The sequence below is a fragment of the Carettochelys insculpta genome, chromosome 8 (assembly GCF_033958435.1).
Source record: "Carettochelys insculpta isolate YL-2023 chromosome 8, ASM3395843v1, whole genome shotgun sequence".
In the NCBI taxonomy this organism is placed as follows: Eukaryota; Metazoa; Chordata; order Testudines; family Carettochelyidae; genus Carettochelys; species Carettochelys insculpta.
The window spans coordinates 56,345,792-56,489,970 of record NC_134144.1 but is presented as its reverse complement, the minus strand read 5'-3'; the positions used below and the strand labels follow the sequence as shown (position 1 = coordinate 56,489,970).

General features: G+C 42.4%; 1 protein-coding gene and 1 long non-coding RNA gene across 5 annotated transcripts; both read left to right on the top strand.

Annotated features, from left to right (window-relative positions):
- The first annotated feature begins 58,130 nt into the window (after positions 1-58,130).
- SPOPL (speckle type BTB/POZ protein like) lies at positions 58,131-112,046 on the top strand. Of its 4 annotated transcripts, XM_075001708.1 has the most exons (13): positions 58,131-58,274; positions 77,408-77,494; positions 80,947-81,004; positions 82,280-82,416; positions 82,595-82,716; positions 82,990-83,141; positions 92,786-92,913; positions 96,262-96,439; positions 96,541-96,596; positions 102,045-102,167; positions 105,892-106,034; positions 106,120-106,173; positions 107,574-112,046. In XM_075001708.1, exons 4-13 carry the CDS (start codon positions 82,339-82,341, stop codon positions 107,905-107,907), a joined length of 1,368 nt encoding a protein of 455 aa, XP_074857809.1. In that variant the 5' UTR covers positions 58,131-58,274; positions 77,408-77,494; positions 80,947-81,004; positions 82,280-82,338; the 3' UTR covers positions 107,908-112,046. The 4 variants fall into 4 exon arrangements, with proteins under 4 accessions (XP_074857809.1, XP_074857807.1, XP_074857810.1 ...); XM_075001706.1 differs by lacking the exon at positions 77,408-77,494; XM_075001709.1 differs by lacking the exon at positions 77,408-77,494 and having other exon boundaries at positions 107,581-107,864.
- Positions 112,047-113,572: 1,526 nt separating this feature from the next.
- On the top strand, positions 113,573-128,355 carry LOC142017241 (uncharacterized). The gene is made up of 3 exons (XR_012646490.1): positions 113,573-113,602; positions 114,128-114,198; positions 128,307-128,355. It is a non-coding gene; the product is annotated as an uncharacterized LOC142017241 (long non-coding RNA).
- The last annotated feature ends 15,824 nt before the right edge of the window (positions 128,356-144,179 follow it).

Genomic DNA, 144,179 nt, shown 5'->3' with positions numbered 1-144,179 from the left:
TTGGCAAGTGATCATAACGAGCAGTGCCATCTCCATCGGGATATCAAAGTCCAGGAAAGAAACTGGTTCCGACAGCTTGAAGAGACAAGAGCACATAGGAAGCAACATAGGAAGCTCCCAAGCAATATATATTAGTTTTCTATGGCTGCTAAAGATCATGCAAATCTGGGATTGGACTATTCCATTTCATCAACTATTTCACCCTATTGTGTTTCTCAGCAAAAAACTGTCTGGCTAGATCTACGCTAGAGTTTTCTTGACAGAAGGGGCCTTCTGTTGACATAACTCAGGGTGCAAGTACACACAAAGGGTGCATCTACACTTGCATTCCTCTTTCGAAAGTGGCATGCAAATGAGGGAAATCAAAATTGCAGAGGAGGTGCAGATTTACATATCTGGCATCTCATTTGCATATTCTTCTTTCAAGAGCTTCTTTCTAAAAAAGAAAAGCAGTGTAGACACTGCTCTTTCAAAAGTAAGCCCCATCTTCAAAAAAAACCCTTCTTCCCTTTTTTCAAAAGAATATGAAAATGAAGTGCCAGATATGTAAATCTGCACTTCATTTGTATTTTCAATTCCCCTCATTTGCATGCCTCTTTCAAAAGAGGAATGCAAGTGTAGAGACAGCCTGAGAGTGAAAGACATTGGTCTATCACCTATAAAAAATGCTCTAGAGAAGCTACAACCATATGTATGGGGACACTGCTTTCATCTGCAGACTGATCATTCTGTGCGAAAGTGGCTTTACACAGTCAAAGAGTCTAACAAGAAACTCCTTCAGTGGAGTTTGGCTCTCCAAGACTTCAACTTTGACATAGAACATATTTCAAGAGCATCTAACAAAGTGGCTGATGCGCTCTCTGATGAGGGGTTTCTAGACTCAGCTACTTTGGACTCTTCCTGTATATCAGGCACTGTACTACACAAATGTGAAAGTGTTTTGTCGGTTCTTCACGTAGACCATTGGAATGTTTAAGGGTGCATGTATTTCTCTAGGTAGTAGAGCAGAACATGGAGCAAAGAGGACCTTCTCTTGTGACAAGGATTCTGCATACTAGCATTGTGCCTCGTCACTGAACATTCCATGTGACAGGGAGGACTCTTTGACAGATGAGACCGTGGAGGATAATAGGAGAGCTGAACAAGCTCGAGTGAGGTTCTTTGTCTGCAGCTGCCGAAATCATCATTTGGGGGTTAACTGATAGTGCTTCAGGACCGGAATGCCTAGTTCTTCCCAAGGTGCTGGAGGCAGGCCTGCTTTTGTGCAGCTCAGGATTCTGGTCCTGCACTACCCACTGATATCAAACTCCAGTGGGGTTGAGTGGATGAGGAGGTGAGAAGTTATGTGGATGAAGTAATATTTGCCTGATGGGTGGGAAACAGAGTTAGCACATTTACCGTGGGAGAGTATTTTGGTTATCATTCATGTAGACATGTTGTTGTGGTTTGTAACGGGCTGACTGACTCCTGCTGTGCCTCCTGCTGGTCATGCTGCAAATTAGCTCAGTCCATGGACTGCACTGCCTTCTGGTTGGTGTCTTGCCTGTCATCACCCTGCTCCACTATCTCCACCGTCTCTCTGTAAACCCACATTGCTCTCTGGGCCATGGCATTTTCTTCAGGACAATGCCCTCCAGCAGCTACCACCACTCTATTCTCTACCTCTTCTCAGGGTCTCAACGATTCTCAGTGTCACACCTGCCACCATGGCCAACTGCAGTCCCAAAGTCGAGCTCTTTGCCTTAGGGGCAAGTTGCAGCCTGTAAAGGCCCCTCTCCAGCATCACGTTTATGCAAATGCAGAACCTTCCCCTTTACATAATGCTGTGATGGATAACTCCATTATGATTTCATACTCCGATTCCATCTAGACCAGGGGTCAGTAACCTGTGGCTCTGGATCTTCATGTGGCTCTTTGAGGAGTCATTTGTGGCTCCAGTTTCTGACTCCTCTGTGGCTCCGGACACTGTGGAATAACCCAACCCTGCACGCCCCCTCAGGGGAGTGCAAAATTTTGGCAGGGTCGTGCAGCATGATCGGCCCCCCTACACCTAGACTTTGCCACTTGGCACTGTTTGAAACCTCTACCTCCCTGTAGCTTGGGCAGTGCCTATCTGGTGGTGGTCCTGTGCTTCTGGGAGCAGAGAATTCTCCCTAGAGTCAGCACAGGGTAAGCCTGTGGAAGGGGAGTGAAGACACTCAGCAGGGCACTGGCTGCCAGGCCCAGATGCTGCAGTGCATAGCAGAGCTGACAGGGTGTGGGGGTGGGACAAGCAGAGACCAAAGCATTGAGGAGGAGCTGGTTACCCCTGTTCAGACCAGGGTTGTGTGATAGTCGTTACAGCACTAGTGACTAGGAATGCTTTGCTTGGGGGGTGGGTCGGGGGGAGCAAAGTAGGGGTTCTGAGCCAGGGTGAGCAAAAGCAGAAAAGTTTAGAGAACATTTGTTCCTCGGGCAGGCGAGGCCTGTGCCTCTTCTGTGTGTTCTTCTTTCACTTCCTTGCTTTGGCAAGCCCTGGCACAAATTAATCATTGGGTGTTAGCAACATTCCCTCTAATCTTCATCATCTGTGAGATTTTTTTCCATCCATGTGCAGAATAAACTTTTTTCTGTACAATGAAATGTGTGAATGTGCTCCACCAGTAGAAACTCAAATCTAGCTGTGGACACTCTGCTAGTCAGCTGGGCAGCATTTGACTCTCTCTTGAGCAGCTGCACAAACACAGAGCTAGCAATGGGGTGCACAAAGTGGGGGAGTGCACTGCCTTAGGGGCATGAAATTTCATCACTGGGGCACACTGCAATCAGCCTCCCATACCCCACAGCCTCTGTTGGCTCCTCTCCTCACCCCTGCCTTTGCCAAAGGAGCATGCCGCATAAGTTACAGGAGACTGCCACTCACGTCCAGGGCATTGGACAGGCGGGGTGGTGCCCTGCTAATTGCAGGGACAAAAAGGGAGGTCCACCATAAAAAGTTTGCTGACTTCTGCTATACTGTATGCTCCTAAATTGACCCCTTTTGAATCCCCCATTAATTTCTGGTACTCATTGCCATTAGACATGACTGAACTTGGAGCCTACTGGAACTCAGAAAAGGGTTAAATATTTACATGGATCACATTACAAATCATTGTGTGCACAGTTCTTAAAACAAAAAGGTACGGTTTGACATTTATTAAGGACTGTCTCGTATTCACGTGCATTGTGGTTCTTGAAGTATTGATTTAGAAACCAAATTTGAAAAAAATAGCTCTTCTTGCTATTTTGATTGCAGACGCCTGAGCTAGACAAAACAGTGTTTAAAAGTAAACGTGTTTGCTGAATAAACTTTTGTTTGCTTGATTCTGCAAGGTGCTCACTGCTCAACTCCCACTGACAGCTGTGGATACAGAGGGGGTATTACTACACTGTAGGATTAAGCCCCTAACAAGTTTTAAATTATTTGCTTTATTTTGTTCCATCCATTTCCTAGTGAAAAGACTCAGGAGGTATACCAAAATTTTAATTGCTTATTTCATTTACATCTTTCTTTTATAGGAACCCTAACGCTTCCAATGGTATTCAACACAAGGCATTTTGACCTGATCGTCCAAGGATGTTTCAGCTGAAATTCACTTTTGCGCAGAAGGTCAATGCAAGGCTGATGGACAACTTAAGCCTTATTTAAGGTTTAAATGGTGCTTTATCCTGGAGTTGGCTCTTTGCATAGGGAAAATACCTCCCTATATGCAGATTTCTAAGAGAAGTTAATGGGAAGTCTGCATCTGGAAGATTGGGGCTCTATTTGCATAGTACATTTCATGCATACCCTATGGCAAAAGCCATCTCAAGAAAAGCCCCAATTCTGTAACGAGCTATGTATCAATGAATCATTATTGTCATGAAGATACCATTGTAGATCCAGGGTGTGGGAACCCAATATCCAAATTGCCATTAGTCAGAATAATTTCCTTGACTTCCGTGAGATGAATCACATACATAATTACTGCCCACAGATAATGTATTGCAGAATCGGTCCACAAATAAATTAAAAAGCAAAAGGAGTTTAGGTCTAACACATGACTTACCTTTAAACTGATGTAATTTGGTACTAAAAGTTCTTTAGATTCTAAATTCCTAGGCCCTGTTGCAGTTGTGCATATTCTCATGAGTAGAGCTAAGTATCTAAGTCAATGGGACTGCTCATGTTATGTTAAGCCCATTCCATGGTATTTGCAGGATGCGGACTTAATTTAAATGTATTTTAGGATACCTGACAAGCTATTATTTAGAACTGGAAAAAAAAAAAAAGAAAAAATAAAGTGAAAATCAGAGTTCTGTGCTCCCTCTGCTGGCTCTTCGGAAGAAATTAACCAACAAATATTTTTCCCCAATGCTGATTTGAGTGCACGAAGAAAGATGATGTGACATTTGCCATGAGTTTGAGCAGACATTTCTATGAGATTGTTATAAACAGAAAGTACCAATAATGAACTTTATACAAAATTACTTGATGAGAGCACCCCAATTAAAATTTTGTTGGTGGCATGGGGAGCAGTGTACCACCTGCGTTCTACGAGTTGCCTGTGCCTACAGAGCATGGGCCATCACAGTTCTCCGCTTTAGCTAAAATGGAGTTCAACTCTTGTAGCTGACAAGCCTGCAGAGCTCCAAAGTGATATTGATCAGAGAAATGCTGAACCAAGCTGAGGCCTGTTGTCTTAGCGGACCAGAGCACTGTGTTAGAGATGTGTGGCTCCAGCCTGCTCCATTTCATGCTAAATTTCATACTGACCTGGAGTTTCTGAGGTATTGCCAGTGGCAATTCATTCAAAATTTGGATGCTTTATTCTAGTGACTTTATTTTTAATTACATTGATCATTTGTTTGTAGAACTCAATCGTTACTACATGGTCCTCTGGGAGTGACTGCTTCCTGAGATTGCTGAGCTTGCTTTTTCAGCAGAATACATATCAAGGCATATGAGAAAGAAAAAAAAATGCTACTTAGGAACCACTCCTCCCTTTTGAAAGGAAGGCTGTCATAGGAAATTAAAACAAATACAGGTTGAACACCTCTAATCTGGCACACTCTCATCCAGCAGCATCCATAATCCAGCACGATTTTAGTTAGCCAGGATGACCATTTGTCAGGGGTGTGGCAAGTCTCCTGTGGTCCCATGAAGTTTGTTTACAGCCACCAGTCCTGGTTCTCAGTGTTCTGTGTTGCTATTTAGCTCTAATTTAACCCAAATGTCTTCTAAGAACTCAGTAGGCAATGGAAGTGTTGGTAATGCTGCTAGAGAGCATTGACCTCTTGTGATCCATCAAATTCTCTCATTCAGCACTGGTCAGGTCCTCAGGGCACTGTAATAGAGAGGTTCGACCTGTACCAAATTCAGAATGTCCTATGTGCTGAATAAAATCATGATGCCCACCAACATTACAACTGAAAGCCATTTTTCAAAAAGAAGATGTATTTAAACAAGCCAGATATTTGTAAAACTATGAGTTCACTCTCTAAGACAGATATGGAGCCATGAAACTAAAAAAGGGAGAGTAACACTGCAACAATCCATGAGAAATTGATCATTATCAACACTAAATACCTATCAGAGAGGTAGCTGTGTCACTCAGTGGCAGATTTAAGGGTGACAGTCCTGAAACAAAAAAATTTCAAAAATCAAATGGAGAGAGAAATCTCTGAGCTGCAATTTATTTGCAAATTTGACTCCATTAACCATGGATTAAACGGAGACTGGGAGTGGCTCGCAGCTTACAAAGGCAGTTTCTCTGCTCTGGGTGCTAATATCTCCCCATTAGACGCTGATAAAGGCTCACATCCCCCTGTCTGATCTCACTTGTTTTTTCCTCTTTTGATAAGTCCTGTTGATACTGGGCCATTTCCACCTTGCTGAATACACCTTGTCAGCTCTGGCCCTCCTTCTTACTGGGACCCCACTCTTTAAATACATCTCTGAAACCATCCGCCCCCCACTCATGCATCTGATGAAGTGGGTCTTTGCCCACAAAAGCTTATACTCAATACCTACTTTATCAGGTAATGAACTGGTGGGAAAAAAAGGGTGATTAATATTCCCAAACAATAATCATAAACTAAAATTTATGCAAGGGGATTATTACAATTTAAGAAGAAATAAATGTAAAACCACATTTTCCATTTTAGGAAAACTTTTTAAAAGTTGTTGGATGTGTCCCATTATGTTATAAAAAGATTGCCATTGTTACTCCACACAGTAACTCCTTTTCATGTCTTCAGCAATACTGAGATTAATTCAACGTGTAAATTGAAGTGGCAGGCAGCCTCCTGACCTCAGTGTACCAGGGCAGGGCAACTAGCTACATCTCTCTGACAGCAGTGGCAAAATTAGGGAGCATGAAGGCAGTTGATGATCCTCTCCTCTGCTGTGAAAATAGCAATGTTCTCCTGACTTCTCTTCAAACCTGATCCAAGTCTCATTAAAGTCCAAGTAAAGGCTCCCCGTGACTTTAACGGGAATTGGATCAGGCCTTTATTCTGACATGCTTGCTTCTGCGAGGCGGCTTTGACTCAGTACAGCATTTAGCGCATATTTAAATCCATTTCACTTCAGAATCACTTGGCCACATATTTAATGTAAAGTATGAGCTTTAAATGTAAGCACATGCCCAAGTGACTTGCTAGACGCGGCTGCTCTCCTGAACTGGGAACAAGGTAATTCACCATATAGCACTGTGGTCAGCATTTTGAATTAAACTAATAGTATATAAAAATGCATTATTTTCTGTTTGTAGATTAATAACAAATCTGATTAAAGACACTGTAATTTTAAACAGAAAAAGGAAGACAAGTATGGAAAAAACTGGTAGCGCATCTGTTAATCCCACACAGCTAAGGAAGAGGAAGGATGAACCCAAATATGTCTGTTTTACGTTGAAGAAAATAAGCAGCTTATTTCCTGGGAGGCAATTTTTTTTTTATATATAGTGGAATCTGATATCAGTGTAACTAAGAAGTTTCCTCTGTGGATACAGTGATGTGCTTCAGGTATTGTGCTAATTATACATTCGACCCTGGCAGTAAATAAACTCCTCCATGTTAGTGAGTACCAATTAGTCACTACACAAAATCCAGAATACAGATCAATAGTGTACCCCAAATGCCACAAACCAAAGGAATGGGGTCATATGACCACAGAATCAATGGCAGAATAATCTGATCCCCCTGCAAATGGCATGAGGAAATCTAGAAATGAAGTGTCAAATCCTGTCTCCAAACTTTCTTCTCCCATGAAGATCCAAGTTAATATAAATACTGTCAGGCCCCCACTCATTATTAAAAAGAAAACATCTCTAGAGGAGACCTTTCCCCTACATAACCAGAGCACTTTGGTCTGTCTGTTGTTAGTCCCATCATAAGTAGTGTACAATCTTTTCTTCTGTCTTTATTACAAAGCTGTGCATGTTATTGGAGCTTAATAGCCTTAACCATGAAACAAAGCACAATGCAGAGTAATATCTTTCATTGGATCTGCTTCTGTTGGTTAAAGAGACAAGCTTTTGAGCTTACACGGAAAGGTGACAGACAAGAACTGGTGCAGCTTCTACAGTGAGCTATGCAGCTGGATTTTGCTGTATTTTGTTTGATGATTGCATTACAATTCAAATGCTAGAAAATCCTGTTACGAAGCTTAGTGCTTGATCTGAGATAACACATAAACCTCTTTTTTATTGGTGCCAATAGCTAATGTCAAATGATATTGACCAAGTTGGATGCTCCAGCGGAGAGAGAGAGAGAGATTGAGAATATCAAAAGTATTCGTTTTGCTGCTGCTGCTTTAGGTATTTTCCACAACTCTTCCTCTACAACTTGGGACTCCTATGAACAGGCATCCACATTTCTGTCTATGTTTTTATAGAGAATGGCAATGTCTGAGAACTAAGGCAAAAAAGAAAAAAGAAAATCCTCCAGTGATGGGTGCATTACTAATGCCCTAGGTTAGAAATGTTTTATTGTTGTCTTTTATTGTTACATTTAGGTGGAGTCCAGATTCCCAGCCAGGTGCAGAGTCACACTGCACTTTGCATTTATCAACATTAAAATTCTGTGTGGCTGTGCAGTGCCAAGTAATGCATATTGGAAAACATAAGCCCAAATATGTGTGTACTGTGGTGGGGATTAAATTAGATGTTACCAGTCAAGAAAGAGACCTTGGAGTCATTGTGGATAGTTCTCTGAGAATATCCAGTCAATGTGAAACAGCAGTCAAAAAAGACAGAGAATACCTTATAGTCTCTGTGTAAATCTGTGGTACTTCCACATCTTGAATACTGTATACAGATGTGATCACCTCATCTCAAAAAATATATTGGCATTGGAAAGTTCAGGAAAGGGCAACACAAATGATTAGGGGTATGGAATGACTGCCGTATGTGGAGATATTAATAAAACCGGGACTTAGAAAAGAGCAAACTAAGTGGGGGTGGGGGTATGCGAGGTCTACAAAATCATGACTGGTGTGTAGAAAATAAATAAGGAAAGGTTCTTTACTTGTTCCCTTAACACAAGGACTAGGGAGGTCACCAAATTTAATTAATAGGTAGCAGATTTAAAACACCAAAAGGAAGTATTTCTTCACACAAAACACAATCAACTTGTGTAACTCCCTGCCAGAGGATGTTGTAAAGGCTAGGATTTGAACGGGGTTCAAAAAAGAGCTGGAAAAATTCCTGGAGAATAGGTCCACCAAGGACTATTGGCCAGGATGAACAGCAATAGTGTCCCTAGCCTCTATTTGTTAGAAGCTGTGAATGGGTGACAGGGGGTGGATCACTTGATAATTACCTGTTCTGTTCATTCCCTCTGGGGCATCTGACATTGTCCACTATCAGAAGACAGGAAATGGGGTCAAATGGACCTTCAGTCTAAGACAGCATGGCCATTCTTATTTTTTGCTGACCTGAGTGACCTACCTTTCAATTTTAAGCCCCCGATGCCTTAAATTAATCTTGCACAGAGTTTGTAAGCCCAGAGAACTCAGTGAGTCTTGAAAGCAAGTTTTGCTGCCTCACTAAACATCTTCTCCTGAGTCTAGTTTCAGTGAATATCAGAAAGGTTTAAATACTCATGACAAATGTAACTGACTGTCATCAAATCAGAAACCAAAACTGGAATGAAAGATGCTAAAGAAAATGCACATAAGCAGTAGTTTCAATTCAGCTGAAAACCTCCTTTTGAAGTTTACAGTATATTTGTTCCATGGGAAATTAATCATGCAATTGTTGTAAAATCAAGAGATGTTATGGAGCCATGTGTCTACAGTTGATTTCCTTAAACTCTTTTCTTACTTAGTGATATGTTGTGATGGCAAAATAGACATTTTTGTACATTAAAATAATAAAAAAATATTTTAAAATATAAATATTGTTTACCATGTGAAGCCATGCTAACAATGAACCATGTGATGATATATGGCTCCTTATGCATGATACAAACACTTTAGTATGATGAAGACATCCTCTTTCTACTGTAGAGATATTACAAGAGAGCCCATGGTATACAGGGGTGGCTCATGTTGTGTACCTAGTGCAACCTTTTGGACTTTCTGAGTGAAATGCAATCAAGTCATGATAGATGAGCTTGTGAATGGTATTTCAGGCTTCTGCAATTATCTGTGGACTCCATACATCCGTACAAAAGAGTCATTCACTTCATAACTGCTTATCTGCCCTTCACTAAGTACACTAAAGGGGGAAGGCAAGGGGTTTGGATTTAATGGAATGCACTTGTACATAGGTCACATAGGAATTAGCACAACTCCTGAAATGAAATCATACAAACTGCAAGAGTACTCTGCCAAACGCTGGAGGATTAAGCCTATTCTCGTGTGACTAAACGAAGCACCAGAATGTATGTGCAGTGAACTGATAGGAGTGGATGATCACTAGCACCTAATGAAATATGATACAACTCTTTACACTTTTTCTTGTACAACACACTTGCAGTGAAGTAATATGCCATATTCCACATACTGCACTTACTGCTTCTATTACGATTCGTCAATGTTTATAGGAAATCTCTTTCAAACCGGGATTGAGACATAGCAGGATACAGAGACAACAAGGGGTTTTAACATCACCAATGCCAGGGACTGTAGGGACAATAGAGCTGTGATGTGTGCTCCTGGCAACTACTGTAGTTGTATTCCATACCCCCTATTTTCTAGGGAAAGAAGTTACCTGTTTATTATAATGCTGTAAATGTCTTGATCTCGTAGGTTACAGCTACACTATAGGCATAACTTGAAATAATTTACGCAACTTACACAATGCAAATTGCGTAAGGCATATCAAGATACCCTATTTCCAACTCAGTGTCACACACGCAGCTATTTTGAGGTTTCCACTACACCCATCATGATGAGGAGTAGCGGAAATGGAATACCGTGGCATTTAGCTCTGGAGTTGCTATTCTGGGGTATATTTATATCCCAAAATAGCAACAATAGTCTAGCCATAGCCTTATTTCTATGTGTAATTATTGCCATGCTTGAGTACCTGTTGAGGATTGGATGTTAATACCGAAGCCCCACCTATTATACAGCTGCAGGATTTGTCATGGAAACCAACAATTTCTTCAGCATTCTCCCTTGGAATCTCAGTTTTCACTGTTACAATAAACAAGCCTCTAGGCCTTAAGGTTATCTAGAAAACACTAATCAAGAGTCAATTACCTAAGTCTACAAAGAGCCTGAAAAAAAAAAAAAAGGCTCAGTGATGTGACCTGCTCCCATTCCTCTCAATAAGCACCCCATGCACTTTGATATGCAGCAGCTCAGCACTTGGTTTGCAGTATTAGGTGCACTGCATATTTTTTTCCTTCCTGGCCTATGGGGAACCTTCCAGCAGCTGCCCCTTCTTCCCCAGCTTTCCTAACCAGGGAGAATTATTTGGAAAAGGGGTGTGCAAAGTAGGGCACAGGCCCCCTCAGAGGGGTAGGACATTTCCTAAGGGGGGCAGGGCACAGCACTATCAGCTGCTGGGGCTCCAGCTTATACACCTTATGTTGAAAGATGTTTTTATGTAAGTGTATTCACATTTAAATGCCAATTAGATTTTTTTTTTTTTTTTACACCTTTTACATAATTATTTTCTTACCTATGCCAAAAAGTGTGATGGTTTTTATTCATATGAACATAACCAACATTTCCATCAGTTTGGATTTCAGCAGCCAGGTTGGGGGGCCCTCCATGTAAAAAGTTTGCTTTCCCCTGCTTTGGAATACATATTGGACCTCTCCAATCTGGCACTCTTGCTCTTGTCCAGCAACATCCATAATCGGGCCCGATTTTAGTTGTCACGCATGTGGCCAGGTTTCCTGGGGTCCCGTGAAGTTTGTTTACAGTCACCAGCCCACACATTGTAACACTGAGCCACAGAGCAGGGGGATTGCAGAGCTAAAGTTATAGTCCAGCTTGTAGTCAGGGAGCCCGGGAAGCCGGAATAGAGAGCACTTGCCTACTGCAATGAGAGGTACAAGAAGAACACACACACAGATTAGCTGGTCTGTCTGGGGTGGATGAACGGGTCTTTACAAATGTACCAACTGTAAAGCAGTGCTTGTTTCAGACAAATCCTAATGTCTAATCATGAAACTTGTTCTGCAGAGTACTTGATACATTAATTACAATCTTATTAAAAGCAGTGTTCTGGAGATTATATACACTACCCCTTTTTCCTTCCATGTTACCAGTAGCTGGGGGGCTGACAGACTTCATTAGGTCCTGGGCAAAATAGGGAGTGGCTCTGGACCCCTGAAAGGGGAAGGACTAAGGGGAAAAAGAGGGGGCTGGAGGCAAGCCTCCCCCACCTCACATAACTCTTCAGCTCTGCTGGGCCCCGGGACAGCTGCCTCCTTTCCCCAACCCCCATCTGCATAGGTGCTGGAACTAGGGGAACTGCAGCACACCTGTTCTGAAGTGGTTTCCATTATATGCAGGGCTTGAAGGTTGGTACAACAGTTGTCAGCACCCCTCACTATCAACTTGTTCCAGCACCCCTGCCCCTCCCTTTCGGCTGGCCCGATCAATAGTCTCACCTCCGAATGTTAGTTTAGATTCTGCTAATTACTTCCTAGCTCTGTTTAAGTGTTTCTGTGGCATACCTACTGAGAAGAGTACCAATTTTTTTTAAAACGTTCAGATTTAATGGGAACAGCAATCCTATTACTTTATTGATATTCTGACAAGGCATTAGGCTGAAAAGATTGTGCATATACATTACATAGCCATGTATTAGCTAAAAACATTAACATCATCTTGCAGCATGGATCTTTAAGAATTAGGAAGTTCAAAGAAAGTAAATTATGCAGACGTACAGGTGGAACAAAAAAAAAAAATCAATATTTATTTTAAAGTTGTAGGGTGATTCGATTCATGCGATTACACTCTACATAAATGTTTTATTATTTTAAATGCCATTAAGATATCCATATTAGTTGAGAATCTGGGGCTCTGAAATGTTTCATTTCTCCTTGTCAACATTTCAATATTTCCACTAAACACACCACATTCACTTCCCTAATCTTCACTTCAGTCAGCCAAATCCTGTGACTGGGTTGTTTGTTTTTCCACACTGCAAATAATTTAAATGAGACCTTTCAAAACAGGCATAAAATATCAATGCATTGCTTGCAAACACCTTGAAATGAAAAGAAAGGTTGCAAATAGCCCACGGTAGAGTAACTGCTTAAGTCACTGTTCAAAATAAAAAGTAGCATCCAGAAGGGAAGAGGATGAAGGGTTCTTTCAAAGACGGGGATTCCTTTTGAGACAGCTGTGTCTACACTGCTTTTCTTCTTTTGAAAGAATATGCAAATGAAGTGCTGATATGTAAATCTGCACCTCATTTGCACTTCAATTTCTCTCATTTGCATGCTTCTTTCAAAAGAGGAATGCTAGTGTAGACATAGCCATAATGATTTCAGAGTAAAAACTGCAAGAGATGAACGTCAGGAAGAATCCAGTTATTTTTAAAATCATAACTACCTATTCACAGCCCAACATAATTCACTTTCATTTGTAAAAGGGCCAAGGAAAAGATTTAAAATTTCCTAAAGTATCTTAGGCCTATTTATCTTTTTTCTGGCCTAACTTACATTCCCCCTTTGTAATGAGACTTCTGTTCATCTCTTGTCACATTACCTAACACACCTCCAGTGATATCAACCTCAGCATTTCCATTTGCCACTTCTTCCACACCACCCCTTATACATGGAATGCCCTCACTGAACTGACTCCTACAATAGCTGCTCTTCAAATTGCTCTTCAGGGTCCACATATACCATGACATCTGTAAGCTATAAGCCGACTGGCAAGTACTTCATATTAAAAATATCAGTTTTTTTTTTTAACTGGCTTACTCCTCTTTGTCTCATCATTTATATGTGATGTGGCTTCTTAGAGACCAAATCTGCAAGCACAGAGGCTATGTCTATACTTACTGAAGGTTTGATGCACCACACTTAAGCTTCCAGAGGTTGATTTTGACATGCCAGTGTAGACACGCAAAAAAAAAAAACAAAACAAAACAAAAAAAAAAACAACAAAAAACCACAATCTCTGGGCTTGGCCGGCAACCCTGGTACTCCATGCTACCACGTGGAGTAAGGGATGTTGGTTCCTTGATTTACACCAAGGTACAACATTGATCCCAGATACACAATTTTAGCCACGTTATTAGCATAGCTAGAATCAACTTATCTGGGGTTGACTTTGACCCCTAGTGTAGGCCAGGCCTGAGGTATGTAACTTTCCTCACAAGACTAATTCCAGTCAAGAACTTAAGGGCTTGCTCCTGAGAAGCACAAAGTGCTTCTTCAGAGTTACTGAGAATCCTAAACTCCGCCTGCAACTGCACCTGATGTGCTACTTATGGAAATTATCTCAACCTAGACCTGTTTACAGGGCTATGGCACATAGGCATGACTTGGTATGAATCATAAGAATGACTGCAGTGTGACTGATTGTCCAGAGGGCTGCTGCTTCTGTGGCGTTTTACAGGAAAAATGAGAAATGCCAGAAGTTGGAACTGAAGGAGAGGCAATACCAATCCACAGCACGTGACTTGGAAGTCCAGTCTGCACTAGAAAATTAGGCTGGTTTAACGACTTCAGTCTGGGAGTACTAAAAAGTCCACAACCCTGAGCAGAGTTGTTAAGCCAAGCTAAGAGATAATGCTAGATAGCACTTGTCTGGTGCTGGATTACCTATACCAAATGGAGAACCCATCCTTTTGGCATAGATAGTGTCTGTGCTGAAACAATGGCAGCACTCCTGTAACATTTTAGTCACAGACAAGCCCTAAGAATTTGTGTACTACAAGTGCTACACCTATCTGTAGGACACAAACAATGTTTGATCAGAACAAGTAGTTAGAAAATTCATATTGCAGTAAAGGAAATCAACACATGGTCTGAATGTCACAGAATGGTGTAGAGCACAAGAATAAGTGAGAAAACAAGAATGTGTAGGAAATATTGTCCTTGAGTACATATTATTAACTCATTGTTTACACTAAAATGATTTTTGTTAAAATCTAAAACCCTTTTAAAAGCCGTTGTGTTTCAGCATGGTGTATATATAGATTTGGTGTGTGTGTGTGTGTGTGTGTGTGTGTGTAAATAAAATGTTAAATATATGTTTTCCCTATTTTAAGTCATCTGTCAATATTATTGTATTTATGTCCATACAAATATTAAAGGCCAAATTTTGCTTTGAGGTGTATAAAAGCAACTCCTACTGAAGTCAGAACAGCCCACGTACAGGGCTCTTTGTGTGCAGGCCATAATCGGTGGTACACCATTTCCAGAGGCAGATTTGGAGTTTGTAGAGCCTTGACCCAGAGCAAGTGGGGACTTCTTACCACCCCTTTCCACCAGCAGCCTTCCCCATCCCTCCTTCGGTGCTTCTGTTAGGGAAACCTATTGGGGGCTTCCCTGCCTATCCAACCCTCCTGTTGGGAGTGGGGGGTCAGAGCACAAGGGTGGAATGCAATGAGCCCTCACACCCCAATCCTGCTCCTCAACAGGAACACAGGGAGGATGCAGGAAGTCAATGTGGTGCCCATTTTTCCAGGGGGTCGTCAGTAGGCCAGTGCCATAGCTCATGGGCCAGTGGGGCCTGTGACAAATCTACCTACCCCCTACCTTTCTCCACAGGCTCCTTGGAAGCCTTCACCTTATTTTTCATTTGTAGTAAGAGAGCTTTTGAGATTGTTCAGACACGACAGTTTCACTATCAAAACAAGAAGCAGTCAAGTAGCACTTTAAAGACTAGCAAAATGGTTTATTAGGTGACCTTTCGTCTGTTCTGGTCTGGCTATGGTCTGAAGAAGTGGGTCTGTCCCACGAAAGCTCACCTAATAAACCATTTTGCTAGTCTTTAAAGTGCTACTTGACTGCTTTTTGTTTTGATAGTGTATAGACTAGCATGGCTTCCTCTTTGTTACTATTCAACATGCACAGTTTCACTGTAACACTTCCTCTTGACATCCGTTTATTACTTTTTCATACTAGAAGTTGCAGGGATATAAATATGGTATTTTAAAAAAAATACCAACCTGTCATTTAATTAAAAAAAGTTTCCATCAAAGTTTTTATTCACCTAAGCTGAAAACATGCTTTAACTACGTTAATAGCTTTAGGTAGTACATATTTTGAATGTCAACTTGTCAAATACATATTAACAGAGAAATTTTGCATCTGGATCAGGAAAAATATATATATATAAATTGAGTGTGTAATGTTGTAGGAGATTAAGAAGGAAACTAACTAATAAAGGAGCAACAACAGACTTCTGCAATCCACATATAACCTGGTCTTATGGTCATGTTGGGACAAAGGAATAGGGAAGTAATGTCTCAACAGCCCTGTTTGCATTAAGAAAAACAGACTAGCGTAAAAACATACTTAGTATGTTGCTGGCTAAAGTGAGACAGGCATGAATCCCCCTTTAGGTCAATGTGGTATATTTATAAAAGGACTTGGCACATATGTATACATTTCCATAATGCAGATGGAGTCTTGGAAAGCAATGAATTTGGTTCAAGGATTAACCAGTATTAGTAACCACCGTAAAGACTACATCTTAATGCACTCACTCCACAAAGGCATTTTAGGCAGTGCATCCATCTGTCCGCACTCACTCTCCTGACTTTGGAATTCTCCCCTTGAGGTCTTGCAGAGCTGACAGCTCTAGAGCCAGGAGCCCTGGCACACAGGAGACTTTTGAGTTCCTCCATGGGGGCCTTTCATATCTCAGTTCCTTGAAAAAAAAGAAACCCACAAACAGTAAAGTGCACTAGTCCTAATCTGATAGCACAAACCAAGCTAAGGTTTCTTGCTTGTGCCTCTCTCCTACTGCAGCCCATTGATACAGTAAAAGTCAACTGCTGGTCACACATTCATCTCATGCTCCCAGGAGGAATGGGAGTGACTCTCTCAGCTCCAGCCCACCCAGAGGGCAATGGGGCTCAGGGCTTCCTGCCTACAGCAAGGTGAGTCGGTGCTCACAGCTCCAGCAAGGGCAGAAAGCCAGGTGAAATTAAGCAGTAGGCTGGAGCTGGCCGGTGGGGTATAGGCTCCCCACCCCTGCACCAATGCCTCCTAAGTTGCTCTGTGCTGGGGTATGGAATGGAGCGACAGCTTTTTGGTGACGAAAATGTCTGTTAGGAGTCAAAAGGGCACCCAGCCCTGTGAGGGGTAAATTGGGTCACTCCCTTGCTGGGAAAGGACATTAGAGGTCACCACGGGCCACGTCTGTGAGATTTCCAGCCCCATAAAACTTCTGGGGGCAGACTGGAGATCTCACAGGATTTGGAACAACAGGAATTCACACTGCACTCAGGCCACTTTCTATTTGCCAGTTTTTTTCTGGCAGCTCTGTTCCACCTGAATCATAGGCAGCTGTTTGGAAAGTCTGGTTCGTGTTTCCAAATAGGAGCTGGCAGACACACTACCCAGTTGGGTCTGAGCACCAAAGGCTCGCAGGCATAGAACACTGGCAATCCAGAGCCTATACATCCTGAAGGCTGTTGCTTGATGAGAGGTTAACATCAGTGCAGCACCCTCCTTATCACGGGCTTTAACCCTATCTGTTTTCTTTCCCATGTCTATTACACAGGGCACAACAGCACACACCCTACAATAAGCATATGGATTTGGAAGCACAGAATTATGCATAAGGCATAGAAGAGGACACCTAATTCAGGTAATGGGTCACAGCTTGGCCTTGGGAAGAATGCAATTTAGTTATTGTTTACAGCAGAGAACAACCTGAACACGTGCTCTTAGCTCAAGAAGCTTGAGAAGGTGTAGAGGAATGCTGGGCTGCTGTCAGCTATTTTTCCTAGCGTGGGCATAGTCTGGTGTAGTACAATACACCCACAAAAGGTGCATAGTGTCAGGGAAGTCCATGGCTGGAGTTGCAAGGTGGCTATATAACCCAGAGTGCAGCCAAGCTTAATCAAGAAGATGAGAGTGTCTCACTGATATAGGTCCTGATTTGGCCAATCCAAGGTAGCTTACACTCATCTCCTTGGGTCAGGTGCCCAGTACAGGAACTCACTGATTAAGCTCCACATCCAGCCACCACAGGTAGCAACATAGCAGACATCTCAATGGCCTCTCCTCAGGGCAGCCAGGGACCTAGTTTCTTGGGGGAAAATGCTGGGCTGGGGAACACTCTCTCAATGTGGTCTAAGCCCCTGCCAGCAGCAACGCAAGTCCCTTTTTGAGGCACTGAGGTGAAAGGGGAGAGGGTTGTCAATGGGCGAGTAGACACACCCAGAGTGTATCCTACTATGAAAACTGGCACTCCAAGGATCAATGGAGTGCAAGTGACTGCTAGGTGCTGTCCTTGATGGGAAACTTGAATATAATTTCACTAGTAAAGTTGCAGCCTGGTTAAAACTCACAGCATGCGTCCTTATCTTCTTCCATGTCACGAGCCCAGCAGCAAGCAGTTGGAAATAGAGTGCTTGTAACAGCTACCGCGTCCCAGTGTGCTTTGACAAGAGATAGACCATCACACTGCAGTTCTATTGTATTATGAGCCTTCCCCATCTTGAAGAATTTGCCTGGAGAGTGCAGTCAGTCCGATACAAAAAGGTTTTGGCTTGGTGCCATTTAAAGCTGTTGTGGTAGATAGCAAGGGCATTTGCCAGACACAGACTACCTCTGAAAATGTATGTTCACAAACATCTCATCCAAGTGTCCTCTGTAATTTAGTTGGCAAGAATGCACTTTAGAATTTCATTCTTCTCGTTTTGTATGCAGTTGTAGCTGTGTTGGTCCCCAGGAGAGAGAGAAGGTGTGAGGTAAAATCCTTTACTGGACCAACTTCTGTTGTGAGAGAGACAAGCTTTCCACCTATTCCAACTTTAAAAATACATTTTTCCTAGTGTGCTTGTTATTGGCATTCTGGCATCCAATTTTCCCCGGTGGGTTGCCTGAAGATTGATTTTGAGTGTGCTCTAAAATGACTCATTTCTGCATTAGCGTGATAATTCTGTCAGAAGTCACTCATTCCAACCGCTCCAGATGCCCACTTTTCCTTTGTGCTGCAGGCCATACCTCATTGGTTGAATGTTGTAGGAGAAACAAAAGATAAGCACCAATAATCATTATAATGATGTGTTTACACTGCTCTAATTAACTTAACCTTTAACTTGCTGATATTTTTTCCATTTAATTATCCAAGTGAATATGTAACATTTAAGAAAAATGTATCACTGGATTTAGTGCACACATAATTAGAATTTAAAAAAAAAAAAAAACAAAAAAAAAAAACAAACCACGCAACATATCCCTGGTGGCAGTATTATCCCACAACGCTCTTACCTGGAAGAGCTCCTAGGTCTTTCAGGACCAGATCTTCAGCTAGTGTAAGTCACTATTGCTCCATTGTGTTCAATGGTCCCATGGGTGCAAATCCAGATCAATTTTTATTCCCTTTCACTTTTTGGCCTCTCCGATGAGGCTAATAATTAGGATCTCAAAGTAAAGTTTTTGTGCATTGTAGGCACCAGTCTAGGGGGAACCAATCAGAAACCTGCAACATATTTCTCAAAGGCCACTGAACAGCAATTGGACAATAGTAATTGCTACTGACATAGGCCCAAAGAAATACAACATTCAAGAAAACAAAGAAAAAAAAATTCTTCAAAATGGTCAAACTTTTAGTTGTTCTAAAGTTTCATTTGTTTTAAAAATCCATTATTAAGCTTCCTTTATTTTTGATGCAACTGATCTCTGAATGGAAAACTCATTCACATGTCAAGAAGTTACAGAAAGGACACTCATGACAGAAACAATGGTTGGTGGAGTAAAGGAACTAAGTTTTCTTCTGGATGCTCTGAAAAGGATGTTTGCAGACAGCCATGTTTAATCAAGGGAAGGTTTTTATCTTTCCATGTTTCATAAACACTTCACAAATCAAGATTCGTTCTTTAAAACGAAGTTTGTGAAAAGACCTCTTATGAGCATATGCACAGCCAGGAACAAAAACAGCACACACACACACACACACACACACCCCTCTTTTTGCAGGCAGACAGGGCCTTTTCCCTTACTGAATGTCCTGCCCATTTAGGTACACTAAGGAGAAGTACTCCTGCAGCAATGTAATCAAAAATTCTGTTTACCCTAGTACATTCAGCAGCTTTCTATAGTGAGAATATAGAAGCATCACTGATGGACTAAAACGACCCTGACAACAGATAAGCTACTCTAAAAACCAAAATCATTCTATTTTTTTTTCCTGACAGCCTGAACACTTAAGGGAATAGTCCACAGAGAACTGCAAGGAGACTCATGTAAGTTTTCACCTCACTGGATGATACTGGTACTTATCTAAAGCTGAATAACACTCAAACGGTGTCATGTCACCATAGGCTGACTTAGGGGACTTTAGCAGCCCATGGATGATTTGGACACCGTATGGATCAGATGATCTTTCCCTTCAGTAGCAGGGTGAGCTTGTGTAACATGACACTTATCTCCTTCAGTATTCACAAGGTAGTCTAGGTTCTTCCACACACACTCCTTCCACCACTTAACATATGGGCACTGAAAACCAAACAGAAGCCAACAACCACAGAAAGACACCTCTGAAGCTGGAATTCCTACTTTCTAAGGTAATTCTATGGCACAATCCTTCAGGGTTTCCAAGTACATAGCATACATATGGCAAACTCTCACACTTCCCTCTATTTCACCGTCACAAAATGTACTCACTGTGAGCAGCACCTGCTGCCAGCTGTCCTGGGGACTAGTTTGGCCAGCCTGTGCTCTCCCTCTGGTATTGTCTTCTCCCATCTTGACTTACTCTGCTGCACTGCTTACTCCCAGGTTTGTAGCTTCCTCTCACTGCTTGGCTCTCCATCCAGGTCACTAAAGTCCTCCCCTTAGAGAGATTGAGTCTTGCCAACCCTTCTGGCAGGTGCCTCAAATCCCCTTTGCCACTCCCTCATGGGTGATAGGGAAACCCAGCTCCACCCTCTGGACTAGGTTCTCACCCAGAGACCCTGTAACAAACAGCTACAGTCCCTGTACACTCTGACATCTTGCTGTTGTTTTCCTCATGCATATCTCCCTCCCTGGGTTTGCCAACTTCCAGCTCCCTCCACTCAGAGAGTGACTGCTGTCCACTTTCCAGCAGCCCCCTTACATCCAGCTATCTAGCTTTACACAGGGCCTACCTGTTCCTGTACAGGTGAACCTGTCCTTAATTAGCTGCCTCCAGCCTAAATCCCCACTGCTTGTAGCCTAATTATGTGATTAGGCCAACCTGGTCTAATTCAGCTCTTGCAGGGCTAGTGTGAGGTGTCGACCCCTTGAGCACCCTTCCCTTTAAGGCCCACCACAGTGCACACATTCTCTAAATCACCTCCTCCTTACCTGTCACAGCTGGGCTCGCAGGTCATCCTTTTCACGTCAGAGGCCCATGACCAAGAGTCACATTCTGTCCTGTCCTTCCATTGCATCTCTACACTTTTTCTCTAGAGTCTGAGTCCCCACAGTAGCCTGTTTCACCTCTGGGTCATTCCCTTTTTCATCTGGGCGCCCTCTGCCACAAACAATTTATCTAGCAACCCCTTCTTCCTGTTTCACTAAGTTCCATGCCTTCCACTTTCAAGCCTATCGCACATCAAACAAACTTTTTGACTCCCATTGGCCGTAGGCATCCCTTTGGCTTCCACTTGTCCTCCCTGCCTGGGCTAACTTTCATGTCACAGCTCATACAGGGGCACCCTCTTTGTTCGTGCCCTTGCTGACTACAGGCAAAACACTCCCCTCATTCTTCTGTGCTCTCATAGGTTAGACTCGTACAGACTCTCTTGTTTTGCTTCTTGTTCCTATACAGGTGGGAGCACTCTTGGGTTAGGTGTCCCTGTCACCCACAGGTATAGCACTCTCTTCGTTGTGTGTCTGGCCTCCTGGCTCAGATACATCTCTTCCAGTCTTGGTCTCTGCAGCCTCTGCCAATTTCCTTCCACAGAAGCTAAAATAAACACGACTGCTGTTCAGCCAGCTGTAGCACATAATTTTGCAGTTACACCTGGGAGGTGCTTTTTGTGTGATGGTCCATGGCAGGGGACTTTTTTAAAGAAGGGCAGGAGCTGGAGATCTCACGGCCCTGCAGCAGCACGGAGCTGGGCTGGGACCCTCCCACCCACTGCCCCTCTGGCAGTCCCAGCCCCAGGAATGGGGGATGAGATGGCCAGGAGTGCAGTGGCTCCTTTTTTTTTTTAAAACAAGCAAAGCACTGCTCCTGGGCCTCCCCCTATCTCTGCTGGTTTTCCAGCACCTGCCTCAGCAGGACTTGGATATGTCGCTGTCTAAACCACCCCTAGGAAGTACGGAGTCAGGGTGACTGCTCCAGGCCCCATGCTTTGGGGAGCCCACAGGCCAGAGTGGTCAGCCCTGGATTTGTTCCAGAAGTGGCATATTTATCACTTCCCCCTCAGTCACCACACTCCTCTAGGAACCTTTCTGGTCCCTGCTGTTTGCTGCCCCTCTTCTTCAGGGCAGCAGCAGCAACTGTGGAGTCTGCCTGAAAAGATATAAGGCCTGGTACAAAAAAAAGCTTCCACATAATGTAGCTCCACTGTCTCTCTTCCTTTGTGATCCCTGCTGTAGCCTTTTGCACTTGCTTTGTATCCATTGTCCATCTCAGACTGTCCTTTATAATCTACAATAGTCTCAAACTCCCCTTCTATCAGGGTCAGCTGTATGCCCATGTTCTCCAAAATGCTTATTTGATGGACTCACAACTCACATTGCCTCCTGCTGAGCTCCCTGAGGATTGGCTCAGTCAGCTAGTGCTTTCCCTCCAGTGGTGTCTGTGGTCAGCCATGTAGTTCTCTGAAGCCCTGCTCACTCCTGGACTTCCTCTGTTCTCTTCGTGGTTTGGCTAGACAGAGTGGTGAGTGATCCTCAGAGAGCAGGAAGAAAGAGGCATGATCAGAACACCAGGAAACATCCCTAGGGGTCTTCTGTGACTGCCCTCTGTCACATTTACATCCTTCCTTGCTTTTAGGATTGCAAAGATATCACCAGATGAACTGTTGTTTCAGGGAGAAATTTACAAATATGACTCTAGAACAACTGTGCAAAACGTGCTCAAATACACAGTCTAAATAGGCAAGACCACAGGGATGGCAACTTTAAAAAGACAACAAGGAATGGGACAGCACAGGCAAAAATGTGTCCATTGGCTTTTAGAATAACTTATGGCATATTCTGTGAAAACAAATACATGATTCCATGGTCATCAGAGCAACATACTATATGGCCACGTGTAATAACCAAATTCCTCACAAAACATAAAAAGTCAGGGAATTATAAAAAGGAAGGAAGGAAGTTAAAATAATGAAGGAAAAACCACTTGTAACTAAAGAGAAGTATTTATTACCCAGTCTGGGTGCAGAACCATCTGAAAGGAGAGTGCAAAGCTATGTAGGTGTGTGATACATTATATTGAACCAAAGTGAAATATTAAATAGGGAGTCTTATTTTACAGATCTGGGGGAGGGGTGTGCATATTTGCCACATGCCATTTATTTACTGATATAATTAGTATACACCATCTAACTAGTAACATCTGACCAATAAGAGAACACTAGCTAGGCAGGTGTTTGCGTTTGACTTTTTCTGAATAATTCTTCCATGTAGGTTGGTGTCATGTGATAATGAATAAGTACCCAGTTGCCAGAAGTTACAATACTTGTCATATGTATTATATATAGATGTACATTTTATTATCAAGAGGACTAATAGCTCCACCTATTATTAAAGTTTACTGATACTATGCATAATAAAGCAACGAAGGGTCCTGTGGCACCTTATAGACTAACAGAAAAGTTTAGAGCATGAGCTTTCGTGAGTTAACTCACTTCTTCAGATGCTGGAAGTGAGTTAACTCACGAAAGCTCATGCTCTAAACTTTTCTGTTAGTCTGTAAGGTGCCACAGGACCCTTCGTTGCTCTACAGATCCAGACTAACACGGCTACCCCTCTGATACTATGCATAATAAGACCTGTAGTTTATAACTTTGACAAACTTTAACATTTGGGGTGAAATATTCCATGCTGAGGCATCTGCCTCAGGCTGAGAGTTTTTTCCAAAAGTTTCAGCCAAAATGGGTCAGCTGTGTCTGACAATGAAGTTAAGAAAAAAATACACTGTTTCTCAACATTTAAAACATGCTGGGGACCTTTTCTTTGAGAAGTCCTGTGGCATCTTATAAACTAATAGATTTTTGGAGCATAAGCTTCTGTGGGAAAAGACCCACTTCATCAGATGCATCAGACAACGTCGGTCTTTGCCCACAAAAGCTTATGCTCCAATAAAGCTGTTAGTCTACAAGGTACCACAGGACTTCTCATTGCTTTTGCAGATACAGACTAACATGGCTACCTCTCTGATACTTTCCTTTGAGAAGTTTCATCCTTCCCATGCTTTGGCATGTGTATCCCAGTGCTGCACAGGGTCAACAGGAATTAGGCAGTCACCCAGGAAGTTACGTTTGCACTGTGCCACTATATCAGGTGCAGGAGACAGGGGATCCTCTTGTGCTGGCCACTGCAGTCAGTATTTTTCAGCCACCCAGCTTAGCTGGCACTGGTCCATGTGTGGTGGGTGGGAGGGCCCACAGAGAAAGAGGTGGAGTGGGGATGGGAAGAGATGGAGCGCAGACGGGACCCTGGGAACAGAGACACACTGAGGGGCAGGGGGGGGCGTTGAATGAAGCACAGCATGAGCAGGGTCGCAGGATGTAGCCTGAGCAAGGCCACGGCCTGGGTGCCCTTTTGGCTGCCATAGGGAGGTCTGCTGCCTCCCTTTAGTGAAGTGTAGCTTCTCCTGGCCTCTTATACTTGCCATCCATTTTGGAGAAAAAGAGATTCACTGGGCTGATATGAGTCAGCAACGTGACTCTGCCTCTCTGTTCAGATTCTTAGTGTCTCCCTATCATATTCTTCTGTGGTGGGGGTGGGTCATGTTACTGCTCCCTCTGTTACAGCCTCTGCCTCCTAGAGTCCTAAGAGAAATACTGGTTGGGCCATTCCATAGGGATATTTCCAGGGGTTAAATTCAACTGGAGACATTCAGAGCAGAATTGCAGGACATATTTTCAAATCCACTGGATCTCCATCCCCTCCCACAGGGCTGAAAGCCCTGAGCCCAGATCTCTGCATCAAAACCCATTGGACAGAACCCCCAATCCCTGGTTCTTCCCACAGGGCTGAAGCACTGTGTCCCCCCACATGAGATGTAGGTGGGTGAGCATCTCAGGGAAATAATCTGAGAATTTAAGACCTGAAAGTTTCAGTTTTAGAGAGAGAAACAGGAGATGGCTGAAATGTCATATACATAAATGCACTACTGAGGTATTCCATCTTTGTTTGTTTGGATGGTTAGTTTGGTAATATGTGCTGGGTCATGGTTGGGTGATGTGTTTCTGATACTGTTATTTGGAAAAAAACCCTGAACTAGCAGGATTTATAAATTCTAAGATAAAATGATATATGATTCATTCAAAAGCGTCTCTCAGCAGCTTAGAAGCTGTTCTCTACTATGACATGTTGAGAGACTCTAGTACAATTTGTCTTTTCCAGCTGTCCCTGAAAGAAGATTCTGGTGGATGTTTTTCAAGTGCAGAAATGCACGCTGTCTTCTTAGCTTTCACTTTATATCAAAGTTTCAGACCAGAAAAAAAATGTATATCCTGTCAGCTTTAATGGCGGTGGGGCTATTTTTATAACTGTGTCATTTGTGACATTTTGCATGAATAAAAACGCAGTGGTTTGTAAAACTATGATGTGTGACTGCCTTTTGCAGGGCTTGAAAACTGTGAGTTTCCTCCAGTTCTCCCATCTGAGAATTAGGATTTTCCCCCTAGTCCTGCAGCAAGGGGTTCTGCGCTGTGATCTCTCAAAGCTAAGTGCTTGGGCGGCCAGCCAGGATAGATTCAGGTACCACCCAGCTGATTGATAGAGTGCCCACAGCTGTCCACAGCCAACTGTCCATAGTGTTTCTATTGGTGGTGAACAGCTGCCCTTGACTCAGTGCACATAACAAAATGCATTCCACACATGCATGGAAAAATTTCTGGGAACTTTGGCCCCCTAATTTTGCAGATATGCTGTGATCTCTGGATCTCAGAATACTTGCAAGAGTCAGAATCATCACCATAGAGTCCAATTGCTTCCAGGCACCTGCCTGGACTTTTTCCTTGTGAGCTGTCTTCCAACAGCTGCTACACAATTTCTCTTTGGAGTGTATCCACATGAGGGAGCTGCTGCTGCCTGAACCAACATTAAATCCTGGATGAAATTCTGCATAGAAATCACCCAGCACCCAAAAAGAGCATTCCATGTCCAGCAGCTGCTTTCTGGTCCCCTCCTTAACTCCTACCCCACCCACTCAAGGGCAGGAAAGTCCCACCCCCCCGTGAAACACTTGCCACAGGGTTCAAAAGAAAGAAGAGTAAATGCTGAACAATGGCTGCTCTCCTCCACTGCCAGCTTAACTCTTCTCTACACTGTAGCATTGTGGTACCACCAGCACTATTCCTTCTCCTAGCTTGCCTCTAGTACGTCATGTATCCAGAAACAACGGCTTGCTGTGGCACACAAACATGCACAACTCTGGTGACTGCACTTTTGCTAAGTAATGCTTTGTCTCCACTGATAAAAAGATGTACTTTTTACCTTGGGATAATTAACACACACGAGCTACCCCAAGATCCTTTAAGAAAAGAAAGCCACAGTGAAAACAAAGCACTTTAATCTTAACATAAACTTGGTGAGGTTGTTACTACAGGCCTGCTTAGGGCAGGGATACACACCTGATCTCACCAAATTTACCTCCTGGTAATAGTAAAGTGACTTTTCTTCCCTTTTGTCACTAGGGTAGCTCACATGCATGAGTTAACTGCCAAACAAGGGCCCCAACAGCCACTGCAGGCCCTGGGGCAAGACGGAAGCAGGGGAATGGACTCCATGGCCCAAAAGGGTGATGCCAAGAGTGGACAGGGCAGGCCAAAGGGCAGTCATCCCTCAGTGGCACCCAGATGGTGGCACTGGGCCCCTCCCTCTCCCTTGCAGCCATACTGCACCACCACAGTGTTTCAAAGGGGCCCAGAGCTCCCAGCCCCTTCAAAAGTCTTCCCACTCCCAAGTAAAAAAAATTCAGTTTTTTTTTCCTTTCAAGCATTTAAGGCCGAGTGTCAGGCATGGCAGTTTTAACCAGCAGGTCGCACAACACAGCTGCAATATCACAGTAACTTCAAACAATACTGTATGAGCTACTGTGATCCTTCACATTGATCCTTCCGGATCTGTCCTATGCTGCAACAGGAAATCTTTCAGCGCCCTGTTGAATTTTAAAGGCATGAAGTCAAGACTTCCAAAAAGTCCCTCATTTGTACATAAAGAACTTCGCAAATGAACCCCTTTTCTCCTGTATCTGATACTGTCAGATGACTGCACTGCTGGGTATTTTGCTAATCTTTCCAACACAGAGAACAGCATATGTCTCAATGATGCTCTGATGAAATGCACTCTTCGCATGCAAAGTTCTGTGCTTAGTAATATTTATTATTTCCAAGTAGATATTTTGATAGAATTATCATTTTTAAATGCATCAACTATAATACAATGCTCTTGTACCACAGTCTTTTCACATATGCCCCTGCTGAGACAACATCACATGCTAATTGTTTTCCATTTGCTATTGTGTAGCCATGAATGCCAAATCTTTTACTTGAGGTGCAAGGGCCTGGGTTTTAGTGCGTATGCTTCTGAGATAAGGCCTGGATACATCTGTTTCCAGCCGAAGTCTTTCTGGCAGCCTCTACAAATTAATACCTCCCTTGCTCTTTGGGCACAATTATAGTTCCTAGGAAGGCTTACTCGTCAGATGACGGGAGGATGTCTAGAGGAGAAATGCAAGAAGTCTTGTGGCACCTTATGGAATAACCGATATTTTGGAGCATAAGCTTTTGTGGGCAAAGACCCGCTTTTTCAGATGCATGAGTGGGGGAGGTGGTTTCAGAGGGGTATTTAAAGAATGGGGTCCCAGAAAAAGGGAGGGCCAGAGCTGACAAGGTCTATTCAGCAAGGTGGACATGGACCATTATCAATAGTAGGTATCAAAAAAGGAAAAAACAACTCAGATCAGACAAGGGGATATGAGCCATTGTCAGAGTCTAATGGGGCAATCTTAACACCCAGAGCAGAGAAGCTGCCTTTGTAAGCTGCGAGCCACTCCTGGTCTTTGTTTAATCCTTGGTTAATGGAATCAAATTTGCAAATAAATTGCAGCTCAGAGATTTCTCTCTCCATTTGATTTCTGAAATGTCTTTGTTTCAGGACTGCCACCCTTAAATCTGCTACTGAGTGTCCAGAGCGATAAAAGTATTCCCCCAAAGGCTTCTGTACATTACCGTTCCTGCTGTCTGATTTATGTCCATTTATTCTTTTATGGAGAGACTGTCCAATTTGGCCAATGTAAAATGCAGTGGGGCATTCCTGGCACATGATGGCATATATTATATTAGTAGATGTGCAGGTAAAAGAGCCCCTGATGGTATACTTGTTGTTAGGTCCTGTGATGATGTCACTGGTGTAGATATGAGAGCAGAGTTGGCAGCGAGGACCGTTGCAGGGGCTGGTTCCAGGCCTAGAGCCACTGGTTTGTGATTTTTAGTGGCTGGTGAAGACTTGTTTAAGGTTGGCAGCCTGTCTATGGGCGAGGACAGGCCTGCCTCCCAAGGTCTGTGAGAGTGAAGGATCATTGTTCAGGATGGGTTGCAGATCACTGATGATGTGTTGGAGAGGCTTTAGGTGGGGGCTGTATGTGAGGGTCAGTGGTGTTCTCTTGGTTTCGTTGCAAGGCCTGTCTTGTAGCAGGTGACTTCTGAGTACCTGTCTGGCTCTGTCAATCTGTTTCCTCACTTCCTTAGGTGGGTATTGCAGTTTGAGGAAAGCTTGGTAAAGGTCTTGTAGGTGTTTGTCTCTGTCTGATGGATCAGAGCAAATACGGTTGTACCTTAGTGCCTGGCTGTAAACAATGGATCGTGTAGTGTGCCCTGGATGGAAGCTGGAGGCGTGTAAATAAGCATAGCGGTCCACGGGTTTTTGGTATAGGGTGCTATTTATGTTACTATTGCTTATCTGCACAGTAGTGTCCAGGAAGTGAATCTCTTGTGCGGACTGGTCCAGGATAAGGTTGATGGTGGGGTGGAAACTGTTGAAATCACGGTGGAACTCTTCAAGAGCCTCCTTCCCATGGGTCCAGATGATGTCATCAATGTAATGCAGGTAGAGAAGGGGCGCTGGGGGATGAGAACTGAGAAAGCGTTGCTCCAGGTCAGCCATAAAAATGTTGGTATGCTGTGGGGCCATGCGGGTGCCTATAGCAGTGCCACTGATTTGAAGGTATAATTTGTCTTCAAATCTGAAAGAGTTGTGGGTGAGGACAAAGTCACAAAGCTCCACCACCCTTTGTGCCTCAGTCTCATCAGGGATAATGTTCCTAACAACTTGGAGTCCATCTTCATGTGGGATATTGGTATAAAGGACCTTTACATCCATGGTGGCCGGGATGGTGTTTTCAGGAAGGTCACCAATGGACTGTAGTTTCCTGAGGAAGGCGGTGGTCTCGAAGAAAGCTGGGGGTGCTGGTAGCATAGGGTCTAAGTAGAGAGTCCACATATCCAGACAATCCTGTGGTGAGGGTGCCAATGCCTGAGATGATGGGGCATCCGGGATTCCCAGTTCTATGGATCTTGGGTAGCAGGTAGAATAAACCTGGTTTGGGTTCAAGGGGTGTGTCTGTGTAAATCTGTCCCCGTGTTTTTATAAGGAGCGTCTTGAGCAGATGCTATAGTTTTTGTGAATTTCTCAGTGGGATCCTCGGACAGAGACCTGTAGAATGTGGAATTGGAGAGAAATGGTACTCTGGAAATGTGGCATGGATAGCTAACTGGGGTTTAAAACCCATTTGGGAATTATTTTATTTAGGTTGATCATCACATGATTAACGATGGGACTGGCCAGTGAAATGATCATAGAATCATAGAACAATAGAGCTGGAAGAGACCCAAAAAAGCCATCGAGTCCAGCCCCCTGCCCTAAGCAGGACCAAATCCATCAGATCAGCCACACCAGGGCTTTGTCAAGGTGAGACTTAAACACCTCCAGAGATGGAGACTCCACTACTTCCCTGGGTAGACCATTCCTATGCTTCACCACCCTCCCAGTGAAAAAGTTTTTCCTAATGTTCAACCTGGACCTTTCCAACCGCAACTTGAGACCATTGTTTCGTATTCTGCCATCTGTGACCACTGTGAACAGCCTCTCTCCAGCCTCTTTGCAACCTCCCTTCAGTAAGTTGAAGGCTGTTGTCAAGTCCCCCCTCAGTCTTCTCTTCTGCAGACTAAACATTCCCAGTTCCCTCAACCTTACTTTATAAGTCATATGCTCCAGCCCCCTAATTATTTTGGTCGCCTTCCGCTGGACCCTGTCCAGTATATCCACATCCTTCCTATAAATGGGGACCCAGAACTGGACACAGTACTCCAGATGTGGCCTCACCAAAGCCGAATAAAGAGGAATAATCACTTCTGTGGATCTACTGGCAATGCTCCTCTTAATGCAACCTAATATGCCATTAGCTTTCTTGGCTACAACGGCACACTGTTGACTCATGTCCAGCTTCTCGTCCGCTACAACTCCCAGGTCCTTTTCTGGGAAACTACTACTGAGCCAGCCAGACCCCAGCTTGTAACAATGCTTGGGATTCTTCTGGCCCAAGTGCAGGACTCTGCACTTGTCGTTATTGGACCTTATCAGATTTCTTGCAGCCCAGTCTTCCGACTTGTCTAAGTCAGTCTGGACCCTGTCCCTACCCTCCAGCATATCTACCTCTCCTCCTAACTTAGGAGCATCCGCAAACTTGCTGAGGGTGCAAGCCAACCCCTCATCCCGGTCGTTGATAAATATGTTGAACAGAACAGGACCCAGAACCGAACCTTGGGGCACTCCACTAGAAACCGACCGCCATCCCAACATCGAGCCATTGATGACTACCCGCTGGTCCTGACCTTCTAGCCAGCTTTCTATCCATCTTACTGTCCATTTATCCAATCCACATTCCTTTAACTTGCTGACAAGAATATTGTGGGAGACCGTATCAAAAGCTTTGCTAAAGTCAAGATAAATCACATCCATTGATTTTCCCCTATCCACAGAGCCAGTTATCTCATCCTAGAAACTAATCAGATTGGTCATGCATGACTTGCCCTTCATGAATCCCTGCTGACTATTCCTGATCACTCTCCCCTCCTCCAAGTGCCTCAAAATGACTTCCTTGAGGAGCCCCTCCATGATTTTTCCAGGGACTGATGTAAGACTGACCGGTCTATAGTTCCCTGGATCATCCTTCTTCCCTTTTTTAAAGATGGGCACTACATTTGCCTTTTTCCAATCATCCAGGATCTCTCCCGATCTCCATGACTTTTCAAAGATAACGGCCAAGGGCTCGTCAACAACATACGCTAACTCCTTCAGAACCCTAGGATGAATTAGGTCTGGGCCCATTGATTTATGCACATTTAGCTTTCTTAGATAGCTCCTAACCTGTTCTTTCCCCACCAAAGGCTGTCCACTTTCATCCCACAGTGCATCACTTATCGCATTAGTCCGGGAGCTGTCTTTGTCCGTGAAGACAGAGGCAAAGAAAGCATTAAGTACTTCAGCTTTCCCTACATCATCTGTCACTGGGTTACCTCCCTCATCCAGTAGGAGCCCCACGCCCTCTCTGATCACCTTCTTCTTGGTAACATGCCTGTAGAAACTTTTCTTGTTACCCTTCACATTCCTCGCAAGTCACAATTCCAGTTGTGCTTTTGCCTTCCTGATAACTGCCCTACATTTTTCGAGCTATATGTTTATACCCCTCCCTAGATATCTGTCCAAGTTTCCACTTTTTGTAAGCTCCCTTTTGTGCCTAAGTTTTCCAAGGACTTCCCCAGTAAGCCCAGTCTGGTCTCCTACCATATTTACTTGTCTTGCTGCCCATCGGGACAGTTTCTTTCTGCACCTTCAATAGGGCTTCCTTAAAATACTGCCAGTTTTCCTGGACTCCTTCTCCCTTCAAGGTAGCATCCCAGTGGATTCTGCCCATCAGGTTCCTGAAGGAGTCAAAGTCTGCTTTTCTGAAATTCAAGGTGTGTAATTTGCTGCTCTCTTTCCTTCCATTGGTCAGGATCCTGAAGTCTACCATCTCATGATCACTGCTCCCCAGGTTGTCCCCCACCTCTACCTTCCCTATTAGTTCCTCCCTCTCTGTAAGCAGCAGGTTGAGCCAGGCATGACCTCTGGTTGGGTCCTTCAGCATTTGTACCACGAAGTGATCCCCAACATTTTCCAGAAATTTCCTGGACTGCTTGTCTACTGCCATATTGGTCTCCCAACAGATGCCAGGGTAATTGAAGTCCCCCACGAGAACAAGAGCCCACAATCCGAAAACTTCTTTCAGTTGTCCAAAAAAAGCTTAATCTACCTCATCATCCTGATTTGGCAGCCTGTAGCAGACACCAACCACCACATCTCTAGTGCTGCCTACACTGCTAAGCTTGACCCATAGATTCTCAACAGGCTTTTCTCCCTCTATGTACTGGAATTCCAAGCAATCATAGTGTCCTCTTACATACAGTGCAACTCCTCCTCCTTCTCTCCCTTGCCTGTTCTTCCGGAACAGTTTATACCCTTTCATGGCAGCGCTCCAGTCATGCGAGTCATCCCACCAGGTCTGTTATTCCAATCAAGTCATAGTTCTTGGACTGGGCCAGGGCTTCTAATTCCTCCTGCTTGTTACCCAGGCTTCTGGCATTGGTGTACAAACACCTTAGATAACCAGTCAATCACCCCGCCCTCACTACTCGAACCAAGGATCCACTTTTGTTGTACATTCCTCTTTTCATTTCTTCCTGGCCTCCAAGTTCATTTCAACCCATAGGGTTTCGGTCACCTTCCCCCAGCAAACCTAGTTTAAAGATTTCCTCACTAAGTTTGCAAGCCTACTTGTGAAAATGCTCCTTCCTCTTTTGGTTAGGTGGACCCCATCTCTTCCCAATAATCCTTGTGCCTGGAACAGTATCCCCTGATCGAAGAATCCAAAGCCCTCTCTCCGACACCACCTGCATAACTACACATTTACTTTCGCAATTCAACAGTCCCTACCTAGCCCTTTCCCTTCGACAGGAAGGATGGATGAAAGCACCACTTGCGCTCCAAATTCTTTGACCCTTCTTCCCAGCGCCACATAATCCGCAGTAACCCACTCAAGGTCATTCTTGGCTGTATCATTAGTTCCCACATGCACAAGTAGGAAGAGGTAGTATTCTGAAGGCTTGAGCAGTTTTGTAAGGCTCTCAGTCACATCCTGAATTTGAGCTCCCGGTAAACAGCACGCTTCACGAGATTGCAGGTCCGGTCGGCAGATGGATGGTTCAGTCCCTCTTAGGAGGGCATCTCCTACCACCACCTGTCTTTTTCTTCTGGTGGTGGTGGTCATTGAACCCCCACCCCCAGGACTACACATCCCATGTCCTACAGTAGAAGCAGTTCCCTTGCGATTTTTTCCCTGTGAGGCTCCTTCCAAAGCATTCACCACCGCAGAACCAGTGGAGAGTGCCTGAAAGCGATTACTTATCTCTATATCAATGGGGGGACTCATGTACCGGCCTTCTTTTTCTTCTAGAAGTTACATGCTGCCAGTTCTCTGCTTCATCCCTTACCGCCCTCCCTGGTTCTTCCTCCTGCCGTGCCTGCAAGATTAAACGCTCCCTTCTGTCAAGAAAATCTTCATCCTCCCTGATGGAGCATATGGTCAACACTTGAGCCTCCAGTCCTCTAATGTTTTCTTCTCAAAGACGGAGACCAGCTTGCACTTAGTGCAGATGAAATCCCTTCTTTCCTCAGGGAGGAAGACAAACTTGGCACATCCCAAGCAGGTAAGAGCAGCAGACCTGTCACTATCCATGCCTGCCATCCTAGAACAGTGATTTAAAAGAAAGGCAAGGGTCCCTGGCCCCTTCCACTCCCTTCCAAAATCCCTCTCTAAACTCCCTGTTCACAGTCCCCTGTTTGCAAGCTTACCTGTTTGCTTGGACACAGCTTTATAAAGTCCCTCCCCTTACTGAGGCTCAGCCAGTCAGCTTAGGCTTCTAGATAACAAGCTTATTTAGAAGCCAACAGTTTCCAACTGCCAGTCCCAGTCCACCCTCTGTGGGAGACAGCAGGGGGCAGGAGGAAAAAAAAACAAACCAACAACTACACACCACAGAGGAGAAAACCATAGCCACAGCCACAGCCAGAAAACCCCAAGCACAACACACACCCAGACAGCCTCTTACTTAAGAGTCCTGTATTTGCTTCTCCTTTACCTGCCTGGAGAACTTCCTCTCTTACTCCCTGTTCACAAGCTCATCTGCCTGGACACTGCTTTATAAAGCCCTGAACTGCCTCAAAGCCCCTCCCCTTACTGAGACTCAGCCAATCAGCAGAGGCTACTAGATAACAAGCTTATTTAGAAGCCAACAGTTTCCGACTGCCAGTCCCAGTCCACCTGTCATGGGGCGAGGGGGGGCAGGAGGAAAAAACAAACAAACAACCACACACCACAGAGCAGAAAAACACCACAGCCACAGCCAGAAAGCCCCAAGCCAACACACACCCAGACAGCCTCTTACTTAAGAGTCCTGCATTTGCTTCTCCTTTACCTGCCTGGAGAATTTCCTCTCTAACTCCCTGATTATATTAAGTTGGCTTTAGAGCAACCCATCTAGTTCAGAAACTTTATCCTAGTAAAGGTACTCTGCTGATGAGGTTTAGGGCAGATCTACACTAGACCTGAAAGTCAATCCTAGATACACAATTTCAACTACAATTGTGTAGGTAGAATTGCCTTATCTAGGATCAACTTGCTTGGCCATCGTCACCAAGGGAGGTCAATGAGATTAACTCTCCCATCAACCTCTCTTATTTATCTCAATAATGAGGAGTACAGGAGTCAATTGTTGAGCCCTGATAGTTTAATTTCACACGTCCCCAGTAAGCACGTGAAATTGAACCTGGAAGATTGACCCTGACCTGGTCAATCTCCCAGTAAGTGTAGATGTACCCTTAAGGGACCGGAGGATGGAATTTCCACACCTCTTTCAGGATTTGCAAGTCAAGGGTTCAACTCCTTTCCTGGATTGGAGGAAGAGAATGAAAGATGTTTTCTGGGTTGTCAGATGGAGAGGTTAGGCCTTCTGTTGGGTGAAGCTATAGAATCTGATGACAGAAAAGAAACTGCTGGATATGATATGGTGTAAAAGGTGAAATGGGATTCTGTTGACTCTTCTCTTCACCCATCAGTATAAAGGACCTAGAGATCTGTATTTTTCAACTGATCATGTATGCGACACTGAGAACGTTACTAGTGAAGATATATGATGTGTGTGCATTTGTGCAATACAGAAGTGTACCTTCAATGGGGCCTGTCTGCCTTCGGTCTTCAGTTTCCATGAACGTTTCACCTTCCCATATACAGCCAGAGATTTACTCTGCTCTCTGAGCATCACTGCTGAGAGTTTATTGCAAAGATGAAGACAGTTCTTCAGGCTTTTCATCAGAGGCTTATCCATCATTGGAAATCTCTATGCCAAGGGTGGAGTATCTTCTCAAAGATGTTTGCCAGCTCAACCAGAAGCTAGCCAAGTTGATGGAGGCACAGTAAAGTCTTTCATATCTGGCATTCTATCATCCAGAACTCTCAAATAACTGGCATTTTAACCATAGGAAAATTTTGGTTATGTTTTCCGTAAGCACAGTACAGTGAAAATAAATACAAATAAATACAGCAAATACAGCATACATTTACAGTGTGCAATACTAATGTCGGTAAATAAAGTATTCTGCATACATTTTTGTTTGTTTCTTAATATCTAACCTTGTTTTTTCTTTAGTATTATGTATTGCTAGGTATACCTATCTGTTATCCAGAATATCTGAATATCCAGCAACCTCCCAATCCTGCGGCTGACGGATATGAAAGAGTTTGCTGTATTACTGGTTAAGTAGTTAGGGCACTAGCCTAGCGCATGTGACACTCAGATTTATTTCTCCGCTCTAAGGTTGCCAAATTCAAGGTAGGACTGTTAGTAGGGTGGTGTGGCCTGGGACACTCCTCTCCATCCCAGGTTATGCACCTACTCTGTCTCTTCCTGTCCCTGCTCCTCCCTGCCCCTCCACCATAACACCCCTTCTAAGATGCCTCCCCCTTTCCATCTCCCACCCTGCCATTACCCTACCCCCATTCCATCCCTTCCCCAAAACACCTGACCCCTCCTCTTCCAAGCAAAGCCAGGAGATGGAGAGGTGAGACAGAGCAGAGCCAGTTGCACTGCTGCCAGGCCCCATGTCCCTTTGAACCATGAGACTCCCCAAAACATAGGCTCAGAGTGATCATTCCAAATCATGCAATGGGCAGGACAGCTCTGCCTGCAGGATTGTCCTGGAGTCTCCAGGAATTAAAGATTAATTTTTAATTAAACATGATATCCTGTGATGAAGCCTCCATCAGTTCATCCAACCAAAGCTGGCGACCTTATTCTGCTGTGCCACAAACTTCCTGTGAGAAACTAAGCAAGTCACTAAGTCTCTCTGTCCCTCAGTTCCCCATCTGTAAAATGGGGATAGCAATTCCCTGCCTCCCCAGGGCATAGTGGAGATAAATCACTAAAGCCTGTGAAGCAGTTTGAAATCTAGTAATGAAAAATGTTATATGCTGTATGTAAGGAATGTGGAATCACAAGCTGAAGGAATTTGAGGACCGTGTTCTTTACAGATCATTTATGTGGAAATGGGAAGAATTTCAGTGTGTGTATATTGTGGGGAATCACAGCCTGCAGCATGCTATAGTGGCTTTAGGGAAGGCAAGTATGTGGGCGGTTGGGTCAGTGCCTTTATGTTTCCCCAGGACTGAGGCTTGTCAAGGATCAGGCTGCAGCAGCAGGCTAATCCAGCAGCTGGGCTAATCAAGTACCTGAAGCCAATTAAGGCCTGTGGACTTTTTTTTTTTTTCTTTTTTAAAATAAGGCTTCCCCTTGGGTAAGTGGGGGTGGGGAGGTTGAAGATCCAGAATGGAGGGAAGCACTGCAGAGGAGAGCCTGCAAGAAGGAAGGGCAGTTCAAGGTACTGAGGAAAACATCTGGGGAAGTGGCCCAGGAAGGAGGCTGGTGCACTTTGGGATTAGGGAGACAGTCCCTCCAACAGCAGCTACTCAGGGTGCCTGGGCTGGAGCCTGGATTGAGTGGGAGGGTACTAGGGCACACCCCTCTGGGGCAGTTTGGAAGGGGCAAGAGGAGACCCAACATCCATGAGGGACCTCCCCCCATTTATGACTGTGCTGATGATGAAAAGGGTTCAATAGGCTGTGCCCTACCCCTGGGAAATCTGGGTGGTAGGCCAAAAAGAGGACAGTGAGCCTCTGAGGCATCTCTAACTGCCACAAAGAATACCTCAGGTCTTTGTCACAATATGTAAATAGTTGCTTTGTTGAAAGACCTGCTGGGTAGCAGATAAGACACTGTTGTTTTGCCTACTGCAAACAACTTGTTGTAAAGTCACAAATGAAGTTATCACCCAGTGTAGGAATTGTGGAATATCACCAATGCTTAAAATGATTGTGGGGATACAGGGCAGTCATCAGTGCTGTGTAAGATGTGGCTCGCGCAGGGCTCCCTTCAGCAGAGCACTGTGAAGTAGAAAGGAAGAGGAGGTACTGACTGAACCATCTGGGAGCCTTTTGGCTCTGCAGCCGTAAGTCTGATTTTACTAGTCCTCCTGCACTGTTGTTCAAAGCCAGAACTAAAGCCCAGACTAATGCTGTGGTGTGTAGTTATTCTGTGAGAATCCACCCTGGTAAATACTGTAACTCTTGTGGCTAGTCCCAGAGCTGAAGCCATGGGGAGCAGAAATCACAGGGTTTTTCCTATAGCCATCCCTTCAGAGCAGCAGACAGCAAAGCGCAGCAGGCAAGCGGCCAGCAAGGGGCGGTCAGCATAACTCATCAGGCAAGTGGCTGGCAAGAGGCAGCAGTGCAGTGGGCAAACAGCTGGCAGAGGGCAGCTAGCAGAGCATTGTGGCAAGTGGCCAGCAAGGGATAACCAGCGGGAGCAGCAAGTGGCCAGCAAGTGATCCTGCCCCAGTGTGGCCAGAGTCTCCATGCTGATGTACTAGTGAACTCTGGGTTGGAACAGGCTGGACTGCACTGTGAATGGGGAGCTGAAGCAGAGGCACACGCTATAAGTGGGGTGTGTGGGTAACGAGCTCTAAGCAAGGGACTTGGCTCAGCAGACTTGGGGGAGAGGCCCTTGCTTAATGGGGTTTACCTCTCCTTTGTTTAGGCATATTGTATGGGTCACTGTATAAATTTGTTAGGACACTGTTACAAAACAAGCTGCTTCGATCTCAGACTCTGTGCTTCTGAGAGGTGAAGAACTGCCTTACAGGCACCTAGCAGCTAGGGTGAGATTGTCGCAGTTACAGGGTGGGGGCTCAAGCCAGTTGGCTATATTATTGACAGAATCCCCTAGGAAATGAACCTGGCCCTTCTGGCAGTCATCTGCCTTTAATAGATGGGTTATATGTATTCTGTGAAAGTCCTTGGACTGTGTTATGTAGGAGGGCAGACTAGATAGTCAGATGACCCCTTCTTGTCTTTAAGACTATGCATACTCACCAAAAATGCACTTTCCTCGAGGCCAGAAGTGAGTATGCATTTTTATGGAACTCACCATACCAGCATTTCCCAAAGGGTGGTCCATGACCCAGAACCGGTCCTTGGGGGGGGGGAAAAAAATCGGTCCTTAGAAAATATACAAATTATTGCACACGATCCTATTAATTTGGTACATTTCATATTTTCCCACATAATTAAGTTTATAACAATGACATAGGCACTTAAGTATTTTATGTTGAGTTATACTATTGTTATTGTGAATAAATAATAAACAGTGAATTTATTCATTTTTCATTCATTGTTTTATTTAGTATGCTTTTTATATTTTGGGGCTGCAAAAAAAGGTACTGAAAAAAACCAAATCCCAACCATAGAAAGATTGGGAAACCCTGTACCATACCCATCAAAATTTCGAACTATCGAGCAAGTTGCCAGAACTGCAGATAGACAAACGGGAACACAACAGTCACTTTAAATTTCAGGCTGATCAGTGTGATTTTTGCTGTTGTTGTTGTTAATACAGTCTGTCAGCCCCAGCTCCGTGAGACCAATGATATTAAAGAAACCAAACAGGAGAAATTAACATCCCTAATGGTTGATAAAGCCCATCTGGTCAACAAAGGGAGGCTAATCAAAGTGTTAGCCAAGTCACTGGTTTTATCATTCTAGGCATTTCCAGATGTATATATTCTTGTATAGACTGTTGACTGAAAAAAGCAGATGTCTACAATAGCCAGATACCAAAGCCACAAATCAAAAGTATTTTAAGGAGACACTTTGATTAACTGAACTAAAGCTTTCCCTTGTGCCAATTCATCTCAGTTTCTTTTCTGCCAGATATCAATGCTGATCTATGCCTTGCCTCAAAACTCACTGATCGTATTCAGCAGTGTCCTTAAAACTATCACTGGGGAGACATGACTCAAAGAACCTTGGATTGCTGCAAACTACTCTGTATACCTGTGAATCTTGCCTCCTTTCTAGCTCTTTCTTTTTGACCTGCTGTTACTGTCTAAGACCTTGTTACACCAAACAGATATTTTGGATTACAATCCTCCTCTTACTATACAGTTTAAAGGCATCTTTTAAATTTTTCATTCCTGGCTGGCAATGACTTTGAGATAACGTTATTTTCAAGACTGCTTTCAGGATCAATTGACAATTCTGTTCTTTACATAATAGCACAAGCATCTTAATTTTAGATGGGAGATCAATATAGACATAATCTTAAACTTACTTCCTTATCTGTCAAGTATCGGAGGCGTAGCCGTGTTAGTCTGGATCTGTAACAGCAATGAAGGGTCCTGTGGCACCTTATAGACTAACAGAAAAGTTTTGAGCATGAGCTTTTGTGAGCACAGACTCACTTCATCAGATGCTGGTCTTGGAAATCTGCAGGGCCAGGTATAAATAAGCCAGAGCAAAGGTGGGGATAACAAGGTTAGCTCAGTCAGCAAGGGTGAGACTTACTACCAGCAGTTGATCTGGAGGTGTGAATACCAAGGGAGGGGAAGCTGCTTCTGTATTTAGCCAGCCATTCGCAGTCTTTGTTTAAGCCAGAGCTGAGGGCATCGAATTTGCAGATGCATTGTAGCTCAGCAATTTCTCTTTGGAGTCTGGTCCTGAAATTTCTTTGCTGTAGGATAGCTACTTTTAAGTCTGCTACTGTGTGGCCCAGGAGACTGAAGTGCTCTCCTACGGGTTTTTGTATATTGCCATTTCTGACATCTGATTTGTGTGCGTTTATTCTTTTACGTAGAGACTGTCCAGTTTGTCTGATGTATATAGCAGAGGGGCATTGCTGGCACATGATGGCATAAATTATATTGGTAGATGTGCAGCTGAATGAACCCACAATGGTGTGGCTGATCTGGTTAGGTGCTGTAATGATGTTGCTGGTGTAGATATGTGGGCAGAGCTGGCAACGAGGTTTGTTGCATGGATGGGTCCCTGAGTTAGAGTGACTGTGGTCCAGTGTATAGTTGCTGGTTAGGATTTGCTTCAGGTTGGCAGGTTGTCTGTGGGCAAGGACTGGTCTGAGGTTTTAGCTGAGGACTGTAGGTGATGGCTAGTGGTGTTCTGTTGGTTTCTCTCTTGGGCTTGTCCTGTAGTAAGAGGCTTCGTGGCACATGTCTGGCTCTGTTGATCTGTTTTTTCACTTCCTCAGGTGGGTATTGAAGTTTCAAAAATGCTCGGTAGAGATCTTGTAGGTGTTTGTGTCTGTCGGAGGGGTTGGAGCAAATGCGATTATATCTTAGTGCTTGGCTGTAGACAATGGATCGTGTGGTGTGTCTGGGATGGAAGCTGGAGGCATGAAGGTAGGCGTAGCGGTCAGTAGGTTTACGGTACAGGGTGGAATTGATGTGGCCATCAGCTAAAACCTCTACGGCGCATCATCAGTGATTTACAACCCATCCTGGACAATGATCCCCCACTTTCACAGGCCTTGGGAGGCAGACCAAAACCAGTAGGAGAGCACTTCAATCTCCTGGGCCACACAGTAGCAGACTTAAAAGTAGCTATCCTACAGCAAAGAAATTTCAGGACCAGACTCCAAAGAGAAATTGCTGAGCTACAATTCATCTGCAAATTCGATGCCCTCAGCTCTGGCTTAAACAAAGACTGCGAATGGCTGGCTAAATACAGAAGCAGCTTCCCCTCCCTTGGTATTCACACCTCCAGATCAACTGCTGGTAGTAAGTCTCACCCTTGCTGACTGAGCTAACCTTGTTATCCCCATCCTTGCTCTGGCTTATTTATACCTGGCCCTGCAGATTTCCAAGACCAGCATCCGATGAAGTGAGTCTGTGCTCATGAAAGCTCATGCTCAAAACTTTTCTGTTAGTCTATAAGGTGCCACAGGACCCTTTGTTGCTGTTCCTTATCTGTGTCAGTCATGCCAGTTTAGAGAACTGAAACCGAAAGAATAATATCGGGCAAAGACTTAAGCACATGCTTACCGTTATGTGTGTAGGAAGTTCTGTTATTGCCACAAAGCTAATCATAGAATCATAGAGGTGAAAGGGATCTTCAGACGTTATCTAATCAAGTCCTCTGCACTCCTGGCAAGACTAAGTATTATCTCTAGACCATTCCTGTTTGTGTAACCCACTCCAAAAAATTCCTAATGATGGAGGTTGCATAATCTCCCTGTGCAGTTTATTCCAGTGGTTAACCAGCCTGACCAAGAGTCTTTTCCCTAATGTGCAAACTAAAACTCCCTTGCTGCACTTTAAGCCTGTTGCTTGTTGTCATATCATCAGAGGTTAAGAAGAACATTTTTCCTTACTCCTTGTAACAACTTTTTATGCACTGGAAAATGGTTTCCATGTCTCCTTTCACTTATAGTCTTCTCTTTTTCCAGATTAAACAAACCCAGGTGTTTTTTCAGTCTTGCCTCATAGAGTGTGTTTTCCAGACTTGTAATCATTTTTGTTTTCTTCTCTTGGCTTTCTTTTTTTGTCCGTGTTTTTCCTGAAATGTGGTAACAAGAACTGTACACAGTACTCCAGTAGAGGCCTAATCAGCAGTTCAGAGTGGAAGAATTACTACTTATGTTGTGCTCACATCTAGCTTGTGATCCACTATGACCCCCATATTCCTTCCTCGGCAGTCATTTCCCATATGTGCCGCTGAATTCTCCTTTGTAAGTGTAGTACTTTGTATTTGTCCATATTGAATTTCATTTTATTTACCTCAGACCATTTCTCCAGAACACTTTGACTTTTAATCCTGTTATCTAAAGCACTTGCAAACCCTCCAGATTTGGTATAATCCCACAAACTTTATATGTGTACTTTCTACACCATTATCTAAATCATTGATAAAGATATTGAAAAGAACCAAACCCTGTGGCACCCCAATCATTATGCCCTTCCAACGTGACTGTGAACCATTGATAACTACTCTGGGAATGGTTTTCCAATCACTTTTGTACTTACCTAATAGCAGTTCCATCTCAGTTGTATTTCCATAGTTTGTTTATGATACAGTCATGTGAGAAAGCAGGAGGTGGTAGAGCTGGTATATCTTGACTGTAGTAAAGCTTTTCATACTATCTACAAGACTTGTCACTCTCTCAAGGAAAGCTATGATGTGATGTGATTTTGTTCTTGACAAATCCATGATCGTATCTTTTTACCTCCTAGATGTTTGCAAAACTGAATGATTATTTGCTGCATTATCTTTCTGGGTACAGATGTTGGTAATTCCCCAGGTTGTCCTTATTTCCCTCTTTATAGATGGACAATATATTTGTCATTTTCCAGTCTTCTGGAATCTCTCCCATAATCCGTGACTTTTCAGAGATAATTGCTAATGCCTCAGATATCTCCTCAGTCAGTTCCTTGAGTATTCTAGAATGCATTTCCTCAGGCCCTCATGACTTGAATATCCCTAATTTGGCTAAATAATTTTTAACTTGGTTTACTATTTTAGCCTCTGATCAACCACATTTTCACTGGCATTCACTATGTTAAACTTCCAATCACCACCAGCCGTCTTGGTGAAAACTGAAACAACAAAGTCTTTAAGCACTTCAGTCATTTCCACATTTTCTGTTATTCCCCATCCTCTCACTGAGAACCCTGTCTTTGGTCTTCCTCTTCCTTCTAATGTTGGGGCTTTGAAGCTTCATTATACCCTGACCCCCTTCTTATAACAAAAATTATCTGATCCTTGGGGGAGGGACTGATGCATGAGCCCTTCTCAGCCCCTGTACCCTGGAAGAGGAGCCAAAGTCCAAGGGTGTCAGACCCAGGCATGAAGCCTGTAACCTGAGCCTCGCCTTCCAGGGCTCATGCCCTGAGACTTCTGCTTCAGCTTTGAGCAATGGGACTCAGTCTTCAGCTTTGGGCCCAGCAAGCCTGTTAGCCCTGGTCACCCCATTAAAATGGGGCCATGGCCCACTTTGAGGTCCCAATCCCCAGTTTGAGACCCACCATTCTAAGGTATCTGCAGAATGCTTAAGTGTTTGTTATCAAGGCCTAAATCTTTGCTTATAGATTGACAGATAATTGGACTTGAAATTGTTGCTATAATGATGCTCAGTCACATTTGAAGAAGCAAAAGTATTGCTATGAAGTATCACATGAAATTGCTACAGTATCTTGTCTTCAGCTGTATGCATGCAAGGCATGGACCCTAAAGAAACAGGAGAGTAAGAGGTTCTCTGTTATTGCACTGAAATACTACAGATGATTTCATGGTGTTAGCTGTATCACACATGACTAGTTCAGAGAGAGTCTACAGAATGTACAACGTAACTGTGGTGTGATACCTCATATCATCAAGACAATCAGATGTAGAAATGTTGAGCTTGCAGGACAGGTGGGTGAGATGAGCAGAAGAAGATTGCTGAAGCAAGTTTTGCACGTATGGGGCAAAGTTCAACAAAATGGCTAAGTGGACTGAATGGGATATGGTGGGCTTCTCAGGCCTATCGTGAAGACTGGCCAATGTCTCCCGTGTTTTGAGTTTACTGTTCGCTTTGATGCCACTTTATGGTTCTTTTCAAAAGAATAAAAAGTCTGTGCAGGGCTGGGACCTCAGCTCTGCAATCGGATCTGCATGGGTGAACCTGTGAGATGCATGGAGCTCTTAGCTGGGGCTCCCTGTGAGTGCAAACATTCACCTCTGTGAATCCAATTGCAGGATCAAGACCTCAATTTCCTCTTAGCTATTTTTGCTGGTAGATTGTTGTATAAGCCTAATGAAGTATACAGTGAAAACAGTCACTGTCACTAGCTTGACATCCTGGCTTGGCTAGTACCATGCATCAACTTTTGGGTTGAAAATACTGCAGGAAAAGGTTTAAATGCAAACGTTTTTTCTTTAATTCCTTTTTAATATTGTTTAATATTTAGAATAATACATTCTACAACCCAATATTAAGTTTAAAGTACTTCTCAAGGTCTCAGAGAGAGAACTAATTACTGAACAAACTTGTCTATTCTTGATTAGAAAACAAGAATACCACCAGCAGTATGGAACTACTGTAAAAATATGGGGACCAACATTGTCTCTGCAAACTAACCTATATTTTATTTTTTAAAGTTTTCATAAAATTCATTTTAAAATCCTTCCTGTTAAGTCAGTGCTTGTAAAGTGCAAGATACATATTGAACTGATCCTATAGCTGAAATTAAATTCCTGGGTCAGGAAGTGGAATTGCAAAAGCAACAAAGAGAAGGATTCCCCCTGGAGACAGCGCAATGCGATGGCACCTGCTGTCACTGACAGAGTGAAGGGCCCAACAGTCTTTTTAATATAAATGCCTAGTTTCAGATTTTTATAACGGATCATAAAAACTCCTTCTAGGCTGAAGGTCTCTGTGACACAGCATGTTTTAAAAACAAATGTTCACCAAAATACAGATGGCTATTTTTAGTCACCATATGGACAGAAAGAAATAAGAGTATCTTTCCCCCATACATTTTGAAGGCATAAACAATTTACCTAAACAGGAGGCTGTTTTCAATTAAAACAAACAAATGGACAAACACACTGTAGGCCTTAATATAAATATGCAGCTTTGTTTAGCAGGAACATTAACTGTTTATGTTCATTTGCAAGTGCAGCACTTAGAAGTGAATAGGCAAACACCATTCCATAGGAAATGGGTTCATTAGTGGTTAAAGGAGGAGAGGGATGTGCCTGTTTATTTTTCACAGGTCTCAGAGGTGTATCATGGCATCTTTTGTAAATGGAGGCAGAGCAAATGGAAGAGAATGGAGCCCATTACCATGATGTTTGAAAACTTAGAGGATAAGACCAGCCTGCCTATGGGTGGCCTGGGTCAGCTGACTCAGGATTGTGACAATTGGGCAGGTGGGGGCTAAAAATTGCTGTGCAGCCCAAGCCTGAGCTCTAGAACCTGTCACCCTTCCAGGCTCCCAGCATTCCCGCTCAAGCTGAGTCCAAACATTGACAGCAATTTTTCAGTCCTGGAGCCCATATCTGCTGAGCCTGGTCAGCCATGAGGCTTTTATTCTGTGTAGCCATGCCCAGGGAGGAAGACAGTGAGAGAAGAGAAAACGGTATCCAAAAAGTTTGTGTTCCTGAGCAGGCTGACCCTCTGGCAAGCAAAAGTGTAGGCATATGTGTCTTGATTGCCTAGTTGTAAGGACACATTTCCCACACCTGTTTCCATAAATACTACCAGTTAACAGTGCCAAGTTAGAGACCATGCATATCTCTCTAAAAATCCAAGCGTTCTTTCCCAGAAAATTTTGCATTATCTGATGGGACTTCCTACATGTTAGACTGAGGGGAAAAAATTGGGACATCTGGTCACCCTACCTTCAAGTCTCACCCTTTCTGTAGGGAAAGCCACTTGGCTTCACTGTGAACCAAATTTGAGCTCTTTTCAGTGGGTGAATAGTGACAGAGAGGTAGACATGTTAGTCTGTATGTTCACTAAATAAAAAACCAGTCCTGCAGCACTCTAAAGACTAACAATTTATTTGGTGATGAGCTTTTGTGGGACAGACCCACTTCAGAGCTGGAAAATTCTGTCCCACGGAAGCTCATCACCTAATAAAGTATTTTGTTAAAGTGCTCCAGGACTTTTTTCTCTTCAGTGCATTCACCTGTTTTGGACACCTGAGAGAGACCTGCACACCTAAAGGGAGCAAAGTACCCATACCTCAGCATCTCCAATGACTCTCAGCCAGTGTTGTTAAAACAATGGGATTTATATGACGTTTGGAACACAGAAAAGAGAGCCTTAATTAGCATAGAGAAAAGAAAAAACGAAAAGCAGTAAAGTAGCACTTCAAAGACTAACAAAATAATTTATTAGGTGATGAGCTTTCATGGGACAGACCCACTTCTTCAGATCAACATGTCCAAACAGCTAAATGTAGTGCTTTGCCTTGGTCTGAAGAAGTGGGTCTGTCCCATGAAAGCTCACCTAATAAATTATTTTGTTAGTCTTTGAAGTGCTACTTTATGACTAGCACTGCTTTCTCTCTGTTACTAGAATGGCCCATGCTGTAACTTTCTTTTCTCTGGTTCTTGGAACACTCTCACCTGGCCCCCATCAGTCTGTTGCCATCCAGCTAGTCAAACACAGCTGGCTTCCTGCAGAGCTGAAGGTCCATCCTGGTTATTAGTTGCTAGGTAGCAAATGTCCCAGAGACTGGCTTTGCTACTGTCTTTCTAATCTGGGTCCCAAACCTAAGACAGCTATGCATCAGTCATGCCTTCCTCTTTTGGGCTCTGCAAAGAGTAAACAGCCCTCTTCCCTGCTCCTAGTAAACATTATAGCCTATTGCAGAACCTGAGGCACAAGCAGTATTCATAGAAAATCACACAAAATTCCAACTTTCACACTCAGTTCTGTATCATTTATCTGGCACCGTATCCCAAATGGTACCCCAAGGGGGAAGGGTTGTATGTGTGGTCTGTCCCCCCGTATTGCCATACAGAAGAAGCATGAAGGGATTTCTTTCTCCTTTTTCTGTCTCTGAAGCAATTCAGAACCAGAAGGGGGACAGATCATCCTATTAAAAAAAAAAAAGGGGGGGGGTGGCTACAGGACTCCTGACTGGGAGCTGCCTTCTCCCAGGAGCTCAGCAAAGCATCAGATCCTCCAGAAACAAGTCCTGTGGTACCTTATAGACCAACAGATATTTGGAGCATAAGCTTTCACGGGAAAGACCCACTTCATCAGATGCATGAGTGGGTCCATGAGCAGATCCTCCAGAGGCTCCCTTCAGGTTTTGGGTCTTCACCTCACCAGCCAAGGAGGAAGAGGATTATGTGACTGCAGGGCTCCCCCAAGCTGGGGTAAGGTAGTAAGGGTGTTTTCCTCAGCCATAGGTAATATGGTTGGGGGAGCTGCAGAGAAGAGATCTCTGTTAAGTGTGTTGAGTGGCAGGAGTTGTGCTGAGGCTCCACAGTTTGTTGAGCTGGAATTACTATGTTGTGTTAAATGCCCTGTTATTCCAGAATATCAGTCTTTGCAGTGTGAGTGATTTGTGTTGTTTTTTCTTGCCCCCCCCCGCCCCATTGTAGACAAGAGCAGCGGGGTCCTCACCTTCATCCCATGCCTCTGATGTCACACCCAACTTCTGACCCACTTTCTCCAGGTTTGCTTATTGTGCTAAGATAGAGTCACACCCTCTTTAATTTACATTTTCCACTAGTTTCCAATGTGGTGAGTATCATAGCCTGGGGGAAGCTGTGTATCCCCAAATGACCTGTCCATGCCCTGCCCCCAGAAGGTCCCTTTCTGCAGTTCCTGGTGCTCTGCCCTGGTGAAGGAGTGTGGGCTGATGTGGGGATACAGGGTAGCAGACACTATGGCCATGCTGCTTGTGGCCACACCTCCTGTCTGCCTGGCACTGAGGCCACAGTGGGTGTGCTCTGGGCTCTTGCAGGGAAGGGGGAAGGGCAGGGCATCAGGCAGAAGTGGAGTGATGGTGGCTAGCCTTCCCTAGCGGCTGTGTTACTAGCTGCCTGCTTGTGTTACCCATGAGTTCCCAGCAGGAGGGGATGAACCTGCAACCTTAGCGGATAAAGCCATGTGCGGTATTGCATGAGCTAAAAGCCATCTGGCTTCCAGCCAAAGCTGTTAAGCAGATGCCACTCTCCCCTGTTAGTGGTCTCAGTGCTTCTGAGGTCACAAAGGTATCAAAGAACAAGCGAGATACAAATCATTCTTTAGAAAGTTCCTTTTTCCAACAGGCACAGTTATACTCCAGAGCAGGGGTGGGCTCCCTCCAAGGGTGTGTGAAATTTCATAAGCATGATTGGCTGCTGGGCCTCAGGGTCATCCATCTCATTAAAAATATTGAGCATGTTACTGGTTTTGTCTGTGTTCACATCTATATACCGATTTAATAAAGTTTTTATATTCTACATTCCTTATATAAACATAAGGAAAACTTCCTTCAGTTTTGATTATATTAGACTGGTTGAGGGTGAGGAGGTTCCTAATGTAGGGATGAAAAGTGGAGCCCAATGTAAAAAGTTTGCTCACCTCTGCTGTAGAGGCCCTCTACATAGTATGTGATCTTGCCAACGCTATCACGTGCTGGAACACCTGGGCTTAATATAGTGAGGATTTCCATACTCCTCCCTGAATATCTGAGTTATTTTAATTAAATTCAGCCTTTAATGATGTTTTTGAACCCAGTTTCCTATTAGAATAATTCCTTTAAACTATAAACATAATGAAAATGAGTATCATGGGTGATGTGTGAATGTCTTTTTAGGGAAAGCAGTGCCTGCCCTGACCTATACAACCTGCTGCCCATGGGAGTTGCCATTCTTCTTTGCAAAACTGTTATCATGCTGAGAAGACTGAGCTACAACACTTAAGCTCTCTGGTATGTTCTCAAAGCCATGTGTGGCAATTTAGCTGTGTGATTCCCATAAACATAAGTAGCAGAGTGACAAAATCACAGTACAGTACGCCACTTTGGTAATGTAAGGGGAAGAGGTTAGGGCAGCCTATAAGACCATGTGAATGGAAATATTGTTCATAGAGAAATTAATCTTACAGAACAGAATCATAGCTGAATAGGTTTAGTGGATATTGATTCACACTATTAATCTTTGCTTAAATGTAATGAAAATCATTTTGTAATACTCTTGTGTTTAAAAGGGCCACAATATATTTCTTCAATGCATAACTCAAACCATACCTTGGCATTGTTTCTCTAGTTTATCTGATGTTTTCAGTAGCTGGGTGTAGACCACGTATTAAGCCATCAAATTTCCGTACCATTTACATGGACTGTATCTAGCTGGTCCCCATCACCATATTATGCTACTGAACTATTACAAGTAATTTAACTGAACAGAATAGCATGTAGCCATTGTATTTTTTGATCGTTAAACTTGGGTTTTTTTGAGGTGTGAACATCATAGGACCAGCAATTCTGCTTTTCTCTCATTCATGCTTGTGTAACTCAGGTCTAATTCCCTTTACGTCTACGGAGTAACTCAGGTGCAAATCCAGCAAGAGAAGTTTAGACCCTAAATTCCAAGTGGAAAGTGTTGTAAGAATATCAAGCCAGAAATCAGTCAAAACAAGATAGATGATTTATCTTTGAATTTTAAGAATCTGGAGCTTTTTATGGACTTAAATATTGAAATCTTAGTCATTCTAACAGTAAAAATAAATACAGGGTGAAATTTGTATATGAGAAAATGATATCATCCAAGCAGCAACTTCAGACATGGCTTTCTTTTATCTAGGAAAAACCCAATAGTATCAATAGATTGCTTCAGGAAAGTATTCATTAATTTTACCTTTGATAAAAATATGTATTTACCTTATCTGAACATGGCATGAATGAAAGCTTATAGTTAAATGCTAATTGGAGAAGAAAATTAATGTTATGTAAATTGATATTACACTTCATATCAAATACATTACACATACAGTTGCAGTATTACAAAATGATTCGCAGGGCAAACAGGAACTGTCAGATCATTACACTTATCTGAGAGCATAGTCTGACTCAAGAGGCCAGTGTCTCTTTTAATCCATTTCTCCTAATCATTAGTTTTAAACTTTCTAGCTAGATGGCATATGCAGTATTGAATAAGGCATTCTACTCATGTTACATTATTCCTCTGAGCTGCTTGAGTTAGTGCTGTTGCTCTAGAAATCTGGATGGTCACATACTGATCTATCAAACCCCCGAATGAAAGGAAACTGTCAGAGCTATGATTCACAATATGTTATTAGGTTTAAAATGCTTGTCAACAATGAGGACAAAACATCAGTTGTGGGATATCTCTATTAATGAGAAATATAGAACATACAACAACATTGGGCTGTATGAAAAATGTTAAATCTGGTCTAGTGGCAGTAACAGTCTATGGTAGGCAACCAGCACTAGGGACCAGATCTCCATTTTTTATGACTTTGTAGTGGCATTGTAGCATTTTCCACATCTAATTTCAGTTTTACTGAGTCTTTGAAATCTTAACCCTATTTTAAAAATGAATTACAACAGCACACTAGTGCATTTACTTCTAAATAGATATTTAGAACCCAGAAGATGTGTCTTGAGAATTAGACCCTCTCCACAGATGTGAGTTTATTTTGAGGGCTAATGTGTCACTAAATTAGTTCATAGGACTTGTGCTGGGCTTCCACATGGCGTGAATTTAATTGTGAAAATTTGGCTCAAAATAAATTACTTATAGATCAAACTTTCAAAAGTGTTTAGATGACTTAGAATCCTAGGGCCAACTGACTTTCAGTGAGGACGTGGGCTCCTAAATTACATCAGTGTTTGTGAAGAATGTGTCCTGTGTCTCTGTTACTTAAAAGAATAATTTTAGTCTGTGACAATGTATTCTATCAACATCTAAGTCAAATCACTGAGGCACTCTTAACAAAACTCAACATAGACTTAACATAGAACACTTCCTTACAACTTTATCTAACAAACATAACTGTATTAGTGAACACTGTGTAATCATTTCATAGCTGTAGATCTGGGTTCAGCACCATTGTTGGAGTCCTTCCAGATAGTGATATGTATGGTGCCTCCCTCGTCCAGCACCATCAGGACTTGACTGGTCCAGAGCCAGGGAATCTGCTAGAGTGGGGCAAATCAATGCTAGCCCCTGTGCTGCAGCTGTCTGCAGGGCTGGCTGTGATGGCAAAGAGGGGCTGGCATTGACTGAGCGAGGACTATGGGAAGAAGCGCTCAGGGGAAGAGGCAGGGTGGATGTGAGCCCGCCCCAGGAGTGCAGCCCTGTGAGAGTACACCAACCCCTGTGGAAGCCAGGCTGTACTGCTGATCCCTGCAGCTAGCTGTGCTTCTGGTCCACAGCCGTCCTGCCTCCCCACCATTCCCACTTTTACCCTTCCTCCCTCCCTCCCTGAGCCCGAGTGCCACAAATGAGCTATTTGTGGTACTCTGAAAGGGTTGGGGAGGAGTTGCTGGGTGCAAGGCTTGGCTCAGCACCACTCACAGGGATGCAGGTCCATAGATGATTCTGGACTATAGAAGGCCAAATCAGAGGTTGAACCCATTTTACAGACTTTTGTATACAGTACAAAATATTGTATTCCTTTATCAGAGCTAAAAATGAGCAGGGATGTAGACATTCTCTACACTTCCAAAATTGGTATATAAGGGCCAACTTCTGGAGCAACAACATACCTGTCCTACAGAACTCAGAAAGCAATCTTGTAAACATTGCATCTTTCACTGTACCCAGGTGTCATTGGGTGAACTCACCACCACAGCCCCTCCTGCTGGTTGCTCAGGGAATTGGCTGATTCACCTCCCCAGGGTGCCTCCATCAGGCAGGTGTATCATCTGCCGCCACTCCCAGCTCTTCCTCGGGCTCTGCTCAGGACCCACATCGCTCTCAGGATCCCCCGGTCCTCTTTGGGACACTGCTCTCAGGCAGTGCCCACTCTAGTCTCCCACCCCCTTCTGAGGGACTCAGCAGTCCTGTGTCGAGACACCCACCACTGTGGCCCACTACAGCCTCAGTCTAGCCCCTGAGCTCAGGGGCAAGCTACAGTCCCTAGTGGCCACTCTGTGTGGCTAGGTAAGCCCAAGGGAAAAGGGGAGGGATTCAGGACCATCCACTTCTGAGTCCCAGCACAGGGACCCTCTGGCAGCAGCTCTGTCCTGCCCTCTTCCTCTCTCCATTTACTACCTCTCTCCCTGGGCCACTTTCCCGTGACCACTTGTACCTTCCCCACCTCTGTCTCGGGGCCCACAGTCTGGCAGGAGTCAGTCTAGAGCCTCTCCCATTTGCTTACCCAGCACTGACTTATGTAAGGTTCTATCTCTCTGGGAATTTGGGCAAACTGTCCCAGCTCTGCCAGAGCAGATTCTTATATGCAAAGCTGCTCCAGCAAGCTGCCCTCTGATTGGCTCCCCATGGGAGCCCTTCACTCATTGGCTGGGGATGCTGTGCAGGTTCCATCTAGCCTGCCTTAACCATTTCTTTGCAGGACTGGGGCACTCATCCCAGTACACCAAGTTATACAGATTTATTTCTGTTCTTTAATAAACTGATATGTATATGTAAGTTGAACAGAATGCTATTTAATTGTTCTTTTCCCCTGAGTTCAGAATACGTGCAACCCACACCACAGCTGTTGAAAAAATTTCACCCAGGAAGTACAACTCTGATTTGACAGTGAAGATGCCGAATTGAACAAAGCATTAAAGGGTAAAAGCATCAAAAAAACCCCTGGTACTCTTTTTTGCAAAACATGCAGAATTAGACACAAATAGATAACTGCATGTGTAAGTACATCACACAAAAGGGATAATTGCATTTGTTGTACAAAGTATTGCTCAGTGTTTGCATAAACTAGTGCTCACGCAGTTATCTGCCAATATATTTGACAAGCACAATATAGACATCTGTTAAAGGGAAATATGTTGCTTTAAGTATTTGGTTTACTAAAAATCATGGGTATAGTGTTATACACTTATTTTGTACTTTATAATCTTTTTCTAAATTTAAAAAAGTAAGTATTTAACACTTGATCCCAGTCCTGTGAGAGGCTGAGATCAATGAAACATGAGAACATGTTTACCCACTAACATGGATTCACCCAGCAGGGCTTGATCCACCATGTGTTGATTTATCATGTCACTGAAGATAAAACACATTGATCTCCAGCCTCACTCCCATCAATAACGGCAAAACAAGACAAGTAGCCATCATCGATGGGAGAGCAGTCCCTATCGACGTCACTGTCTGGAAGACACAGTGGTAGGTATGTCAAGTTCACCTTCACAAATTGCGTAGCTGAAGTAGACTGATGGTAAAGGTAAGAGTGGACAAGGCCTGTGTGTCTCTGGGTTGGGCCCAAAGTTGGCAAAGCCATGGCATAGGATCAGGTGAGTGAGGGGTTTATTGATGAACAGGTGGAAATGATTCCTCCCTCAAGAAGTGCTGTGAGGGGGTGTTTCTAGTCCTGGACAATTATTGAAATAGGTAAGGGGGCCAGAAAGGGAGGGTGTGGTCATGTGGAGGATGGAGTTAACAGAGGAGAGAGATTAGTTGACAAGCAGACACAGGAGAGGATGTAGTGAATGCATGCTTCCTGTGAAGGGGTCGGCTGAGAAAGCAGAAAAGCAGAGGTCTGTTCTTCAGGAGACCCTGAAGCCTGAGGAAAGAAAGCCACAGAAGGGTCATGGCCTTCCTGATTCCGATGGTGTAAAAATGGGCCAGCCCAAGATACTGGGGTGGAGTGAGACCCAGGAGCCACAGGTTAGAGATGATGATATTGGGGAGCAGCCCCAGCTTGCCAGAAAGGGTGGGTGGGTGGGTGGTCAGCAGATTCAGGGCAGAGGACTCCAGAGCTATGAGAGGACTACATTTGAGATGAGGATTCTCCTGTGAGAGAGATGGCTGGCCAGCTGATCACAACAAGGGCTGAAGTTTAGTAGTCTATTTTTGTTGGGCTTATTAAAAGAGTTTGTGGATTTAGCAGGAGTTGAGTCTTGAAGGTGATTTGACCAGAGGTCAGACCTTACCTAGGGCTAAAAAAGGCTGAAGAGCAGCAGAAAAACTGAATCACAGATAGTGCAAGGCTATATCCAGCCAGTGGGTATGCTGAACAGCAACTGTACTTAAGTGTATTCCTTAAGGCTAACAAGATAATCATTTCAGGGGCCAACACAACACAAGTCACAACATCCAAAATAACCTTCCACTGACATACAAACCTCTCACCCTGGAGAAAAAGGGATGTGGGAATGTTTTAGTCTCCCCCTGAACGTGGCTTTGGAGTACACAAAAACTGACAATGTGTTCTGTTTAATGAAGTGAGATGCCATCAGTGCTATTTGTGATGCCACTGAGCTGTTCATAAGATGGAAGTCTAAATAATAATTCTAGACATATAACTTGTGAGCCCACAACAAAAGACTCGGGCTTTATTGTGGTAGTTTTGCATTTGCTTTCTTGGCTGAATATGACTGTCTTTAAACTGTTCCTAACTATAGCCTGTATCTCCATTTTTACTGAGACGAAATATGAAGTTTGAATTTTGCAGAGTATATTAATATGTGCTCTCTTTACTTGGGCTCCATTGTCAAGCCTTTCATTATGAACTGTACTTCCTTTACTGGTCCTTTCTGGTGCAGGAATTCTGCCTAAACATTGTCTGAAACAAAGTGTTGGGGTTGGGCAGTTATTTGCGTAGGAATGGTGTTTTTGTTTAAAATATCAGTTGATTTCCATTTCTTTAGGACTGGAGGGATACAGATATCACCACAAACATAAAAATGTGGCTTTCTCACTTAAGTGCAGAAGACAGATGAAGTGAGTCTATAATGGACCTTCCCCCCTGTTCACAAGCGAATTACCTACATTCTCTCCCAACCAAGAATTCACTCTGACCCAGGTGACTTCCACATGGGGATTCTCTTCCTAAAGAATCAAGAGATTACTGTTCTTTTGATAGGTCTGATTTGCAGTCTTACTTTTGATTGTATTTAGAGGGAGTGGTATTGACCCCCCATACTTAAGACTGCCTGATGCTTTTCATTACAAAACATTTTTGTTTCTAGAAGATGTCTAATGCCTCTATGGTTTGCAGCAACAGTTTGAAATTTGGGGGAGTGATAACACTGAAGTGGCTTTGCCTATCCCTAATGAACTGGTCCTGAGTCTGACTTGGCTGAGATACAAGATGCCAAGATTTAAGATGCCAAACATTGCCTTTTATAGTCTGCATTATGCTGCTACATGAATATTCCAACAAGGAGTCTTTTGTGGAGCCTGTCATGCTAAGCATCCCCTCTAACACTTTCCTAAATATCCACCTGGAACCATAGCCACAAACAGAGGAGAAGTGGGATGGGAAATGAGAGCCACAAGACAGCTTCCCCACACATTTCATTTTTAGGCAATGCTCCTCAACTGCTACCTCTTCTTTCTGGGGAAATAGCATCTTTCCTGTCCCTCAAAACATGATGTCCTAGCGCTTCTCTTTCTTTAATATTCCCTCAACCAAACCATTTCCTGTTTTCCCACCTGGCTTAACGCCTGTGGAGGGAAGACAATGCAAAAACAGCTAATAGTGCTAAAGGTGTAGGAAAGTCAACAGAGGGTGAGCAGGATGATGATGACCGAGCATACTTGTATGACAGGTGGATGGCTGATGAGTGAGTGGATTCCCGGGGTAGTTGTATCTGTCTGAATATCTGTTTGATGGAATATAGAGGAGATGGGAAAGGAATGTGAGACTTCAAGGGACAGTGCCAGGAAAGACTATGAAATTTTGGGGTGAAAATCAGCAAAGCACTTCTGCATTAGAGAAACTCCGTAGGGAGCAAAAGACAGCCTGTAATTTTATTTATTTTTGGGGGGGTGGCAGAGGGTGTGGAATTGATGAAGAATGCATCTTTTTTGCAGAGCCAACGTCCCCAGTGACAATTTATGGCTCCACTGTGCTATGCATTGTCCATGCACATGCAGCAAGAAGAAATGACTCTTGCTTCAAAAAACTTGCTGCATTATTTAAGATACAACCAGTGACAGGCACAAAAATGGAAACAGGTGGGCAGGAGAATGTCTTGTAACCCTTGGTTTCAATGTGTCAGGAATCATCCTTTAGTTACGGGGCCACAGAAGATAACTGCCTGTTCCTGCTGCTAGCTAATGTAGTTGCTATATTAGCTCCAGTGGTACTTTCCTCTATAGTGGGGACGTTCCAGGATTTGACTGCAATTTATGTGCAAACTAACAACCCTTGAATTATAAAAGAACTCTTCCCCCAGCAGGCAGAACCTCTCCAGATGCAGAAGCAGCAGTGGCAGCTCGTGCACCACAGGGAAGGAGGGTTTGGAGACCACATTGTCTGTCTGTTTCTGGTCTGGTGTGGAGGAGTTGGGGCATGAGCCTTGCCTCATGTGCTGTGCCCCAAATACTGGGTCCATAAGAGCAGGGCTTGTGGAGCAGCCATGTAGAGGAAATAGCTGGACCCAGTGAGTGAAGTCAGCAGATGCAGCCTGGTAGGGATTGTAGCCTGGGTAGGGAGAGGAAGGGCCTAGCTGGGACTGCAGGGGAGTGGGCGGCAGCCTGGGAGCATGACAGAAAAGGTGTGGTGAAAGTCAAAGCAAGTGGCTTAAAGCCAGGGCTGGGTTTGGAAAGGAGAAAGAAGGGGGTGTGGATGAATCTTTAAAATGAGGATGAAGCAAAATAAGTCAGTGAACCTCAGGTCTAGGGCACTAGACTGGCAGGCAGGAAACCTGGCTTCTGTTTGTGACTCTGTCATTGATCTGCTGAATGACCCAGGGCAAATCACTTCCCATTTCGCCTTCCACTACTTGTCTTTATCATGCAAATAGATCATAGACTCTTTGAAGAAGGGACTGTTTCCTATTATGTATTCTGTGCAATGTCATAGAGGAACAATGATTTTGACCAGGGCCTCCAAGTGCTACTCTAATGTAAACAATACAGATGCAGGTTTGTGTCATCCTGACAACCTAATATTATATTTCAATGCAGTAATTGTTTTTGCATACACAGGACTTCCACATCTGCTTTGTCAGTGGGCAGTTGCACAGCTGGTCTGGAAAGAAGCAGCACTTTTGGGGAAAAATGCTGCTTTTTTTCCCCAGCCACTGGCTACACAGCTACCCCCTGCTCTGTAAGTCCTTTTGGTCCTGCAAATGCTGCTTGGGGAGTAGGGGTAGGACTCTGAGCCCTAAGGAAAAGGCCAGAGGTTGGGACCAGGGGCTGTCAGACTGCTGGAGTGGAGAGGGCGGTGGAGTGTGCCAAAGCTCTTGCACTGAACTGGGGGTTGACAGCTGGAAGTGGGAGGGGTGGGTGTCAGCTGGAGGCCAATCAGCACACAGCTGCATAGGGCACCATGAAATTTGTTACAATTTGGTGCCCTAACTTTCAGGGTGCAAGTGCAATTCTGTGTATTGCATATGGGGTCCTGACATTGCATGCTTCCGGGTACTGCTTTTTGGAATGTGTGAAAGCTCACTCTGCCAGGCCAGTTCCAACTATTGTATCAGGTGCAGCCCTGCCCCAGAAACTCTGTGCTCCCACCTCCCATAACTGTCATTCAACAGCAAAAAAAGCCATATGCCCCTCTGGGAGCTGGCCCAGATACAGGAGCCCCAGGCCGCAGGGAACAGCCTGAGGTCTGTGCTATGGAGCATGAATTCTCCCCTTACTCATGCAGGGAAAAAGCAACCACCCAAAACAGACAATGAGCTCACTGTTCCAGGCTCTCTGCACCAGGGTAACCCTAGGGGCTGAACGTCAGGGCCGGCCGGGAGGCACACGGAGAACGGGTAGCCACAGCACTGCCGCCACTCCGGATGTGATCCGAGCGCCAACCACGCCGGCCTGGACATGGCCTCAGCAATGGGGAACGGGAGGTCTGTGACACAGCTCAGCGGCTGGGCCCTGGAGAGGCCTCCCACGCCACGGCCGGCTTCAACTTGGCTTCCCAGCCCGCCGCGTTCCCAAGGAAACCAGGCAAAGCCAAGCCGGCCGCCCGCCGACCCTAAGCCGGGGACCAAGCGACCCCAGACTCGTGACAAGGCCCAGCCCAGCCCAGCCCAGCCCATCCAGCCAGCGGCGTCGCCGTTCGAGGTCCGGAGCGCGCGAGCAGCGGAGCGTTGGGCGGGGAGACCTCGCCCGGACTGCACGTGGCAGTGAACGTCTCACGTGAGAACCCGGATGTGACATCATCCCTGCACGCAGCGTGACCCCCCTCCTTGCCCGGAAGCGAGTCGGCTGGGACTGTACGGGAGCCGGGAGGTATCACGCAGGGGCCGGGGTGGGCTGGGGAGGGGGGTGGGGGTCTCAGCTTCGCCCCGGGCGTTCGCAGAAAGGAGGGTCGTGAAGGGGCGGAAATGTGGCTCAGCTCGCGCCCTGCCTCGCCGCTCCCGCCGGGTTCTAGTGACCGCCCGCCAGCATGAGCCCTGCCGCCGAACCTCCCAACCAGCGCCGAGCTCCGGTAAGTTCCCGAGCCCCCGGGTGCCTCAGTTTGCACCCGAGGGGGGCAGGGGGGTGGCCGCCGCTCCCCGCCCTAGGCCGCCGGAGGCACGGGACCCCCACGTAGTAGGGAAGTGCCCGCACTTGGGCGTGCCCGGGACCCCTGGGGCAGCGTTACGTCCCGTCCCCTCTCGGGGCGTGCAGCCTTCTTCCTTCTCCTCCTTCGGGCAGCCCTGCTCCCTGCCCCAGGCCGGACGGGCCCAGCGGAGGGGTCTCGATCTCGGCCCTTCTCCCAGCGCGCTACGGGAGTCATCGAGTAGCGAGGCCTGCCCTCCGGCACGCTGGCCCCCACACGAGTAGGGAGTGAGGTCGCCCCTCTTCTGCATGCCAGCCAGGGGCTTGCCCCAGTCTTGCACACTGGCTGGGACTCCTCCACACCCCCGGCAGCTGCTTCGGTGGGCTGATGTGCAAACAAGCTGAACTCCAGACACCTAACCTGGGGGGGTGATGCAGGGCAGGGTCTTAGAGGAGGATCTGTGTGTCCCGTCCACCACTTTTTCTATCCTGCCTTATGCACCACCCCAAAGAACCCGAGGTGGGGAGGGTCTTCTGTCCGTCCGGTAGACATTTATTTCTTTTATTTCTCTCTGCTTGCACATTGTCATTAACCCATCTCTTCCCCCCACCTAGTATTTTGAATAGGTAATGACTATGGGCTCCTTGTTTTAAATGTGCAGCTTCTATTCCCAGTGGGGCAGTAACTTAGAAACGGGGCAGGAAGGTTGATATCTGCTTGCTCGCCTTTGCTGAGTGCTTGATACGTGTGTGGCTCAATGCTCCAGCAGCTACTCTCTGGATGAGTGGTAGTCTAACAGAGATGAATTAATTTGGGGAAGCTTCTCAATGAACTGTGACTGGAGAAAGCTGTGGTCTGCATTCTCCCCTATCCCAAAAATAACTTGTCTCAACCTGAACATTAATCTATGGGAGGCAGAAAGGTCAGCTTGTGATTAATTTACCCTGTGTCTATAATATCCAGAGAGAGCATGACCCACTCTAGTGGAGGGGAGAGCAATAATTTTTGATGGTGGGGGCACTCCAACTGTTTGGTAAGTGGTCAAGGGTCACATTCATCCATGATATTAATGAAGGAGGTGTGGCATCTGTGCTCTGCAGAAGGGAACTCAGGGTAGAGGAGTGAGGCATGGGAGGGGGTATGAGATCTAGGCGTTTGGAGTGAAGAAAGTGGTCGTGACTTGGGGCAGGGGATTGTGGTACAGGAGGGGATGCAGGAGGTTGTGACTTGGTGCAGGGGATAGTGGTACAGGAGGGGATGCAGGTGGTTGGGTTATGACTGGGGGCAGGGTTTGGAGTTGTGACCTGGGGCTGGGGATTGGGAGACAGGGTCCGGGTAGGCATAACCATGCAGGGGCAGAGGGTTTTAGGTATGGGGGCACAGGGTTGCGGGGAGGCAGGTGCTGGGGTGGCAGAGGCAGGGTTTGGCCAGGAGATGCTTACCTGGATGACTCCTGCTCAGCAGGTTCCCTGCCTTCCATGTTCAATCAGGCTGCTCAGAGCAGTCACTGCAGGGCCATGGGCCTCTGTGAACAGTTACACAGAGGGTGGGGGAAGAGTACTTTGAACCCTGTCTGTTCTTCAAATAGACAGGTTCCATTGGCTGAAAACTAGCAAATGGGAGCTGTAAGATTTTTGCTGGGGGTGGTGGCAGTGGCGGTATATGAAGCCTCTTCCACTCCTCTTCCAAACTCACAGCTATTCACAGACAAGCAAGGCTACCAAATTGGCTTTTTCTGAGTGGCATGTGGGGGCGGGGCAGGCAGGAAGTCTGTGTGAGACTTCTGCTGTTCCCCTGGGCCAGAGCCAAAAGCCTGGTGGGCTGGATGCAGTCTGTATTTTGCCTGCTCCTCCTCTAGTATGAACTAGTTTGTTCAGGCATTGTCTGAGGGAGATATGAAAGTGACTATTCAAAAGCTTTTTTTATCATTGTTTGTTTATCTTATGCTTATTGCCTTGACTTTTATTTCTTATTTTCTGACGCAATATAATAATCTGAGTTGTGTTCCTCTAAGAACATTGGGCATCTCCCACTTCAGAACCACAGCAAAAACGTTTGTTGTTGTCGTGCTTTGGATTGTGTAACTTGCAGAACTACATTCTAAATGATGGCAATGAACAGTATTTTCAGTACCACTTTTGATTCATCCACTACAATAAATGTGCTAGGGAGGAGTTGTTAACACAGTTGTCTCTTACCAGGTTAAAATAGCCACAGTTTGGAGCTTGGACATGAAATGAACTTGTTTAAAGCTGTCTTTCACTTGGCTATGTGATCCAGTGAAATCCAATCTTATAGTGTTTATAAGGCATTTTAAGACAGGTGATACTTAAAGGATGGATAGAATTTTATTAAGGGAAAGATCATGAATGAACAAAAATGCTACTTTTAAAAACTATGATTTCAGAATGAAGTGTATTATTTTTTTATGTAGTGTACCCTATTAACTTTGAAGATATCGTGAATGTTCTAGCTTGGCTGACTTTTAAAGTGCATTGTGCCCCGAAGAAGTATTTATATATTATTCCTAATGCCCAACTCCTGTATGGTGCTATTCATCCTTGAATATCAAAACGATACAAAGTTTTGCATCTGACAAAGTGTATCTTTGCCCACAAAAGCTTATGCTTCAAAAAAATCTTAGTCTACGAGGTGCCACAGAACTTCTTGTTGTTTTTGTGGATACAGTCTGACACGTCTACCCCTCTGGCTTTTTTTTTTTTTTTTTGGGTAGAAAATAAAAACCGTTGTCCCAAGTTTGAGGCTAGTGGCTTTCAGATTATGTGTTAAGAGGAATTAAAAGATGGAGATGCTGTGAGCCATGCAAAGTCAATGTTGTATTAGAGATTGAAGCTGGGTTCTTTCATACTCCTTATTACAGTTCTGCAGAATATATTATGCTGTCAGTTTCTCATGTGGTTTGAATAGTACAAAGGAATTTTTCTGGTTCTCAAAATGAAGTTGAGGAATCACGTGGGATAACACCAGAGCTTTTTTATGTGAAGTTTTCAAGCAAAGCCAAATCTCTTTCTAAAGGTTTTCTTAAATTGATTTGTTCCTATTTTCATAATTTTACTAACCAGTCTGTTTTTCTTAACTGTTCCGAAGGAATAAAGTGTGGTGAACGTGTTAAAGGGATACAGGAAATTTAGAAATCACATGTCTGAAATTTTCCTAACATTCTTACAACCAGCTCCTAGGAGTCGTATACCTGCAAGCAGGGAAACAAATTTTCCTTCTGATTTTTGGTTTGTTCTTTGCATTTAGGAATATGTTTTATATGCCAGTTTCACTGTTCCTGTTGCATAGTCATTTTTCCCTTTGTGTGGATCTTTCAGGCAGCCATAGGGGAAAGAGAAATATTTTAAAATAATATTTGTAAAACCACAAAACGTTACAAGGCCAAGTTAGTTTCTGAGACCACTTCTAACTCCCACTCCTTTGAAACTGACTAGGTCTCAAGCTGACATCTCTTTAACATATCCAGGAATATTTTGCTTGGGTCTTTGTGCTACACTGGAAAACAATTATATAGGAGTCTATCAGACTTGAGTTTCAACAACTGAAAAACTGTTTTCAAAGTACGTAATCTGTTCAAGATTTAATTAAATACTTAAGGCAAGTAATATATTTAACTTGAGATACTGCAAAAATTGTTGATTGATACGAAGTTTCCAAATGAAAATTTGGTAATGGAAACCTTGCTGTCTGGCACTGTCAGCAGTAGCCTTGGGACCTCTGTTCTCAACCTGGGCTGCCAAGAGTAGAAAACCATAGAAAAGTAAGAGTGGGCTTTATAACCTTAAATAATAAAGTTTATTACTTTTCCACAATTTTCCATCACTTGTCTGCAACTCAGCTGCAATTCTTTGACAATCATCCGACAATTCAAAGATCCTAGAAAACCATGGCAAATTAAAGCTGTCAGGAGCTATACATATAGTCATATGCCAGTGGATTTGGGGTGTCAGGGTGAGGAAGAGAGAGAGAGGCAGAAAAAAATCTGATAGTTAAAAATGACAAAAGCTTGTGTCTAACAGTCAGTGCGTACTGATTACAGTTCTTAAACACCAGCTTGAAGGCTAGTATTTTTCAGAAAATTCAAGAAAAGTAATTTCAGTTAGTAAATTCCATTGTCAATTTTTGTGGTTTTATGAGTATCTGGACCTTTCTGAGCTGCAAATAAAAGAATCTGATTGTTTATGCAGAGAAATAGTTGAAACAGTTGCTCTGTACTGCACAAAATACACTTTTTAAAAATCTTTTGTTTATTGTGAAGGAGTGTAGGTTCAGATGTGAGTAATGTCTGTTGGTGATCTCTCTACTTATTTTTGCTTAGTTTTTTTTTTTGTCTCCTCTAAGTTACAATCTTTGTATAAACTTCAGCATCTTTGTACTGTGGTTCAGTTTTCCCTTTACATGCTGCACCTTTGCAAAACTTTGTTCGGTGAAACCATTTTCTACCATAGGCTATGTCTGCATTGGTCCCTCGCCTTCAAAAGGGGCATGCAAAAATGGCCAATCGAAAGTGCAAATGCTGTGCTATTTTGCATATTTATTGATTCATTTGCATAATGAGATCACTTGCTGTTCCAGAAGAGCTGCTTTCCAAAGCCAAAACAGCTGTGTAGATGGGGTTCCTTCAAAAGGAAGACCTGCTTTTGAAAGCACCCTTCTTACTATTTTTTTTTCTTTTTTCAGGAAGAATGGTGCTTTCGAAAGCAGGGCTTTCCTTACTACACTGCTGTTTTGGCTTTCGAAACCAGCTCTTCTGGAATAGGGACTGGTGGTTGTTATGCAAATGAAGTGCTGAATATGCAGATCAGTGCCTTATTTACATTTTCCATCTGCCATTTTGCATGCCCCTTTCAAAAGGGAGGGGCTAGAGTAGACATAGCCATAGTGATTTCCATGTGCTCAGCAGCTATGATTATAGTTACTATACAGTAACAAAAGTTACTAATGCCAAGATTCCACTTCATTTTCACTGTTTTCCCATGCCCCATACATTCACCCTCCTTAAACAAGTACTTCACTTACAAAGTACTTGCTTCAATGAGGGACACACATACACACCTTAGTGAACTCCCCCTACTATTATGAACTTTAACCTACTCCCCGCAGCTCCAACCTGCGTACTCTTACCCCCCCCCCCACGTGCCCCACAGCCCCAACCCATGCAGCCTGACCCCCCGCTGGCCTTGTAGACAAGCCCCTGCAGCCTGACCACTGCTGGCTCCACAGCTCCAGCGTGTGGCCGCCTTAAGCACCCACCTGTCCTGCAGACTGGCCTGTGGCAGCCTGACCCAAACCTCTGCAGCCTTAACGCCCCCGCCCCCCACTACTGGGCCCGCAGACAAGTCCCAGCAGCCTTAACCCCCACCAGTCCCGGGAACCAGCCCCAGTAGTGTGATACCCTCCGTTGGTCCTGCAGACTGGCCTGTGGCAGCCTTTAACACCCTTCTGGCTGCGCAGACCAGCCCCAGCAGCCTGCCCCCCGCCCCACCCAACTGACCAGCCCATGGCTGCTTGACTCCCCCACCTCCCCCCCTGCTGGTTCTGGAGATCTAAACCACTGCAGCCTGCCCCCCCCCCCCCCCCCCCGCTGGCCACACACCCAACCTGCAGCAGCCTTCACCTACCCACCCCTACCCCATGGACCCTACCCGCCACCAGCTTTTAACCCTCCCTCCCACTCATGGCCCTAAACTGCCCCAGTCTTTAACGTTTCTCCCCCGCCCCCCGGCGCAACACAAGGTTCTCTTACCTTTCAAGAGCAGCGCCACATGCTGCTACTCCTTCACCAATCAGAGACTTGTACCTGTATTTTAATGAGAATTTGGTGTCCCTTTCCGAGTTTTCACCTACCAGCAGAAAGGTAGCAACCAATTGTGCTGGTATAGCGAGGGATGTGTGTACTGGTGACAAGTAAATTTGGGTTGTCTTTTCTCAAGCAACATTTTCTGACTGGATCTTGCTGTTGAGAATCATTCATGCATTTTTGAGAACTCTTAGGAAAGATTCCAATAAAATTGAGATATTTTGCCAGAATAAGATGTTCCAAATGAGTCCACTAAGTATTTAACTAAGATAATTGATTGCAAGCAATGTCAGAGTATTGCTCTTGTTAAAAATAGTCTGCCAATCTGAATATTTTACTACTTGTGTCTTATTTTATTAAGCCATCCTTCTTTCCCTTTTGGGTATCTTAACTTACTTAAAACTTATACGTGCAGAAAGGTAGTTGTTTTAGTCTTGTGTCTTCGCAAAACAAAATAAAAAAGCAGTCCTGTAGCACCTTAAAGACTAACAATATTATTTATCAGGTGATGAGCTCATATGCAGCTGAATATAAATGGAAAAAGACACAAATGCATATAATTTGTTTAATGTGACTTGTGAATTTTACCCAATGCCTGGTAAGGTAAACCTAACCACCAGTGAAAACACATGGAGACCAGACCTGTGGCCTTTCTTGCTGCTTGGGTCCCTCCCTCACGTGGGCTAAAAGAGCCTGCTAGAGGCCTGTGTGGAACCATGGCTTTGTTCATACTACACACCTTCTAGTGGCATAGCTAGGCTGCTGCACAGTGTGCTGCTGTTTAATGTCAGAAGAGAGCTCTCCCCGTGACAGAATAATCCCCCCCTCCAGCCAGTTGTACTAACTTCACTGGGAGCAGTGTGGCTCCTGCACATGAAACAGTGTCCACTCTGGTATTGTTTGGGGGGGGGGGCAAAGGGGGAGTATTTTCACTCCCCCCCAGTGACAAAAGTTTTAATGACACAAGTGCTTGTGTAGACAAAGCCTGTTTTTTATTCCTACTTCCATCCTGCCCTGCAATTTCCACTCCCACCAGCTTCTGTACTGTTCCTTGAATTTTTATCCCTCTGCCACTCACAGAAATCTTAGATCCTATAAATCCCTTATGCCAACAAAAATATAAATGTCATTTCATGTATAAAAGGAATTCAAACACAAGTTTTAGTAGAAAAAGAATAAAACAAATCTTGCTTAATCCATGTAAAAATACTTCAACACCTTTTGTAACTGGGGCCCTATGAAATTCACAATTAATTTTGGTCAGTTTCATGACAGGATTTTGAAAAGTGAGTATTTAATGATTTCAGCTATTTAAATCTGAAGCTATCATGGTGTTGTAATTGTGAGGTTCCTGTTCCCAAAGGGACGTAAAGGTGTTTCAGTAGTATTGCCCTTATTTCTGCTCTGCTTCAGGTTACTCTGCTGCCTTCAGAGCAGGAGGCATTACAGGCATAGAGAGGGATCTGCAACTGAAATAGCAAGAAAAGCCATTTTTTTTTTTTCTTTTCAAATGCAGTTACAAAATCAGTCCTTCAAGAGCTGCACTGCATGTGAATGAGAAAGTTCTTAATAAATAATGTCAACCCGTGCTTTTTGTCACACCTATTTTAAGAACAGTGATTTGTAGTAGTTAGAAAACTAAGTTGCCCCCATCTCCAGGCTTTACCCCCTGCCCCCAAACCCATGCCTGGGCTTAACCCCTCTGAGCCCTAGCCTCTGCCCATCCCCAGGATTAACTCACCTCAGCGCATGCAGCTCCTCTGCAGCTACCCCATTGCTCCTCACCACCGCCTTTGCGTGGCTGCATGGCTCTGGCAGGGGCAGGCTCGGCTGCCCGTCCCCCTACAGCTCTCCTTCTGGCTTCGACTTTTGCCCGTGTGGGGTGGCTTTCACTTCCTGGATTCCCTGCCCTGGCGCAGCTGACTGCTCAGAGGCTCTGAAGCCTGCTGCTGCTGCTGCTGCTTGAATGAAAACCTAAATTCAATCGGTCTAACAGCAGGCAGGTGAATTTAATTTTTTTCGTTTAAGCAGCAGCAGCAGCACCCAGAGCCGCAGGAGGAGTTGGAGGTGACAGCACTTGGAGATGCAAGTGACTCCTAAAAGAGGCACATGTGGCTCTGGAGCCACAGGTTGCTGACCCTCGAGCACAGACGTGAAGAGGCGTAGATTGGTATTGCCACCCTTGCTTCTGTGCTGCTGCCGGGGCCATGCCCTTCAGGGCTGGGCACCTGTGTGGAAAACAGAACAGAAGTAAGGGTGGCAATTGAATTTGATTGTACCCTAGTTGTAATAGACATCACATATCTTTCTATCAGTTGGTTAAATTTAAATATTGAATCTTTTTTTTTTAAAAAAACAAACTTGCTTTATGTTATTGAAATTCTGTTTACGTAAAGCTTATGAGCTATTTAGTATTTTTCTATAAATTATCTCTGTCGGTTGCAGTGGTACTCACAATTACGGGTCTTGAGAGCAACATTTGCAACCAGTATCCACCAAAAGAGCCACATCACCCCACCAAACACACACATACTATAAATATAACCGAGTTCTCTAAAATTGTAAAACACATTCTCAGTACAATGAAAACTAAATTTAGCTAAACCATTGGCGGGGTAAGCATACCATGCTGTTTGTTTTGTTCCTTCCACCCACACATCTACAATTCCATTCATCAATGCAATTTATAACATCCCTTATATCTTCAGTAAGGGCCAGCAAGGAGAGAGGCTGTACCTCTTGGAGCTTACTCTGTCTCTGAGCTCAGCCACCCTTGTTCCTCCAATCTGCTGATTTGCCCTGCTTCTGGAAGGAGTGGAAGGAACGTGGACTCCTTCTCCAGGAATGGCATTCCACTGGCTGAGCTCTGCATTCCCACTTATTTCTGCCTTAGCCCCACGCACCAATGAATTATGTTGCCATTCATCACACAGTATGGGCCATATCAGCAGTAAATTTATGGTGGATCTACCCCTTCCCCCAAATTTAATTTATTTAGATTACATTCAAATGAAGAGTCTTTTGCTTATGTGGCACTGTGTGGAGAGGGGTACTAAAGGTTTTTTCCTAACCCAGACCCCATGCTGCCCAAAATTGTGAGCATCAGGCTGAGGGCAGAGAGGTTGCCAGGCTACCAGATCTCTAGCATCCCATTTGAAGGATGTTATGCATTTTGGCTTGTACAGTCTTTGAGGCATAAACTTCCTTTGTTCTGTATGTGCAGCAGTGTCCTAGTGCAAGACTGGGGCTCCTAAGTAAGTACTTGACTGACTTATTCCTCTTTATTCCACTCAGAACTTAGGGCCTTCACTGCTACCTTTCATGATCTCTTGATGCAGTCCTAGCTTCTCCCCTTGTGACCTTAATGATGTGCCGTTCTCCTTCTCTTGTGCGTTTCCAAGTTGTACTTGGTGTAATTTGTTGTCTGTTGGCTCTGGGTATTCTAGTCCAGTACTGTCTTGTTTATATTGTCTGGTTCGTTCCTCCCTGTGTGTCCTAGCTATCTCAATTTGTGTTCCAAAATTTTCTGCCTTGCCGGTTTAAGTTATCTTTCAAAGCTCTTCATTTATGATTTTTTCCATGCTGTGTGATATTAAGGAATGTGTAAGGCAGCAGTTGATAAGTTATTAATTAGATCATAGCATCCTGATGAGCCTCCAGGTTTCATTGCCTTGAAGTAAAATAGATTTTACAATTATATTAAATTGTTCAGTTTGGTGGGCAAAATTTCTGTTTCTTTAGCTCAGGTTTCGGGTTGCAAAGGCATGTTTGACTTTCGCTAGTGTAGCTCTAATGTCTTTGTTCCACATGTTCTGATTTCAGTTCTGCGGAGATGTGGTGTCAGAATTGTTGTGATAATTGAGCCTACACATTTATCCTAATTGTGAGCTCTGCTATGAAAACTGAAAGTTCATAGTGTCAGAATAACCTGTTATAAATGTTGAGAGGAAAAGATGAAAAAAGACTGAATTAGTACCGGGGAAGGGCCTACAGATACATCTCAAGGACTTCGCTAAGATCATGGCTGGTAAACGACAAAGGTGGTGACTGGAAATCAGCGTACTCAAATTGGTGTGTTGGAAGATAGGCCTAACTGGTGGTTGAAAGAATGCAGGATGTTCCACCCATTGCTCTGTTTTGAGATCCTTTAAAAGGCAAGAGGAGGTGAAAGAGCAAGCTTTGTCATGGTTGATGTAAACCCCAGAGTCTCCTGGTCCCTGGACCATCTTTGTGCTAACTAATCTGAGCCAGAAAGAGGGACCGCAGTGACATCTCCACTGGTTCTGGATAAATCCCAGGATCCAATACTTTGTAACAACTGGAATGTGTAATTTTCTTTCCTCCTCCTGGTTTTTTTTTTCCCCCTACCCTTCTATTTGTGCCTTCTGTTTACTAAGTGTCTGGCTCAGCTGGCTAATACTGTATTTTACAACAGTGTAGTAAACCTGTGACCGAAGAAGCACTTAAAAGCGATGACCTAAACTAACAAATGCTGGCGTTGAGTTTGTCTGTTTCAGAGTGGCTGCTAAGACTATGGGTTGTTTGTGTTTTCTTCAATAAGGAAGATTGCAAGAGTCAGCACTAAAGATAGGAGCTGCATTTTCTATCTCTGCAGTTCTTTTCTTTCCCTGTTTGTTTGCCTGGTTTTGCATCTAGGAAATGGGATCATGCTGGGACAGCAGTAGCAGAAACATTGGCTTCAGCCCATCTCAGTTAACATCTTTTGGGGAAAAGAGAAGGACAATTATTATAGTTTTATTACCGTCTAATACGGTGGTGTCCAAAACAAATGTTATGGATTGCCACAGCTCACTGCCCCTTCTAAGGCTCTCTGCGCCTATCATCACCAGGTACCCCAACCCCCCAGGCTACTCACTGGAGCTGCCCTGGGTCTGGAGCCGCGCCGGGACCAGAGGAGTGCCTCCACTCCCTGTCACTATGTGGTGGAGAGTGAATGGGGAGTGTATTGGACAGTTCTGGTCTAATGTGTCAGGTGCACCAGAGAGGTTTCTTTCCAAAAACTTCTCCTCAGCTAAAGAGAGAGGGAACAAGGGACATTGTTAAAATGGTTTTACTTTTTCTGTATTTTTAATAAAAGGTTACAATTATAGCGTGGTTTCAGAGGTTCTAAGTAGATGGATGTCTCTGTATATTAAACCCTGTTTAAACTGTACAGTTTCGGGGTCATGCTACCATTTTTTTAAAACCTTTGGACCCATACTCCTATTAGAATTAATACAACCAACCTCATCTATGGAAATTCCAGTAAATGTTTTTGGTGATTTTTGTTGTGTTGATTTCCATGGGTTTTGTTTTCTTAGTGGTGTTGGTTCAGCCTATTAGTTGTGCATAAACCTGGAGATCATTAGTTTTAGCGTACGTGTCTCTGTGGGTATAGGACATGACACTGATGTCATTTGCAAAGATGATCTCTTATAGCTTCTGTGAGAAAGTCCGTTGTATCACTCTTGGTTATTCTGTGGCTTTTCTCAGTAACCTGCCCATTACCAGTAGGTGAAAGTCTTAGGTGATATAAGACATCCTTGTCTAACTTTGATGTGTTAATCAATTTACAGTTATGTATTACTTAATGATATATTTTTATTAGAAGCTCTGAATGATTGGGGTACTTTCCGTGGGAATTCCATAGTGGTGTATTATTTCCATAAAGCACTGTCTGCTGAATCACACATTTTTGGAAATCAATGGAATGTATAGGAGGAGACTGTGTATTCGATCAACAGTTCTGCGGTATGTAGGGCTACTGTTTTGAGCTACACATGGTGTCTCCTGTCTCAGCCCTGCCTGTTGTCATATCCTTGAATCTACGGCTTTCTTGGTTCTGTCTAGAATGATACATGTAAGCATTTTAATTAGGGATGGACAACAGTTGAATGTCTCTCCAGTTTTTGCACTGACTAAGGTTCCTTTCTTTGGCAGCTTCACTATGTGACTGTTGTTCTGCTTCTTTTCTATTTTTTCTTTTTCCCCATATCTTTGGGAGAGGCCTAATCAAAGTGTCTTCTGTTTTCTTTGAGGCTTTAAGTACTGCTGTAATAGAATAATCCCACTCGGTTGTGTGACTAGTTCTTTTTGTGAAAGCCTTTTGCTACCGCTCCAGGACAGTGTTTCCCAACCTTAAAATATTTGCGTACCCCTTTTGGGGCTTCAGCCTTATCAGTGTATCCCATCTCCCAGTGCCATCCCAGTGCTTAACTCCTGATTTTAGTGATTTATTTTCTGCCGGGTATCCGTTGAAATCCTTTCATGTACCACTGATGGTACGCATACTATGCTTTGGGAAACACTGCTCCAGGAGAATCCTTTGCTTAGTGGAGTGATGTGAATCTCTCATCTCCTTTCCCAAGCCCCTACCCTATATATCCCATTGTTAGGTTTTCTGGGTTTCCTAGAATACTTGAAAAGTCTTTAAAGTGCTACTTGACTGCTTTTTTGTTTTTATAGTGTATAGACTAGCCCGGCTCCCTCTCTGTTACTAGAATACTTGGGTTTCAGAATTATCCCTTTATAGCACCTTACTTCCAATGTGGTAGCTGTCCCCTGCAGCAGAAGCAGTGTCACTACTCTGCTCCAGCTGTTCTTTTTACACATTGGGGCAGACATAGCTACTTGAATTTTTATTGATCCGTATTTGGAAGGTGATGTTTTCACCTTAAGGGCTAGAAAAAAATGTAAATGAAAGCCTGGAGTCTGCAAAATTTAGATTTTTTTTACGTAGTTTTTTTTAGTATAGTATGACCATGAAGCAGTGCCTGTATAGTGCAGAAATGTCTCTGTTTTAGGGATGACAATGGTTAGGTTACATCATTTACTGGACCAAGTTCTGTTGGTGAGAGAACCTTTTCAGCTTTTCTTCAGGCTCTGTGTAAGCTTGAAAGCTTGTCTTTCTCACTAACAGAAGTTGGTCCAATAAATGATATTCTTTCCCCCACACTGTTGAATATCCTGGGACCAACATGGTTACAGTAGCATGGCATAAAACAAGGGAAGTTTATTATTTTTAGGGGGTCATTTTTAGTTGCTTGTAATGTTGCTAGTGTTTTTATCTGTAGTTTTGCAGATTTATGCTCAATTTGGGAGCAAACTTCTTGAAATTCATCTGACAGAGCAAAGGATCCTACATTCAATGACCCGGTAAAAATTTTAATTTGTCAGAGATGGGTCTTTTAAAAATGTACAAGATTGTGTGTGTGTGTGTGTGTGTGTGTGTGTGTGTGTGTGTTATGTAATCTCCTAACTGCCATCGTTCTTTGAATTTCTTGTGTATCTGTGTGTCTTGTAGGAAACTGAGCATTTCCTACACTTAGTGTAATGCATTTCTCTTTGATTTCAGAATCTCTATAGCTTAATTGACAATGCAACACTCTGACACAACTGGGGCTCTATCAAGTCTGACACATCAGATTGTTACCTCACTTGTCGAAGATTCATAGGATGTGTCAATATTAGGGGAACCCTCGCAAAAAAGCCCTCATCTTCCTACAACAGGGAGTCTCCAACCCTGACTTATCTGATTCATGCTCAAGCTATGGGTCCAAAAATAACTGGATAGGTATTCCTTTTGGGGGTGGAGTCTGAGTTCTGAGATCCACCCTCCTCTCTGGGATTCAGAGGCTGGGCTCTGTCCTGAGCAAGTATAGCTGTACTGCTGTTTTTTAGCTATATAGCACAATCCTGTGTCAGCTGACCCAGGCTGTGAGACTCAGCACCGCGGTTTTTGCAGTATAGATGTATTTTCAGTTTAGTGGTGAAGAATGTCCTGTCTGAACTCCTGATGCTATGTCCTTTCCTCTCTGTTTTTCTTCAGGGGATCTTTGGCTGAGTTTGCAATTTTTTACCTCTTGATCATACCCTCCCATGTATGTCATCTTTCCAGAGTTAAAGTATCAGCTGGTAAGCTACCCACTAGCTGAAGATTTACAAAATTAGGATGTGGAGAAGGGAAATCATGGCTAGAGAGCATTTCTGGGATACTGAAGGGCCAGGCAAGGCAGAGAAATTGTCACCCTATTAATGGACAGCTGTTAGAACAGACAGAGTGCCCAGTTGACAGTGTTGGCAGCATACCAGTTGTTCCATTCGTATTGAGATAAACCCCAGGACCTTATTGTGCTAGACAGTATGCAAACATGGAGGACTATTTGGCCATGTCTACATACCCTCTCCCTTTTGGAGGGGGTATGTAAATCCACGGGATCGAAATTGGGAATAAGGGAATTTTGAAGTCAAGGTTTCCTTTCTACGTGCCGCTGCCTACCCCACACTTTCACTTTCTATATGACCCCACTTTGAAGGCCGCCTTTCATGGGAATATGTAAATGAGGTGCGGGATATTTAAATCCCTGCCTCATCTGCAATTTCCATCCCATGGATATATTTGATTAAACTGAAAGGACAAAAACATTTCTGAAGTATTGTAATGTACAACAGATTTAGCATGCCAACAAAAACAAATTATCATGAAAATGTCTATAGTTGGCTTGTTTGGGCAATTGTAAGCTAAAGAGATCATTTGATTTCACTGTGGAAAAGCATTTATCGGTCATGGTAAATTCACCATTTTATTTTGTAATGATTTTGTCAAAGCCGTATCTAAGAACTCTGAGCTGGATTATGAACTCTGCGTGTATCTTTACAAAGTGCATGTATTTTTACCAAGTTGCAAGCTCCACTTTGAAGGTACGCAAAGGCAACTGACTGCATTGTTGTCCCTTTGCCTCCATGTTGGACTAATATTCCAGCAGAGAAGTGGCACAGGTGTAACAGGATTGTTAAACCTTGATGGTCTCTGAGGAAAAAATAAGCATGCTAGAGAAAAAAGGTGCTGGTTCCATGGGCTAGGCCTCTAGGGAATGTGTTAAATGATCTCAGGAGGCAATATTAGATGGCCAGTCTCACTCTGATGCCACATCCACGCTGCACCACCCTTCTGGAAGGGGTATGCTAATGAATGAAGGGGAACATTCAGATGAGGTGTGGACTTAAATATCTTGCACCTGATTTGCATATTCCTGCAAGATTTTGCTTCTGGAAGAGCATCACACGTTTGAGGAATAAGGGTTCTTTCGGAAGGGGGGCTTCCTTCCAAAGGAACCCTGTCTACATGGCAGCTTTTGCTTCTGGAAAAGGCTCTTCCACAAGCGAGATCTTGTGGGAATATGCAAATGAGATGCAAGATATTTAAGTTTGTGCCTCATTTCAATGTTCCCCATTGCTCATTAGCATGCCTTTTCTGGCAGGGCAGTGTGGTATAGACATGGCTGAGTGTGCATCTGGAACTCCCAAAGTGAGACAGTGCTGGAGCCTGAGCTTTGTGGAGGCTTAACAGAGGCTGGGATTCCTTTCAGTCTGGTGGGCTGCCAGCAAGAAAAAATTGACTAGGCCTGTAGTGTCCAATACATTCCCTGTTTGCCACATGTGGTGAAGGGGGCAGCTGAGTGTGGTGAAACGCGGCTCAGGAGAGCCGCACATGTGGGGTGCACCTCTGGCTGCTCTGTGCACACGCCCCACCACATGGTGGGACAAGTGCTTGGTGGCAGCAGCAGAGGCAGGTGGAATATGTGGGGGGTGGGATGGAGGTGCCTGGGTTGGAGGAGGGGGCCATTTATTTGGAGCTCTGGAAGGAGAGGGCTGTGGCGAATGGTTTGAGCATTAGCCTGCTAAACCCAGGGTTGTTAGCTCAATCCTTGAGTAGGCCAGTTAGAGATTGGGGCAAATAGATATCAGGGATGGTGTTTGGGCCTGCCATGAGGGCAGGGGACTGGACTACATGACCTCCTGAGGTCCCTTCCAGTTCTAGAAGATTGTGTGTGTGTGTGAGAGAGAGAGAGAAGAGAAGAGAAGAGAATCCTTGATTTTACTGTTGGACTCCACAGCTTGACCATGATGTATTTAGCTTACAGTAGTTATAACAGAAGTAGAAGGGACAAAATTCAGTTTTTTAAACATATCTTCCTGCAGAATATCTTGAGGTTCTACCAGCTGTCTGAATGCATATTTTTCTCTGATTTTTTGAAAGAAAGTAATAGTAGCAAGGGGCTGTATGTATAGTAATCAGACTTGTTCATGATTCATAGCTGGGAGAGACTACAAATATGGTGGAGGTTAGTTTTAAAAACACTTTGAATAATACATTGGAGAAATGTCTGAAATGAAAAAAAGTCAAAGACATTTTGAAATCAGTCAATGCATTGGACATTCTAAATGCTACTAATTTCATGGACAATTACACTTCATTATTACTAAAGACACCCTTGCTCCTGGGTGTTGTGACTGGTTGAGAAGAGTTCTCTCTGCAAAGACTGCATGAATAAAAAAGGTGGGAGGAATACTACATTAGTAACATTACAGAAGAGTGTGAGTAAAATTGATGAGTTAGCAGTATAGCTTTACAAGGAGCTAAATGTTACGTTGGGTTATGCTAATAGGATTATCATGTGATTGAAGGAAGGTAACTTGTATTCTTGTTCAGTATTGGTTTGTCCCTGGTTTGGGTACTCCCTTAAATTTTGGGCATTGGTATTCTAAAGTCTTTTTATTCCCATAAAATGTTAACATACATCATACATTCTTTGTTTAGGATTGGGTTACTATCAAAGGATCCTCTAAAGATTAATAAGAAATTGAAGAAAACACAGAAAAATTGTTGCAAGAAATGACCTCCCAAAATGAGTCACTCACTGCAGTTGACTGAGTGTTGTGAGTGAACAGTTACAACAGGTAACTGTGTCACCAAAGGTACTCTTATCAGGTACCCAATAATTGTAGTTTGGATTTATCTATAAAGATTTATAATGCACTGTGGGAAAGTGAGGATGTTCAAAATGGAATTGATAGACTCCAGCATTAATAAATTAATTTGAGCTCGTAGTGTTGACGCAGCCTGAGATTTCCCTAATGGTGGCTGTTGTGGTAGATGTTCTAAGCCCAACAAGCCTAATATTTACCGTATCAGTGGTGTGTGCTACACTTAATTCTGCATGACAATATCAGCTTTGCCTGCCTAATAGTAGGGAAGGCCAATCCACAGGGGTACCTCTAAGTATCCTGCCAGGTAGTATTTATGGTGAGTATATAGACAGCACTGTCATAGAAACTACTTTTAAATTAATCAAATAAATATCAAAGGAGACCTTGGGGCACAAAAAGAAATATAGTCCCTACTATCAATTTTAGTGCACTTTTCAGTCCATAAAAGGTAGCTATAGGAAGGAAACAAGCTGACCAATAAACCACTTGGCATGAGGAAGAAAGAAGATACTTCAGGAAATGCCTCTCTGTACTTCAAGCAGGCATGACTACAGGATGACTTTCTGGTGTGGTATTCTCCAAGTAAGGGGGTCAAGTGGCATGGAATCTCCATATCTGATCAGTGCTACATTGGAAGAATGAGTCTGAGCAGAAATACAGTCTTAATTGCACATAGACTTAAATTTAAAGCCAGTATCAAGACTGATGTCCCCTCTTTTTCTTCTAACCAATTGAAGAACGGAGTATGAAGACTAAGGTATATAATCTTCAAAGTGGGGAATTTATCGTCCAACAAATAAGAAGGCTTAAGACTCTCTACTCCATCTACTTCCGAAGAATTGTCTTCCAAAAACAGGCATGCTCAACCTGCTGTTCTTGAACAGATTATACTCTGAATTGTAGCTTCTGGACTAAAATACAATTTTACCATTGCAGCAATTTTAAGAGGTATTTTTTTTTGCTGTTATCAAATGTTCTTCAGATGAGTTATTTTCACATCATTGACACACCTTCATAGGAAGTATCAGAGCTTTGCATAAAATGGACACTGTGCAGTGTTCTGCTTTACTTTTTGGCCTACCTGCTTCTCGCAGAGTTCTTTCTGTGGGCATAGAAGAGGGTCACATATACTCACTGTAAGATTTCTTGCTTATTGGAGAAGTCTTCCTGGAAAAGGTCCCACAAAGTGGCAGTCACATAACCCAGACTCTATTCTGTGCAAATTTGGATTTGTCAATATAACCAAGAGCCTAAGTGACTTATGGGAGTTGTTGTTGAAAAACGCCTGTAGGGATTGATGTCTGTCAGAAACTAGTGGCTAGTATTCATTCTCTAACCTTATTGATTAGGGTTCTTATGCTGAGTTATGCTTCACGTGGGTCTTCTCTGAAGTCTCCTGCTTCCTTGAGCTAAAAGAACATATAATTCCTCTCGGCCTTTGGTAATGGGACAAAGGAATTCAGGGGCCCACCACCACCATATATTAGAACTGGAATGGGTTGGTGGGGAGACTCCAAGCCAGATTTAAAAGATGGAAGCTCATTCAAGGAACAGCTTCATTCAGGGATTAATGGAAGAACTGATTTAGTTGAATTAAGCTAAGAACAATCATTCATAACCTGAGATCCATAATACTAATCCTGATCAGCTCAAGATGGCTCACAAGACTGGAGGTGTTTTATTAACAAAAGGAGGTACCAGATCCTCAACCTGGCTCTGGATATCTAATCCTTTCTGTTTGAGCTACCACAATGTTTGTCCCAGCCTAGGAAAATTCTACTTGCTCAGATAATTCAAACCCCTCCTTCAATTTTCCAGGTAAGTGACATGGCAAACAGTGGGTAAATAAATTTGTGCTCCTGGGATGATGTATTTCATGTCTGCTTTGCAAATATGATTTAACTTATAGCTGAATCTGGGTCTACTCCATAATTAGGTTCTCTGTCAAGACAGCCAACAAGTGTACCTCTCAGTGTCACATGTGGTAATTGAACCTCTTGTCTGGCAACATCTGTAATCCGGCATGGTTTTAGTTAATTGGAAGACCACTTATAATGGGCTTGGCCAAGTTTCCTGGGGTCTCAATGAAGTTTGTTTACAGCTACCAGTCCTAGCTGTGTGTTCTGTGCTGTTTAGCTGTGATTTACCCTTAAATGTCTTCTCGGAGCCCAGTAAGCAGTGGAAGTATTGGTAACGCTGCTAGAGAGCATTGATTTCCTGTGGTCCATAAAATTCTTTTGTTTAGCACTGGTCAGTAGTTTCACATGCTAACAGTTTGTGTAAGGAGAGAAGTAATGTGGCAAATCTAAACTGGAGAAGAAATGTTTTGGTTGTATACCAAGGAAATCCTAGTGGCAATAAACTATTAGAATGGGCTAGTCTCCCAAGAGGAGGAGAGGTGGAAAACCCATCATGTGAGTCAAATAAAAGTAGACCGAGTAATGCAGAGGAAATATACTACAGGAAAAATCTTGCTTTTAATTTCTAGGGAATTGGACTGTGTGTCTCTCCCTGAGGACGATGCATTAGATGACCTAATCGGTATTTTCAGCAGTTTCTTATAATATGATGCAAGGTGAATTGCTTTAAATCAAAACAATTTAAAATGCCAATTTTAATTATGATTTAAGTAGGAAGGCAGGAAAACTCAATTTAAATAATTGATTTTCTGTCTTTTACACTTGTACTTTAGTTGTTTAAAGACGTTAAATTCTGATTTAGTTGGTATCCATTAAAGCAACTATGTATTGCCTTTTATACTAAATTTGAAGCTCCTTTTAGTTAACCTGAAAGGCACATTGTGTCTGTACACATTTATTTGCACCATTATGCGTCTTTAATCGCATTTATTCAGATTATTTATTCCTATTATGTTAGAAAATTTTGAATAATGAATTTTATTTCTTAGCTAAATTTTTTCCCTTCGATTTATGTCAGACCATGTTTGGACTGGAATTCAAATACGGTTTAATTTATAATTTGGAGGAGGGAAAACAATTATTTTTGCTTCTCCAACTCCAATTAGTTTCTTAATTTTGAATAAACTAGTCATTGAACTGAATTAGTTGAACAAATTGAACCGAAGAAGGTATTCTTTCTGCAACTGCAGAAGAAGCTACTTCGGTCAGAATCTGGTTTGCTTCTTCAACAAACTCTGGTTCTGAGTATGTAGCCAATGATTTCCATGTGTTCAGTAACTTTCTTTAAAAGGTGGCAGCAAATATGTAGTACTTAATATATTTGCATGTCATTTAAATGATTTACAGTAAGCTTAGACCTTAAAATACTGTCAATTTCAAGTTTAATTATCAATAGAATTTTTGTATATTGAATTTAAAACTATTTAAAAGTCATCTACTGTTAGAATTCTGAATTTTGCTGATGGAATATATGTGAACCAAAAAGGATACTACAGGCTGAACCTCTCTAATCCAGCACACTTTCCTCCAGCAATATCCATAATCAGTCATGAATTTAGATAGCTGAATAACCACTTATCATGGGTGTGACCAAGTTTCCTGTGGTCCCAAAAAGTTTGTTTACAGCCACCAGTCCTGGCTGTCAGTGTTGTGGGCGGCTGTTTATCCCTAAATGTCATCTAAGAGCCCAGTAAGCAAGGGAAGTGTTGGCATCGTTCAGGTTTTGTTCAGGTCTCAGGAGTGCTGGACTTGAGAGGTTCAACCTGTATTATATTGTTTGCAGCCATGAATTCAGTTAAATACAGCATTTAGTTTCGAGCTATTTAAAAAAAAAAAAAAGAGCATAAATCATAATTGGAAAATAAAACCACAAAAGATAGATTAAGATGACTGGGATATTAGTTTTCCAGTCTTTACTTTAGGTGCATTTAAGGTTGGGTGAAAGTGGTAATGTTTCTCTGTCCCCTAGCAATCCCTCAGTACATAGTATAGTTTCTTTAGAGATGGCAATTTTTATCTGACTCCTCCCCATTTTTCATTGTGGGTGACTTCAGAGTGGATAGATGACCTCATTCTCCAAGCCTATTAATGATGCATGTTATGGGAACATAAAACGTGACTTATTGTGAATTTAACACCCTTCCCCTGCCCCATGTAAGTTCATGTTTGTTTTAGTAATATTTTTTACTAATAGCATCTAAGAGAGACATGGGGAACATGACATTTCATAAAAAGTGAAAAGTTATGATCAAGCTGTTGTAATGAACTGCATCTCTATTAACAGTTCTGCTGTTTTCAATTTAACTTCATATGAAGGAAAGAAATATCCTGGATTAGAAAAGGAATATTGGAATTATTACAGTGAACTGAAATGCTTAAAGCTTCTTTTATTAATGGATATAATACACATCCAGTGTTACTGAAATAATGAATGTAAAGTATTGATTTGACATGGAGGGTAAATAGAACTACGAGTTGTTTTTAAAACTTCTATATGTATTTCTGAGTCCAGTGGGAAGAATCTTTAGAAGAATATGTCCCCATGGTAACCCTTTTGATTAACTAAATATTTATGTGCTTATAGTCCACAAGTGGCAGTTTTCTAAAGGTACAAGAGCTTGATATTTATGTAACATGATGGGGCTTCTGGGTGCAGCTAAGAAGATCAAGCCAGGGTAAAACTGCTTAAATCCGGGCCACTTACAGCCCCAGGCTGTGATTTCCTTTTCAGTAAGGTAAATCAAGCCAGCCCCAAAAGTACCTTCTGCCACTCCTACTGGCCAGCCAGAAACCACACGAATAAACCCACAGATTTCCTAGCTATCTCAAAATGCCCAGTCCAACCTACTCAGGTGAGAGGTTCTTAAAACCTGTTTCACTAACTCTACACAGATTCTCTCAGGTCCGAAAGGGTCCAGCCACAGTCCCTGGTCAGTATATACTTGGATCTTATCCAAAACAGCAAGCTGATGCCAAACCATCAGAATCTAAAATCTAAAGCTTTATTAACAAAGAAAGAAAACGGGGGTAAGAGAAAAATTGTTAAAGTGATATATTACATATATCAATTACAGTTATTGATGCAGGCCAGCAATGTTATATGCTAATTTCTTGATAGTCTCTGTAAGCATCATTTTGAGGGATGGGTCCCCCAGTCCCAACAGGCTTAGTTCATGGGGACTGAAAAAACAAAGATGGACCCTGTCAGGGCTCCTCTTACAGTTTTCCATGTGGAGGGAAAATTCCTTTCTTCCCATAGGCACTGGAGGGACAGGATCACCTGACCCAGATAGGCTGCTGTGGCACTTGCCATTGTGTGCATTCCAGGCAACAGTCCCAAATTCCTGAGATGTATATTGGACATCTGGGAATCTGTTCCTTTCTTTAGCCCGTCACCTGAACTGGGGAGGGGATCATGCCTCTCACTGTGTACTCTTGGCTGTAATACATTTTTTAATACAGCTATAGAGCCAATATCCATAACTTCACATACAAACATGGCACTGACGTACAAGCAGTATAAACAGATTCAGGGCATTAAGTTTATATTAGACCCCTCACTTGGCCCACCTGGCACAAGATTTGGTGCCAATTACATACAAACGTAACATACGTAGCTTCCAATTTCAGTTGAAAATCCAGTAATGTCACAATGCGCTTGCTTGATTTCTCTCCTCCTCCCCTTACTTAAACTATCTTTGTATTCAGACTTGACAAACTCCTATTTCTGGGACACCAGCCAGCTAGGATAGATGACTTAGATGAAAAGTCATATTGCTTGGAAGACCCAAAAAATGGGAGATCAGGCTGTTGTTTTAGAGCAGACGTGAAAGTGAACCATCTTGTCAATTTTTTTGCTGCTTCAGTGGGTGCTCTGATCAGGATCTGGGTCATTAGACACATCTGGGTGTTCAGTGTGGTATAAAGTCTATAGCTCTAAATCTGCTAGAGAAAATACTACGAAGGTGGAAAGCAGGCAAAAGTAGTAACCAAGAGAGTGGATCTGAGTGACGTAGAAACAGACTAGAAAATTGTCAACATCTGTTTTAAAGTGCATGTGAAAGAATATTCCTTTAAGAAGTTGACTCTCTTCCTGCTCCTCATACAGGTTATCCTGCTGCTCCAAAAAGTAAAGAAAGCAAGACCATATTCCTAAAATTTCTAAGGTATAAACATAATATAATTTAAATATATACTTATCTCAGAGAATGCTAGCTGTGTAGAAAAGTGACATACCTAATAAATTGGACTGTTTGGTAGTTGAACTACAGTAATTAAATTGGCATATATTAGGTGCTTAGATGCTAATGTCAGAGTATTGGGTGTGGTAAGAATGGGTAATAGTTGGTAAATAGTATTTTACATGCATTTTTAAAAATTACCTATTCCAAGATCCTCTTCAAACATGCAAATGAACAGACTGGTAAACTGCATAGCTTTAACTTTGCAAATACATATTGAGAAAATGCTGTGTCTTCAAGCAAGAAATTTTGTCTAGTATACTTTGGCATACAGGGAATGCAGTTTGACATTTGGAACAAAAGTGTATTTAATCTTAATGATTGTTGCTTGTATGGTGCAGTGTAGTTTATTTACAGACAGAAGTCTGGAGAAGCATAGCAGCTTGTTCTTTTTGATTGTCTTGCTTTGTCCACAAATTCAGATGTCCTTTCCAATAGCATTTTATTCATTATCTTTAAGAATAAAGGTTAATTTTATCAGACTAGTATTTCAGTAGAGCAACTTAGTAAGTAACACTTCTCATGATTGAGTATTTTTTTAAGAATCCTTAGGATTTAGGAATGAAGGTGATTGCCTTGGAAATGTGATGTTAAGATCTTCTAAGCCAACCATAATTATATTGTTATCCTGTAAGAGACACATACAGTGACGTAGCTGCTACACTGCTTCTGCATGTTCACCACGACGATTAAGGGAAGAAGACCTGCAAGACTACTTTGCATGCCCCTCAGTCTAGCTATGTCTATGCTGAAGTTTTGTCAACAAAACTCATGGAGTGTCCACGCTAAAAATGTGTTCTGTCAACATATTGTTGACAGAACTCAGCACTTTTTTCGACAGTCTTCTGCCTCTGTGGACATTCTGGGGGTCATCTGTCAACAGACAGAGCTTCCAGGTCGCTGGGCAGCCTTGTCTGCTGTGCTTCCTGTAGGTCGTTTTGTCAAGAGAGAGACCGAATAGTCCAGCCACACTCTGTAGACAGAGCTGATAGTTTAAAAAAAGAAAAAAAAAACTTTCAGCTATTTGGGAAGAATGTGCTTCTCGAGCAGTGTATGAGACCTAACTGGTGTAGATTTGAACACTAGCTATTGCCTTCTTTACTGGATGTTGCTTTTGATAGCATTTTTTACTCTACCCCATACCTTGTGCTGTTCTTTGTTCATTCCATGCTATTTAAGGAAATAATCTTACTTTTATAGGAAAATTGCTGAAGCGTGGACTGCTGCCTTGATTTTGTAAAACCGCAATAAAGGTGGCAATGTCGAGAGTTCCCACCCCTCCACCACCTGGAGAGATGTCCAGTGGACCTGTGGCTGAAAGCTGGTGTTACACACAGGTAAATTATACAAACGTCAATGATTTGTTTGTTTTTTTTTCCCCCACAGGCTCAGTCTGCACAAATGCTTTTCTAATAGCAGTTTGGATAGTTCTCATTGCTAGCAGTAACTCACGTGGCGAGTGAGTTTAAAACCTGAAATATCAAACTGATATAATTTTCTATATCTCTTGTTCAGGTTAAAGTAGTAAAATTTTCCTACATGTGGACCATTAATAACTTCAGTTTTTGCCGAGAAGAAATGGGTGAAGTTTTAAAGAGTTCTACATTTTCGTCAGGGCCAAATGACAAAATGAAGTGGTAAGATCTCTTATTTTATCATTGCTTGTGGCCATTTTTCACTTAAGGGGTTGAAAAGTGACGTGTTGTTGAATCAAGAGAAGTTTCTGAAAGGCTTGTAATATTAAGTATTCCGTGTTTGTCAGATAAGTCATGGTTACAGCAGACATGAAGGAGGAGGGAAATAAAAGGGAAACATTAACTTGTTGGTGTACATCAACATGATGTGTTATCAAAATGTTTCTAAATTTATTCTGTACACTTTAAAATTTAGTCCTTTTAAATTTGTTTCAGGTGCCTGAGAGTAAACCCAAAGGGTTTAGATGATGAAAGCAAAGACTACTTGTCATTATACTTGCTTTTAGTCAGTTGTCCAAAAAGTGAGGTCAGAGCAAAATTCAAATTTTCCCTTCTGAATGCTAAAAGAGAAGAAACAAAAGCAATGGGTAAGTAGAATTTCAGATTGCGTCATGAAGGCTTGTAAGGAAATCCCCATGAAATTAAACTCTGAAATAAATTCACTTTTGGTTTTAAAATAGAGTATTTAACACTAAGACAAACATTAAAATATCTAATGTTTAAGGTCCTCGTAGGATCTCAATTTAATTTAAAACCAATCTGATTTCATATTTTCCACCTCTATGAACATTGACCCTAAAAATTATAAATCTCCTTAAATGTCATAAATTATTATAGCTTACTAAAACCACAATCATTTCAGATTCAGTATTTATTCTGTTCTGTGGCTCTTCTGCTGGATTCTGTTTTTTGTGTTTCCCTAATGTTGCTGCTTTTCATGAAGGATTTACATAGTAATGCAGTGGCATATGTGGATAGATTTCCATATTAATTAAGCTGAAATGCCCTTTATTTTGCTATCTTTTTACATGTGTAGTAAAAGCTATCCAGGTTGAACCTCTCTAGTCTGGCAGCTTTGGGGCCTGACTGGTGCCAAACAGGAAAATTTACGGGACCATGGGATGTCAATATTTTGTCTATTAGCATTACCAATGCTTCCACTGCTTGCTTGGCTCTTAGAGCTAAATAACATCACAAAAAACTCAGAGCCAGGACTGGTGGCTGTAAACAAACTTTGTGGGACCATGGGAAACTTTGACACACTCATAAGTGGTGGTTCAACTAAAATCAGGTCAGACTACATATGCTGCTAAATGAGACAGGTCCAGACTAGAGAGATTCAATCTGTATTACATGAGAACACCCATAAGGTCAGACCAAAGATCTCTCTAGCCCGGTATCCTGTTTTCTTATGGTGACCAGTGCCTTGTGCTGCAGAGGGAATGAACAGAATAGGTAATGATCAAGTGATCCATTCCCCATAATTCATTCCCTACTTCTTGCAAACAAATCTAGGGAATTTGGTTTATTTCTTCCCAGTTGTTTTTTTTTTGTTTTGTCACTTCCAAGCTTTCAGAAATCATGAGCCAGGTCCTCCAGAAAACCATGATTTTTTTTCTTTGAAAATTGAGGTTCTTTTTATATGCCTTCCTGATTTTGAGCCTTTGGTTCAAATTTTTTCTCACAGGATGAGGCTTAGAAACTTTATTTTTTAAAAAATAACGTTAAGGCTCAGATTTTTCTGTAACTACATTATTCAAGGAGCTGATGTGCTTAAGAAAAACACCAAAAATGTTGGAACTCTGGAGCAGTGTAGTTGACTAAATTTTGAGATACTCAAAATGCTGCTGTGACAGGGCATTCCATGTTCTTTGTGGTACACTGCTTATGAATATGAAGTAATTGGACTATGCTTTATGTTAAATGATACTTCATGTGACAAATCATTGGAAAGGTTACAATATGCTGAATATGCATGTCTTATTTATGTACATGTATCATTTGTGCATTTGATGTTTGTATGATGTAGAAACCTGCATTACTAAAGGTTTGCTAAGTGAAGGCCTGGAGTAACACTCAGGGAACTTATTGGCCCAGTACTCAGACAGTAATCTGTGAATAGACTTGTTTGGCCATGTCACCTGATCCTGGGATCCCTCTTGAACGCTCTGTTTTGCACAAGAGCAGAGGGAAAGTTTATACTGACTGTAAAGTATACCTGCCTTTTGCAAAACCTATTTAAGAGTGGGGTGAGAGATAATCCTGGTAATCAGTTCTCCCCTAGAACCACACCCAAGATGACTATTGTAAACATCTGAGACTGTACTGGGAGAAGGATTGGGCCTAGCTGGAAGGCTTTCCAGTCTGTGAAAGAAGTTTATTTGAACAACTTTAAGGGTGAGAGATTAACATGTAACAAATTTTAGTGTATTAAGCTTGGTTTGTATGTTATATTTTGCTTAATCTACTTTGTTCTGTGTACTTTCTGATCACTTAAATGATGCATTTATCTAAGTTTCAGCTCAGAGGGGCTGTGTGCTTGAGTGCTGGGGAAAGGTCACATGCTGCACTGCTTTCAGGGTATGGCCTTCTTCCTGTTTTACGGCAGGGTAGAGTGTCTGGCTCAGCACAAAAGGGTGCGAAGATACCCAGGATATCAAGGAGAAAGGCTCAGTGGGGACTTTGCACATTGGATAACAGTCCCAAGAAGATTCTGAGCTGTCAGAGCTGCCTCCACAGGTTGGGAGATCTCTGGGTGGGAAATTCAGTACACACCATGGGCAGTGTCTTGGCTTGTTGGACAGAATCTCTGGACTGAATTCTTCAGTTCCTTATGCCTCCTTGAATTTTGGGTTTCTTACTGATTTCTGTCTAAGGACAGCCCAGATTCCTCCAGCCATACCTCCTGTATGTTCTCCCCTTAAATAAATATACCCATTTGCATCAAATAATTCCAAATACAGAACTCAAACCCCAATAATATAAAAATAAATCTCTGTGTGTTAAGTGCCTTGAACTGATGTTATATTGTAAAATGAGCCTGCCGGAGCTAGTTCTTCCTCTCCATCTATAATCTTATTCCATCCCTTTAAGCCTTCCAGTTTACTCCCATATGTATTGACAGGATCACATCCTTTGTTTAGTGTAATACAATCTCACAGTCCATTTGTGCAGTTAAAGGTGATGCATGATGTCTAATAAAGAAATGTCCATTTTCAAATGAAAAGTGAATAGTGGCCATAGCTTGTGAAGGAGCAATTTTCATGGGAGTACAGATATGAGTCTTACCTGCTTGTGACTGTAGCAGTGTTTTCTATCCCTTTTGTTCCTGGCTTTTTTGCCCCCTTATAATTACAACTTTCTGGAGCATGATATTCTGCTGAGAAGGAAGAGAGCCAACTCTGACTTCGTATGCTAACAAGATTTACTAATATACCTATGCTGTTAAGGCTATTACTGGAGACACTGGTGGTGCCATCAAAAGGACTTTTTTGCTAATACAATTGCATTTACATTAGGGCTTTTTACTGGTATAAAAATATTGTAAAGAATCTCACCCATAATCAATATTAATGTGCTAATAAAAATAGAAGGGAGCATAAGCTCTGTCAAATGAAATGTAAAAGTATAATTAGGGAGGCCAAAAAAGGAGTTTGAAGAACAGCTAGCCCAAACTGTAAGTAATAGTTTAAAAAAAAAAAAAAAAGGTACATTGGAATCAGTATGCCTGCAAAACAACCAATTGGGCCACTGAATGATCAAGATGCTAAAGAAGCCGATAAAGGACTAGAAGGTCATTGTAGAAAAGCTCAATGAATTCTCTGCATTGGTCTTCGCACTGACCATGTGAGAGAGATTCACAAACTGAATCCATTCTTTTTAGGTGACAAATATGAAGAACTGTTGCAGATTGAAGTGTCATTAGAGGAGGTTTTGGAACAAACTGATAAACTGAACTTTGAGAGGTAGCCGTTGTTCGTCTGTATTCCAACAAAACAAACCAGCAGAAATGTAGCACTTCATTAAAGACTAACAAAATGATTTATTCGGTGATGAGCTTTTATGGAACAGACCCTAATGTACTGAAAGGGGGAAAAGCAAGTACAACATTAGCAGAGCTGCTTCTGGATTTCTTTTCTTATTTTCAGACTTGTTAAACTGGAGTGTCCTGAAATAAAAACCTTTGAGTCTGAACTAAAAACCCACTGTCTGTTCCATGAAAGCTCATCACCAAAAAAATCATTTTGTTAGTCTCTTTAAAGTGCTACATTTCTGCTGGTCTGTTTTGTTGAACATTAGTAAGTCACTGGGACCAGATGGTCTTCAGTAAGAGTTCTAAAAGAACTCGAATGTGGACAAGGGGGATCAGAGGGTACCGCATACTTAGCTTTGCAGAACGCCTTTGTCAAGGTCCCTCACCAAAGGCTCTTGAGTAGAGTAAGCTGTCCTGGGATAAGAAGGAAGATTCCCTCATGGCTTGATAATGGTTAAAAGATAGGAAACAAAGGGAAGGAATAAATGATCAGCTTTTAGAATAAAGAGAAGTAACTAATGGTTTCCCCCAGGGGTCCGTAAGTGGAGTCCTGCAGAGATACAATTTTTTTTTATCCTCATCTGCAAAAATTAGCCATGGATGTTTACGCTGAGGCACATACCTGTGGATGTAAAGCAGATATCTGCAAATTTGCTTGGTTCTGTCTGTACTGGGACCAATCCTATTTAACTTATTCATAAATGATATGGAGAAAGGGGTGAAGAGTGAGGTGGCAAAATTTGCAGCTGCTGCAAAACTGCTCAAGATAGTTAAGTCCAGAGCAGACTGAAGAGCTTTGAAAGGTTCTCACAAATATAGGTAATCGGGCAACAAAATTCCAGACGAATTTTCCTCTTGATAAATGCAAAGTAATGCACATTGGAAAACATAGCCCCAGCTATTTGTATAAAATGATAAAAACAACAAGAAGTCTTGTGGCATATTATAGATTAACAGAGCATAAAATGATAGGGACTCAGGGATCTTGGACTCATTGTGGATAGTTCTTTTGAAAACATCCACTCAATATGCAGCAGCAATTAAAAAAAGCAAACATTAGGACTCCTTAAAGGGATAGTAAATATTTTATTGCCTCTGTATAAATCCAGTACTGCATACTTGAATACTGCGTATGGATGTGTTTGTCTCATCTCAAAAATAATATCATGGCATTGAAAAAAGTTCAGAAACGTGCAACAGAAGTTATTAGAGGTATGGCACGGCTGCCAGATTAGGAGAGATGAATAAGACTGAGACTTTTTAGTTTGGAAAAGGGATGAGTAAGGAGGGATATGTATGCTAAAGGGTTATAAAATCATGACTGATGTGGAAAAATTGAATAAGGAGTATTTATTTACTCTTTCCCAGAGCACAAGAACTAGGGTCATCAAATGAAGTTAATGGGTAGCAGGTTTAAAACCAAAGGAAGTACTTCACACAATGCACAGTCAACCTTTGGAACTCTGATGTTGTGGAAGCCAGGTAACAGGCTTTAAAAAAGAAAAGGATAAATTCATGCAGAATAGATCCATCAAAGGCTATTAGCCAGGAGGAGCAGAAATGGTGTACTAAGTGTCTGTTTGCCAAAAGATGGGAGTGGGTGACACTGTGTTCATCACTTGATGATTAACTATTCTGTTTATTCCCTCTGGGGTGCCTGGTATTGGCCACTGTTGGAAGACAGGATACTGAGCTAGACGCACTTTTGGTCTGGCCCAATGTGGGCATTCTTCTCAGAAAAGTTTCTAGTTAAACCTAGTGTTGGTCAAGGCAATAATAATTCTACCACTCATTTTAAACACTGACAAGCAAGAAATGCTGAAATTAGTGTTTGGCTTGTTTAGTCTGAAAATCACAAATCCCAAATAAACAAAGTTCATCCCTTGCAGCTTGTGTAAATGGCAGCTCTTAAGCCTGACTCCACAACTGGCACACATTTGGGCCCTATGGTCATACACTTGTACTTTTAAATTCTGTTTTCATAGTCTTCCCACTTTTTATTTACATTCCTATTGACTCCTGAATATTGAGCTGTTTTATTTGTGTTCAGGTTCAAACTCCATTCAAAAGGATTCTTATCCAAGCCTTAGGCATCTTTTATGTTGACTAAATATGAAGAGATGTGTGTGGAATGGATGTAGAACTGAGCCTTTAATTTTGTTTAAAAAAATTGTGTACTAACTCAGGCTGTCAAGTGATAAAACATATGTTATGATTAAATGTGATGTTAAATAATAGTAGAAAACCATTTATTTAACTATTTGTGGATGTTCTTTACATCTGGTACATAAGTATCCTCGAAGTCCAGCTACCACATCATTGTAGAATGGTAGAGCACTAGAACTGGAAGGGACCTTGAGTGGTCATCAAGTCCACTCCCCTTGCCTCGTGGCAGGACCAAGCACTGTCTAGACCAGCCTTGATAGGTGTCTAACTTGTTCTTAAATATCTCCAGTGATGGAGATGCGAACATGCAAATACCTTTGCCACACATTCAGGTGGCATAAGCAAGTAGTGGGTAGCATTATCTCCTGCAAATGTGAACAAACTTTTTTTGAGTGATTGGCTGAAAAGAGGTAGGACTGAGTAGACTTTTAAAATCTAAAATTCTGTATTTTGGTTTTGAGTGTAATTATGTAACCAAAAAAATCTACATTTGTAGGTTGCATTTTCATGATAGAGGGATTGCACTTCAGCACACGTATGAGGTGAAATGCAAAATATTTTGTTCATTTTTATATTGCAAATATAGTAGTAAAAATATTAATAGTGAGTCTTGTACATTTTGTTCTGTATTATAATTTAAATCAGTATGTTTCAACATGTAGAAAAACATTTAAAGATATTTATTAAATTTCAGTCAGTATTCTGTTTAATAATGGTGCGATTAAAATGGCAATCACAGTTGCTAAATTGAATTAGTCATATGAGTTAACCATGATTGACAGCCCTCGTATTAACATTTTTTCATGTTGTTTCATTTCTCTGTTTGTTGTATACCTTTTACGATGGGGTGGGGAACCTTTTTTCAGTCAGTGGCCACACTCCAGTGGGGGGCATTGAGGCTTGCTGCAAGCTTGATTCAAAAAAGCCAGGGGCAAGATCTGGTTTGCAGGCTGTAGATTTCCCACCTCTGATTGCAAGCAGCTGTGTTATCAAGTTAATTTTGGTTTCTGATTTTATATAGCTAGCGCTCTAATTTTAAATCAGAAAATTAGAGATTATTGCTAGGCTGATTCTAGAGATACTGAATTTGCTTTTCGTCTTTCTGGAAGTTCTTCTGTGATTTAAGTTTTACACTGTATTTGTTGAGAGAGTGGTCAAGAAGAATCAAAAACATGCCCCTAGGTATCTTGAAAATGAGTGGATTGACTCTAATCAAAGCAATTTAACAACATAGATTTAAATCAGCAAGCAGGAAACCTTGATTAAATTACTTTAATCTTGTTTTTATCTGTACTTTTTTTGTATATCTCTAAAGAGAAGTTTCATTGGTTGATAGTCATTAAAACATGCTTAACTTACAACTAAATATAGCCTTTAAATTAAACGTGGCACTTCTTTGCAAATTAGGAGGATACACGATATTTATACAAACTTATGTAAGCAATTTTATAGCTTGACATATGCTCACTTAGATTATTGATACTTCTTTCTTGCATTATAAAATTAGTCACATACATTTCAGCTTCATCTTGTTAATAGAGTATTCTGCATAGGAGGGAAAAATCGCAAATGCACAGCTCCAAAATGGGGAATCACTAGCCAAGCAGTAGTATTGCTGAAAAAGGTCTGGGGTTATGGTGGCTCTCATATAGAATGAGACACCAATGTGATGCATTTGCAAAAAAGGTGAATATCATTCTGTGTTTTAAGAAGAGTGTTGCACATAAGATGTGGAAGGTAATTACGTTCCACTTAGCACTGATGTGAGACCAATTCTGGGTTCCATACTCCTAGGAAACACATTGACAAAGTGGAGAGAGTTCAGAGGAGGTGTTGCATGAACACGTTCAGGTTCAGAAAATCATGAATTCTAGTCCTTGTTCTATTGCTGATTCACTAGATAGCTTCTGGCAAGTCATTTGGTTTGTCTGTTTCCCAACACCTGAAATGGGAATTCTAGAGACACTGTGAAGATAACTAATGTTTTTGACACTTTTGTATGCTATACTGATGAGGACACTGATAAAGACCATGAAAAAATGACTTTGTATTCAGTGCAGAATTTTGATGTTGCAGCAAATGAGCAATGAAATATTGAAAAAACTGCCTTATACACTGAATGGGAAAGGATCCTATGGGATGGAATTGTAGTATATTTTTGTGGAAGTAAAATCTGTACAATAATGCTGAAGAGTGGAGAATTTGTTGCCAATGGAGTATTATTTATGGCATTTCGTCACATTCAAGTGCCTGGCTTTGCTATCAAAATAATGTAGATTTTTTTTTTTTTTGTATGTAATTTTACTATAAATTAAATTTTACTACAATATATAGATTGATGCCTACATAAAAATAAGATCCAGGTAAGTCTTTTTGACTGTAAAGTTCGCTGAAATGTATAACATTAACTTGCATGTAAACTTGTCATCTGCGTGTTCAGAATAAGTAATACTGGGGCAAAATGAAAAGTGGCATTTAATGGTGGAGGGGTGGAATTTTCTGTGTTTTGTGTCTGATTTCGGATCACACAATTGTTTGCAAGTAAAAGATTGCTTTTCAAACTGCCAGTCCTACAAGCTCAATATAGCATTGAAGGGTAGGGTTGCCAACCTTCTAATTGCAGAAACCCAAACACTCCTGCACTGCCCCTTATCCAAGGCCAGACACCCTGACTTGCTCACTCTCATTCACTTTCACTGGGCTGAGGGAGAGCATTAGAGTGCAGGAGAGGGGTACAGCTGGGGCAGGAGGTTGGAGTGTCGGAGGGGATGAGAGAGTGCAGTCTCTGGACTGGCAAAGCTTACTTCAGGAGGCTCTGAAAGTGACCAGCATGTCTGGTTCCTGGGCCGATGGGCAGGCAAGTAGCTCTGTGCACAGTTAGGCAACTATGGCCAGTGGGAGCTGTGGAGCTGGCATTTGGAACGGGGGCAATGCACAGATATCCCCTGGCTGCTTCTGTGCCTAGGTGCCAGAGGAATGTGCTACTTGCTTCCAGGAATCATGCAGAGCAAGGGTAGGTAGGGGACCCTACCTTAACCCCCCTGCACTGCTGACTAGACTTCTAGTGGCCTGTTAAAATTTCCTGAATGTTTTCAATAGCCAAGCAGAAGACCAATGCCAATTCTGGTTGACTCCTGGCCAATCCTGGAGATTTTGCAGCCCTAATTGAGGGGCAAGTGGAGTTCTCTTTTACGCACTATTCCCAGTAATAAAGATTGTGCACATCATATGGTGCCTTTATTAGCTCAATTACACCTGTGTAATCTTCGACATTAGAAGAATTATAACTATTAATATAAAACCTAGCATTACTGCTTCCAAAATTTTGAAAAATTTTTCTAATCCAAAAAGGAAAATTGAACTCTCAAAAAATTCACTAACCAGATGCTAAATTCAGATTATGTGCGTTGAGGCATCAAAATCAAAACAGATACTTTTATTTATTTTATCTAATATTACATTAATATTTTAAATTTTATTATATAAGACCACTTTGACCTTGAAAACAAGAGTTCGTTTGCTTAGTCTCAAAACAAATGGTTAATTTCAAAACTTTGTTCCTCAAAAAATGTGAAGACAAGCTTCTTCAGAAACAATTTTGATTTTGAATAATCAGAGTTGTCTGAATGCAATTTTTTTTCCCCAACTAACTTGGATGACTAGATAAATTAGCTAGCAAGTAAAGAGGAAATATTTAAATGGATAGTCTTTGATTTAGTACAAATAATATTGTTGCTTAGAATTGTCTAGAATAATCTAGAGAAAATTAATCCAGAGAAATCTTTTAAAGACAAAGTAGATACTGTTTAGAAAAATGTAGGATGGTGCTCAGTGATGGATTTTTTCCAAAAAGATGATGAAATACTGAAACTGATTTTGCTTAAATCAATTTCACTCTTAAGCTTTCTCACTATTAAGGCTTTTTTCTTTTAAAAAAATAAAAAAAGGTCAGTTTACCACTGATTATCTTTCTATTTAACAAAATTTTTTCTTTGATGTACTTGTTCTATTCATCTTTTTGTCTTTTACCAGAAAGCCAAAGAGCATATCGATTTGTGCAAGGCAAGGACTGGGGTTTTAAAAAATTTATCCGAAGAGATTTTTTACTTGATGAAGCTAATGGTTTGTTACCGGATGACAAGCTTACATTATTTTGTGAGGTATGGGTTTTTAACTAATTAACACAAATTTCATATCTAAGTAAAAAGTTGCTGTTTGATAAAATTATGAACTTTCTTGTAGATGTGGTAAATCAGCAAGTTTAAAACTATAAATGCGAATATGGTGTGTGGATTACTTTCTGCTTTGATATAGATGTACTCCATACCAAAACATGTGTGATCTTATAACAGTGAGCTTCTGACTTCTCCAGATGACAAGGGAATGAGTTATATAGCTTATACAAAAGATGATTGATACATCTCATATATGAAAACTCAAGTACAGCGAGGTTGCTCTTTTCAGCCAAAATTTGTTTATTTAGAAGAACAATCAGCCTTGTCTACTGTGGCTCAGGAACACCTTTGGATCCTGATTATTATTACAAAACAAGCTAAACAGAAAAAGGAAACATTGTTATATTCATGACTATTACATTTTAATAAGTGAGCTAGTAAAATGGACATCAGTTATTTTAACAGTTGTCTTAATTTCTCAGCCAGCATCAAGGTTCCAACAGCAACTTCTGCTTGAGAGGGAATTTATAAACTGATATATTTAAACTTCTTAAAATAGGAGAATATAGCTATTGTAGTTCAGACTTATTTTGTATTTTAGCCTGAAGGCTATTTGCCCAACTTATTTATCTTTATAACAGTGCAGTGTGAACAAACATAGAGGTTATTTAAAGCAGAATAGGATAAATACCTCTATACTTACACTGTGTATCATGGAGTTAAGGAGAAATATATGAAGAAGCAAAATGTTAATCATACTAAATTATGCCAGTAACCTAAACTGTCTTTCTAAAATCCAGTAACACAGCTTATGACTTTTTAAAAATGGAAACCAGAGAAAAAGGTTGAGAGCTTACTGCATCTGGTATTAAATATACATTGGCTGGTTATCACTGCTGCCATGGACTGATTAGTGGCTTAGTGGGATGATAGATGCTTTAACTGCTAACAAGTTTGCTTTGATCTCTGTATTTACAGGAAATGTGTAAAATTGTCCTGGCAAGATTACAACTTAATTATATGTCATTATGCTGTGTAGGAAGAATAATTTGAAATGTGGCCCCTGAGACTAGATGGTGTAACTGTAGTGCATCTTATTTTCACTTAGACAGACGAGTTAAATTAGTTACATGATGAATTTATTCTGAATACAATTATTTGGTTAATAAAAGTAAATGTAGCAGCCACTTCATGGTTGTGCATGTATCCTCATGAGCTCTTTTTACAACCTGACCAGTATCAGATTGTTTTACTGGATAGCATTTATATTTGAAAATGTTTTGCAGTACATCATTTTAAAGGAAAAATACATATATAATTTTGAACATAAGAGACTTATCTATTCTATTAAGTTCAAACATATTTAATCTCAAGACCTATTTCTTTCCTATTGAAACTCTCCATATTTTCAAAATATCATTAGTTAATATTAAATGTAAGCAGAAGGAGGCATTACATTTAATAGTATACAATAAATGTGTTAACATAGCCTTTGCATGGGTGTTAAGCAATAAGTTATAGTGAAGTTGAAATCCTGCTAAAACTTCAGTTATTCTACAGGTTGAAGCTCTCTCATCTGGCACTGTCTTGTCTGGCAGCATCTGTAAGCCGGCGTGTTTTTAGTTAACTTGCCAACTGCTTATCATGTGCTTGGACAAATTTTTGATGACTCCATAAAGTTTGTTTACGACCACTAATCCTGGCTTTCAGTGTTCTGTGCTGTTATTTAGCTGTAATTTGCCTCTAAATTTCTTCTAAGAGCCCAGTAAGCTGTGGAAGCATTAGTAATGCTGCTAGACAATAGTGACCTCCTATAGTCTGGCAAATTCTCTCATTTGGCACCAGTCAGGTCCTGAGGTTACCAGACTAGAGAGGTTCAACCTGTATTATTCTTTTGTAGGTTTTGGTCTGGTATGTATATGAAAGATTTTATACTGTTTTAAGGTCCTACGACACAGGAATGCACCTCCAAATGACATTTTTTGTTCAGCTTTAATTCTGAATCCCCACCCCCCTCCCACCCCTTTTTCATGATTTATACACAGGCCTGGAGACTGATGCTAACCAAAAGTCTGTAATTACTACTATTAAATTACAGTGGTAAATAGTGAATGCTGAATAGTGAATAGCAATCCTGATATTGACAACTTCTGGTAAATAGCAGTGTTTAGCCAAAATCAGTCCCATCACTTTAACTTTAATGTTAGTGGGACTGGGATATTGGCAATGACATGCGACATATCGAGAACTTTTTAGGGAAGAAAGGCTCTGGCTGCAGGCAGGTTTGCAGGGCTGCAGTCAAGGAAAGAAGTGCCAATGTTTAGCACATCCCAATACTTACTTTCTTGGCTGAAGCCCCACAAGCCTGTCTGTCCCCTTTTTGGGGAGTAAAGGCACTTCAAAGTACCCGTGGCAACATAGCATGCTGGCACTTCAAAGTCGCCGCGGGGGAGAATTTGCCTAGAAATGGTGCATATGCATCGCAACACTTCATTAGTAATCTCCCATCACCCTGGTTACCATGCCCTCTTTGGAAGGGGGCAAGTGTAGGCAGAGCCTTAGACTCACTTTTTTGAAGAACCACTTTTAATCTTTTAAAGAGGAAAATATCCACATTTGATGTGTACCCCAGTACGGCAAAGTCAAACTGAATAATGAAGGGGCTGCATTTTACTTATACGTAGTTCATTTGCTTTTAGTCTACCCCTTTATGTAAAGTTGTACAAGTTCATTTTAATTAATCAGGGTAATTTACTAGTAAGTACTATGCAGGATCACTTTTATGAAACTCTGCTTCTCCTGTGTTCACATAATTAGTTTGGATTTAGAAAAGGGAGAGCCTTTAAGTACTGTTGGTTTACTAATAAGAGTTCTGTTTCTTAAGTGCATGAGTGGTCTTATATTTTGTCTGTCTTCAAAACAGCAATAATTTTACATTAAAGCTTCTATTTCTTTCCCAAGAATATTTTCTGCCTTGATTTAAGCACTGGCCTTTATCGTGCTGTTTGTGGCATCATACTCTGGAATTTTGTCTTTGTCAAATAACTATGCTAACTGAATGAATATATCTGTCATTGAAAAGAAAAGCCTTATTTCTCTTCCACTTTTTAAAAGGTTTGTTTAGTGTAGTGTTTCATAAAACCTACACTCAAATGTTTTGTCCTTCCCGCTTTGCATTTTGATTGGTTTAGAGTTGTGTGGAAAAGACAGAAGCATGAAACACATTCTTGCTTTATCTAAGAACTTCTCAAATTCTGGCAGAGATGCTAAAATGTAATGATTGCTGGCATTCAGTTATAAAGGAGTGTGTATCTTGCTGTCCTTTTCTGATAGGTGAGTGTGGTCCAAGATTCAGTAAATATATCAGGGCAGTCTAATACAAACACTTTGAAGGTACCTGAATGTCGACTAGCAGAAGATTTAGGGAATCTCTGGGAAACCACAAGATTTACAGATTGCAGTTTTTATGTAGGAGGACAAGAATTCAAAGCTCATAAGTCTGTCCTTGCAGGTACTTTTTACTTTTGTATTGTATCATTTTTATTTTATTAAATACAAACTATGAAACGCCTTGTGTTTAATTACATTTAATTTTCAATTCTTTTGCTACAGCTCGTTCACCAGTTTTCAATGCAATGTTTGAACATGAAATGGAGGAAAGCAAAAAGGTAAGCGTGACTGAAAATGTAAGGTTCCACTCTTGTTCTGATTCCAAAAAAAAGGAAGAATTCATAGAAAACTCAGTTGTACTTCATGGACTGATAAAGATAAAAGTGAGTATTTGGCTGGCATAGAAAAATCATGTCAAGTAAGTAACTATCTCAAGGTATCACTGTATTGGTGCCATCCAATGTCAGTAACTCAAGTTAGTGTCCCTCGAATGAGAGAGACCACCTTGCAAAATTACACTTGAGTTGTTCTGTGCTGTTGTTGCACTCATCTTTGTGTGACACTAAGATTTTTGGAGGGCATATCCTGCGGGTCTTTGTGCTGCAGTAAGATGAGCCAGTCTGAGTTGTTTCCTATGAATTGTGAAAATTTGTAATTTCTGAGCACAAAAAGAGAATTTGTGGGAAGATACTGCAGAACTAGTAGCTTTGAGGTGGAGCTAGTCTGCATCTGCACTGGAGTGGTTGTTTTTGCAGCTTGCAAGTTGCCCTCGCTCCAGCTGCAGTATGTACCACTTATGATCAGCCAACTTGAGTGAAAAGCATCACTGCATTTGAGTTAAGGGATTTCGTGTGTTTACATAACAGAGTTAGTCATAACTCAAATTAAGTTTGCAGTGAAGCCTTGAGGGGGATCAAGGTTCTTCTCATCAACCACAGATTCCATAAAACACTTCGCCAGTACAGTTGGTCTACAGGAGCAGTAGTGGTTCAATCAATCCAGGCTGCTTCATGCTCTTAATAGCTCTGACAGTGAAGTGCCATCTACCTGCATCATGGAAAAGAATACTTCAAATTCTAGCAATTTCTGCAGAACCATGGCCGTGGGGAGCTAGTGCAGAATAGGTAAGCGTTTTGCTGCTTTGACTGAGTTTGAGCTAGCTGTTCAAATACCAGTTCTAAAAGCACTGAGGTAAATCAGTGGCATTTCAAGCAACCTGGGTCTTTTCTCCTCCTGGTTAGTGAAAGCTAGTTTTGAATAGTGGAGGTCACTATGTAAATGTCATCACCTCTCTAAGGGAGAGAGGGGCAACCTAACGTTTGAAAATCTAGAAACAATCACATACTAGTTTATTGCCAAATCTCTAATATCTTCTCTTTGGCCAAGGCTACCCTGTAGATAATATTTAGCCTATTCCAGTAGTGCTGTAGCTGTACATCAACAATTTAAGCTTGCTTGCTGGAATGTGCGGACCATGCTGACTGGCTTGACTGAAGATCTTCAGGCCATCAGTGACACCCGCAAGACCGCTGTCATCAACGAGGAACTGAAGAGGCTCCGAGTTGATATCGCTGCACTGCAAGAGACGTGACTCGCAGATTCGGGATCTCTAAAGGAAAAGGACTACATCTTTTTCTGGCAGTGTAAAGCCCAAGAAGAACCCAGAGAGCATGGCGTTGGCTTTGCTGTCAGAAACACCCTTCTACAAATGGTGGATTTAGTCATGGGCGGATCAGAAAGACTTCTTCGGATCACGCTTCAAACTTGCGCCGGTCCCGTCCACCTGGTCAGTGCTTATGCTCCAGCCCTGTACGCCACACCAGAAGTAACAGACAAGTTCTATGACGTGCTTAGCGCTGCTGTAGCGCACATACCTGCTCGTGAACAACTGTACATGTTGGGTGACTTCAATGCAAGAGTTGGAGCTGATTGGGCCTGATGGCCTTCCTGCTTAGGACACTTCGGTGTGGGAAAAATGAATGACAATGGACAGCGTCTCCTTGAACTGTGCACCACAAACACATTCTTCCAAACGAAGCCACAGCACAGAGTGTCATGGAGACACCCACACTCGAAGCACTGGCATCAACTAGACGTGGTCATCACTAGGCGTAATAACCTCAAAAACGTCCTTCTGACGCAGCTATCGTAGTGCTGACTGTGATACAGATCACTCACTAGTTTGCTCCAAGCTCAAGCTGAGAACCAAGAAGCTGTACCACTCTAAACTTGCTGGAAGGCCCCGCATTGATGCCAGAAAGACGGCAAACTCGGAGAAAGCTGAAAAGTTCAGAGACCCTCTCCAGGAAAATCTGTGCAGCAGCCCCGGGGGCGCCAATGTGACATCCAAATGGCAACATCTGAGGGATACAGTTTACAACATGGCCTTGTCGGTGTTTGGAAGAAAAGCTAGAAACACGAACAACTGGTTCGAAGCTAACTCAAATGAGATGGTTCCAGTCATTGAAAAGAAGCACGCTGCACTCCTGGAGTACAAACGCTCACCGAGCCAGAGTATCCAGCAAGCACTTAGAGCATCCAGCAAGCACTTAGAGCGGCCAGAAGAACAGTACAGCAGACAGCCAGGCACTGTGCCAACAACCACTGGCTCCAGCTATGCAGCAGCATCCAGACCTGCGCTGACTTTGGTAATCTCAGAGGAATGTACGAGGGTATGAAGAAGGCATTAGGACCCACCCAGAACAAGATGGCACCTCTGAAATCCAAATCTGGTGAAGTCATCGCTGACAAAGCCAAACAGATGGAGTGCTGAGTTGAGCACTACTCCGAGCTGTACTCATGCGAGAACGTTGTGGTTGACGCAGCCCTCGATGCTGTCGAGCTCCTACCGGTAATGGACGAACTGGATCAGGAACCGACTGTGGATGAACTGAAGAGAGCCATCAACAGCATTGCAGCAGGCAGGGCCCCAGCCAGGATGGTATACCACCAGAGGTAATCAAGTGTGCCGCGGACACACTCCTGGAACCCCTACATGAGCTACTGTGTCTGTGCTGGAAAGAGGGTGAGGTTCCACAGGATATGCGTGACACCAACATTGTAACATTGTATAAGAACAAAGGAGACAGAAGCAACTGCAACAACTACTGTGGAATCTCCCTCCTAAGCGTCACTGGTAAACTGTTCGCTCGCGTCATCCTCGGCAGACTCCAGAAGATTGCTGAGAAGGGTGTACCCCAAATCACAGCGTGGATTCCGCGCAGAGAGGTCTACTGTTGACATGGTCTTCTCTCTAAGGCAGCTTCAGGAGAAGTGCAGGGAGCAGAGGAAGCTACTCTACATAGCCTTCATCGACCTGACCAAGGCCTTCGACTTGGTCAGCAGGGATGGTCTGTTCAAACTGCTCCACAAGATAGGCTGTCCTCCACAGTTACTCAAGATGATCCAGTCGTTCCACGAAGACATGAGAGGAACCATCCAATATGACGGCGCATTATCGGATGCTTTCAAAATCAGGAGCGGCGTCAAACAAGGATGTGTGCTTGCTCTGACATTGTTCGGGATCTTCTTCGCACTCCTCCTGAAGCATGCCTTTGGATCTTCAACAGAGGGCATCTTGCTGCACACAAGATCTGATGGGAAACTCTTTAATGTTGCAAGGCTGAAAGCTAAGTCTAAGGTGCGGGAAGTCCTCATCAGAGACATGCTGTTTGCAGACGATGCTGCTGTAGTGTCTCACACAGAAGACCAACTTCAACAACTGCTGGATCAGTTCTCCAAAGCGTGCAAGGACTTTGGGCTTACCATCAGCCTAAAGAAGACAAACGTACTCGGTCAGGATGTTGTTGAATCCCCATCAATCAGCACTGACAACTATACGTTAGAGGTCATCCACGAGTTCGTTTACCTCGGGTCCACCATCACTGACACCCTGTCGTTGGACACTGAGCTAAATAGGAGGATTGGAAAAGCAGCCACAACTCTGTCCAGACTCAGCAAGAGAGTGCGGAATAACAACAAGCTGTACACTCACACCAAAATGCAAGTCTACAGAGCCTGCATCCTCAGCACCCTCCTTTATGGCAGCGAGACTTGGACCCTGTATGCCCACCAGGAAAAGAGGCTGAACGTCTTCCACTTGCGCTGCCTCAGGCACATCCTTGGAATATCATGGAAGGACAGAGTGACCAACACTGCCGTCCTCGAGCAAGCTGGAATCCCAACCATGCACACCCTCCTCAGGCAGCGTCGGCTCCGCTGGCTTGGCCACGTCCACAGGATGAATGATGGAAGGATTCCAAAAGACATCCTGTATGGTGATCTAGCCTCTGGCAAAAGACCTCCCGGACGCCCCCAGTTGCGCTACAAAGATGTCTGCAATAGAGACCTCAGAGAGGTAGACATGGAGCTGGACAACTGGGAGGAACTAGCAGACGACCGCAGCAGATGGAGGCAAGGGTTACACAAGGGCCTTCAGAAGGGTGAGATGAAGATCAGACAGCTAGCAGAGGAGAAGTGAGCTCACAGAAAGCACACTACGGACTTGCCAGACACCCACCACATCTGCAAGAGATGCAGCAAGGACTGTCACTCTTGTCTGGGTCTTCATAGTCACAGTAGACGCTGTAAATGAAGTCCTAAATTGAAACTTTAAAGGGCGTGATCCATAGTCTACGTAGACTGAAGGATGCCTACATGTAGCTGTAACATCATCTTGGAGCCCTTCTAACTCTGTTAGATCTGGAGATGACACTCATCATCTGGATTATTAGGCCTGATCCTGCATATTCCATAGCTCTGCAGTGGTAGAACTTGCCATACATAGATTTCAGCCGTTGGATAACTAGAGTCTCAGTTTTCATTCTTGTTCTTTGTGTGTACAAAAATAACTTTGCAAATATGAATAAAGCATAAAATGATGCAATATTTTCTTCCTGGGTTTGCAGTCAACTTGACACAACACCTCTCAAAGTTGTGCATGTTGCCCTTCATCACAACTAGTGACTAATTTCAAGACACAAAATTTGTATTTTTTCCAAGATGACATGGGAGTAAGGGATGACATGGGGGTGTATTTCAAAGTGCATGCATGTAGACTGCCTGTCAGCACTTGGAAGTTAGCAGCTTCAAAATTCGTGCGTCCGCCATTATGCTAATAAGGCACTGCACATGCATGGCAGTGCCTCACTAATATTCCCCAGTCCGTGTCATTTCCATGCCCCCCTTTGAAGAAGGGGGCTAGTGTAGATGCTGTCTTAGGGATTCAAGTGAGGTAAAAACATGGTCTTGGCCAGGCCTGCCTTAAGAGTCACTTCCAGAAAAAGTTGTCCCCACTAAATTGAGCAAATGAAGGCTCACTCTTCTCTTTTCTATTGGCAAACGTTTTGCTCTCTCCAGTACTTGTGTTTCTTGCTGTTTCAAGGAATGCTGATGAATTTAAATCCAGACCAGGATGTATTTTTAAAAATCCCACAGACCATATTGCATTCTTTAAGATAATTTTTGCATAGCAGATTCCATATAAATCCAGCCACTTCTAAGAGGGCTGGGATCTCCATCAGACTAACTTGTGAAGGTGATGGAAAAAGAGGATCTTGACTGTAGGTCTACAGTTGAATCTAGAAATTCCAACGTAACCTTGTGAGGTTTTTGTGTGATGGATAAGAAGTAAAAGCTTGTAACAAGCGAAGTAGATGATGTTCTTAACATTTAATTCCAAAATTAATGGCTGTTATGGTTTTTCCTTTTTTGTTTTTATTGAACAGAATCGTGTAGAAATAAATGATGTAGACCCTGAGGTTTTTAAAGAAATGTTGAGGTTCATTTACACGGGGAAAGCGCCAAACCTTGACAAAATGGCTGACAATATGTTGGCAGCTGCAGACAAAGTAAGTAATTAGCTCTTGAAGGCCTCAGAATTGTTGTTTCATAAATCCCTATTCTAAAAATGTATATTTTGAATTGTTTGAATACTGCCACAGTTGATGTCTAAAAGAAAAATAGATGCACCAACAGCTACAAGAAAAGGAGAGGGTGGATGGGAGACATGTTTTGGAGTGGTGGAAAGCTGAAAACTAAATAAAGTATTTCCTGACTGCTAGGAGTATGTGCTACCGAAATTCTTCTGAAGAAATGGGGGAGCATATTAAATATCTTTTTGAAAATTAGTATTGACAAAAGTGTCTCCTTTGTATTATGAGATAGAATAAACAAACAGGGCCACCTTCTATAACTACTACATAACTGTTTCTATAGCTTTGTCATCTTTGTTTCTTATGACCCTAAAATTATGGTTTCCCAAATTCGGGGGGAGGGGGTGCCCTCCTGGAGGTGAGCATGAAGAAATTTCACGTGGTGGCAGTGCGAGGCGACCCAGCCCTCCTCTCCCCCACATCATTCCCCCACTCCAAGAAAGAGCTGGCCTTTGCTTCTGGCTCTCAGCCCCTGCCATTTTACCCGGGTGGCTTGGCACAGCTGCTATAAAAAAGTAGGCAGCTGGCGAAGACCCATGCGGAGGTAGATGTCTCCTGCAAAGGTGAGTGAGTGTGGATTGCCGGGGAGGGGAAGGATGGTGTTAGATGGGGGACTGGGAGTGCCTAGCTCGGGGGAGGAGGATGGGGAATTGGGTAAGAGTGGGGACTGGTGGAACCTGGCTTTTGAGGGAGGGGAGGGGCTTGGCTCAGGTTGGGGGGCGAGGGGGGGGGGCTCCTGAGGCTCAGATGGGCAGCTCACAGGGCTTACAGGCTTGGGCAGCTGGTCCTGGCATTGCAGGGCTCAGTCAGCTTGAGCAGGCGGGTCTGGTAGCACATGGCTTGGGCAGGCAGGCAGCTGGTATGCGGCTCAAGCATCTGGCCAGCTGGGGCTGCACCAGGCATCTGCAAGGGGCCAAGGACAATTATTTGTGCTTATTTTTAATTTTAAATAAGATTTTTTTGTCAAATTTGTGTTTATTTTAATTTACGAGTTGAATTTTTTGTTAAAAGGGCAGTTGGATGCTAGTAACGAAAAGGTGGGCGGGGGGTGAGGGTTTCTCAAAAATCAAAAGAGGGGCATGATGCTGGTAAGTTTGGGAATCACTCCCCTAAATAGCCCTTATCTGTCTTATTTTAAAATAAACCTTAACCACACCCCTTAAATGTTTTCACTGTTTCTCTGAAATGTTCCTTCAGGCCTTCTTGAAATGGGGGACTTAAACAACAACACCGTATTCAAGATGATCTTATAATATTTCATATTTTAATATGCTATTCCAAGATCTTTTTTTGAAGAACCGTACAAGTGTAATTTCTTCTTTGCTCATTCTACTATTATTGTACATTGAGCCAAAATTTCATCTAGGGGTCAGCTGTGAGGTCTGTTTTCTTCTAAGTGGGTGCAGCTAATGTAAAAGCCAGCCATATGTGAACTCTTCACTTTGTTCTTCTCAAGATGCATTACTTTAGGCCTCATCTACGCTAACCCCCTGTTCCGCCAACATCCCCGTTGAGTGACTGTGTGCAAATAGTGTAACTACTCTAAGCAAATAGTTGTGGTATCATCCACGTGGTAAGGTCAGTGGAGATTTCTTTCCTATCAACTCCAGCTACTCTCCTCACCCAGATGGAGTACTGGAGTCAATGGGAGAGCGTTCAGAGATCAATATATCGCATCTAGGATGTGATAAATCAACGGCCAGTGGATTGATCACTCCAGCAACAATTCACCATATAGTGGAGACAAGCCCTTCTACTTGTCTACATTTTTTTCCTTCGTCAGGTCCTTCACCAACTGTTTGACTTTGGACTGACTACTAGTTGATTAGAGAAGGAGACTTTTATATGAAAGTCATACTTGTTTATTATATTATACTCACTTGAAATTATATCTCAAAATAATATTTCTGGTACTAAAGGTTTGTAGCTGCCATGAGCAACCTTGGCACCTTGTTTAACATAAATACAGCGTTGATGCCCCTTTGTGGCTAACTTTGTCTAAGACTTCATTCTTAAATTCCTTCTTAACTATTGTATGCCGCTATCTAGGCCTTGATGAAACAGTATTTTAGCCCTCTTCTCATACCTCTGAAAGTGCCTCATCTTCAAGATCTCAGTGAGTCTGAGATAGATATTAAAGGCACTCAACAGTGGAGAGAACTGGAGAAGTAGTGTTCCTGCATAAATGAAGACTTTTATCTATGGTATGATTGCTAATACCAGAAACTGCCAAAGGCTGCTTGCTCTCTTTTTTTTTTTTTTTGAATGAAAAATAATAGTCTAAAAAGTAGTTCTGCAGTGTTACAAAAGCAACTCTGTTAAACTTCTGCCTCATCTGCTAGAGGTGGCTCTATTGTAACTGGCTGTTATTTGTATGATCCAAATAGAAGCACCCTAGAGAACAGAAGAATAGTGAATTGAAACAGAAATGGTCTGAGAATGGAGAAATTTAGTTGAGATAAAGCAGTGTGGTTTTCCTTTGTCTGTGTGTCTGTTTGTGTATTCTATTTGTATTAATAAGTAACAAATACATGTGGCAGCTTCACTTTTTTATGCAGTGATTATTTCTAAATTTTTAAATTTTAATTTTAGTTTTTTATGGAGACTTTGGAATTTGTACAACTGATGGATTCTAAATTAAGTATTCGCACTTTAAAAGATCTGAGTGGCCTTGTATACAGCTTAAAGAGAATGTTCAATGTGCAGCACTGGTCAAAAAGTAAGCAATGTTGAGATGCATGGAATCTGAAAGAGGATATAATTCCTTTTACATGTCAATATTATACCTTTGCTTAGATTGCTTGATGTAGTTCTGGTCATCCTGTTTCAAGCATACAGCAGATATATCAGAGGGTCAGAAACAGGAAAACAAAATGGTTAGGGGTATGGAAAAATAATTCTGTATCACAATTTTCCTGAAAGAGGAACCTGGGAGATATTAAAAAAATATTATCCCCCTCCAAAAAAAAAAAAAAAAACTTTAGAGAGGGAAATTAGGTATTCCTTATGTGCCTTTATTTAGTGCAAGAATTATTGAACTTTTAATGAGTCCCAGAGCACTGGTCAGTTATAAATTTGTTTTTATTTTCATGTATATCAATGGAACTCATTGCCACAGTATAATGTTGAAGGTAAGAGGTTAGAAGAAGTTTAAAATGCTTCTTATGTGGCTAATAATTCAAATGCTGATGTTCTGGCTAGGGAACAGGCAAGTCAGTGACAGGAGTTAGGAGGAACCTTCTCTTCCAGTGGAATTTTATTTAATTTTCCGTTCTGGTGATTCGTGCACTTTCATCTGAAATTTCTGGGATTGGACGTTGTCAGATGTTTTACTTGATTTTTGAGCCAGTGGTCTGATTTGAGTTTTGCAGTTCCTAGTATCCTGCTATTTTTAAATATTTGTTGCTTCTCTTGACCTTTTTGTCATGTTAGTACCAGGGGAGGGAGTACAGAGTCCAGCATTAATTTTAATTTAGCGGTTTTAGTAATTCTCCTGTGAGGGATGCTGCTCAGTCTTGAGGAATGGTGCTAAGAACTTCACAGGATTGGGGCGGTTGTTCTTTTGATTTGTTGTGCTTTGCAGATTACAGCAGAAAGAATAAGTGTGAAGAATGATTAGTATAGTTTTTTCTTTCATTAGTATGCACTGGAACGGCTGAAGGTCATGTGTGAAGAGGCACTCTGTAGTAACCTGTCAGTAGAAAACGTTGCTGACATTCTTATCCTCGCAGATTTGCACAGTGCGGAACAGTTGAAAGCACAAGCAATAGATTTTATTAACAGGCAAGTAGTGTTCCTTTTTATGACACATGAAAGAATACCTTAAATATGCCTGCTTTCTAAATATTTTGTATTCCTCTTATCATAGGTGCAGCGTTCTTAGACAGCTTGGGTGTAAAGATGGGAAAAACTGGAATAGCAAGTAAGTAAAATGATTCCTGAAGTTTAAAATTCCCTTTTCATGCCACACATACTTCCGACGTTATCTGGTAGTACAAGAGAGCCACTCTTTGCTTTGACTGCCACAGGAGTAAAGACGAACCTGCTGTAGTCTGTTTAGCCGTAGAAGGTGTCCTTTTCAAATGTCAGTGCCACCAGAACAAGGTGAAGTTAAGCTGCTGCAACAGCTGCCTTGCTTTCCAGGACATACTCTTCCACAATTCTACCCCCTTCTTTCCCTTTCCCTTCCATGGAGCAAAAGAGCTGAGGCTAACCTGCCTCAGCTAGAAGACAACAGTAGCCAACATTAATGCTTGCTTACTCACTTGGCTTCAGTTTGCTGCTGTGGGGAGCAGTGAGAGGGCAGAAGCAGCAACCTGTGCAAACACCTCTTCACCCCCACCCCCCTTTTATATATCGACCTGCTGAAGGCTGCAGCAAAGTAAGAAGCCCTACTCCAGCACTGATGCAATAAAGAGCAACTAGGGCAAGACACAACATAAGAAGGGAGAATAGGGCTGCTATTTTGGAATATGAGAGTGCACAAAGGCTTCCCCCAGGATCAGGAATCTATCGTGCAAATAGACAGGCAGACACACAGAATTTTCATTCTGATGTGAAAGAAGAAGCAACAAGTAAGTGAGATATACAGGAAGGGGGATGGAGAAACATGGTGGCAAACATATTTCCAGTGTTGGGCATCAGTATAAGAACCTAGAGAGATAAGATCATGCAGTTATGTCAGGTTGCTGGTACACAGTTTTGACTGTTTCAAATCATTCAGAAATCAACTTTAAAAACAGACAAAATCAGCTATTCCTATACTTCTGTACAGCCTAGTTGTCCATGGTTGCCTGTAAGTGTTGTAACTGAAATGGGTCTTGGGGAGGTTTGGCCTGACGATTCTTCCAAAGTGTGCACAGTGGAGCTGGAACTTCTAAACAGTTTCCAAGGGAACCTTTCCTTTACTGACCTTCAACAAAAGGATTTTATATCCGTGTGTCCCCCAGAATACAGTGTATACTGATATAGTGTCAGTGAGTTCAGTAGTGAAGAATTATTACTGGCATATGAAATATGCTGATCCTTTAGACCCCTGCACACAGTTAGTGCATAGCCTTGGCTGAAAGCATGGCATAGTTAACTTCATTCAGTGGAAAATTCAAACTGCAGAACCATGTTAAATATATTTATTCCAGTTAACCTGTAATTGTACTAAACTATAAGTGAATACAGTGTTGGTTACAAATAACATACAACTGCAGTCAATTGCAGCATGTCACATGTGAAATCATTCTAAGTATTTTCCAGATTCAGCTTTTATAGTATTCAGCGTTATATGGATGTAATACATTTTAACTGTGATTTTTCTTAAATCTTTTGTTGTCAGCCAAGCAACAGACATAATGGAAACAGCAGGCTGGAAGTCCATGATCCACTCTCATCCTCACTTAGTAGCAGAGGCCTTTCGAGCATTAGCATCTGCACAGTGTCCACAGTTTGGCATTCCGCGCAAACGGCTAAAGCAGTCATGAAATCTTCCATGAACTTTAGAGAAACTGAAATGACTCCTCCTCCTCCATGTCCAGAGGTGTTTTCACAAACCATAACAAGAATTTTTGTTATCCTTGTCCACAGAACAGAAGCTGAAAAAGCCTATTGTTTGCTTTTCAGTTGGATAATTTATGGTTTAATCCTCAGCTTTAAATTAGACTGATTACTCTCTAGTTCACTGAAAGGCCTTAAATTATCTTCAATGACTCTCTAGTCCATATAGTCTAATGTATCTTGATTTTTTTTTTTTTTTAAATTGTGCCTTGTCTTTTGACTAGGCTATGCAGGATTGCACTAGCTCCATAATGCAGTAAAGTTGATAACTGAAGATTAACTTTTGAAAGGGATCTTCCATTATTTTTTAAAAAATGAAGATTATAGTTTTGGTTTTGTGCTAACTGGAAGGATTCAACTAGCTTCTCATTTAAAAGCACTTGCACTAGGGACACACAATGTGCCCCCAGTCCAAGTTCAATACATAGGGGGAACCAGTTTTACTTTCAGAGGATGCCAACAAGCTGTTAATGGCAATATACGGCTATGAACATAATTTATTTTTCATTGTGGGGGCAAATATGCAATGGTTTGGCCCAAAAATGTATTTTCAATATCGTTTGTAATGCCTATTGTGTGTATGTCAAAGCTGTCTAACAAATGTGTTAAAAAAGAAACACAATAAACCTTTTGCCTGTGTTTCTTTATGGTCCATCACTAGTTTACATTGGATGGAGAATAAGGTAAAGGTAAAGATTTTGCTGTGAAGAGGGAATAGTATTGTATTTGAAGACATTATTTATATCTCACATGTATGGTTCCATAGAAAAGTAAAGGATGCATGGAATGACCAAATGTAAATTTAAGAAATGGGCCAAATGGATTCAGAATATGCACTTTTAATGCGTATCTTTTGTATGTTGTGTGGTACATATATATTTTGCTTTTGATGAATTAATGAGGTACAGGTATTTGTGGCGTAACTTTTTAAATACATTTTAAGATGCCCACTGCCACATGGGATTTAGTTTTGTTATTACGAACAAGAAAAGCATGTCTATGAGGATTTAAATGAGTGTGAATATTGTAAGCTCTCATTCTATATTGAATATTTTCAAATATTTGACAAAGGCATGTGAATGACACAACAAACTTTGGAAGAGGGTCTGTTCTTCACTCAACACGTGTGCACAATTTCTATTCACACTAATGGAAGAAACAGCTCATAGGAAGAATAGATCCCTGAGATGTCAGATGGTATTTGCAAGCACAAGCTTGCTTTTTCTAGCATTTTGGTTATTGTACTAGCATTGTGGGTGGCATTGAAATTCTGCATAATGTGAAAAGGATGAAACATTTGTAAACTGCTTGTCATGGGCCAGTTCTTTATTATATGAACCTTAGCTTTAATACCGACATTTTCAGTGTTTGATAGCTTTGTTTACAACTGGGGGGGGAAGGTGCAGTAGTGCACATTTCTAAATGTTTCCTGAGTTATAACATAGAATTTACTGTAAGGATTATAATATGCTGTTAGTTATTTGTCAAGATTTTCATTTAATAGTGGGAAATGGGAGGAGCTCTCACTGGATTTATAAACGTTGTTATGATAAACATGTCAGTAAATTTAAGATTTACCTTCTCAAAAGGTACCTCCTGATTTCTTTAAGGTTTCTCAAAATTAATCCCAGTGAATTATAGGAGGGTAAAGTATATATGCTTTTATTACCAAGTAATCCTTTAATATGGACAAACCAGAAATAAGTGCCCCCTCCAGTTTTTCTTTTTTTTTAAAAAAACCTCTGAATTATTGAACTAAATCTTTGTGGCTTAAGTATAAAATCAGAACCATTCTTAGACTAGTGTCTAAATGGTACAGGGTGTATTTTACCAGGCTCTATTTATAGAGTAGTTTAATGTTTATCCAATGTTTCTTTAAATATTTATCTAAATTAAGATATTGGATGCATTCTTCACGTTAGGGTTTATGAAAATACATGTTCCCTCCAAAAAATGACATATTTGCTGCAGTATATAACAAATAAGAACTAATGTGTTTGTATCATCATGAACAAACTCACTGTTGAAACTTGCAGCTCTAATACATAAAGTGACTTGAATATTTAATAGTGTAATTGATTGTCCAGTTCATCTTGTTCTAAATTACAACATGGAGTAATAATCTAATACAAAGCCTAAGGATTTTGTTCTGAAGATTTTTTTTTAAATTGTAATAGCACACTTTGTACCAAAAATGTCAAACACTGTGCTGTAGGAATCTCTATATTTGTAGACATATCCATTTTTCCAGTAAGGCAGTGCACACCATACCTTACAGAAATGGAAAATCATGACAGTTGATATGCTTATATTTGGTTTTATTTATTATGTATAATTTTAAGTTTTGTCTGCTCTTAAGAAAAATGGTAAAATAATTGCTGTATTCTCAAGTGTGCACTAATTATTTACATTCTCATTCTTGGTTGAACCACATGCAGAGTTCTCACTGGACTTAAGTCAATAGCTGGTATGAACAACTGTCTCCTTTTAGATTCAGCCTCCTGCTTTTATTTTGATTTGTATTCCTTACATTTCAGAATGTCTTTTTTAAAAACGCAATGATCAGTTTCAATTTCAGCAGATGTAAAACTCTCTAGTACAAAAGTATAGTCTTTCAAGCCAGCATACAGAAGTGTATTTGATCTGCTTAAAGGATTTGGAGTACAAAGTGTGGTGGTATATTAGTTTGTCTTTCTAACATTATTCTCTTAAATATACATGAGCCACAACTTCCAAACTTTTCTAGGGAGAACCCTGCATGTGGTCTGTGTATGTGTGATTTTGTGTGGTGGTTCTTTTTTTTGAATGACTTTTATTAAAAAAAAAAACAAAAAAACACTCAGTTCACTGTTGGGATGATGGTAGAACTGATTACATAATTTTTCCATTTGGACCTTTTCTGGGGAGGTGTTTTGAATGGATGAAGCTTAAAACAACCTTGTTTCATAGTCCATTCACTGCATTCAAAAGTATGAACACAGAGTGCCTTTTCTAGGATACCTTTGCAATGAATACAAAATTAAAAGAATATTTAATCTTTAAAACAAATATTTTACAAGTTCTTAAGGAGAATGTTTGCAAAATAAGTAAAGGTGAGATAGATACAAGTTATGGAATACTGATTTGAATATTATGTTTTACTTGATTGTTAAATTCAGATTTATTCGCTGGATAATAAATGATAAAAACAAACTTTTAATAAGGTTTACCAACTTATGTATTGGATAATTGTTGCCAACAAAATATTTCTTGGTTGTATGATTACAGATAGATTTTTGTTTTTGTGATTTCTAAAATGTGGAAATTGCAAACACAAAGGCTTAAATTACTGAGGTAATTTGGTTTTTACTTCAAGTATTTGGTTCTTGTAGGGTGCGTCCACATTAGGAACTAACTTCAAAGTAGCCAGTAGAGAGTCTACACACACTTTCCCTTACTTCAAAGTTAACTCTGAAGTCGGGAGCCCAACTTTGAAGTCCTTATTCCATTGCCAGGAATTGAGTAGTGCCCTACTACTTCAAAGTCAAACTTCGAAGGGTGTGTGTAGACACTCAACTTTGAAGTTGCACTTTGAAGTAAGCGACTTCGAAGTTATTTTTGTAGTGTAGACACAGCCATAGTGATTTAAATATTTAGAAAGAAACTCATCACTGTGTTGAGGGACAGCATAAGGCCTATTTACTACTTACCCTCATAAAATAAGTCCATTATTTTAGAAGATACCCAAGTGCAAATTGAAATACAATTGACAGCTGTGAGTATTAATGTTAAAAGCTACACTTTATCCAAATATTCTGAATTTTAATTGACAGCCTAAAATTAACTGTTTTCTTTCAACTGACATTGATCCTCCTGATAGGCTATAGTTTATAATCTGTTTTAATTAGTCTCACAACTTGTCTTTTGTTTGCAGTAAATGGACTTAGTTTGGAAAGGGAATGCATTTTGTTAAAGTGCTTTTCATTGTAGATAATCCTGGCTTTTGAGAATTCAGAAAGAGGGGTTAACATAAATGAGTCCTATTTTAGAAATGATAATTAATGAAATTATTTAGACCTGTTTTGAGGTGGAAGTGATTGAGAATTCAGATATGTAAACATCTGCATCAAACCATCCAGCTTTTTTATCAGCTGATGTTAATGGTGAAATACTTTTTGTATCTTGTTGCTGAAAATATTTTTTTTGCATTTCAGCACATCAAGTTACAATAAAGTTGTTACTTATACAGAATCCTTCTCTGCAATTTGTATTTTCTTTTGGATTTGGACCTCACTGTAGTTGCCTTACGCCTCTTTTCTTGAGATAATGGTATTTTAGTACCCAGAAGATAATTCAGAATTTTAAATACCGTAGAATATCATTGCCCCCATAAGTGGTTACTCTTCTATTAGAGAGCATGTTACAGTCATGTTCAACAGTCTTCATGGGCTTTTGGTAGGTTTTCAGGTTGGTGTTTAAATGTTTTCACCTATAAAATTCTAAGTATTTTGAGACTTGCCTACCTGTGAGACCACCTTCTCTCCATGCACTACCTCCAGAATGATGATCATGGGGCAGGTACCCAAGCTAAAATCGTTTGCTTTATGTATAAGGAGATCATAGAGGCACTATAGAATCTACTTGCATGTCTTCCATTTCCACCACATTAACACAGAACCAAAACCTTAAAAGGATCCTTCAAATCTGTTTTTCTTGGGCTTTCAATGATTGACTAGATATAGGTATGTGATAAGCAGATGAGATAGTGGCATTATTAGCATTTGTTTCAAGAATTTGGACTTGCTATTTAAAGTAGCTATTTTGTGTAATTTTTCTTAATATTTGCAAAAATACATAGAACTATCTGCATTGCTGATTTAAAGAAAGTAAGCCAAGTTTTAAGAGAGATTTTCAGAGATGGATGCTTTCAAGGTAAGTTGTTATATCGAATAACAGTGACCAAAAGGTAATGTTGACTGCTGCAGTGAAAAATAAATACCTGCATAGCAATGCATACGTAACTCAAAATTCATTTGTTTTCCTGACAGTGGTCAACAGCCAAGGGCCTTTTCATTTCCTTTGCCTATGACTAGGGGCTTGAGAAGTTACCTCAGTTGCAAGTCAGCCTTTTAAATTCATTTATCTTCCTTCTTTCTGAGGTCAGTTTTAACAGTAACAGTGTCCCCACCCAGTTATTTTCAAAGCAAGCCTTATTGTCCAAGCACAGAAAATGAATTTAATTTGAAATTTAGCTTATACTATGCAGTTGGTTTTTTTAAAAAAAAAAAATCTTTAGGCATTAAATGTTAGAGGTATTAAAACTCTTCTGGGTAAGTCCTCTGTCCTTGTTTGAGATGTACTGTATTTTTGTCAAGGAGCAGCTTCCAAGTCATCTTTTCTCTTGTGGAGATGAGGCATTACTTTGTCCTATTACAATAATTTCTTGCTTTGTGTGGTTTATTAGATTTAAAGTAGCACGGAGACAAAATTGCTTTCTTCCTGTGCTAAGGTCTTCCTGCTTCTGCATTTTTATATTGGGACACTGGGTAAGCATCTAGGAAAACTTTTCCCCAGTTCTGCCAAATAGCTTAGATCATACATATTCTACAGTAAAGATATACTAGCATCTTCACGCAAGTCTCATTATCAGCATATATTGTCTTCAACTTTTAGAGGATAGTTTGCTTGTTTCAACATGTATGTTTTAACAGAGAATACTGAATAGCAAATCTTGATGGGACAGGTGAGAAGTCATGGAAATGAAAGGCACTTCCCCAACTACACAGAACGCAAAGTATGCAACAGTCTAGACAGCTGGTCAAGAGGTGGGAAGCATGAGTTCACACAGTGCATACCTTAGTGCTACTTCCCTGAGTTGTATAACTTGCACTTGCAGTTAATAGCCATGGTAACCTCATTAAGTTAAGCTTCATTCTAAAATGTTGATTTTGTTTTTAGATCTTAATGTAACTTACTGTAGCCTTTTTTTTAAAATCAAATATGCAGGGCAATCAGTTATTGAAAACATTTAACGTTGATGTTTTCTATTAGTCTTACTTTCACTACAAATAATTGTTTGCAGTGCATGTCACCAGGTTATGGGCCAATTAAATTCCAATACAATTATTATTGCATGAGTTTATTTTTAACAGATTATATGAAATATAGCCCTGATTACATGTGCATCATGCAGAAATGGCATTTCATTTAAATTTGATTTGTACAGCAATTGAGAAGACTGCTGAAATAGTTCCAGATTTCTTGGATGGCTTATCTTTTTGTAGTCTCTTGTAATTTTCCATTTTCTATGTTGAGCAGCTTATTTTATTCTTTCTTCATTTATTTTGAAGATTCGTTCTGCCAGGGAAATCTGGAAGAAATACAAGCACAGAAATGGAAGAAAACACTTCAAATCTATCATGTAAGGGATTTCCTTTTCTACTACTACCATCAAAGATACATTCTGTGACACTATTCATGAGTCCTCTGGAAAAAAGACATGGGATTTCCAGTACAGTAAACCCTCAATGTGTGAGTTTGAAATCCCCCGCGGCCCCGGTTCAACTTTCCTCCCAGCCCTGTTCATCACCCTCACACAGCTCCAGCTCACCCTCCACCCCCATGTCCAGTTCTGGGTACGTCTCACCCCCATGCACAGCTTCAGCTTACCACCCCTGCGGTCTAGCTCACCATCCGAGCATGGGTCTGTCTCAAACCCCTCCACCGTGCCCTGGTTCAAATCCCTGTGCATGGCTCCAGCTGACTACCCCAATGCATGGCTCTGGTTCCACCCCCAACCCCCCCCCACAGTTCCTTCCCCCGCGGCCTGGCTCACCACCCCCGCGTGTGGCTCGAGCTCAACCACACCCTGCCCCCCAGCACACGGCTCCATTCAAACTCTATCCCCCTACTGCCCTAATCCATCCCAGTTGTAACCCCCCCGCGCTTTCTTCCCACAGCCCCAATCCACCCTAGGCTTAACCCTCCCCAGCTGCCCCCTCCAACCTAGAATTTACCTTTCAAAAGGAGCTCCAGGTGCTCTTGCTGCTTCCCTGGCTGCAGAACATGCGTTCTGTTGGAAAACAGCCGGCCTCGACTTATGTGAAATTCAGCTTATATGAGGGTGCGTGGGAATGGAACCCTGCTATAAATCGAGGCACTACTGTATAGGCAAATAATTTTTCTTATATAGTGTTTAGTGTGGGCAGTATCATGTGAAATCATGTTTTCAGTTATGCAAAATTACGGTTGCCAGTTTTGATTGGACATATTCTTGGAGGTTTCCTCACATAATGTAATCTCTAATTTGTAATTCCTGGAGACTCCAGAACAATCCTGGAGAGTTGAATTTTTCGTCGTTTAAATGTAAGTGATGGACACATTACTTTGCAATTCAGAATTCTTGGGAGAGAAAAACAAGGTTGCAGAATTTGTTTGGCACAACTTTGTAGAAAGCCTATTTGATTTTGAGTCCATACTAAAGTATTCGAGTGCTGATTAGGTTAGTTTCATTCCAAGTACATTATAAATCCTCTTTGCTTCATGGGATTTAACTTGCTTTGAAAGATTCTATTCTAATATTAGGTGCTGGGGCCTGAAACTGGTATTTGTTTTGGATTTTGGCTATACTTTTGGAACACAGTGATACAAACCATTTTAATGTTTATCACAATAAATGGTGACTTGTAATATGACCCCAATGGATCAGAATGGTGGCAGTCAATTTTGTCAGTTTTGTTAATTCTCTTCCTACTGGCTCTGCAGAGTCAATACTGTTACAAGTTTGCAACTTGTTGTGTTAGTTGTTCTGTTTAGTTTGTGAATCATCAACAAAAGTATTAGATTCTTCTATCAGAATTTATTTCTCACTAGAGAAGAAGAGCAAGCCAGAAGAGAACAGGTTGACTTCTATTTTGCTCTCCCAGCAATTAGGGAAGCATTTTTTGTGCATGGGATTTCCGTGCAAGTCTCTGAAAGGCACACAAGCTACGTCTACGCTAGAGAGGGCTTTGTCAACAAAACTTGCAGTGTGTCCACATTAAAAATGAGCTCTGTCGATTAGTAAATCAGTAGAACTTGGCACTTTTGTCAACTGACTTTTGCCTGTCCCCCACGAGGGAGAATGCCTTTCTTGGTATAATCAGCAGAAAGCCGGTCTGGACATTCTGGGGGGGCCCTCTGTTGATAGATGGCTTCTGGGTCACTGGGCAGCCCTGTTGCTGTGCTTTCTGGTTGGCAATTTTGTCAAGAGAGTGGCTGGACAGTCCGGCCCCTCTGTCAACAGAGCTGATTGACAGAGTGATCTGCTTTGCAGCCTAGCCATAATCTGTTGACAGACTCTTTGTTAGAAGGTGTCTTACTACAGTAACTTCTGTTGGCAGGCCGCTCTAGGATAGCCATAGCTACAGCGTGTCTATAACCCTGGCCCTTCAGTGGGGAAGTGGGAGGGTGAGAAGCACATTTAACTTACACACCATGAGTAACACCGGGAAAGATAATAGGACTACTCACAGTTTATAAATTAAGCAGATATGTAACTCTGCAGAATATGGGCCTGTATAATTCTGTCATTTTTCAAAAAATAACTATAGCATAAGATGAGGTTAAAATTCAGTGATTTTGCTGTCTGATGTGACGACATTGTTCAGTTATTTTAGAAATTTCAGTTGTTGAGTAATTTTTAGGCTTACAAAGACAAATAATGGCTAGTCGTGTCTCAACCAGGGGTCAACAACCCCCTGGCACTAGTGCCAGAATGGCACATGAGCTGATTTTCATCAGCACATGAGGCAGGAGCTCAACATCCCTGCCTTCCACCATGCAGCTGAAAAACCAGCTAATGTTACCGACCACCACCTAACCAGTAAAGCTCCACATCTTTATTTATTAATGAAGCTGTTGTAAGTAGGACTATTACTGACTTTAAAAAGTATCTCTGGTACTCGGACCATACATAGAGGTCAAAAGGTCAAATTTCCACTCTCTGCCTCAGAAAGGTTGCTGACCCTGGTTTAGTCCATAATAGTACGGGTACGTACTGGGCAAGTTTCATTCTGACCCATCTAAAAGCTTTGCCAGGGTCACATAGTAAATCAGTGGCAGAGTTGGGAGTAGTATCTGTGTCCCAGTTCAACCCTCTGTGGCCTGATGCTTGAAGTTCTTTCTTTGTGTGTATTTATGTATACAAATATTCTGTAATTTCATTGCTAAATATTTTGCAATACAGTATCATGTAGTGAACAGATTACTATGCATAGCTAAAAGCATATATTAGAAGTATTTGCAAAGACTGCTGTGTTTATGATGTCAAACTCTTTTTTCCCCAGTTAAATTGTTTTGACTTTTAAAACAGAAACTCCGAAAGGTTTGTGGTTTCTCTGTATGAGGTACACACAGCTTTCCAACTCAGGTCACTTATATTTATCGGGACTTGCAATTCAAAAACAAATCACCAGCATTGTGCAATTTAAGTGCCTGCCCACAATAAGCAACAAGCTTGCCACCACCATTTTATTCCTATGAAATTCAGACCCGAGTTATATTATCCAGACGCACCGTGCAATGGGATGGAGAAATTAAGATGCACATTAAGTTTTGCTAATCTCATGCTGCTATGTTGTCTATCTTCATACACGAATAAAAGGCTGAAGGAAATAACCTGTGAGGAAAGATGGAAAGTACTGAGGCACCATTGTCTCCTGCATTTGGTTGCTGCTGCTTCTTAAACCCATGTACTCCAAGTGGAGCATAGGTCATTTATATGTCTCCTCCACTTCACTCTGTCTCAGGACAAAACTTTTAGCTGACTCCAGAAGTATCCCAGTTGTTGTCCTCCAATCTCAGTAGACTGTGTTGTCCAAGGTCTTCCTCTTTTGCGTTTTCCTTGCCAGTTCCATCTGAGATCTTGATAGACTATTCTGGATGATGGTTTTCTCAGAGTGTGGCCTAGCCATCCCAACTTCTTTTCTCTTGATTTGGACGTCAAGTGGTTCTTGTCCTGCTCTGTTCCAAAGCTCCTCATTTGTGACAAAGTATTGCCATTTGATGCAAAGGATGTACCTCAGGTATCTATTTATAAATCCTGTAGCTTGTGATTTGAAGACTTTTTTAGTACGCCAGGTTTTGCATGCATACAGGAACACACTCTTCACATTTGTGTTGAAGATCCTTAGTTTTGTCTTCGCAGATATTATTTGTGAACTCTATATGGGTCAAAGAGTCTTGAATGCAGTTGTTCTTTCCCTACCCTGGCATTGATATCCATGTCTGTTCCTCTGTCTCTGCCCGTAATACTCACCAAGTAGGTGAACTGCTCCACATCTTCCAGGTCGTCCCCTCCCAGTGCGATGATGCTGTTATTGGACTGGTTGATCCTCATTATCTTGTATCAGAGGGGTAGCTGAGTTAGTGTCTATCTGCCAAAAAAAAAAAAAAAGTCCTGTGGCATCTTATAGACTAACAGATATTTTGGAGCATAAGCTTTTGTGGGCAAAGACCCACTTCATCACATTGTATTAGTTTTTCCCTTGTTAGTTTGGCTTGCTATGCGTTAAAAAGGCCCTTAAACCCTGATAGCTGACCATGAGAGGATCACCCAAGTGCTGGGGACTTTCAGCGACATACAACTGGAGTTGTGGCTTGTCTTATTCATTTGCCTGCAGCTGGGCATGAGGGCCCACAGCTAAGAGAGCGAACATGAGTTGTGCGCTTCATTACTTCAGTGTACATACTTCAGCTGTCCTGGGCTGCCATAACAGCTGGAGGCTCATTGACAGCTAGTGTAATTCAGAGTAGCTGTCTCTCTGAGTTGTACTGTGTTTCTTGGCTGCAGACAGTGATCTGCATGTAAATGTGTGTAGAGCTTGGGTAAGCTACACAATACAAATGCCAGAGGAGGTGGGGGGAGCTTTGGGTGGTCTAAGCATATGTAACTTAGATTGAAAGTCCAAAATTCAATTCTAGCCTCAACTTAAGTATTATCAGTCTGTGAGGGATAATATAGATACAGAAGTTCTGCTCTCCCCTCCTTAAAGTCTTTGGCTATCGAAAAGCTTTCAGAACATGACCTTCACCCTTACACTACAGGAGGAGTAATAGATGAGACTCCCATCAGATCAGTCACCAGTCCTGAATCACTGTTTAATGAGACAGTCAAGATCCCATGCCAGGAAATGAGTATGCTGCATTTGCAGATTACAGTCCCTGCCAGTTCAGGCAAAAGGCTGAGACCAGAGCTCCAAAAGACCATAAATGATATTTGGAACTGTTCAAATTGCTAAATAAGCTGCTTCAGTGATTGTCATTGTATTCCGTTTAAGTGTAGAATAGTTCCTGATGTAAAAAAGGAACAGTTTTAATTGGTGGTGCTGATTTTGAAGTCCTATATTAAGACATTATCGGAGCTGTTTATATGAAGGGACACATTTCCAAATTAATCTTTTTACTGTATTTTTAAATATTGAAGTGATATCCAATTGCTCCTTAAATGTTTGAGTAAATGGTGCTTGGAAGGCATTACATACTCAGACTTGTCTTTTCAAGGTGAGTTAGTGTAGATATAGAACATAAACACTCTGGACCCTATGGGTAAATTGGTCACTTCTATATCTGGCGTGTTTATATGATGGCGTCTTCCAAGTCACTTGTTACAATATAAGACACTTCATCTAGTGAACTTGTAAGTTATCTAATAGTTAACTATTGTTTGTAGCAGTGTGATCCCAGGATATTAGAGAGGCAAAGTGGGTGCAGCAATATTTTTTTATTGGACCAACGTTTGTTGGTGAGAGAGAGCTTAAGCTTTTGTTGCTCACCCTTAGGGTGAGGTATCACTTACCTTATTCTTCTAACTTCACTAATAGTGAGGATCACACCTAACTGAACTTCTTAAAAACAATGCCTTACAAGCATTTCTATTAATCTTGTTCGTAACAGTGCCCATTAAGTAGAAAATGTACCACGCCAGATCTAGTTAATTTCAAAGTAAATTATACGGAGAACTAAATGGTACGTCAATTTGGGAGGTGGGGGCAGGGGAAGTTGAAATGTTTAAACCAATAATGCTGGAGTAGCAGACGTCTACTTTTGACAAGCTGACAGAATAAGAATTGAAACTTGATGAATCTTAATGTGTTCTATCACGTACTTCAATTTTCTCAAATTATTTCTCCAATTACTTGTAGTCTTTGTGAAGGAAAGACTAATGATAATTAATACATTCTTCTCATTTGCATATTCAGGCTCCAGTATTTCTGGAAAAATGCAGATTTGTTGTGAGGACAAGCCAACTATTTTCTTGGGAAATTAAAATACGTCAAATGCACTGCTGCAGTACATTTTCAAATGAACAGGAATCTAGGAGTTTGATTAGATTGAATTTAACCGGCTTTTCTCCTGGAAACAGATTGTGCATAGCCCAGGACATGGATCCAAATGTGTTTCATTATTTGGTCTGCAAAGCATCTGTTGTCTATGAAGTGCTGCCCTTTGCTTTGTTCAGGAGGAGAGGAAAGGCTCTTTTTACCAACTTGCCCATTTAGTGTATCCACAAAGGGAGGCTAAATTTAGTGGTTAAAAATATTGTTTGTTCAACATTTATAAGAACCCTCTCCACGTAAGGTCAGCAAAGTCACTGAGTGTAAGCTGCTTCATGTTGCTCTGACTGTCAGCCTCAGCTCTGACTCCAATGGACTACCTGTTAGGGGTGCGAATACAGCTGGACAGGAAATGACTAGTGCAAGAGGTGCTTCCATTCCTAAGAGCAGAAGCAGTGGAAGAATTCCTTGGGAGCTAGAGGCAAGGGTGTTTTTTATTCCCATTATTTCCTAATCTTGAAAGCCAAAGGGTGTCTCAGACATTTCCTAGACTTGTAAAAAGTCGACAAATTCATGAAGAAACTGAGGTTCCACATGGTCTCTGACTTCCATTATCCCTTCGCTAGATCTGGGAGACTGGTATGCCAGTCTTGATTTGAAGGATGCATATTTTCACATATCCAGAACCCCATCTCAGAAAAACTTACCTGGGTTTGTGGTAAACTGCAGTCACTATCAGTTCAGTCCTCCTCTTTGGCCTGCCAGCAGCACCTTGGGTGTTCACCAAGTGCATGACAGTCATGCCTGCTTTCGTACAGAAGTGCTAGGTGCAGTGTTTCCATGCCTCACTGACTAGCTGGTCAGGGACCACTCCGAAACACAGGTGAAGTCACATAAAAGCCTGATAAGAGCAACTTTCAACAACCTTGGCCTACTGAACATGCAGAAGTCAGCCCTGTCCCTATTGAGAGGATAGAGTACATAGGGACAATATTGGACTCAAAACAAGCAAAAGCATATCTACTAGAGTCATGGTTGCAGATGCTTTTCAAGATCATACAAGATGTCAGATGGTTCCCTACCACTCTGGTGAGGAATTGCCTAAAGCTCCTTGGCCATACAATTACCTATGCTTATGCAGACCAGCATGCCAGATTGAGGTTCTGACCCCTTCAGGTGTGGCTAGACTTCATGTATTGACCCAAACTGGGATAGCATAGATTAGGTAATTGCTCTTTTGAGTCTCTCCTCTGGTGGCTTAACCCACAAGCCGTGTATGGAGGGATTCCCTTCTCTAGACCCCAACCACCTCACAGACATTTCAGCGATGGGGTGAGGAGCACATCTAGGGGAGTTCAGGACCAATATTCCATCTAATCTTTTCCATCTAATCCATTTGTAGATTTTTTTTCTGTCCATATGAGGAATAAATTTATATGTGCACAGCAGTACATGCAAATGTGCACCACCAGTAGAAACAAAAAACAAAAAAAAACTAGCTGTGGGTGCTCTAGTAATCAGCTCGGTGGTATCTGAATCTCTTCTGAGCAGCTGCACAAATGCACACCTTACAGTGAACATTGATCTGGACTTGGCCTCTGGTTTCAAGTGGTGCCCTGATGTCACATCAGCAAGCTGAGGCAGTCTGTCTGGGATGCCAGACCTTCCAAACAAACTTGGAAGGGATGGGTTTATCAGACATGACAGACAACACAACAGTTATGGCTTACGTAAATAGTTGGGAGTATGCTCTCCTCAAACTGTGGTACTTCCGCATAGCCATCTTGATACACTTGAAGGCATCTTATCTCCCTGGAATTCAGAATGAATTGGCAGATCGTCTCAGCAAGTCCTCTTAAAACCACGAGTGGTTCATCCACCTGGACATCGTGAATACCATGTTCGTACAGTGGGGAATTCCCCAAGTAGACTTGTTCATGGCAGGACACAACAGGAACTGTCTGCAGTTCTGTTCCTTCCTGAATCATATCCCAGTCTGTCGTGCGCACATTCCTTCTTCCCTGAAAGAACTACTGCCTTTATGCATTTCCACCCATTTCTCTCATCCACAAGGTGCTACTCAAGGTTTGGAGTGATGAAGCCTCAGTGATATTAATAATTCCAGCTTGGCCACATCCCTGGTACACATCTCTTCTGGACCTGACAATGGAAACTGATCATTCTACCACTGCTCTTAGACCGGACAACTCAGTTCCACAGCCATGTTATCTGGAGTCTCCTTTTGAGACTCCTTTTAGATGGTGGTTGCTGAGCACTTTATGATGATCTGGTCACTTCAGGGCATCCAGGGTTGAGTACCCAGTATCACTGATCACTTGAAAATTGTAACCTATGTGCATATTGAAAAATATGTTTTTGTTTACTTGTGTATAAAACTGTATTGGTAATTTGTACTCCTTCCCTCTTCACCCTCCATTGTTACATCTGATCTTATAGGGTGATATTTTAGTGATGAGGACAGTGTCTTTGTTTTATGCCCATCTGACTCTTAGCAGAAAGGGATCTTAAAGCTGATGGGGGAGGGGAACCTTTGTCCACGGCTGTAACACAGTAGTAGTGTATTTCAGATTCATGTTGAACGCAGTGAGTCCTTACTAGTGTTTGCAAAGTACTCTGATATCTTCAGGAGATAGGTAAAAAGTATTTAATCTGGCCTGCTAAACCCATAGTTGTGAGTTCAGTCCTTTAGGGGGCCATTTAGGGATCTGGGGAAAATACACTAAAAAAAAAAAGAAATCTGGCTGGGATGGTGATAGGTCCTGCCATAAGGGGTAGGGTACTGGACTCAATGACCTCTCAGGGTTCTATGAGAGAGGTGAGATATAGATTGTTGACCTTTTTAATACTTCGGCTTTTAACATTAGATTGGTGGTCAGGCATCTTTAAAAGATGCAATGTGAGATAAAGGGTGTTTTCTGAAGACCAACGACCATTGATGTCACCTTTATGAATTCAAAATGTTACATTCATCACATTTACCCATCCTAAGCCCCACCCCAAAACACTTCCAAGTAAGCGTTCAGAGGAGGCAGCAATATTTCGCTACCCATTATTGGACCCTCTGGTTCAGAACTTGAGAAGAACTTCTAGTAAAATGACTAACTACAATTATGGCTATCCTGTGCCATTATTCTGCATATGTTGCAACTGGGAATTACAGTTCTGACAACTGTGCTACTGCTACCTGACTTCATGCTTGCTAACAGTGCTATAATCAAATTTATTTGTGGTGCTTTTGTGGAAGCTGTAAATAGAACACTCCCCTGGACATGTCTATTTTAAATAGAGCATGAAATTACCCTGAGAGGATATAGTTTTAAACTCAAGTTTTATTTAACAATTTAATAAAAAGCAGTACTGCTGCAAGAGCTTGAAAAGAGAGCATGCAATACATGGACTACCCACATGACATCAACCAAGGGAGTGATAGAAGAAAGGTCCTTTTGAAATACTCTTAAATTGAATGGTGGATCATTTTAAAAACTCATGACAAGCTATTGTACTTGTGCCTTCATTTTATGTCCTACCAGTGAAATGTAGGCTTCAACTGAGCAGAATGTTTGTTTGTTTGTTTGTATTACAATAGGATGTAGGAGTGCCAGCCAGTGACAAAGACCCATTGGGCATGGCACTGTATAAACACAGGCCAGAAAGATGGTCTCTGCCCCAGTGGGTTTATGGCAGTTTATCAGCACAAGCCTGTGCTGCACAATTATTTACGATAAGGACTGAAGAATAATACACCTGCCTTGGATGGTCTGATAAGGAATGCATGGATTTTAGACAAAATGCAATTACCTAAATAGGTATTTTCTTTGCTTGGAATAATACACTCATAGTTTAGTGGAATCTGTATTACTACAAATGTTCAGGACCTCAGTTTTATCTTATCTAAAGGACTACATTTCTAGTCAGAGTGTCCTTTATATTGCTGGGATGCTACCTCAGTATTCTCTCAGAAAGTAGCTTTGTAGCTCCTCACTTCAGAATGTTGGGTGCAGCACTCTTGATTTGCCTGAGAAATCTTGAGCATTTCCCACTCTACTAGTATGTGTGAACTTGAAGGATGCATTTTCTAATTTTTCATCAAGCCTACATCAGTCTCCACACTAACTACATCTCCATCTCTTCCCTGCTGTTGTGTTGTCATGTTTACCATCGGAATGCAAACTCTTCTGAGTAAGGACTGGCTTTTTGTGTATGCAGAACACACCAATAGTAATAAAATATTACCATAAATCATTAAAACTAAAATATAACGGACAGAATGAGGAAAATATATGAATGGATTATCTTCCCTTTTCCTCATTTACCTGCTCAATGTATCAGTCTTTTGTTACTTTGATTTAGAGTGCTCCATTGTCCTGTGACAACTTTAAAAAATGCCTCTCTCTTGGATTACCATATCTGAACTTTCAAAGAAGAGGACACCCTCTGTGTCCTCTAATCTATATCAGTATCTATGAACTCATGTTTGTGGATACTAAACACATTAATACAACATGAGTTGAATAGATACTGATACACACATGCTCACTGTCAGTGGTGTTCTGTTTTTTAAAGTCCAAATGTGATAACCCTATTTTTGGTATGGAAGAGCTAGTTTTATTGGCAACCATCTTAAAATTACTGGTTGAAAAGGAATATTTAAATCTTTTTTTTTAGAGGGCTACAAAATCTTTGCTTGTTGTACTTCACAGCATTATACTAGCATGCATAAAACCACCAGTACCTTAACTATAACATTTAGGATTTTAAGCAGGGACAATGGTGCAATTTTGTCTCTGAGAATGTTTCAGTAAAAATATTTATTTCAAAAATGTACTAAACAAAAGTACCCAGTTATGTTAGTCTTCAACACAAAATGCTTTCAGATATTCTGAAGAAGACTGAAATGTCAATCATAGAATCCATATTTCATAGTGTGTACTCTAGAAGCCTCAGGGAAGGGGCATGTGTTTAGCTTTACTGAAGTCCCACCAATAAAACAGCCCTCTGGAATGAAATCTGTGCAGGACATACAGCAAGATGTCAAATTAATTGTACCGAAATAATGAGTTAGCACCAAATGCTAATTAAATAGTGATGAAAGTCATACTTCCAATTATCTTCATTATGGTGCAATCTTTTATGTAGACATTAAATGCTTGAAATAGGGGGCATGTATTGTAATTAGGTTTGTTGTATAAAAATACAAGTTATTTCTTTTTCTCTGATGAAATCCATATTAAAAGCATTTGAAGCCTCTGATCTTTCCTAACAGTATCTTTTTTTCAGATGGCTGGATTTATTAAACAATTCTTGTCTGTTTGCTCAACTTGTTTTTCACAGCCAAAAAATTGGTTTTTTGGGGTCCTACGATAACGAGACTTGCATAAATATGCAGAAGAACCAGATTGCCATTGATGTGCCACAGCACAGTTTCTTCTGCCCAGTTCATGCTATTTTTGCCAGAGTTCCTTGGTTCAGTCCTGTCCATGATACTGAGGTGTCATTGCACATGGATTTTCCAAGTATTAATTTTCTTAAAAGATAACAAACATGGACATGCTATTAGCTGTGGAACAGACATGCATCGTTAAATATACATTCAAAATAAAGTTCTCACATCTCTCCTCAAGCCCATCCATTTACCTCCTCATCAGGTCACTCCAAGGACTTTCCTGCCTATCTGTCTCTCCCAACTTCCAGCTTCCTCTGCTGGAGCCTATTTGCTTCCAGCAGTATCTATAGTCTGCTCTGTTCTCTCTGAGAACAATTCCTCTCTATGGTTGGAAGGCCAGCAGCTGGTCTTCCTGCTGTTCTAAGGGGAGTCAGGTGATTCCTGCTCAGGAGTGCCTCTTTAGTAATCAGGGTTGGCTGGCCCCAGGATTCCTTGCCTGTTAGGGACAAACCACCCTATTACATGTGGAAGAGCAGGACTATTTGAGCTGAAGAATTAATAATGCATGGTAGAAAGGAACTGCAGAGCCAGCTGCTAGGAGGGTAATTTCAATACTCATAATGATTTTCTACTTCAACTTTGAATCTATCACTTTAGAATTATCCCTCACCGAACATTAAAAAAACTTTTCCCAGACCATAAGAATAGAATCTGAACACCCTGAGCATGTGGAATTAATGACTGAATATTATGCAGAGAGCCATTTAATTAAAAACACTTTCATTAACAATGCAGTTGGAGAGCATATACGTGTTATGTAATTAAAGATAGTACATCAGTAAATGATACTATATAAAACCAATTCAAAAATTCAAATGAGATGGTGTAGCATTAGAATCTTAATGCCAGTGGGAATGAAAGTGGATATGAAATAAGCTCGGAGTTCTTTCCTAAGCTGGAAGCTCCAATTAATCTACTTTTGGCTCGATGAGTCAGTACTTGTATGTTAATGGGCTGTATGCTTTTAACGGTGCTTTGCAGCACTAGGTACCAAATATCTTCTGTCCCCATTCCCTTTCTCCAACAGAGCTAAGCCTCCCAGAATTTCCTGACAGCATCAACCAGCTTTGCTGACTTGATCAATCTAGGTTGCCAAACACTCCATTTTAATCTGATGGCTCTTTTACTTCCTGTGCAGTGAAGTTGTGCCTGGGTGTGTCTACAAAGCTATGGTTGGAACGGGAGCCCTGCAATATTCAATTTGTCCACTTTAGAAACCACTTCCATCCTTCCCCCATTCACCTTCTTCAAACCAGATGAAAAGAATTTTCTTTGAGGCAGGAACTATGATTCCCACAGGACAGTCAATAGGAATCCCTTGATGTGAGTAGCAGTCTAGGTTTTTCAGGAGTGAAGAACAGTAATATAGGACAACTGGGCTAATCTGAGTATTTTGTGACTTAGAACGGAATCTTTTACCAAACTGTACTGTGTACAACATGATGTTGGCATCCTCACTCTGATATTCTTTGCATTTTAAAAGAATTCCAAGGAGAAATTGATTCTACTCCTATTGTTCATGGGGTACATAATGCCTGAGTGTCAAAAAGAATAGTTTAAGATGAAATAGTAAAACTTGCCTGTATCTAACAATTCATTGTTATTAACTGTTCATTAAAATAACATTTAAAATCTGTATTGAGAGAATGGTAGCAGGAGTAAACTATCAAGTCAAGAATTCCATTAAATGAGTATGACTTTAGACCAATGACATGATTGCATTTATCAAATACAATATACCAAGTGCAATCTTGTCCTATAATCTAATACATAAGTGTAGCACCTTATAGTATTTTCCATCCATTCTATTTCCCTTCTCTAACAAATGTGTCTTCAGTACACTCTTACCTAAGCCACACTAGTAGAGCACACATGCAAGTCTGGCCTTCCTTAGTTAAACATATTCCAAATACAGCTTAAAAAAAAAATCAATCTGTGGGGTAGGGACTTTCACACATCCTATGAGATTTAGGAACACAAGTTGCACTTGCTTAAAATGGACAATACAGACAATTTTTCAAATAGTCACAAGTTATTCAACTCAAAGCCAGCTTTCTATATGAGGCACAGGTAAAATCTGAGCTTTCTACGGCCAGCTATTCAGGTGTAAAGTTCAAAATTGAGAGAGAGTGCAGAGGCAAAGACACTGTCTCTCTCTCAGTACTCAACAAAGAACAAAATGAGCTTGCTCAAACTCAAAAAGAAAAGAAAAAGCACCTTGCTGCCCAACTGTGGCAATATGTTTACAAAAGATTGTTTTGGAGACCCTCTTTTGAGAGTGTGGTAATTTGGAGATGTGCCCTGGAAGGAGAGGGTTGGAAACACTGCACGAATGTGCAGCAGTTTACCAGAGATGCTCTCCAGATTGCTTTTATTGAAATTTTATTTCTGTCATTGACTGGCTTGTCATTTAATGAACCTCAAGATTGTTACACATTGCCAGAGGTGCTGAATGAGACGGAAATAGCAGGCATTTTGAAGTTAACTCCTGTGTTTGCAACTGACAGTAGAGACAAGGGGAGATATTGGAGAAGCACATAGAGCACAGAGGCTTTGGCATGTATTTGTTGAACCTAGTAGCAGCTGGACTAGCTTAACATGGGGGGTAGGGTGGAGGGGAGACAGCCAAAAATGAATGTGTTGCAATCTCCATCCAGTCTGCAATTATCATTTGTGGCTTTAAAGACTGTAAAAAGAGAGGCTGCTCCGTGAAGGAGACTTAACTTTAGAAAATGTTCTCTACCTATGCAGGGCAGCAGAATGGGTGAAAGCAAAAGCCAACGAGCTGAATTCAGCAGAAGGACTTATCTGTGTGCTTCAAACAAAAGGACATAGCCAAAATAGAACTACTTGCTATGAAAACCACCGCTAGGGGAAGACTGGGTACAGATGGTCATGTGGAAGGTGTGGATCACACTATTGTCCCAAATACAGTTGGCTTTGTGAAACTTACGAATGTGGAAAATATAACTTGGCAAAATGCTCCAGCTCCCAAATGCAGAAATGCCAAGTGTGTTCAATTAGAGTCTGGGGGAAGAATGTTTCATTGGTGTACAGGGATCCAATAAGCCTGAACCGAGGGATTGTGTACGGCTTATGACAGCGAATAGAAGAACTATTCCACTGAAACAGGACACAGGCACTCGGGTTAATATTCTGTCTGAACAAGACTGAGAGAAACTAAAGATTGAGATGAAAGCTGCAACTGACAAAAATAACTGGCTATTCTGCAACAACTATACCTGTGAACTGTAGGTGCATTGCCAGCATCAACAATGAAAACACCATGTATTGGTTCCTATTGATTATAGTCATAGAAGAGGTGACACCAATTTTAGGGTCGGCTGCACATGAGAAACTCAGTCTGGTAGAACCAATACTCAATATGAGATCATACTGAACTTGCTGTGGAGCACTTATGACCTTTCTCAAGGATTGGGCTGCTTTCATAGTGAACATAGCTAAACAGGCCTCCCCTCCCCCAGTTATCCATTCATATGGAAAGGTACCATTTTCACTTCAGGGTAAACTTAAGGCTAAGCCTTCAAGGATGGAAGTAAAGCAAGGAATATAGAAAACTGAGGAGCCAACAGAATGGTTGAGCTCCCTAGTCATTGTGGAGGAAAGTAATGGCCAGCTACAAGTATACTTAGATCCCAGAGGGATCAATAAAGTTATAAAAGAACACTTCAAACTACCAATCAGATAAGGTATTATGGATCAGTTTGCATGTGCTCCATAGCTTAGTAAATTGGATGCATCCTCAGGCTTGTGAAAGCTAAAATTAATTTTCTTATAAAATTTATATCTAAGAAATTCTACCAAAGCAGCAACTTTGAGAAAACTCAATAAAAATGAATGATATTGGGGTTCAGAACAGGAGGCACCATGGGAAGGTTTAAAATAACTGAGATGAGGGAGTGTTGAAGTTCTAAGCACTACGAAGGCCTATTAAATTCTCAGTAGCTATTTCACACTGGCTGCATCTTCACTACAATTCTGTTTCGAAAGAACATCTTTCAAAAGAGAACATCGAAAGATGGTCTTTTGAAACAGTGTGTACACACACACACGCCAGCGGGGACCGAAGATTCGGTCTGTTCTTTCGAAAGGCCCCTACTGCAATTTCGAAAAAGATCTGCCACAAGTGCCAAGGTGCTCTTCCAAAAGAGCAGGGGCAGGAAGCACCATGAGCAGGGTCACATGGTGGACCAGCCCTTCTGGAGCTGCAGCCCACTGTCCCCGTAAAGGCCCCCCCCAACCACACCTCAGCCTGCACATGCTGAGGGCCAGCAACTCTGTCCCCAGGCAGCGCGAGAGCAAGAGTGAGTGGAGGTGGCATCCTGGGCTCCCATGGACCCCGAGCAGCACCCTCCTCTCCATCGCAGCCATGGCTGTGGTTCTGGCCGCCATGCTGCAGTAGCTCTGGGTGGCCACCACAATAGCCACCCTCCTGGAAGCCATTCTTAGGGCTCAACATCCCCACCCAGTCCCCTGGGTCATCCGTTGCCTGTAGAGCTTCCCCTCAAGCAGTGACTGGTGGGACAGGCTGGTGCTGGAGGACTGGGGCAACGACTGGTGGCTACAGAACTTCAGGATCATCAAGGGGACATTCCTGGAGCTGTGCCACTGTCTCGCCCAGTCCTCCGGCACTGGGACACACACCTGAGGCCAGTGCTCCCCCTGCACAAAAGGGTGGCCTTTGCCCTATGGAAGCTAGCCACACCGGGCTGTTACCGATCCATCAGCCACCAGTTCGGGGTGGGCAAAGCCACCGTCAGGGCTGTCCTCATTGAGGTAAGCCCTGCCCAGCTCACACCTAGACTGCATGGGGGGGCGGGGGGGGGAGGGGGCAGCCTGGCAATGGGCACTGTTGGGAGAAGGGCGGGCACCGCAGGCATGGGATGGGCACACTGGGGACAGGGGCAGGGATGGGGATGGGGATGGGCACAGGCAGGCAAGCCACACCCCACACTCACGAGCGCATCCCCTATGCCCTGCAGGTCGTCTGGGCAATCAACAAGGTGCTCCTGAGGCAGCTGCTTCACGTTGGGGACCTGGTATGATGCTATCTGGGGATTCCAAGAGCTGGGCTTCCCTAACTGCTTCGGGGCCCTGGATGGCATCCACATCGCCATCCCGGCCCTGAAGCACAGCGGCGGGGCCTCTGTGAATTGTAAGGGCTACCACTCGGTGGTCCTGCAGGCCCTGGTTGATGCCAATGGCCGGTTCCAGGACAGCTACATGGGCTGGTCCAGCCGTGCACGTGATGTGAGGGTCTTTCGGAACTCAGGGCTGGGACGTCGTATGGCCGAGGGGACCTTCATCCACCGCTGGGAGGTCCCCACTGGGGACATGACTATGCCACCCTGCATTGTGGTGGATGCAGCCTACCCTCTGCAGGCCTAGCTGATGCAGTCCCACACCGAGTGAACCCAGCCGAGCCAGGACCTTTTCAATGAGCGGCCCAACCATGCCCAGAACACTGGTGAGTGGGCGTTTGGCCACTTCAAGGGACACTTTAGATGCCTCTACACCAGGCTGGAGGTGGGCCTCCCTGATGTCCAGGAGGTGACTGGGGCCTGCTGCACCCTCCATAACCTGCTGGAGGCAAAATATGAACCCTACGTGCAGGAATGGGCTGCCGAGGTGGGGCACGGGTACGAACAGCCCCCTGCTGCCCCATGCCACCAGGCCCAGCAGGACAGGGTGCACTTAAGGGAGGCCCTGCACCAGGCTTTTCAGTGGGGGCCACAGCAGCTGCCCACTGTGACTGCTCCTCCCCCACCCGCACCCTGCCCATGTACTCCTCCCCCCATCCACACCCTGCACACACATGCACACCCACCAGCACTCATGCACGGGGGACAAACATTAACCATATAATAAACTATTTACTGCGGAGAACTGTGCCCCTCATTTTCTAGGGGGAACTATATATATGTGGGGGGGGAGGGTAAGTGAGGAGAACTATTTACATGTGTGGGGAGAGGGTGAAGAGGGAGCTGGAGTGGGGGGGGCCTCACCCCCTCCCCTGGGTTGATGGCCGGGAACCCTGTCACCAGTGCCTGCCCCTTCCTCCCCGGGGCTGGGCCAGGGCCAGCAGCACAGGGGGGTAGAGGTGTGGCTCAGGCGTAGTCCCCACACCTGCACTGAGCTCAGCACGGGGGGAGGGAAGGTGGGGGCTTGACCACTCCTGTACGATGCCTGTCAGCTCCCTGTGGGTGGCCATGTGGGCCATGTCCCTTGTCTCCTCCTCCCTGGCCTGCTGGTGCTGGCGGAGGGACTGGCAGTGGCCCCATGCTGTCCCCGTCCAGGGCCTGGGCTGCTCCCCCTCACCCTCTGTGGTACGGCTCCCCGCGCCTGTTGTGGGGCTGGTCTGTCTGCCACCTGCTGGAGCTGTGGAAGCATAAGGGGAGAGGAATAGGCCATTAGTCCTGCTGAGGGGCCTCCTGCATGCTCCCATCCCAGCTGTCCTGCAGGGACTGCATCTGGGGTTCCATGTCTTGGTTGTGGGAGCGCTGGCTCTCCCCTACCTTCTTTGGTCCCTCCATGGCCTGGAGGCCTCTTGTACTGTCTGGGACGCATGGTGCTGAGTGCCACACATCTGGGCCACCTGTGCTGTGGGGCTGCTGTCCCTGTGAGTGGGCTGCGGCCACCCCGGGCGGGATTGCGCGCCCCTCTGCCGGCTCCACAGCTGCCCGTGTGCATGGTACATACTTGTGGGTCCCTCCAGAAGCTCCGGCTAGGTGCTATCTGAGGGGGCCAGGCTGGATGGGCCCAAGGGGACTTTGATGATGAGGGCCCCCTTGCTCGAGCCGTCATCATCACTGGTGTCCAGGCTTGATGGTGGCTGCCTGCGGGTGGCTGGAGGTCTGGGGCAGTCCTCCCACTTGGTCCCCGTCCCCTCCAGCTCTGTCTCCATCGGGGGCGGGTCTGCTGTGTTGAGGCACACGGCCGGGGGGGGTCCCACCTCCTTGGGCCCGAGGAGGCGGTTGAGATATTTAAAGTAGGGGCAGCTGGTGGGTGCTGTCCCTCACCGCCCGGCCGTGTCCTGAGCCCAACAGTGGGCCTGCTGGATCTCCTTCACTTTCTACCTCACCTGGTCCGGAGTCCGGGTGGGGTGACTCTAGCCGGTGAGGCCCTTGGCAAGGCGCTTGAACGCGGGCACCTTTTGGTGCTGGACCCCCATCTGCTGCAGGACCTCCTCATCTGCCCAGAGGTCGAGGAGGTCCTGCAGCTCAGTGTCAGTCCAGGAGAGGGCCCGGCACTTGCGGGGCTGGTTTCCTTCCTGGGAGGGCTCCCTGGTGTCCTTGGGGGGCCTCTGGGGTGGGCGGGGGTCGGGGCACTGGCCATGGTGCCAGGGAGGCCGGTAGGCAGGACCATCACCCTTTCCGGATGGCTGTGCAGCAGCGTGGTCTCCCTGCTGCCTGCACGCCCTCAGCTTCCTGCCTGAGAGTTTCTGGGAGCCTGCATCCTGAAACGCGGCCGGACGCTGGAGCATAGCGCTCCACTTGTGCTGTGAGCGGCATCGCCGCCTGCCAGCTGATCGTGGCCATGGAGCACCTGCTCTTTCGAAAGAGAGGGCTGCGGAGCGTCTCCACTTGCTCTCTTTCAAAATACGCTTTTCCCATCCCAGGAGCGGAGGACTGTCAGTGTAGATGCTCCACGGCTTCTTTCAAAAGACCTCGGTCTTCTGATCCTAATTGCGGATGTACCTGCTAGTGTAGATGCACCCACTGTGTTTTAGGTACAGTGATTTTATGGAAGCATGATGATTATTAGCAACCAGTGGCCTATGCAGCCAAATCACTGACAGAGGCAGAAACCAGATACACACAAACAAAAATTTTTTTAGGCATACTGTTTGCTTGTGAGAAATTCAATCAGTATATTTATGGACAGATGGTGAAAACTGAAATGGGCCTCTAGTTTCCTGATCATGTTTAGCAAACTGCTAAATGATTATATCCTACGGATTCAAAAATTATGCTGAAGTTGCAAAAGTCTGGTTTGATTGTGACCTGCACTCCTGGCAAGTGCGTGTTCTCCGCAGATGTGGCTCCCATAAAACCAGAGAAGACGTTAGAGACTCATGCAAGCTTATGTAGATCTAATTATAAAATCAATTCCCACAGCTAACAGGAAACTACAATAAATGAGAGGAACTGCAGAAGATGAAATGTTGGAAATCTTTTAAGAAAGGACAAACTAAGGGCTACCTGAAGAAATAAGCAGTTGCTGTCAAAGTATAAAAGACTATTGGAACTGCAGACGTGATTCTAATGTGACAGATGGGGTTTTTTTTTTTCAAAGTCAGTAACGTAATTTCAATAAGCCTCCAAAAGTATTTTTCATAGGATTTATATGAGGGCCATTTAGGAATTGAGAAGTGCAAAGAATGGACAGAAGAGGCACCATATTGGCCATAGATTAGTCACACATCCCGAACGTCACAAGAGAATGAATTTCCTGCTCAAAATGCAAGTCACGCCAGCAAGCCTGAGATTGCTGAGACCTCATCCAGTTCCACCAAGGCCTTATGAGAAGGTTGTCAGTAATGTTTTTACCTGCCAATCAAAGGATTATTTAATAGTCACAGTTTATTCTCTGTATCCAGAAATTTGCACACTGAACAATCTTAAGAGTAAGTCAATGATAGCAGAAATGAAAGGAATTTTTCTCAGACCTGACATACCAGATGATTTCATGAGCAATGAATGGGCGGCAGATTTTAGGCAATTTGCCATAGATTGAAGTTGTCATCAGAAAATATCAAATCCAAATTACACCCAATTAAATGGACTTGTGGAAAAGTTCATGGGGCAATAAAGAATCCTATGAAGCGCCTTCTGACAGTGGTTGTGATTTGTATAAATCTTTACTGATTTACTAAACTACATGTCTGGACAATGCCTTTTCTCCAACTCAGCTGTTTAACGGGAAGAAGGATCTGGTCTAATTTACCAATTTCTGATAATCTGCTAAAATCACACAATAAGATGCCATGTGGAAGATGAAAGAAAATCAGAAATGGAAGATCTGTTATTTTGCCAAAAGGGCCAATGAGCTGCCATCTCTTAAAGCAGGGGTAGTTGCTTGGAGAATCACAGTTAGAACCAAATGGGTTTCATTACATTACAGCTACATCCAAGGTCTTATGTAGTCCAGCTAGACAGGGGACATATTTTACTGTCATCGATGGTATTTCCCATCTGACTGATCTTAGTGCATTGACGATAAAGGGAGAAACCCATCAAGGAACAAGAGAACAACTTTGACTCTAATGAAAGGTTGATGCTAAGGTGATCAAAGTTGGAGACTGAACATCCTGAATGATTAAGAGACTTCTTAGCTTGCTCAGAGAAGGGGTATTTGAGGAATGCAAACAGAAAAACTCACTTCTGTATGATGCACTGGTAACAGTTCCTCTCCTATGACACATTGGCTTTATAGAAATGTACTAGATGGGCTGAGAATCTACGTATACATTACTAGATAGTTAACTATTTTACAGCTATTACAGTTAATTCATTTTTCTTTAACAGGGAAAATGTCAAGATATATTTATGACAAACTGATAATCTCAGAAGGGACTCTGAGTGTAGGAGTTCAGAGAAGTGTGTCCTGGAGGTGGGGCTTGAGAACACTGCATGGCTGTGTGCAGCAGTTCACCAGACACACTCTTCATTTTGTTTTGTTCAAATCCTTTTGCTTTCCCAGTTACTGGCTTGTTATTTAATGAACCCCAAGGTGGATACAGAGACCAAGTCTGAAAAACTTTCCCAAAGCCAGGAGTACCTGAAAAGGAAATGGGGCAGGAAGGAAAACCATTACACAGCCAGAACTACAGCAGTTCTTGCTGTTACTCCTGCAATCATGAAAACAGTTTCTCAGTCCAAGTTGTGAATAACTTCATCACTATTGTTAAAGGCATCTAGTCTCAAGTTATCTACTTTGAAAACTTACAACTTCTGTCTTATTAATGAAATCTCAAAAAGAAAAGATCTCTGGTAGGTAATTACTGTGCTAATTTGTTATCTCCAAACCCGTAGTGAAATCTTGGCATATAACCTGTTACCTTCTGTACCTATTTTTAAATCTAGCGCTAACTGCCAATGGCCTCCCCATCTCATATTTCACTTCTCTTTATTTCCAATTTGGAACCAATTACAGCGTATCACCTTTTGGGAAGATCACCGGCTTATTTGGAGCTGTTAAGATAAGGCAACTGGAACCTTAATTGACTGCATAGTGATGAAAGAGCAGACACTGCCTTACATCTGGGAACCAGGCAAGAGAACAGAGAGCAGCAGAAATTGAATTTGCATCTGATGTAGCTAAAACTGCCAGGTACAGACACAGAGATATTGACCGAAACATCATTGTCCGTGAATTGAAGGATCTGTTGAAGAATTGAAGGGTGCAGTGCAATTGCCTCAGATCAGGATGATAATAAACAGGTATTTATCCCAGTTTGCTCTGCCAGCTGAAGTAAACGTAGGGGAAATAATGGAATGTCTGGGGGAAAAGAAACAAAAGAAATAAAAGTAGCCTTATGCATTAGTTATATGCATTGTGGATCTGCTCAAATCCCAGTCCTGAGCACTAACTTTCTGTACAGACATCTATCCCAGATGAGTTTACAACATATTTTGAAATTAAAATGTCTGGCACCAATAGGAGGAAACAGGTTGAGTCTCAAAGACTAGATGCTGATAGGATTGAAAAGGATGAACTGTTCAATGGGTGAATCTGACTTCAAATAACCTGAAAGATTTTTTTAATAAATTAATTAATTTGGCAAAACCCAAGTAGTTGTCCATCTGAGTTCCCCTTAGGACACCAGAATTAGTGCTAAGCACGTTGTATGCTTCCATCAATATGACACCTTAAATGCTTCTTCACCTCAGGAGTATCTGTTCACCCACCCTTTTTGTTGCACAGTCCTTATGCAACTGGCATTCCTAGTCTTGAATGCCCCCAAATTATCTGATTTTATCCCTTGGCTGTTTTCAGGGTGCACGCATACTGGATCAATGCCACTTTTAACGTTCTCAGGGGGCTGAAGCCAAGGTTGCCTGGTTACAGGCTCTCTCTAGGTTCCCACGTCTAAACACAGGTGTCAGGGGATGATATGGCTATCTTGTGTTTATGTTTATAGGGGTCAAGGCTGGAACATAGTGATGGCAACTTGGTTGTGCCACAGGAATGGAAGTTTCCACTCTTGCTCTCTGAGGCTTCTGGCTGATCCTTTAGGCCTGCAGACAGGTCTGTTGGCATGTTACATGACACAGCTCTGCTCCACCAGCCCCGAACAAGCAGCCAGCAGCACAGCAGATGCCAATTAGTTGAGAGTGGTGGTTATCTGAATGCCAGATAATGTGGCTTTTATTGTACTGTAAAAGCATCTGGACTCATGGACCAAGAATAACAAGAAAGAAAATACCATTGGTGAACTTCTTAAACATCTTTGGGATAAAGACCCTCTTCAACATAAAAATATATTCAATTTTTTTAAACTATCACTCCTGACCTCTTCAACTGTTGCTGTTTTGTTTGATAATTTGAGAAGACACATATGTAACATATCTTTTTAAGCCTCCCTTGCCCCCTAAGAAGGTATACTAGTCAGCCCTTTGCTCCAAATGTTAAGTAGGTAGATCTGTTCCAACTCTGTTTTCCTGTAAATTTATTGTATTTTAATTGGGCTACAGCTGGTGCCGGATTTGTGCCAATTAGTGATTGCTTTGCGTCTTTGCATAGTATATTCTTGTTAGCCTTTTCCTTGAAGCTTTTATGAACAGTCCAGGTTACTTTAGAACTCTCAGAAGTGCTAGAATTTGGGGTTTACTCCTGGGTTTTAATGTACAGATGAGTAGCAAATAGGGGGTCCCAAAAGCTGTGTGACTGAGAAGCTAGGAGCAGGTGCTGCACTGAGCTGTTGCTATGCCACACTTCTGCCAGCCTGCAAAAGGACAGGTTGGGGTCAATGCTTTCTTTTTAGGCATAAGTCTTCAAGTCTGATCTAGTAGGCCTGTATTGGAAGAGTTTCAAAACAAGGTGTGGTTTGATCAAAAGTGTGATGTGTTAGCCTCTTACACTAGTTTTAGAGAGAAGAATGCAAATTGCATCAGAAGCATGTTTTCTTAGCTCTATGTACTCGAACAGCTTCTGAGGCACAAACAGCTGTCTGGTAACGTGCTTTAACACTTTTTAGCTAATTGCAGAGGTCTAAATCCAGCATTGGAGGATATTATATGAACTTCTAGTATGTCTTGAACAACTGTTTCCACAAAACCATCAATGGATTACACTAATCTCCAGATTTTTAGCAGTGACAAAAATAGTGCAGACAGCATTCTCCAAATATAATTTAAAGCGAGTTTGCCAATATATTATAAAATTATTTTATTTAATGTGGAGTAGGAACAACTTACTAGATATATGCAAGAAATGGGAATGATAGCTTAGTTTTTTGAATGAGGCATCACAGTTAAAATTCTCTTGATGACGTGCCTCTCATTGAGCTGTTTGGGATATATGTTACGTGTTGTTGCAGATCTGTTGGTATATCTGAATATATGAAGAGTAATGGTGAGGAGCCATGTTTGATGTTATTTAAATAAGAAATTAGCCAGATTGTTCTGAGCTATAGTAAACCTAGCAAATGAATGGCTGAAAAAACATCTCATTGGTGATCAGAATTCTGACATTCTTGCAACATGCATCATAATAAAAAAAATTCCATTTGTGATGGAATGAAAGCACATTGATTCCTTCCTAAACATTTTCACTCCGATGTTGCGGCAGCCCTTGCAGTTCAAATAAAGGTGACATATTGGGATTTACTTGTGATCACTCTAGGACCTCAAATGAGTATACCTTCCTAGCGAAGTCCAATAAACTCTCAAGTTGAAAAATGCCATTTTAGTCTTACAGATTTTTCTCATCACTTGAATACTTAATTATGATGGGTTCCATCACTGGGATTCCCTTGGGACTGTCATTTGATGTACTGAACTAGCACTGAGCCCACCTTCCTGCCCCAGGCAGTGACACAGAGGTACAATCACAGCCCTCTGCAGGAAAACACATACCCTGAGATTAGAGCAGCTCTGGGAAGGTTCAGCTGAAGGGACTAGCCTCAGCACACAAACGTACAGCTTCGAGAGGACTTGAATCCCAGATAAAGCTGTCTTACTCTGTATAAAGTTTTATACATGATAAGCTCATGGTTTTTGCCCTCTTTTTCCATGTAAAGAGAGGGATGCGGAGCTGCTCCCCCTCCCTGGTCACAATTACTTACAGTGGGTTTATGAATAAACACAAATTTCTTTATTACGCGAAAAAGGTAGGATTTAAGTGGTCCTAAGAGGAAGAATAAAGTAGGTTAATAAAAAAAGTAGAACAGAACTTGCAAGCTGAGCATAATACACTAAAGAGACTAGGTCTATGTCATATCTCATCCTCGATGTTGTTCTTGCCAGCTTCTTTCAAGGACTGGAAAGCCTTCCAGTCTGAGCTCATTTTTTCCTCCAGTTCAGTGGTGGATGTTTCCAGCATTCATCTTGGATGGGTAACCAGGGAGAATTGATGACCTAGAATTCCTCATTCTTCAGCCTTGAATAGATTTTGCAAAGGGGGGTGGGGATCCTTTGTGTGCTCCATCTTCACTTTCCCTCTTGTGGAAAAATACAATGTCCATGATGGAGCCTAGGTGACATGGCCATATGTCTCAGTAGGAGGCACCATAGCCTTTCCTCTCAAGCTTACAGGGCAAAAAACAAAACAAAACAATGCAAAAAAGCCTAGTCTATTCACAGATTATAGTTCTGAATACTGGGCCATTAAGGTCTTTGACTACTACTAATGGCCCTTGCTTTGCATGACTACATTAGTAACACAGGTTTATACTTCTTATTTCTAACTTCAAATACAAGAGTGATACAGCCATAGAATTGGGATAATCATGTTCAGCAGATCACAGGCTTTCCAATATGTCATAGAATCATAGGGTTGGAAAAGACCTCAGGAAGTTGAGTCCAACCTCCTGCTGAAAGCTGGACCAATCCCAGCTAAATCGTCCTAGCCAGGGCTTTAAGTTAAAGACCTCTAAGTAAGGAGATTCTACCACCTCCCTAGGTAAACCATTCCAGAGCTTCACCACTCTCCTAGTGAAATAGTTCTTCCTAATATCCAAACACAACTTTTCCAACCATTGCTCCTTGTTCAATCATCTGTCACCACTGAGAAAAGCCTCTCTAGCCTCTTTGGAGCCCACCCTCCCATTTCAGGTAGTTGAAGGCTGCTATCAAATCACCCCTCACTCTTCTCTTCTGTAGGCTAAATCAGCACAAATCCCTCAGCCTCTCACAAGTCATGTGCTCCTGTCCCCCAATCATTTTTATAGCCCTCCACTGGATTCTCCAGTGCGTCCACATTCTTTCTGTAAGGGTGGGGGGTCCAGAACTGGACACAATACTCCTGATGCAGCCTCACCACTGCCGAACAAAGGAGAATAATCACTTCCCTAGCTCTGCTGCTAGGGCTCCCTCTAAAGCACCCCACTATGCCATTAGTCTTCTTGGTTACAAGGGCACACTGTTGGCTCATATACATCTTCTCATCCACTGTAATCCTCATGTCTTTTTCTGCAGAACTGCTCCTTAGCGAATCAGCTCTCAGCTTATAACAGTACCTGGGATTTCTCTCCACTAAGTGCAGGATTCTGCACTTGTCCTTGTGGAACCTCAACATATTTCTTTTGGCCCAGTCCTCCGATTTGTTTGGGTCTCCCTGGACCCTATCCCTACCCTCTAGCGTATCAACCTCTTCCCTGTAGTTTAGTGTCACCTGCAAATTTGCTGAGGGTGCAATCTATCCCCAATCCATCAGAGCAAATGCGACTGTACCTAAGGGCTTGACTGTAAACAATGGATCTAGTTGTGTGTGCAGGCTGGAAGTTAGAAGCGTGTAGGTAAGTATAGCGATCAGTGGGTTTCCTGTAGAGTGTGGTACCGCTCAGGCCATCCTTGAAATGTATCCCTGGACGCTACAGTACAAATCAAGGATGGTCTGATCGGTACCATTTGCTCTGATCCTACTGACAGAGACCAAAAACTACAAGGTCTTTACCAAATATTCATAAACCTGAATTACTTACCAGGAGAAATAAAAAAAAACAAATTGACAAGGCCAAACGAATACCCAGAGACCAGCTACTCCAAGATAGGCCCCTAAGAGCCAAGAACTGAACACCACTGGTCACTACCTACAGCCCCCAACTCAAACCACTGCAACGAATTATTAAAGACGTACAACCTATCCTTAATCAGGATTCCACACTCCAGAAGGCCCTACGTGACAGGACAGACAACCTCCCAACCTTATGAGGAATCTCACCAACAGCCACAGTCTATACCGCAGGAACACCAGTCCTGGAACTTTTCCTTGCAACAAAGCCCACTGCCAGCTTTGTTCACATATCTATTCTGGAGATACCATCACTGTACCTAACCAGGTTAGTCACAGAATCATGGGCACATTCTCATGTTCCTCAACTAACATTATATATGCCATCATGTGCCAACAATGCCCAGATGCTTTGTACATTGGACAGACTTTAAACTCTCTTAGACAAAGAGTTAATGGGCACAAAACAGACATAAAAACACTCCTGATCCACAAACTGGTCAGCCAGCATTTTAATGGAGTGGGCCATTCTGTTAATGACTTAAAAGTTTGCGTCTTACTGAAGAGGAATTTTCACAACAGTCTTGAAAGAGAGGCTGCTGAACTCTTTTACATTCAAATGTAACACATTAACATGTGGTTTGAACCGGGATGCGAATTTTCTGCGTCATTATAGGGGCTCTTTTGCATACTTGGCTTAATCTAATTCTTGACTCCGCCCCCCCCCCATTCCCTACTCTCTGATTTGCTCACCTTGATAATTTTTTTTCTGATTTGTCAACCTTGATTACTACTTTTGGTTCTCTGTGCCTTAAATATTGAGTCTGTTCTGGTATGGCTATGGTCTGAAGAAGGGGGTCTGTCCCACGAAAGCTCACCTAATAAATTATTTTGTTAGTCTTTGAAGTGCTACTTTACTGCTTTTTTGTTTTAAATAAAAGGTTAGTGTACAAACTCTTTGCTGCAACCATTTGCAACTTATTGTAGAATGCTAGGAGAATGAGTGACCAGTATATTTCAGCCTACTTTATCAGATAAAGTACATAATTAGATTGAATGAAATCCCATTGTTTACCTTGGTAGCCTGAAAATAGAGAGTTAAGCTTGAAGAATTGTCATTGAGCTGCCCTGGTTAAGTAGGTATCGGAGGGGGCTCACCAGCTTGTCTGCACTCCTGGGTTTAAGTAAGACATGCTGCTTTTAATTCCGTTTTAAAATAGTCTTTTAAATAAGATGAAAGTATTTGCCCTGTTATATTTTGAAAATAATTTAACATATTGGAAAATGTGATGGCTAATCACTGCTCCACAGGCCAAATATATCGCACTGAAACTTCATCTGTCAACACAGATGTGCAGAGTGTTTAGTCCAGTTTCCAATATGCAACAAATGCTTTGTCTTGATCCAACTGGTGGCTATTGCCAGCGTACTCAGAGTTCCTGACCCACGCTATACAGGTCAAATGCTTGTCTTTCAGATTCCTGAAATGCCAAAATAATCTACAGGTTACCCTATCAGATTTTTGGTATATGGCTGTTGAATAGGAATCATACCTCACTTATAGCAATTCTTGGGGCTTGTCTAACTGGAAAAGCTATTCCACTATATCCATTCTAGAATAGACACTCTTGCTCCAGAATATGTGTCTATTCTAGGTGCTATTCTGAAAGTTATTCTAGTTAATGTTCCCATGCAGAAAAGTCCTTAAGGTGTAGGCATATGATTTAAAGATTGCTTAAATAGCAAAAGAAATGTTTTATGAATGATAATACATCAATAATAGAAGATAAAATAAAAATTAACTAATTCAAAAATGATCCATGTGTCAAATCCTACTCGCTGTTCATGAATGTTCCCATAGATGTCTGATTTCTCAAATGAGGAAAATAGCACTGGGCTACAGTAATGGGGTGGGGCAATAATCAGAATGGTTTGAAAATTTTCTTCTAGTTAATGTTTTTATAGCAATAACATACCTTTTAAAATCCAATATTCTTTCAGTATTTGTGTCATTAACGAAGCACAGCCTTTATTATTGTTCTCATCTTTGTTAATCTCCAGCATCAACAGCAAAAGCTTTTGTGCAGTTAATGTTGGTTGGGCACCGTTTTCTGGAGTTATCCATTTCTCTGATGTGTTGAACCTTATCTTTGCAAGCACATGTGCTTTATTTTCTTTGTGTTGCAGAATCCATTTTCAGTGGCTGAAAACTTGGCTTCTCAAGGGAAAAAAAGATAAAAGCCAGAGCATGCTAACCCAACATATCCTTGGCAGTAAATTCTTATAACATTTGAAAGAAAGTAACAGCATTTGCACAATGCTAAATATGCTGTGTCATACAAAGTATCCTCTAGAAATAGAAAGTCATTATCTAGTCCAATACATGGGAAATATTTTTGAAAAGTGGGCCAAATGCTGAGGTCTTGACTGAACAGTATGACCAATATTATTTCTATGGAAGGACCTTTGTAGGTCCTCATATGTTCCCACCAGTGTTTGAAAGAGGCTTATTTGCTTCTGTAGCAATACTCTTCTGCCCCAGCTCCTCTAATCTCTTCTATGCCATTTTGAATCCGCAGCTGGGAGGACAAGTACAAAGATGTTTGTGTGTGAGGGTGAACCAGCCATTAGCGTTTCAGTGGGAACTTGCCTAAGATGGAACTGAATAAGGGGAAGTTACTTACTTGTAACTGGAAGTTCTTCAAGATGTATGGTCCCTATCTGTATTCCACTGAGGGTTATGCACAAGTGCCTAGAGCTGGACTTTTTCAAAACTGTCCATCTGTCTGCACATCTGTCTTCTACTGAAGACGTGGAATTCATTAAAAGGAAGGTCCTCAGCTGTTCTGTACTTCCCTAGGGAAACCTGAGGAATGTAACCAGAATTGGCGCCTTCTGACAATTCCAGTTACCAATATGCACAAAGACATGTCCACTGAGTCAGCTGCTGCCTGAAGCATGTGCCTAGCAACAAACTTCCTCTAAAATAGTTTGGAATTTGGAATGATTCTGTTGAGGTAGCTTATATGCAAACTCTGCCATCTCTTCATGGATTAAAAAGTTGTATTGTTCCATTAGTGCCAGGTAGTTCAAGATCTGGAACTGGAGGCTGTCTGAGAAGATCTTTTGACTCAGAAGATCTAGCTTCTTGTGCTCCTTGTCAGTGGTGGTGGTGAATTGATGGTCTTGTTTGGCCCCTTCCATGGTAGCCTGAATCACCAGGAAATTGGACAGATGATGGGAACAGAAACTCAGACCCTTTAGGGGAGGTCAAAGTACCTCTTTCTTCCCCTTTTGGGGAGGGGATGTATGTGGCCAGTGTGTACCACACAGTGTGAACCAGTTGGAGAATAGCATTGTTGATCTGTAGGACCACCCTGTCCAGTACTGATGCATGTAAAATGCCTAGTAATTGGTGTTGTCTTGAAC

What these genes read in the sequence shown, in the direction of transcription:
- SPOPL (XM_075001707.1), top strand. Translation starts at nt 82,339, where the DNA reads ATGTCGAGAGTTCCCACCCCTCCACCACCTGGAGAGATGTCCAGTGGA. An exon ending in CCAAATGACAAAATGAAGTG is followed by an intron (nt 82,717 to 82,989) that starts GTAAGATCTCTT and finishes AATTTGTTTCAG; the next exon opens with GTGCCTGAGAGTAAACCCAA. An exon ending in GGGAAAAACTGGAATAGCAA is followed by an intron (nt 106,174 to 107,573) that starts GTAAGTAAAATG and finishes TTAAATCTTTTG; the next exon opens with TTGTCAGCCAAGCAACAGAC.